Source organism: Chanodichthys erythropterus, chromosome 21 (genome assembly GCF_024489055.1).
Source record: "Chanodichthys erythropterus isolate Z2021 chromosome 21, ASM2448905v1, whole genome shotgun sequence".
In the NCBI taxonomy this organism is placed as follows: domain Eukaryota; kingdom Metazoa; phylum Chordata; class Actinopteri; order Cypriniformes; family Xenocyprididae; genus Chanodichthys; species Chanodichthys erythropterus.
The window spans coordinates 7,397,556-7,541,734 of NC_090241.1; the positions used below are offsets into that span (position 1 = coordinate 7,397,556).

Sequence of the window (144,179 nt, forward strand, 5' to 3'; positions counted from 1 at the left end):
ATAACACTCATCTTTAATGTACTCACCTCTTGACCTCCAGCATCTTTGCAGACTCGCTTAAAATGATTCTTGCAGAGTGATGTTTGGGTGGGTGTGTGCATGCGAGCATGTGTGGTGTTGTGGGTAGTAAATGTGAAAACAAAAGGCTATTGGTCAGCTGTTGAAAAGGTTAGTAGCCAGAGCCCTCCCTGCTGAATATAAAGCAGCTTTGGGGGGAAGACCCATCAACAAACCGTTCAGTCCAGACTCAGAACCCCTTACGAACGTACTGATTCCTGCTTCTTTTCATTTAACTTTAATAGAACATTGGGAAATGGGGAATATGGCAACAGAGATCATTGCCTTCCTTCTCACCATATCTGGATGGATTCTGATCTCCTCCACGCTCCCAACTGACTACTGGAAAGTGTCATCAGTGGATGGGACAGTCATCACCACAGCAACCTTCTGGTCCAATCTCTGGAAGACATGTGTTACGGATTCAACCGGAGTCTCCAACTGCAAGGACTTTCCTTCTATGCTTGCACTGGATGGTACTTTATTACTTGCTTTTAATAATTTATTGACTTTTTACTTCTTGTCTGAATGAATGGTCTGAATGTTTGTGAGAATCGCCGATCATTTTCCTTCCTCGAGAGTGCAGATGTCTAATTGTTCGGAAAAAGAGTAGCATGGTGTTGGATTGCCCTAATGCTGTTTTGGCAGAAGCTTCCACAACACAATCAAACCGAAGCCAATCCGATAACTTGACCATTTAAACAGGGAGTTTATTGTGTTATAGTTGTGCTTAATGCATTTAACATGATTCTGACACCGGTTTAAGAATTCAATAATTTTAGCTCTGTGGAGGTAAAAAGAGATACAAAATGATCAGACTTGTCTCAAACTCTATTTCTGACTCACTACTTCAGTTACAACCTGCAGGAATGCACAGTATTATCCCAAGGCAAGTAGAAAATAGTGTTTATAATAACCACACATTAGATTAATTATGCCTGGATGGCACAGCCACAAACAGGAGGGAACACACAGAGAGCTTGTTCCCTCAGGCTGCCGTGCAAAAGCAGGTGGTTAAATGGTCATGTATTTGAATGGTTTTAATGCATAATTGGCATGTTTGTGACGTGACCTCTTTGACGGCTAACTAGAGAGTTTAACGAAAGATGCTACATGTGTTGAAAGATTGCCATGCCTTTCCTATATGTTAGCACATTGCTATGTGGTTACTAATGTGTATGGCCCATTTTCAATGTACAGTACATCAATGGAAGTAATAGTGACATAACCAGTGTTGGGGGTAATGCATTACAAGTAACTTGAGTTACATAATCAGATTACTTTTAAGATTACTTTACTAGTTACTTAGTAGATAAGTAACTAGTAAAGTAGTGCATTACTTTGAAATTTACAACAAAATATCTGAGTTACTTTTTTAAATAAGTAATGCAAATTACTTTGTTTTCCCATTTATTGACTGACAGCTCTCCTGTCCCCATGTTGAGAGAAATCAGGAGTAAGTGTAGAGGTGTTGTGTGCGCTGTGTGAACATGATGCTTATTGTAGTTTTAGACTAAATGTGAGCAGGCATTTACTAATCTCACTTGCACAAAAACAACAACAGTAAAAATGCAATTTCAGGATACAGCACAAACCTGCAATAATTAAATATTAAAATTAAACAAATTCAATTAAAGTTTTTATTGGTGAAGTAAGAGTGTTGAACTTCTCTTGCATCCTATTCTTAAATGGCAGCACAGCTTAAAGGTTTGAGCTGCGCCCTCTACTGTACTGGCGTGAATTTGCATTTCCTTCAGCCTGAGGCTTATTCATTTCACTTTTGGTGTGAAAGAGCCTTTACATTTGCCAAAAATATATTTTTTTGTTGTTATTAAAAAACAAACAAACAAGCAAGCCCAGCCCAGGTGAGAAAAAGCAATGCAAAAGTAATGTAACATATTACTTTTCATAAAACATAACCAAGTAACGCAATTAGTTACTTTTTTATGGTGTAACGCAATATTGTAATGCATTACTTTTAAATGAAACTTTCCCCAACACTGATTATAACATAGATGAGGTGTTGTAAGATGAAGTTGCAAGAATGACGCCATGTTTTGCCATGTATGCCATTATTTTCATTATAAAGTTTATGAATTTATGATTGTCTTGGAGTTCACTGTATAATTATAGTGATTTTATCATTTTTAGCTTTTATTGTAGATTTTCTCTGTAAAGAAGGAATTCCACCTCCGTTTACGTCACTCAGGCCTATACTCGGAAAAAAAACCCTGAACTTCGTGAGGATTTGGAAGAGTATTTTTGGCACAGAAATACTCTGTCATACATCCAACTCATGTTTTTGAAACTTTTGGCCATGTTTAGCATGAGAATCCAACTCTTTAACAGTGTAAATAAGTCAGAATGCATGAAATAGCATTATACCCCCCCCCCCCCCTTAAAATAATTAATAATGATTATTATTAAAGGAATTGTTCACCCAAAAATGAAAATTATCCCATAATTTACTCATCCTCAAGCCATCCTAGGTGTATATGACTTTCTTCTTTCAGCTGAACACAATCAGAGTTATATTTATTAAATAATATCCTGGCTCTTCCCAGCTTTATAAAGCTCCAAAAAGCACATCCATCCATCATAAAAGTAATCCATACGGCTCCAGTGGGTTAATAAATGCCTTCTGAAGTGAAGCGATGGGTTTTTGTAAGAAAAGTATCCATATTTAAACCTGAATGCTCAGAAATGCAGTACAGACACATACAAGACTTAGCAATGACGTACTGAGGGGCTGCTTGTACGACACCATTTTCAACTAAAAATGGAAAACTTTATGCGTTTTGGCTGTTCATTTACACGAAAATGGCGTTTTGGTGGTCTGAAAACTAAAACTTTTGAAAACGGGTTTCAAAGTCGTCTGTACGCGGATAACTCGAAGGAAAAACTTCTTTGTTTTAAGCATATCGTTGTCATGTGAACATACTCTGCATAGACCAGGCTTTTATAGGGTGAGCTAACAAGGTAATTGAGACATAGCTGAAAGCAGTGAGTGCTGATGAGTCCAGGCAATGGATTATGGGGAATGAAGTCTGTAAGAGAATGACAATAGTCTGTTGATGGAGTGCCCCCTGGTGGCTCTCAAGGGCACTCCAGCTGGTGATCGTGACAGTACGCAAGTACAAGTTCCAGAGGTGACCGCTGACCTGACATATGACATAGCTCCTTCTCTTAAATCGAAATCCTTAGAATCTTGCCAGAAGAAGTAGGTCATCTGGCTATTCTTTGCCAACTCTTGTATGAGTACTGTGAATTCAGACATACTTCTTTTGTCACATACTGTTTTTCACCCACTATATAGTAGGGAAGTATGAGATTTTGGATGCAGACTTCTAATTCGTGACTGGCGTTTTGTTTTGCTCTATCCTCTGCGTTACGGTTTTCGTCAATTGTCACCTAATCTTACGCTACGCCTACATCATACCACGTTGGGTCAAAGGTCAACCTGACTGACTCGGGCACTATTCAATGCCATTACAAAGTTGGGAAGAACCAGGATATTATTTAATATAACTCTGATTGTGTTCGGCTGAAAGAAGATGGCTTGAAGGTGAGTAAATTATAGGATAATTTACTCACTTTTGGGTGAATTATTTATATAATAATCTAATAATTATTTTTAATAATTAATAAATAAATTGTATTTATTTTATTTTTAAGTACAATGGAATTTCAAAGTGCTTTGCATTAAAAAAAAAGATTTAAACATAATCATGAAATAATTAGAAGAGGTGAAATAAAATGAACAAAAACAAAAACTAATTTAATTTGTATTAAAACTAAATAAGCATAAGTAAATAATTGTTATTATTATATTTACATTATACAGTCAAACCAAAAATTATTCAGACAATTTTTATATTTTTGATATATTTTTACTAGTGGGTGCAGGACACTAGTTCATTTCTGTAAGTGAGGATAGCAAAATAAAGTAAACTGTGACATATTATAGGCAAAATTTTCATACAGTGGACTACCAGTAAAATGTATTAAAAATTTGGAACCAAAAATTCTTCAGACACTTTGACCTGACCATCTGACATAATTAAGATTATTTCTGACACAGTTTAACTCTGAGATCTTGTCATATTTTATTACCATTTTTTTTAAACTATAGTGAATAAACTGTATTAATGAATGAAATGTTCAAGGTGTCTGAATAAATTTTGATGTGACTGTATGTACATTAACAATAACTGTAACCTATAATTTTTTGTGTGTTGGCACAAGTGAAAATGTTATAGAGCAAGCAGAAATCTGATCTACTTGTCCGACCAGGCAAACAGTAAAAAAACGTCCTGTTCATCCTAGTGATCGTATAATAAATCTGTCCCTGGAATATATATCGCTTCTGCTTTCCTGTTCCTGCAGCTTATATCCAGGTGTGTCGTGGACTGATGATCTCAGCTGTGTGCCTGGGATTTTTTGGAGCTATCCTGGCGCTAGTGGGCATGAAGTGTACGAAAATAGGGGGATCAGAGACCACCAAAGCTAGGATCACCTGTCTATGTGGACTACACTTTATTCTCAGTGGTAAATGTCACTTATAGGTCATGGTTTCTTCTTTTCTAAAGCATTTGCAATTCCCACTTTTCAGAATGAGAGTATCCTGTAACTATACACCTCTCCTCTCTGCAGGAATCTGCTCTATGACCGCCTGTTCTCTCTACGCACATCGGATAACATCAGAGTTTTTTGACCCCTTATTTGTGAAACAGAAGTAAGCAATAGAATCCCATCGTAACATTCTTCTTGTATGCATCCCATCGCCTGTTACCAGCGCCAGTATTTTGCCTGTTTGGATTTAGGTTTGAACTCGGGGCGGCCCTGTTCATTGGCTGGGCAGGATCTGTTCTCAGCATTCTTGGAGGATTTATCTTTTGCTTTTCCATGACAGAGGGATTCAGCATCAGGTCTGATTCTTAGATTGTCCACTTACATACTGTGACACTTGTTTTAAAGGGGTCCTAAAACTTTTTTTATATATTTTTTTAACCCTCCTATTGCATGCCGGTCCGTTTTGACCTGGAAGAGATATATATATATATATATATATATATATATATATATATATATATATATATATATATATAGATTAAATTTTGTACACATGTTAAGATGGTCAAAATACACACCATTTATTTTTTCTGATTTAAAAAAAAAAAAAAAAATTAACAAACAATGTTCGTGATATAACCATTTAAACTAAATTGTTATACCTGGTCCTGGTTCATTTTGACCTGAAAGTGAACTGTGGCTTTTTTCTTACATCTATTAGTTAGATTTGTCTCAAATTTCTTCTGTAAAATACTTTTAGGCTCCTTCACTCTCGCACACGTTTTCCTTCCCGCTGCATTTTGATTATAAACATGCTTGCTAATGCACACACAATAATTTTGAAATTAAAATCATATGACAAACAAATTAATGTCTTAATGGGTTTGTAGAGCAAAAGTTCATAGATCAAATTGTCTAAATTTGAAAACGGAAAGAGGATTTGGAAAAGAAATAGTCCACATTTCAATCTGAACTATTGCAGCATGAAAAGGAGATTCAAGCAGTTTATCATCTTTTTTCCTATGAAAGTAAAAGTTTATTCAAGTAAAATGAATATAATTTGTTTAAAAACATTTCAGAGTAAAATTGATGTTGTTTTGTTAGAAAAAGAATATGTAGGTTTCATGAATTTATAATGTTTTGAGCAGTCATGAGCTATAATTATCAAATTAAATTAATTGAAGTCAAAGGAGTTCATACTGGTAATTCTCATATGTTCTTATAAATTTCATCTAATGATATATTCAAATAAAATTTCTCATAAATATACTGATCAAATATATTTGTTCTTGCATCACAGAGTTTTTTCTTGTAGGTCTTGAAACATTTTAAATTTCAAAGAATTTCTCTCTTTTTTTAAAAAAAAATAAATAAGGGGTAAATTAAGTAATAGTAAAAACATTCAAAACTGTAAAACTTTTGTACATTAACGAGAAGATACTGATTAGAGACAATATGGCTTTTGTTAAAATATGTTATGATTATAATATGTTTAAGTTATAACTGTTTACGTTCCACAGGGTCCAAACAGACCCTGGAATGCAAAAGTTGTAGTTTTTTTTTTTTTGTTTTTTTTTTTTTTATGCATTAGGAGGGTTAAAAAGGTCATTTAATGTGGAATTTTCATGTCAGCATCCTAAAATATTAACAAATGCTCCTTGAAATGTGGCCCATCCATTCACTGTAATTTTCAGTAGGATATTTTAAAAATATTCTTAAGGACCAGAAGAACTAACAAGAGTTTAAATTGTCAAATTGTTTCTTAAAGGCACAGTGCAGAAAATAAATAAATAAATGTATTTAAAGGCACAATATGTAAGATTTTTATATTAAAATATCCCAAAACCACTTGCACAGTGTGATATATATTTCGTTCAATTGTACTTTCATTATCCTAAAGGTTTCCAAGAAATTGTAAATTCTGAGAAATTCACAATTTTAAATAGTGCCCATCCCTTGTCACCTGACAATGATATTCACGATTCAAAGTGCATGCCACTGATTAGTATTATGTATAGAGTGCCCCAAGGATGACGCGTTTTTGTAGACCAACCCGGAAGTTAGTGGCGCACGGGTTCCCTCGGTTGAAAGCCTATGCATTTTTCCCATAGAGTTTTGGAAAATCGCAGAAAATAAGCTCTGTGTTTAACAAAGGGTTATTATGATACTTACACGTTTTGTCTATCAAGATAATCTTTACAAGTTAACACAACATTTATACATTGTGAAGCCTAAATAAAGTCATCAGATATAAAAGGCTAAAGGCCAATTCACACCGCCCCGACGACGGTCAAAAGAAAGCCGACAAACTCGTCTGTTGGAGTTTGTTGGTTTGGTGTGATACCCCTGTTGGCGTTTGTTGGCCGTTGTTGGCGTTGGTCGGAGTTGGTTTTCACCCGACTGAACATGTTTAATCGGCGTTTGTCGGGTCGTGGAATGTCTGCGCGGTGTGAACAGTTTTCCAACAGACGGCAACCAACTCTGACGTAATCTGACCTGTTAACGAACCGTTGCCATGACGATCAGGGAAGTCCCCTGCAAAGACAGCTATTTGATCGCGCCCGCGCCTCACGCACACACAACAAAGCACGGGAAACGTGACATCGCAGCTTGTTCGTTATAAAAAAATAAAATACAGTTTATATATATATATATATATATAATATACAAAAGGTACAATAGTCTATAGTGCAATCCGTGCCATTCAGCAAGAGCAGCTGCTCCACTTCACCGAAAGAGAGAGGTAATGTTATAACCACCATGAGAGCAACGCAGGTTTACCTTCAGTTTCGTTTTTTAATAGTTCGTTTTGACTTGTTTAGCTACATGGTTGTATATGCTTATGGGTCTCATTAATAAAAAGGGTCGCGCTAAAAAAAAAAGTTTAAAAAAACGGTAACTTATACCAACCGCAGCGCAATCGGTTAAGATCAGATCGATGGCTACAGCGCTTCGGATTTCAGGTTAGTATTTTTGTTTTACCTCAATACTTTAATACAATGAAAATATGATACTATATTATTAATATAGTAAACTAACCTGACATATTGTTAACATGGTTACCATGTTAACATGGTTTTTAATGAGAAATGCTGTCCAAATGTCCTGTTTGTCATGATGACGTCTAAAGTCCCAGCCAAAGGAAGTAACGTTAGTCCCTTTTAGCAATTTGTTAGCAAGCGCTGATTTTAAGACACAGTAAAAATAAAAAAAAAAAAAAAAAAATCACAAGTGGGTTATAACTGGTGTGTTTTATGTCATAGATCAAAACGATATTATTTAGTATTTAGAGGCTTTGTTAACCACAGACCTTATTTCAGGCGATTTAGCAAAAACCCATAAAAAAAAACGGAAGTCCAAAAATGCTAACTCACTTCCGGGTTTTGCCTACAAAAATGCGTCATCCCTGAGGCACTCTATTATTCTTCAACAGCGATGCCATAGAAATATACAGGGCTACCGCAAAAACGGAAGTTCAAAAACAATATTCTAAAGATGGCGGCGCGCTTGTTTCTCTGGTAAATAAGGTCTATTATGTATACACCATAGACTGTAAAAAACATACACATACCAATTAAACGCGCAGGTCTCCTCTCGTGCGTCCTCCCCACTGCGTCGCTGGTCGAGGCAATAATCACTTTCATTTCGCTTTCAGATATCTCTTTTATAGATGCCATCAATGCTTTTACCTTTCTAGATGTAATTATCGAAATCAAAAGTCCATAAACTATATCCTCACGAAAACTTAAGTCAAGCCAGCTCGCGCGTCAACCAGAGAGATCAGCCTCCTTACCTTAAAGTGTCAAATTTCCCGGTCTCTGAATGGACGGTTTAGCTTGATTGACAAACGCTAACGTTCGGGCATGATTTATATACCATCGACCTGTCCTAAAACGTTAGCACGATGTGATCAATTGCTTTGAGATCGCGTGTTTCTCCGTTCGAGAGCGCATTTCCTGTTCATTTCCGCGACAAAACAGTTGATTATTTACGAACGAAAGCTCACAGAAACGTGAAAATGGTCTCATTTGAAAGAAAATATCCTAAGCTAAAAGATGATATATTGTGACTGATCGAAGCAACCCTTATCAAAAGTGCGGGGGTCGATTTCTGTCTTTTCAAAACTGCGAGGGTCCTGACCCCCCTGTCCCCCGTGCCAACGGCGCGCCTGCTGTTAGTCTCATACAACCAACAAACTAATACATAGAATAGCATTACAACTTTCAACACAATCAAATGTAGCTAACGTTAGACCAAGTGAAACAGCACTGCGTTACCTCACAATTTTAATTCGTCAAATAAACTGACCTGTGTGAGTTGTATTTCAGCATTTACGAGTATTTCGGTAGAATGAAATGTCCTCATTCCTTTATATCCCCGATTCCCCGGGACTCGCGTTTGGCACTCATATCTGTCTCTAATTAGCAATCGCGCCCGCGATTCTCGGCCACGCCCTGCTTCATACCACAGTCAAAATCCAATCAACAGTTTCCGAAGAAACCGAAAATGGTTGTGCACTGTCCATTTGCACAACTGTCCGCTCCCGATTATGCACATCAAAATACACCAAATAAGCCAACACTCCCTCAAAAAAAGCAAATACTATTTTTTTGGGTGGTGTAAAAACATGAATGAATTCACTCATCCATAAACATTATTTCCCCATAAACATTATTAGATCCATCGGCATGACGACAAGTTCCATGATTCCACGCTCATCACCTGCGTCATCAATCTACGCCTTTGTTTTGAAGGGACCCCTAGGGGCGACAAAATACAGATTGTGCCTTTAAAATAAATTTTATTATTATTTTAAAATAAATGTTATAATTATATTGAATTTTTTTAGTAATTATATTTCTATATAGCTTTATATATATATATATATATGTATATATATCTAATGGCTTGAAATCATTCTCCAGGGAATACTCCTACAATGGTGCCACATCTTTCATATCAACACGAACCAAGATCACAAAGATGGGCAAGAACCCGGAGACTCCTCAGAAAGATCCACCAGACCAGAGCTTCACCGGCAGGAAGTTTGGGAGGAATGCGTATGTTTGATTTCAGCATCCTCAGTACAGCTGGAAATGATAACAAGTGAAGGCCGACAAGTATACACTGTGTAAAGTCAACTATCAAACAAACCCTTGAATGGAGAACCTGAAATCATAAGGCTGCTTTCATCATTTGAGGCAAGAAGACTGCACAGAGGCAAATGTCATCTATTATAAATATATATCCTATATATGGGTAAATCCAGATATTTTTCTTTTTCAGGGGCTATTTTGATGAGATACTAAACAATAAATTGAGACCTTTTTCAGTTTCAATCCATTTATTATCCATAAGAAACCTCAAGAAAGTTTGACATTGTGATACAATTGCCAGATTTCTTCACTTGGGACTTTGAACTAAGTCAGGTGAACTGATGACAGAGAAGACGGGGAGAACAGCTGCGCTCCACCGACCACAGGAACATGCTGTCTCAGTTCGGAAATTGCGCTGGTCCTGAAGTCTCTCTTCACCTCCTGATCAGTGGAAACTCTAGACTCTGACCCCAGTTTTTAGAGCTTTCAAGTGGCTGGAGCTTCCGTGGGCTGCTGCAGGTTGGCAGAGTCTTCTTGCTCTGTCAGATTCTTCCTTAAACAAGTGTTCAGTGTCTCTGTGCTTTTTGTAAGAAGGTTTTAAAGTATTTTATGACATAATAAAGGACATAATCGTGTAATTGTCTTGGACTGTGCTTGACATAAATACTGAAATTACTGTTTTAAAATTTGAAATAAACACACTACTGTTCAAAAGTTTGGGGTCTGTAGGAATTTTTTTTTTTTTAAAAGATCAAAAGTGACAGTAAAGACATGAACAAGATATATGCTGTTCTTATACCAATGATAAAAAGACATTTTTCTTGAGCAGCAATTCAGCATATTAGAATGATTTCTGAAGGATCATGTGACACTGAAGAGTAATGATGCTGAAAATACAGCTTTGATCACAGGAATAAATTACATTTTAAAATATATTGAAATAGAAAAAACATCTTAAATTATAATATTTCAAAATATTAATGTTTTTACTGTAGTTATTTATTTATTTTTTTTTAGCAAATAAATGCAGTTTTTGTGAGCATAAGATACTTTTTTCAAAAACATTTAAAAAATCTTACCAATACCATTTAAATGATATAACTGATTTTTGGATGAATCTCCCAAATGTTACCTCAAAAATCGAAAGGAATAGTAATAATAATAAACATTTGTTCAAATATCACGAAAACACCACTAATAAACAACTTATACAGACCGATGACCTTCATTAGGAGTGATTGAGTGCAATATTGGCCACCAGAGGGCATCATGGTCTTGTTTTACCTAACAGGAAAGGACATCTCTGACTGGCCCTTCCATTGAAGATAATGTATAATGTAAGGGATAATGTAATGTAAGATAATGTAAGGTGAAAAAGAGTCATTCAGATAATGACTGAGGCTCTTCCAGCAAACAAAGGTATAATTCAACATCCCAGTCTTTGCTTCATTAGTTAAAACCATGAAGAAAGCACTGATCTTTATATTCTCAGAAGGTTCCTTACATTTTCCAGGAGATGGAACAAGCAAGTCCCCTATAAACCTGATCAAAGCTCAGAATGCAACATCATACGCCAGAATCTGGGACAGTATATTACCACACACACACGCACACGAAAACACTGTTAATTAAGTCTATTGAAGACACACACACACACACACACACTTTTATAAAATTAATAATGTTACGAACCCTGAGGCTATTTTTTTTAAAAATATAAAGGCCCTTTTGAAAACGCCCCTGAATGGCACCTATAAACAGATCATCTAACCTACACACCCCTTTGTGAAAAAGAAGTGCACTTAATTGTATTGAATGTGCACTTGTAATGTAGTATATATATATATATATATATATATTTTTAAATCTGTATTTGTATTTGCATAATACCTATTAAAAAAATAAAAGGAAACTTAAAGGGTTAGTTCACCCAAAAATGAAAATTATGTAATTTATTACACCCTCATGTCGTTCCACACCAGTAAGACCTTTGTTCATCTTCAGAACACAAATGAAGATATTTTTGGTGAAATTCGATGGCACAGTGAGGCCTCCATTACCAGCAAGACCATTTCCTTTTTCGGTGCCCAGAAAGCTACTAAAGACATATTTAAAACAGTTCATGTGACTACAGTGGTTCAAACTTTATATTATAAAGTGTGCTGAAGTGAAAACAGTTTTGAACACTGGCTGGTTATGTACTTGATCAAAAATTGATTTTGGATATTTTTTAACCAAAAAAGTTACAGACAGCAGTTTTAAGTGTGCTTAAAAAAGTACACTTTGTTTTTTTTTTAACAGGGATAGTTCACCCAAAAATTAAAATTCTATCATTTACTCAATGTTCAACAGAAGAAAAAACTCATACAGGTTTGGAACAACTTTAAGTGTGAGTAAATGATGAAAGAATTTTCATTTTTGGGTCAACTATCCCTTTAAATACACTTAATTAAGTGCACTTAATGTCAAATTAAAAGTTTTACTTTAAGTAGGCTACATTTTAAATCATTATGTTTAACTTTTAATAATCTTTTGAGGCGCTTTAAAGATGTATTTATTTTGATGTGTTGACTAAAGCACAAGTAAAGTACTTGATTATAATTTTAACTTTTTAAAAATTGCAAATTACAAATATATATATATATATAAATACAAGTGTCAACAGAAATTACATTAACATGTAATTTAGTTTACCATAATTGCTTGTCAGTATTCAAAATTACACTTTGACAATATTTAAAAAAAAACAACAGAAGTAATTATCAAATTACATATAAAAATGTACAGTCATACATAAGTGGGTCAAAACACTGATGCGTTCAGCTAATTGCATTTAATATGAATTTAAACTATAATACAATTAAAATGCAATTAAGTGTCCACAAATATTACATTCAGTTCACACTTAAGTATCTTCTTTTGAAAGTATATTATTTTAAAGTATTCTCTTTTTTTAAAAAAATTCCTTTTTTTCACAAGGGCCCTGTGCTGTGTTTGTTAAAAATAAATGAAGATAATGATGAATAAGAAGTTTAAACTGTCTGGCTTGCAGGTAGTGTGTTCTCATATTTATGAAATATGAGCTGAAAACCGAGGTAAGCAGTCTCTCTGTCCCCCATAAACTTAAAAACATGACCCTGGGAACATGGAGAGTCAAACATTCACATCAGCACAAAAAAGAAGTGAGTTTACTGACCTACTAGAGCAGTCTAAGAGATCCTTAGGAGAAAACTGTTTAATGGATCACGAACCGACACGATACTTCAAATGACAGGCAAAGAGATGCTGGAAGTGACAAAGGTTTGAGAACAAAGAAAGGCTACAAAGTGTGAGGTAGGTTCATCAAATCGGAAGTGGAGTAAACTGAGTGTTAACCAGAGCAAAGATGAAGATTCGTGCTATGCAGATCTGGGGCTTCCTGTTAGCAGCACTGGGCTGGATCTTTGTCTCCTGCACCATGGCCATGGAAGGCTGGAAGATCTCCTCTATCGGAGGGCAAGGTGGGAGCTCCATTATGTCAGTGGGCTGGTACTGGTCCAGTCTGTGGAGGGCCTGCTTCACGGACTCCGCTTCCACATCCAACTGCTACGACTTCCCTGTGCTGTGGTCCGTGGAAGGTATGGACATTATTAAAGTCTTTCAATCTACATGCACAATGCTTTTAATTGTAAGAATGAGAAAAGAGACCAAATGCATTCATCTATTAAACAGTTTACACCCCAAAACTCTCAGATGGATACAGTAGTGGCCAAAAGTGATGTCCGGCCTAGAGTATTGTGATTTTGTAAGAATATTGTAGTTGTGCATGGAGTCTATTGTTTTATTTGTGATAATGCAATGAAACATGCCAAATTGTGCAGACATCATTTTTGGCCAGGCTGTCATACAAGGAAATTATGAACACACGCAAAAACAAGAGAGAACCAATGGAATATTAATAATAGATTATGTTGTAATCAATGTATGCTTTTTCCTGTGAGTTTTTTGTTTTTCTATGATTTTTTTTTAGCACATAAAATAAACCTGTGGCTTTAGTTTGCCTAATATTTTTTTGTCAGGTAAAAAACTTAACCAAGTTTAGTTTTTTTTTTTTTAATCCTTCATATTTCAAATATTTAAAAAAAAATATAGAACATTTTCCTCATATTTTGATGGTTTAATCACACTTGTAGGGTCATTGAAAACAAATTTCCCCCAGATAGACAAGACAGATAGATAGATAGATAGATAGATAGATAGATAGATAGATAGATAGATAGATAGATAGATAGATAGATAGATAGATAGATAGATAGATAGATAGATAGATAGATAGATGATAGATAGATAGAATTATAATTTTCAAAAAAATGCTAAAGACGTATCTTTTTCGTCAGCACTTGACCCAGTAGTAGTAGCACTTACCTTGACTAATATCCTTCTCCTATCTGTGTATTTATTTATTTAAAAAAAAAAAAAAAAAAAAAAAAAAAATTCGCTATGAGCACTTTACTGACATAACTGTGACTTCACTCAGCACTTATACACTGTTGTTCTCATGTTGATTTAATTGATTCTACTACTCTCATTTGTAAGTCGCTTTGGATAAAAGCGTCTGCTAAATGACTAAATGTAAATGTAAATGTAAATAATAAGTTCTTTGGATCTTGAATGTTCAGGTTACCTTCAGATTGTGAGGGCTCTGCTGATGTCTGGGATGGCTGTCGGAATGCTGGGCTTTATCCTGAGTCTTGTAGGGATGGAATGCACTTACATCGGAGGAAAAGACAGAGAGAAGAACCGATCCGTGTTCACTGGAGGCATCTGTCATGTCGCAAGTGGTAAATTTCTTCATAAAATACAGCAGAACCATCATAAATTAGGTTTACACGTGTGTTTTACTGAGTCTCTTCTCTAAGGTATGCTGGCTGCCTCTGGTTATGCAGTTTATGCTCAGCATGTTTCTGCAGAGACTTTCAGCCCCAGATTTGATGGATTACAGTAAGTATATGAAGCACCTGATCCTGTTCTATCTATCCTTGTGTTCTTTTTAGTTTTTTTTGAAATTACAAATCAAAATCAATCAGCAAAAAAAAAAAAGAAAGTGAAAGTGACGTGATGTGTGGGCAAGTATGGTGTCCCATACACTGTAAACCCGAATAAGTTGGCAAAACTCATTGATGCAATCAGTTAAAAAAATTGAAAGTAGAACTGGCAGACTTTCATTTTTTACTTATACATTTTTATTTTTCTTAACTTGAAACTTTTGAGTACACTAATTCATACATTTAACTTAGAATTATCACGTAACCTCAACGTGAACATTTTTATTAGTATAAACATAGCTATAGCTATAAAAAGCTAATTCAAAAAATCCTATCTTGTTAATTTGCTAGCATGTTAACTATAACATGGACTTATTAGTATACTTGCTCTCAAACCAAGCTGCATGCGCCACTTGTCACCATTATGGTAACTCTCCAAAAAACCCAAATTAACAGAAACTCTTCTAAATTAGCATAACAAAGCATTAATCACTAAATCTCCCACTTAATATTAATCTTGCACAAAAACATTATATGATGATTAATTTTAGCATTTACTCTCCCTTTTGAGTGCCATAGGCAAAGCATGCTGGGAAATAGAAATCCCAGCCCAGTTTCAGTTAAATTAAAAGAAATAAGTTCATGAAAGTCAAAACAATGAAAAAGTTCAGTTTACTTGAAATATATCAATCAGTTCTGTTCTGTGAACTTGAAAGAAAAAGAAAGTGCTAAATACTCATAAAAGTTAATTTGACTGAACTAATTTGTTTAATTTAAGTTTGTTCTACTCAAACCAATTAATTATTTTGAGCATTAGGGTTTACAGTGATTTTGTGCTCTGTGCTCCTATTAATTATACTTCATTTATTTAAATGTGGTAATATTTCAGATTTGACTTGGGAACTCCATTGTTCCTTGGATGGTCAGGATGTGCTTTTCAGATCACTGGAGGGATTTTCTTCCTAGTTTCAATCTGCAAGATCCGGTCTCAGACATACAGCAAGTAAGTGTTCAACTGTAGAGTAATGCAAATGAAAAAAAATAAAAAATAAAAAAAGTTTTAGCAATGCCAGTGTAAAGTGCAAATTATCTATATTTAGCTAGAACATAGAAAACTATAAATTGTGACACCAAATAAGGGCTTTCATGAGTCTCAATTTATAGTTTGCACTTTTACACTGGCACTGAAAAAATTTTTTTTTTTTTTTTTTTTTTTTCATGGAACACAAGAGGACAATTTTGAAGAATCTTCATGCAGCTCTTTCCCAATAAACAAGCTCAAGAACACAAACAACACCATAAAAGTGTAGTAAAAGGAGTCCATACGACTTATATTCCAAGTATTCCGAAGCTATACGATACATTAATGTGATAAACGGTCTGATATTTGTTTTCATATTTCATTCGTCTTAAAATGAAAAAACTGTGCCTCACTCCCTCATTTTCGCCTATGGTCATCACGTCTGAAAAAAATGCAACACTCACTTATGCAACATTTTCCAACTAAGGGCAGACTTTCTGTTAATAATGACTTGTCTTTTTTTGTTTTTACAATAAGCTATAATATTACTTTAAATGTGTCTTTCGTTCATTAATAATCGCACAGGGGAACTTCTCAACACTTTCGTATGCACATGAATTTGTAACTAACCTTGTTCTAATGTTAATGATATTTGGAGTATTCTAAACGAGCAACCACATTCCCGAGGACAGTCATCTGCATAAAACACGCCTCAAACCAACTCCTTTCACTCTCAGCAAACATGCCGCTCTATACAGACAGCAAGTTTTATTTAATACCTTTTATTATGAAAGCTGAATCATGATTTATTCGTGAAAACACAGATTTCACGTAATGTGTAAGTCATATGGACTTCTTTTAATTGTTGGTTAATGGTGGTTTGGTATGGCTTATTGTCATTGTATGCAAAAGAGCTATGAGAAGATGACATTAAAATTTTGGGGTCAACTATTCATTTAATATATACTTCATAAAATGTTTTTCCTCAGTGCGTCAGCTCTCAGCGTTCCTGTTGTGGAGAGCAATGCCTTGCGTTCCTCTCAAGCAAATATTTCCATCATATCTGAACTTTCCACAAAATCCAACATATCAGCAATATCTGAGCTCTCCTCAAAATCTGAAACATCAGCTACGTCAAATGCTCCATCAAAGAACACACGTACCTCCAGAACTGGACGTCCCTCAACATCAAAACACTCTGATAAATCAAGAGGCTCTGTCAGATCTGAAGCGTCACGATCAGTAAACTCCTCACGTTCCGCAATGATCAGCAGATCACATTTAAACAGCAAGAAAGTGTCCTCTCCACCTGGAGCCACTACACATCTTTTCATCAAGAACTCTTACCTCTGAAACATTGAGCTTGGATTATTGGATTTGAAAAAACACTGGTTCAGGAATAAAACACATTGGAAATGACTTCTAACGAGTTAAAACATCTCAGGTTGTTTCCCTGCGAAGGGGAATGTGACACTGCGTCTTGGTGTTGACGCAATGGGGAATGACTTCAGCATGACTGGTGTCTGAAGCATGTGTTCATGCTAATATTCATTGGCAGACGGAGCACCCCTGCATATAAAATGGCACATAATTTACACGTTGTCAATTTTTTGTGCCTGAAGGAGACATGCAGGCTAGCCTGAGGCAACGAAAAACATAGCATCTCCATAGTCTTCACAGGGAACCGGGATGCATATAAAATTCAGAGACGTTCCCTTTCAAAGTGGAACTTCGATGCTAAATATTGGTGTTGATGCAGTGGGGAACCAATACCAACAATCTACGGGCCTAGGCCGGAGTCAAGAGAGTGTCAAGATGCATCCTATGTGACTTAAATAGTGGCACCAATCCCTTAAGCCAGGGCGCACAAATGCTTGGGCACCTTACTCCCTGTTTCTGCAGATCAGGCCTCAGGGGGACGTATAACCATTTACCCAATAACTCTAATTAACCAGGCTCTATACTCCAGGGACGTCGCAGGGGAACTCAGGCTCTATTTACACCCAAATTATTATTCGGGGGTGCGGCAAAGAAGAGAATGGGATGCATATGCAACCTACTTCAAATCTCCTTACCAAGGTTATACACTGAGTAAAGGAAATTATGAGTAAAGGCACTTCCAAGACCTGCATTATCTAGCTAATTCAAATTCCACACCTAGTAGGTAAGGCCTAGAAAGTAACCCATCCTAAGGGAAGCGCATATCCCTGCTTCAAACCCAACCATAGTTGGGGAGGGAAGTAAATGAAATGGAAGGCTCCCATAATTCCATTTACCCTGCCTCAACCTTAAGGAGGTCTTGAAGGAGCATTTAGCCCTACTTAAAACTCCAATTAACAATGGGACAAAGTGGAAATAAAAGCATGATACACCTTCCTTACTGTCCAACATAACGCATACCTCTCAAGCAACCAGCCACAGGAGAGTGTAGGGGAGAATATGGAAGAGAAAATAGGATTTTATTGTGTATCTACATCCTCAGTCTTATAAATTAGCTCTACCCTGGTGAAAAGTACTTTCAATCTATTGTGCCTTAGCACCCTTGGGTTGGGGATGATCTGTTTTTTTTTTTTTTTTTTTCAGCGGCCCTGTTGTTTTTCTGACCACTTTTTGTTGATCACCTTTCCTGAGGTTGTGCCTCCTCCTGTCATTGCGCCTCCTTTGCCCCCTACTCCTTGGAGGTGGGGCACAAGTGACCATGCTTGCCTTCTGACCCTGTCTCCAGTTATCCTTCGATGGGTCAGGAGGATTGGAGGTTGAGGGAGGTGAATTGGATTGGCACGGGATATATATCCTGAATGCCGCTGACTGTGACTTTGCCTCTCTTAAATTCTCCACAACCGTCTCAACAGAGGTGCCAAAGCTTCCAGAGGGTGAAATCAGAATATCAAGATGGAAGGTTTTCTCCCTATCTTTGATTTCCGAGAGGTTCAACCACAGATGCATCTTTATAACCACCATAGCCACCATCGTATGACCAATAGCTGCGGCCATCTGTTTTGTGGCATGGAGGGCCAGGTCTGTGGTGCGGCGTAGTTCAGCGACCACTTAAGGGGACAATTCCTGCCCCTGATCCATATCTCTCAGCAGGCCAGCATGATATGCCTGCAAAACCAGCCTGACCGTGCATACGCCTTGCCAATCATCCGTGGTCTGCAGCAGCTTAGAAGACAAGTACGGAGCCTTCAAAGACAATGCCTCACTCTGCGAGAAATTGCTAGCTAGCATAATTCGAATGTGGGAATGGAAAGATATGAGCTGAATATGGCTTCTTCCATGATCTCTCCACCTTGGTGTGAAGATCCAGAAGAAATAGCGGGCTCATGGGGGAAGGACAATCAGAAAACACTTGTTGAGACCTTTTCTCAATTTCCTTCTGGCTCGACCTGCGAGCCCCATGATCAGATCTGCCTCAGCAGACATTGGACCCAACCTGCAGTATGCAGACGCCTGTCCCTCATCCTTTGAGCAGAGGGCCAAGCAAGAGCGGAGCTTTTTCACTGTGAACTTGTCACAGTGAATGCATCCAACCCCCTCAAGGGTTAATGTGAGTGCTGCGCTCCCAAGCAGACAACGCAAAGATCATGGGTGTCCACAGTTGTCATAAATCGAGGACACAGAGGCAGGCACTTTCTAAAGCCCTTTCTGTGACATAATCCTAACATCATCCCAACATGCCCTACAAACAAACGGCTCCTGAAAACAAAAGAAAAAAAAGGTGATGACGTGTAACTCAGGTGCCTTTTATGCACAGGTGCTCTGCGTGTGATGTCACGGACTGCCGTCTGCCAATGAAAATTTGCATGTATGCACACATGCTTCAGACACCGGTCTTGCTGATGGCATTACCAATAGTGTCAACACCAAAACACAGCGTCGAAGTTCCACTTCGAAAGGGAACTGTGATGTTCAGCGTATTTCTCTAGATAATTTTTCCTTTATTAGCTCATAACAATTGCACAAATCTCAAGGAACTCTGCAGATCATGGATTTAAATGCATGCATTTTTGTAACATGAAATTAAAATTGTTAAATGACATGCTGCATGGAATCTTTGTGTGCAAAAATGTAAAATGCAAATGATTATTTTTTTGATGGTTCATTCACTCATTGAGAAAAGTAGATCATATATTTTTAGAGAGCATATTACACATGAATTAAAATGAACTGTGAAATGTGGAACAACAGTTTGTGCTTTGTCAAAACTATTTTTCTTCACTTTTTCATTTTATGTTTTTTGGAATAGTTGTAATAAAGCAATGCAAGAAGACAATAAAATATTTTAAAGATTTCTTGTCTTAGAAGTTTTTTTTTTAATCCATTTCTCCTCTTCTCCAATGCAATGCAAGTATAGGGAGCTTTAGGGGTATTATCATTATCATTATTAATTAAAAATAAAACAATTAAAAACATTTTTTGTTAACTGAAACAGATTAAATAAAATATAAATATTAGAAGATAAATTTAAACAATGAAAATTAGAACGGTTGCTTTGACAACAAACTGAAACAAGTTTAAGTTGCAGCACTAAAATGACTAACTGGAAATAAAAAACTACAACTGAACTAAAACTAAAATGAAAACTGAAAATAAACACTAATTCAAAATTTTAATAAAAATTGTAATTGTAGATAAATAATGCTAAAACGACAGAATATAGCAGTTTCACTTGCTTTGTTTCTTTTTCTTCAAGTATTTCTAACATTGCTGAATGTTGTTTATGCATAAACAGTATAACTTTCACAGTATATGCAACTCTACAGCAAACATAACATATCACTTACACCTTACATGTCATATGAGCCTGTACAGAGGATAAATATCTGATTTAAGAAGAATATGCTCGACTATATGATAATATTTTATTGAATACCTAGCCGGTGTTCTTTCAAAGACAACACACAAAGGTACTGCACTAGTATAATGTTTTTACTGTGGACATGAGCGAAAACTTAAATCTTTCAAATTTATAAATGATAAGACTTAAGATTTCTGCATGGAAAGACAATAAAACTGGTGAAAACTTCTCATCTTTTCCACATATTATTCATTTTAATCCATAATTTATTGAATGCACATTCAGCTGGTTCCTTTATCACAAATGATGTCCTTTCAGCGACTTGTGACCCTGGTTGTCAGATTCAGAGATTTGACAGATCTCATGGAATGAAAAATTGCTTATGAAGTAAAACAATGTAGTTTTACCAGTTTTAAGCTGTAATATGCCGAAAAAGCATTGGGGAGGCACTGGGTTCAAATACCAAGACAGGAGAAAGCTGTCCTCGAAGGACAAACACCACCATGTAATTTTATTCCATGTTGACTTGAAACATCTCAGCAGTTCAGGAACTCCCTTTCCATCGGTCTTTTAACTTTTTTTTCCATTTATCTGTCGTATGAAGCCGGCAGCATGAGGCAGCGAACAGTGGTGATGTATGTGGAGATTGGCTGTTTTTTGTCCTGTTTATGTGGCTGGATTTTGATCTGTTCCACCCTGGTCACCGAGTACTGGTGTTTCTCGGAGGTCAGCTCTGTGGTTCTGACCACCGGTAATTACTATTCCAATCTCTGGATGGACTGTGTCTCAGACACCACAGGAGTATCTGACTGTAAATACTACCCTTCCATGATGGACCTGTCTGGTGAGGAAACACTGGTAATAATTTACAATAAGGTCTCACTTGTTAACATTTATTAATGCATTAACTAACATGAACTGAACTAACAATAAGCAAAATATTTTTACATCATTTATTAACCTTTGTTAATGGTGCATAATAAAAATGTTCATTATGTTAACAAAAACAACTTTTGACCTTGAGATTAACATTAATTATAAATGTTGTAGGAGTATTGTTCATTGTTAGTTTATGTTAACTAATGTTAACAAATTAAACTTTACTGTAATGTTACCAAATAACTTTTGTCAGTAAAATGTAATTTACTGTATATATATATATATATATATATATATATATATATATAAAACCTTAGTTTTATTTTAATTTTAATATATGTATTTTTTTTTCAGCAAGAATATTAAGCAGCAAACTGTTTTCATCACTAATAATAAGAAATGTTTTTTGAGCAGTAAATCAGTATTAGAATGATTTCTTAATCATGTGACTGGAGTAATGCTGAAAATTCAGCTTTACCATCACAGGAATAAATTACATTTTAAAAACATACATTTTAAAATATATTAAAATAGAAAAGTTATTTTTAAATTGTAATAATATTTACATTATTACTGTATTTTTGTTAAAAGAAATGCAGCCTTGGTGATGTATAATATGAAGTTTCTCAATCAGGAGAATATGCTGTTCATGTTTGGTGAAATTAATGTAATCTCTTTCTGTGGTTGTTAGTTTTCCTCCATGTGTGCAGGGCTCTGGCTGTGGTCTCTGTGATCTTTGGTTTCTGGGGGTCTGTGCTTGCCCTCATTGGGATGAAATGTACCAAAATCGGAGGCTCTGAGCTCGCCAACGCCAGAGTTACATTCGCAGCAGCACTGACGTTCATGGCATGCGGTATGAATATTTCTTCATAATCATTTTAGCATGAAGCATAAAATGAGTGTCATTATTAATGTATTAGTCTATCTGTTTTGCAGGATTCTGTGGTATGATAGTCTACTCCTGGTGGGGAGATAAAGTGCGTTCAGACTTTGTGGATCCGTATTACTTAGAAACAAAGTACGTAATTATGACATTTGTGTTGGTCATATTACCTAATGTATATTTTTCCTAAAGTGATTAGTATTTTTTTTTTTAGAAAGTAGATATGAAAGTAATATATGTCATGAGTCATGATCCTATGGTCATTATATAGGCTACCAAAGGGCTTATAGGGATAATTTAATGTCTTTTGAGACAATTGTTCGATAGTAACACACTGATCAGACAAAACCAGACAAAGTGTCTGTTTCTGTCTGTCGGTGCAGTGTGATCTGGCCTTAAGGTTCTAAGACAGTAATCTACAGTGACAAAACAACTAGTGAAATAAGCAACAGTGACTGTTGGCATTTCAATTTAACGAGTTCGCCCATATAATCTTTAGGGTATTAGGTTAGCTAATTTGGCGTGCTGTCCACTGAGGAGGGGCTCGATGAAGCATCTTCAACTCGAGCTCTGATATACCCCCCAGTGAATAAATATAAGATGTGATTACATAGGGCAAGGTACCTGAAATGAAGGTTGAGTTTGGGGAGGTGGAGGGATGCTGAAACAGCTGAGACTGAAGAGAGGTAAGCAGCTGCTTATATACTCTGGCTGTTGATTGGAAGATTAGATGGGCTCGCTCCTCCCTAAATTACGTTTAGGAACTTCACTAAGAGAAAGCAGGGCTGTTAATTTAATATGTTATTTCAGTGCAATAAGTTATTTTAACAAATAGCCATTTTAAAAAGGGGCCATTTACACAACAAAAACGAAAAACTATTTATGCGTTTTGGCTAGGGCTGCACGATATTGGAAAAAAACTGACAAAAAAAAATTGAATAGTTCTATTTGGAAAGAATTAATCATTCTAGGATGATTTTTTAGGTGAGTGAATACACAGAGAATAATTAACAAATTTCAAGCATAGATAAATATAATAGAAAAAAGATACAAATGAAATAAATAGTGCTTTATATTTTCCAGGCAAGTCAAACAATATGCACTTACAAAAATGTAATCAAATGTAAAACATGGCAAAAAATTTAATTAAAAATTAAATATAATTAATCTGTGTTAAAACTACAAAAGTGATTTTTCTGTCTTTTGTTGTTTGATTAACATTCATGACACAGAAAGCAACAGGGGCTGCTGTCACTTTAAAGGTGCCGTAGAACGTCTTTTTACAAGATGTAATATAAGTCTAAGGTGTCCCCTGAATGTGCCTGTGAAGTTTCAGCTCAAAATTCCCCATAGATTTTTTTTATTACGTTTCTTAACTGCCTATAGAGATCGCTAAGACATGTGACCAACTGGGCGGCAACGTCATCAGAACGCAAAGAATTATGGGTATGTTTGGCTGGCAAAATTAGCGTAAAAATCAGAATATAATCCTACAAAATGCAGCGGGCTAAAGAAAACATTGTCGGATCATACCGCCTAAAACTAAATCCTAATGCAAAGACGAGAAAATAAAGGGAATCAAAGGACTGCATCCTTACGAGCGGAGCGACTTGCCCAACTTCCAGCACCCATATATATACAACTATATGATATTAAGTGTTAGCGCATACACACACAAAGTTTTCAGTAACTTCAAGTCACTGCAGCAGGCCCGGGTCTGTTTTTTTACAGAAGGATGGGTCCAGGACCTGGAGATTGTATAAGTGGGGCAGAAAACTGTTGTCTGTTCAGTATATTAATGTTTAAGCACCACATTCCTCGCTCTCTCTCATCTATATGCATGCAGTCAGAATTCAACAAACCAGCGTGTGTGTGTGTGTGAGAGAGAGAGGCGCGGGCGCGATCGAACAGCTGTCAGTCAGTGCAGCACAAGATCAATGATTTCAGCACACTTGTTAAAACATACATTTTATTCAATCTAAATAAAATGTACAATAAATTTTTAATTTTGACTCTTTTTTCACACGAAAGTGTGAAAACTGATGGTCGAATTGAATTTAGCCGAGGAGGAACGATGAGGTATGTCTTTATTTTTTTATCATTTCTTACGTTTGAATAACTAATGCTATGCCTGACTATTTAAAAGACTATATTCTGATTATAATCTAAGTATTACACTACTGATGCTCAACACACCAGCAAATGACATTTTCGAGCTGGCTTATATTATTGCGGAATTTCTAAAGAACGCTCCGTTGCTTGTACTATTATTTTTCCACGCTGGAAAACGATAAAAGGATATTAAAATTTATGCCACTTCTAATCGTGAGAACGACTATTGCAGTTTATAACACAGCAAGTAGACGGCATCTTGAACACTGCGTTCTTCCCTCCATGCAAAGAAGTCTGTTTGTGCCGCGGATTCCCAAAATGCTTTGCTTTCACCACTGGGAATACGTCATGATGACGACACATTAGCAATCCTTATTCTGGGGCATCATTAAATATGAGCCGATTTAGGCTGCGGCCCCTTTAAATGCTCACGCTCCCCGCCCACGGAGCTCGCGCTAGTCTTAACCAGCATAAACAAAGTTTACACAGCTAATATAACCCTCAAATGGATCTTTACAAAGTGTTCGTCATGCAGCATGTCTAATCGCATAAGTATGAGTTCTGAATGAGTTTGATAGTGCTCCGTGGCTGAAACGATGGTAACTTTAACCACATTTAACAGAACATTAGCAACATGCTAACAAAACATTTAGAAAGACAATTTACAAATATCACTAAAAATATCATGTAATCATGGATCATGTCAGTTATTATTGCTCCATCTGCCATTTTTTGCTGTTGTCCTTGCTTGCTTACCTAGTCTGATGATTCAGCTGTGCACAAATCCAGACGTTACTGGCTGCCCTTGTCTAATGCCTTGAACATGGGCTGGCATATGCAAATATTGGGGGCGTACATATTAATGATCCTGACTGTTACGTAATAGTCGGTGTTATGTTGAGATTCTCCTGTTCTTCGTAGGTCTTTTAAACAAATGAGATTTACATAAGAAGCTGGAAAAAACAGTGTTTGAGACTCACTGAATGTCATTTCCATGTACTGAACTCTTGTTATTTGACTATGCCAAGATAAATTCATTTTTTTAATTCTAGGGCACCTTTAAGACCGATTGCGCGCCGTGGACCCAAAATGCTGTTACACATCCAGTTTTCTTTCTCGATTGTTTAGTTCAGCCATAATCAATTGTTTACAAGGATAGTCAATCTTTTATGTGCATTTTGACCTTTTTTTTTTTGCATGTATGTGTCCATTCAGGCACAAATAGACGCGGAAGAGAATGGCATTTAGTGTTCACGTGCATCTGCACAGCTCTCTGTGTGTGTGTGTGTGTGCACATAAAACAGCCGCACGTTCAGAATTGAGATCTCAAATGGTTTAAAATCTCTTGAATGTTTAAACTGACAGGACCTAAAACATGTTCAAATTATAAGCTTTCATTGTATGATGGTCGAACTTTGCAATTTAATCAGTGAATCACCTGTGAATCACCATAGTGTCTGGTCTGTATGGATTAACGATCCCTATACTAGACATCGCACCTCCTGTGGTGTGACTTTCACGGATGCACAAATCGCGATTTTGAAGCTAAAACTATATCGTGCAGACCAAGTTTTGGTCGTTTATTTACAGGTCAACGGCGTTTTTGGGGCCTGAAAACTCAAGATTTTGAAAACGGGGTTCAAAATGCACATTTTTTAAAACTATACCATTATTGTCTGTGTAAACTACAAAAACGTCAATTTGTGAAAACGGTGACATCATGCGCATAGGGTTTCTTTACATGGCAACATCGCCAACTACTGGCATGAATAATACAGTGTTTTTAGTCGCTTTCGCGGATCTGTGTGAACAGGGATAGTTTTGACAACATGGTCGTCTGTACGTGGAAAAACTCAAAAGGAAAAAACTTTTCCGTTTTTTGTACATTGTTGTTGTGTAAACGTACTCTCAATCACAAAATAGATTGCTGTGGACTGTAAGCCAGAGATAGATGTTCAATGAAACAAATGCAATTCGACTTTAATTCCATTTCATTTCATACTATAAAATTACATCAACTGATTCTTAATCATCTGTGGGACTCAATAAAAAATTAAAATGTTAAAAAATAAATTGGTATGTATGATATAGTCCATTAAAATAAGCGACTTTTATTTCTCAGGTTTGAGCTCGGTGCCGCTCTCTTTGTTGGTTGGGGAGGTTCGTGTCTGGTTATATGTGGAAGTGCAGTCATGTGCTATTTCTCTGGGAAAGAGTCATTCCCCAAAAGGTTTGGCCCATCACACAGTATACATATACGGTATGTGGAAACAAGCAAAGTAATGAAAAAAATACTTTTAAATATGTGATTAAACTGATACCTTTTTTTTTCTTCCACTCAGGCTGAATAAACAACCCAGAAGACCCCCAACCTACATGACAGCACGTACCAGACAGACGTACATGCTGCCGGGCTCGTCCAGACCCACAACCTTCATCATCCCTCCTTCACACCAATCATACAGTGAGAGCAGAGAGAAAAGAGGGAGGAGAGAAACACAGGAAAGTCAGGTTTTAAGAACTGTCAGACCCATAAGGCCCCCCATAGACTCAATTGTGTAACCCAATGTTTAAAGCAATAATCTAGAAATATTTGCAATGTTTGTTGACACTTTTACAATAGAGCTTCTCTAATCCAAGACATTTTAATCTAACAGGAGTGCAAAGCAAACGAGAATCATTTAATTGTTATAAAAAGTGAATTTAATAAATCATTCAGCATATAAACAATCAAAAAGTATGAGGCAATTATTTTAAAGTGCAACATCCCTTGGATGTTCCTTAGTATTAGGTGTACTTGTACCTTTATATTTCATATAAAGTACCTTTAACACTGTCAATATTAAACTCAAGGAATGAAAGGCTGTTTTTGCACTGCTGTCCCTGAATAAAAACTAAGCCTGAGCTACAACAGATGCTGGATATTACAATTAGAAGGTTTATTAGCTTGTGAATGTTTTGGTATTGCTCTGCTGCGTTTCATTATATCTCATCTGAATCATCCCAGTCACTGACAGTCACTAAGCTGCTTTTGAGAGTGCTGCCGGTTCCTGCGTCTGTGAGGCCTGCAAAACACAAAGAAGGAAATCAGAATCACAGCAACAGGTGTTGAGCTGAAGAGTCTCTGCTTATAAGAAAGAGGTCATGAATCACGGTTTCAAATGTCTTTTAACACCAGAAAAATAAACTAAGGGTGTGTTCACACTTGGCAGGTTTGGTTTGATTAAAACAAACTCTGGTGTGATGCTGTTAATGTGGTTCTTTTTAATAAGTGTGAACGCTGCCATCCAAACCTCCGTGTGCAAAACAAGCAGGCAGAGCCCTCTGAAAGATGGGTCTCGGTCCACTTCCAAACGAAATCGAATGTGGTTCGACAGAAATATGAACGCAACAAGGACAGAAGACATCTAAACAAATCCAAAACAGGATGTGATGTCACAAGATGCGACCCTAAATAGGACAGAATGTTCAAGCATACCTACGTTGCCCATTACAGTTCGGTACAGGTGTTGAAACTGCGTCTCCTTGCAGCAGATCTTCATCTGTGTGTGTAATGCAGGAATTGCTCGCACTTTTTTGACTCCTTTGCACGTTTTATAAGCTCTTCACGAGTTCTTAGCTGGTAAAAATACCATCATATGTACACATGTATAACAAGTGCATTTAGCCCAGCACACAGCATTGTTTTGGATGTTTGGTAAGTTCTGATGCAAAATATACATCATAAAATCCATTTTTTTGTTTTGTATCTTTAAGTTCAGTTTTAAAAATGACAGTGTGAACACAAAGCGAACCAGAACGTATAATTTTCTTTTTTGGTCCGAACCAAGAGAACCAACAGAACTGAACTGCAAGTATGAACACACCCTAAGATATAAAAAGTACTATTAATGTAGTAATTAATTTGAACTATAAAAGAAAATATCTAAACAATATTTATGGATTTTCAGATTAAATGAGAAAGCACAATACACGAAAAAAAGTGAAATTAAAAAAAAAAATTATATTGGTCAAATAAAAAAATCCTGGTTTCTGTTTTAAACCGGTTTCATAAAAACAGTTTGACTAAAAGCAAATAACACTCCCCATAGAAAAAAATGTAAATAAACAGAATTTTTGCTTGATACCAGAGTGTTGATGTGCAGAACACATGCTGGTTAGCTTTACTGACTGCAGAAATTATTGTGGGGTTTATTCTTTATTACTTTTTAGTGCATAACAGAAAATACGATGCCAATTTTAAAAATGTCCATTGAATTTGGTATATGGAAAGTATATAAATTGAACAGTGACTATCAAAATTCTTCAAAAGTGAAAATTCTACTTTCATATTTTAGCCAATTTAGCTTTTAAAATTAAGTTGTAAAAAGACAAAATTATTGGTAAGGCTGTTAGATGTGGGTCACTGACTTAGCCGAGGCTATGTCTGTTTACTGGTAGCTCTGCTCTAAGGGATCTAGACTGTCCTGGAGCGTGGCTCGGACTAGTACTGAGGTCTCCAGTATCAGAACATTGAGCATTGACACTTCAGGACCTTTCCTAATGCCTTTATACTAGTTCCTGGGAGCAATGTTATATGTCACTGCTGGTCTGCTGATGCATGGCTGATGGCTCAGGGCTCAGGCCTTCAGGTTTAGAGCATAGGCCTAAGGTCGTGAAAAGGTACAGGAGGGCAGGCATTGGTCAGCATGGCTTAGTTGGTATCTACTTCCCCATAGCGTCAAAACTGACGCAGCGCTGAGTCGTCAGCTTGTGTAATGTGTAATTGCATTACTCATAACAAGTGTATTGGAGTAAAGAATACATACTGTAGTAAAGTATGGAGTAAAAGTTGCCAATATCTCTGATACTCAGTAGTAAAACTACAAAATAGCCAATAAGATACTCAAGTACAGTAACTAATTACATTTAATCAAATACTTTACACCACTGGTTTTCATGTGCCCTTTTTAAATGTGTGTGTGTGGTTTAGGTAAACTCTATGTCTACGTCTAATGTCTTTCTTGTCCTTGTGGAGACATTTTTTGGTCCCCATAAGGAAAACAGCTTATAAATCATACAAAGTTTTTTTGTGCAGAAAGTTCTCTGTGATGGGTAGGGTTAGGGGGTAGAATATACAGTTTGTACAGTATAAAAATAATTATGTCTATGTAATGTCCCCATAAAGGAAAATTCACACTGCTCCGACAGACGCAGACCAACGCTGACAGTCACCAGATTTCATCACGTTTTGGCATGTTTCAGCATGATTAATTTGCAAAAACAAGCTCATTGATTCATGTAGAACCAATGTACATGAAAAAGTCATGTACTTTTTTCAGTGTATGGTCTTTATAATAAATAATCTTTTTACTTAGGAATGTTTTGTTTTTGGAAAATAACATTTTTCGATTTAATATTAAATCAAAATTCAAGGTTTGAACCAAACCATAAATATAATTTGAAGAAAAACTAATAAATTTGGATGTAACAAATGAAGAGGTTTTTTTTAGATGGTCCAAAGTATAATTTTTTTCAGTGTAGCTTTTCTGCAAGCAATCTGAGTTTCTATGATGTAAATCATTTACAACCATGATTTCTTATTGAAAATATTTTTAGTTAACAAGGAATTCTATGTACCTGGCTTTTGCCCTTTGCCCGTCGATGAGCCCCACACACTGGTGCTGGTGTCCAGACTCTTGTCCAGACTCTTCCTGATGACAGGCACAGGACATTGGCTGGGTTTGGGTAAAGCGGGCACATCCTCCAGAGAGGAGATATCCCAGTCATCATCGTCATCATCTTCATCTGTGTACTGAAAGCAACAGAGCAGAAAAAGGACCCTTTACAAATCTGTTACAGAGATAAAACTATCTAATTTTGGGAGTAAGAAATGCAAAAATAGTGAGAAAATGGCTATCTTCAGGGAATTATAGTCTTCTCATCCAAACTGCTGTATCAGAAGTCATGTCAGCACTACAGTCATGCCAGTATAGTGTTCCTAATGACATTTTGAGGTTTTGACACAATACCTGTCCTGTATACTATCTGAATAACAATCATTACAAAGATCATAAATGCAAGTGTAAATGTTCAGCAGCTAAAATAGTCTTTTTATCTAAAAGGATTGTATACTATGGTTTGTCTACTATAAAAAATTTAAAAACAGTAAGTTCCAGTTCTAGAATCTGATTAGATGAGCCACATTTGAACATCTAAACACTACCATTCAACAGTTTGGGGTTGGTAAGATTTTGTAATGTTTTTGTGGCTATTACATTAGCATGCTTTTTTCTCAAATATTGTTTCTTACCATCTGTTTTCTCTGTTTAATTTGCTGTTATATAATCTACTAAGACATTATTTGTACTTGTTTGTAGCTATACGGCCACTCAGGGTGTTTTAACCTGTTCTCCGTTGTTGTAGATTTCAGTTCCATGTTAATGTAACATAATATTAACAACTGAATCTGTTTAAAGGGGCAGATCTTACCTTTAGGTCTTTCTTTGCATCTTGCTTTGTATTTTTGACAGCTGTTGGCTTCTCCAGGAATGTACTAACGCCCCCTGCTGGTTTATTTGGGCCTCGTGTCGCCAGCTGTTTTTCAAGGCTTTTGCCAATAGCTTTGACATTACCTACAGAAAGCATACACACACACACACAAATATAAATATACTACAAATTTGTAACATTTTTGTTTCCGATGCAATACAACAACTGACATTAGAAGCTAGTCTTACTGTGAGAAATCTTCTCCACATTTCCATTCTGGTCGGTGTGTTTGTGCAGCTGTGAGAGGTTGATCTCCTTCATCTCACTGCCATCGGTCCACTCGCTGTCGCTCTCGCTCAGAGCGGTCACGTCCGTCCTGTCCGCGCTGATCACGGGAGCAGCGGAGCGCACAGCAGGAGTGTGAGGGGTCGAACGCTGTTGTGTTTTAGCAGTCTGGGCTTTGACTGTGGTGCTGTTGACCAGGACAGATTTCTTCTGTGTTTGAGGAGCTTCTTCCTCAGATGTCTCCTCTTCCTCGGACGACTCTTCATCAGAGCTGAATGGAGGGGTTCTGCAAGCGAGACATAATATTTCATTCATGCATCTAAGTATCAAAATACTTGTAAAGAGCAATGACATAAAAATCAGTGATCATTTAAGCCAAAGTGATATCATGAACAGCAAACAAAATAAATTCAAGTCAACAGGAAACGGCATAAATAGGGTCTATTTTAATTTTTAATTTTAATTTTTTATATTTATTGTGATTGATAAATCCCTAACAGTGTCAGGAACACCATAGTAAATTTCGCCGTACCTGTGATGCTGTAGTGGTGTGGAGGTCTTGGGCAGGGGGCTGGTTCTGCTGCGCGGGACTGGTTGTGGGGTGTGCAGCTGTTTGGGAGCAGGACCTGACACCACACGAGTTACTGTAGATGGAAAACTGCTGGATCTGGGTCTGGACTGAACCACTGCAAGAGAACAAGAAAAAAGCTGCTTCCTAACTGAAATTAAACTAAATGTATGCAACAGAAACAAGTGAGAAACAAAAATCAACTTTGCACACACAAAAACTAGTTGAAAAACTAAAATTTTTGAACAACACAGAACTAAAATGTTAGATATTTGCTTTAATATATTAAACAGTACATGTCACATTCGGTTGGGAATCAAGGTTATTTTAGTACCATTTGTATACTATATTGTGTAAATACTATATACTGACAAAATGTTAACCTAAAAATGACATCTAAATGAGCTGCCTTAAATCAAAAATATTATTTAATATTTCTTACTCAACCAGAATCCATTTATTTATACCAACAAAATGTATTTTTATAGGTTTAAGTAAAAACAGCTCTTTAAGCTGAAAATTACAAGTTTTTGTTATTTTAGTACTTCAAGTTAAACAAAAATGAGTAATAAAAAAATAAAAGTTTATGTTTTATTATATTTGATTTGATTTAAGGTAACATTTATTTTATTTCACGTAAAGAAAATGTTTTTTAATGGTTTTGGTTTTTGGGAATAGACATAAAACAAATACATTTAAAGGTGCAGTAAACTATTTCTGAGAAATGCTGCTGAAAGTGGATCAGACCGAGCACCACAACACACTTGTAACCAATCAGCAGTAGTGGGTGTGTCCACTCATGATGGGGGAGGAGAGACAGAGAGAGCAAATGGGAGATTTGAAGAAAGACTGTAGAAAGAGAGATGGCTAAGAGACATTACAAAAGAGAAAAGCTCAGAGGAATATCACTGGAAAAAGAAAGGTTGTCTCCAGGCAAGAGCTTTAAAGGGATAGTTCACCCATAAATGAAAATTTTCCCATGATTTACTCATCCTCAAACCATCCTAGGTGTATATGACTATCTTCTTTCAGACTAACACAATCAGAGATATATTTAAAAATATCCTTGGACCTTCATTCACAGCCATGTGTTTTAAAGTAAAAAATAATGACTCCAGTGGGTTAATAAAGGCCTTCTGAAGTGAAGCGATTCGTTTTTGTAAGAAAAATATCATATAATATCATATAATTAAAACTTTATAAATTCAAATAACTAGCTCCCGTCAGACAAACGTACGCAGAGTGCGCAAGGAGAGTGGAAGAATATCCAAAATTATGTATGGAAATGCTTAAGGCCAGATTTTTTTAGCGAATTACAAAACTTATGCGACAATGCAATTTTTTTTTTAGCGATGACGTCATTACGCAAACCATTTTATCTGTAAAAGCTTTATTTTCACTTTATTTTTCTTAGCTATGACAGAGACATCCACTCTTGCACTGCATGTTTGCATTTTGTTTGGGTTGATTTCAAATATCAACAGTGTTTCTCAGAAATCGCTTACTGCACCTTTAATGCCTTTGTTCTCATCCTTGAAATTGCAAAGCCAAATCCTGACCTTGTTCATGTTGTTTGGGCTTGGCTGGCTGCTCCGTGTTTCTCTCCTTCACTCTCTGCTCTAGTTTATGGTTGATCTCTTTCTGTGCCCTCCGATATGCTGGATCCTCTTCCTGTCTCTTTTGACGATCAGTGATAATCTGGGCCATGGTGCTCTTATACACCCCTTTAGAGAGACCACTGACTCCCTAAACAACACCACAGACATTGAGGTTATATAGTGCTATGGGCTCTTAATTGCACTCCAACTGTGTCATAAGCAAGCATTTTTTTCATGCAGTTTGACACTACCTTGATGCCTAAGCACTGCAGTCTATCATCAAGGTTCTGCTGAGCTGCCAGGCGCATGTCTCTCCTCAAACCCGGATTCTTCAACAGCTCCTGCACTTCCTGCTGCCACGACCGGCTCTCCGTGTGACCCTCAGAGATGCTAGAGGAATCTGAAAACATAAGATGAATGCTCTTGGTAACATGATGGTTGGCAGATGTTCTGGAATAATTTTTTTGTCATTCTACAATTGCCGTGGCAGAGTCTGCCACTCATTGTAAAAAACACTTTTAACTTGGAATAACATAATTATCTTATAATTATTTATTATTATCTCTTATAGCATGAAAACATGCACAGAACTGCTCTATAATGCAGTTGCATAGAAACTAAGTTAAAATTATGTATAGACACATTACTGTTCAAAAGTTTGGGGTTGGTAAGAATTTATGTTTTTGATAGAAGTCTCTTTTGCTCATGAGGCTGCATTTATTTGATCAAAAATACAGTAAAAAAAAGGAATATTTTGAAATATTATTACAATTTAAAATATCTGATGTCTATTTTAATATATTTTAAAATGTAATTTATTCATATGACGGTAAAGCTGAATTTTCAGCATCAGTACTCTTCAGTGTCACATGATCATTCAGAAATCATTCTAAAATGCTGATTTGCTGCTAAAGAAACATTTCTTAGTATTATCAATTTTGAAAACAGTTTTTTTGTTGTTGAATATAAAGTTCAAAAGAACGGCATTGATTTTAAATCTTTTGAAATGTCTTTACTGTCACTTTTGATCAATTTAATGTGTCCTTGCTGAATAAAAGTATTAATTTCTAAAACAACAACAACAACAAAAAAAATCATAATAACCTCAAACTTTTTAATGGTATTATATATAAATGTATAATTTTATTATAATTTTTTTTTTAAATTGTCCCCTGACCATTTCAGATGTTAATATCAGCTGCAAATAGAGTTTTTCTTCATTTATAAAACTATAATTATTTCTTAAAATATTGTTTCAAATGATTTAATTTGACCTTGTAAAAATAGGAAATAATGCAAAATTTTCAATGAAAATATAAAATGCACAAATGAAAACAAAAAACAAACAAAAAAAACCTGGAAATGCCACTGCACTTGTACAATGTCTCTTTTATATTTTTAAAACCAATAAACAGCAGAGAACACCAAACATTCAAAACATATTTTCATTTCCTGTAGCTCCACTTGACATTCCCTTTCTCTTACTCTGAGCTGTCCAGTGATTACATGCATGCTGTAACTTCTGTGTTTACTAAGGCTCATAGCTTTATTTTGCTGGTGACACAAGCTCAGACTGAACACGCAGACCTAAGCAATCCATGCAGACAGGATGCAAGCATGCCACAGACGACTACACTCAATCACTACCGCTTTACCTTTATCCTCCTCAGACAGCTCCACAATTGGATCCAGTTTATGGACTGAGTTGGACTGCTCTAATAGGACCGTGCAAAGAGGTCAGAGAAGAGTGCAGGGGTTACGGAAGGACTGAGGCATATTCAAATCTAACCCTTAGGCTAAACATCTCAATTTGCACTGATATTACCCATACTGACCCCATTAAATCACATTTTGAGGTTGCTTATGCATGTACATTCGCTTTGAAGCCATCTGTATGCTAGTGCCCACCAAAAAGACACATGCTGGGGATGTTGCATACAATTCGCATACTGTCCATCCTAAATAGTATTCAAAATTAGAATTAGTGTGTCTCAAATCATAGTCTGTTGAAATGAGTATTCCAAAGATACCCTGATGGTCTGCTTTTCCTTGTTAGAATCCGACGTGCAGATCCATGCACACTCTAATGGCTAAAATTGCCCCAACCCACTATGTGATGGATTAGATTAGAACTACAAACACATTTTGCGTTGGCATGTTTCTACAGTAGCCCTAAATGGACAAACTGCTCTACTGCTCATTGCTTGACTGGCTACTCTCTTCTGTCTCAGACGACGACTTCTTTGTCCTGTGTCGGCCACCGTAGCTTCTCTAAGTGCTTCAAAAGGGAGGGGTGAGTGGTGGACTGAGCAATTCACAACCTCACCGCTAGCTGGCACTAAAATTTACACACTGCACCTTTAAAGGGGCTATATGTAGAATTCATAAACCTTTGTTTTTGGCGACACCGGTGGCCATTAAGAAAACTGCAGAGAGAGCAGCTGTTAGGATAGCATCTTATCATAGTGATGTGGATATGTTTGCACAAGCTCTGCAATTCAGCGGCATCATGTCGACAGATGAGGCAATTAAAAATACACTGTTATGGTAATTTGATTATAAAGTACATATTTGAGACTATAAACTATATAGATCAGACTTTGTGCGAATATAGTTTAAAGGTGCCCTAGAACTTTTTTTTAAAAGATGTAATATAAGTCTAAAGGTGATGATACACGCGGCAACTTTTTGAGCAATGTTGCTGGGCAATGTTGCCGAGCAACGTTGCTTGAGCACTTTCCCATTGAGAATGAGCAACAAATTTATATCTGGATACGTTAGATCGGTTGTGGGCAATTATTTGAGATCCAGCCGATCACGTGACCGGTTTGGAGATTTCAGAAAAAAATTAAAACAAGATGGCGGCCTCTCAGCGGCAGTGGAGCGGAGAAAAGGAGCGTGAACTTTTATCTTTTTAAGCTAGTAAGTTGTCATGCGTCAACCCAAAACAGGGAATTTACCTCATATATTGCTTAAAATACCAACAACTGTCCGAAAGTAATGTATGTATGCTGTAATGAAGCGATTGAATGATTTCAGTTAAATACTAAAAAGACGGGATTTTTCAACGTCTGTAGTAGCGTAGGCTGTAGGGTGTTTGACATTTGAATATTTGAATTGATGCAATCGACGCGGGTTCGAATCCGCCTTTTGCCGAACTCGCTCTTCTTCCTTTTCCTGTCACAAATCAGATCAGAAAGGCATTTATTTTTAATAAAAATGAAGAAAATATTTGAAAAGTTGAAATAAAGTGCCTAACAAGTGTTTATAATAAAGTATTTATTGAGTTGGCAATAGATTTGCTCCTCTCTGATAAGTTGCTGCCAACTGTCTGTTGCCCTAATTAGTTGCCCTGTGTCTCATCAGGTTGCCCGTTGACGGCAACATTGCCCAGCAACATTGCTCAAAAAGTTGCCCCGTGTATCATCACCTTAAGGTGTCCCCTGAATGTGTCTGTGAAGTTTCAGCTCAAAATATCCCATATATTTTTCTTAATTCATTTTTTGTAACTGACGATTTTGGGGCATCATTATAAATGAGCCGATTCAGGGTGTGTGGCCCTTTAAATCTGGTGCTCCACACCCCAAGAGCTCGCGCTTGCCTCAAACAACATAAAAAAGTTATCATGAATCATGTCAGTTATTATTGCTCCATCTGCCATTTTTTGCTATTGTTCTTGCTTGCTTACCTAGTCTGTTGATTCGGCTGAGCACATCCAGACATTACTGGCTGCCCTTGTCTAATGCCTTTCATAATGCTGGGAACATGGGCTGGCATATGCAAATATTGGGGGCGTACATCCCGACTGTTACGTAACAGTCGGTGTTATGTTGAGATTTGCCTGTTCTTCGGAGGTCTTTTAAACAAATGAGATTTATATAAGGAGGAGGAAACAATGGAGTTTGAGACTCACTGTATGTCATTTCCATGTACTGAACTCTTGTTATTCAACTATGCCGAGGTAAATTCAATTTTTGAATCTAGGGCACCTTTAAATTAATCTCTTTTTTTTGCATGACACATTGACATTAGCGTAAAGAATAGCTCTTTCGGCATTATGCTGAATATAAACATTTGTGTCACTGAATGAAAGAGTGCGTAAACATCACATCCTTTTGATTTTCACAGCAAAAACATCCCAAAGGCTTTCACAGACAACCTAGGAAGTTGGGGAAGGTCTCGTTTTTTAGTTTTTAAAATACAGCATGATGCGATGTCACCATGAATGGGGCTACCCAGGATGACTAAACAAAGAAAATTAACAATAATAAAGCTGCATGTAAATTCTCTGCTCCAAAAGCCTAAGATTACAATGTGCAACACCATTGATAGTTGCACTTGAGATTATGCTTTATCTGGACATTGTCTAGCAATATGTTATGCAGGGACTTACCACTGATCACCACTTTAGCTTTAGTCTCTGGAGCCGGTGCAGCAACCACTGAAACAAAAATTAGATTAGATATAGACTAAATTTAGGAAGTTAATTCAGCTCTGATATATTAAAAGATCGAAAAATATATTTACATACCTTCGCGCTGTACTGTTAGTGTTGGCGGCTTTGATGAGATCTGTTTCATCTGTTGTGTAAACAAAACCACATGTTATTTGCTATAACAAAAAACCAGCAACACGTTATCTGAGCCCTGTCACATTCAATTTAAATGTTTCACTAAAAAGACAATCTGCATAATGACAAGCTGACCACCTAATCAGCATGATGACAACTGCTCAAATGTCTGGATATGTTCCCACATGTACACTCCTTAAGCTCGAACCTAAAGATTACACTGTGGGCCTCTGCGCTAATACAGGATATCCTGAACAATTGAGCCTCTTCCTGTGCCGAGCTATAGTACTGACCTGCTTGCTTTGGGAGGCAATAATCTGCTGCTGCTCCTGCAGCCTGTGGCTCAGTTCCTGCACCTGTCTCCGTGATTCCTCCCTGCCTTCTGACACAGAAGAACGCAGCTTGTACAGCTCCTCCTGAAGCTGACGGACCAGAGTGAGACATAACAGATATGCGGACATATGAGCTATTCCCATATTTAAAAAGCTACATGATGCCTGTGATACCTACCAGACTTTTTTCACTGTCATGGTCCTCCTTTATTTTTTGCATTTTCCCTGTCCACTTCACCTCCTGAGTAAGGAAATATAAATGTCAACTTTAAAACTACATCAATATCCATCCCAAATCATCTGAATATTGCATCTCTTACTTGTTTGTGGAGCTTCTGTTGAAGTTTAACAACTTCCTGCCAGTGTTCATTGCTGGCTGATGTACTGGGCTGAGTCAGTACCGGCTGCATACTTTCCTGCATATTTTTCTGCTGCAATTTTAGCAATTCCTAAGGAAAGAGACTTAAAAATATTAATGTCATTTCAGCAGAATAACAAAACATAATATCAATACTTTTTCACCTTATTTGATCATTAATTTATTTTATCCTTTATAACTGTATTATATTATATTAACTTGAAACAACATAAGGTTGAGGAAATGATGACCAATAAGCTTTGTCTGAAATAAAAACACACGTTTTCTAGGTTTCTGTTCTTTTGATGCATTAAATCCATGTCCCGTTGACAAGTTTGCTTGATTTCATCTATTTTGCTGTTCATCCGCATTTTCTCATCCTCCTTCCATATTTCCAGTTGTCGCTTAAACTCCTCCTGCCTTTGAATGAGCTCTTTCTCCTGGAGAAAATAGAGAATGAAATACTTATTATAAATAACAAAATATTCTATTAAAACATGGTATATCTTTTATCTTCTCTAACCTGTTTAGCGGTGTAATCTTTCTGCTGTGTCTCCATTTGGGATGTGACCAGGGTCAACTGCTCTTGTAGTTTGTTGATCTCATCTTGTAACTTCATGGTCTGAATTTTTTTGTGATTATCTGTCATCAGTTCTGGAAAACATCAGATGCCTGAATCACCCTTGTGAAAAAGAAGTGTGCTTTGTTGCATTAAATGTGAACTTGTAATGTACTTCAAATTAGAAGTCTGCATGACCACGAGACCTGGCGCGACAGAGTGTGGCGCGGGACAAGATTTGAATTGCTGAGTGCGGGTGTAGGAGGAAAGATACTGACGTGTGTGGGAAGCAGGAGAAAAATTATTTGTGGTGAATCAATAATATGATAAAATTAGGGCAGTCAAATCGATTAATCACAATCGATCAAGTGGGAAAAAATATAACACATTTCATATAAATTTAAACTATAATACATTTTCACTGAATTGCTATTAACATGCAGTATAGTGTCTGAAAACATTACATTAAAGGGATGGTTCACCCAAAAATGAAAATTTGATGTTTATCTGCTTACCCCCAGTGCATCCAAGATGTAGGTGACTTTTTTTCTTCAGTCGAACGCAAATTATGATTTTTAACTGCAACCGCTGCCGTCTGTCAGTCAAATAATAGCAGTAGATGGGAACTTCAACTATAACAGTAAATAAAACTTGCTTAGACAAATCAAAATTAAAACCTGCGGCTCGTGACGGCACATTAATGTCCTAAGACACGAAACGATCGGTTTGTGCGAGAAACCGAACAGTATTTATATAATTGTTTACCTCTAATACACCACTATGTCCAACTTCTTTCAGCTTCCTGTTAGTGAGGTCAAAAAACGCGTTGTGATGACGGAAGTGATGTCTCGCCCATATACTTCAATGAGCGCAAGGCATCACTTCCGTTGTCAGAGCGCGATCAGACCTCACTAACCGGAAGTTGAACGAAGTTGGACATATTGGTGTATTACAGGTAAAAAAGTATATACATACTGTTCGGTTTCTCACACAAACCGATCGTTTCGTGTCTTAGGACATCAATGTGCCGTCACGAGCCGCAGGGTTTAATTTGGATTTGTTTATGGAAGTTTTTTCGACTCTTATTGTTCAAGTTCCCAATCACTGCTATTATTTGACTGACAGACGGCAGCGGTTGCAGTTAAAAATCATAATTTGTGTTTGACTGAAGAAAAAAAGTCCTCTACATCTTGGATGCCCTGGGGGTAAGCAGATAAACATCAAATTTTAATTTTTGGGTGAACTATCCCTTTAATTTTGAACAAATGCATTCTTTTACAGTTTATTAATTCTATTTATATTATATTAATAAGTACTCTTTTTAAAAGTACGCTAAACAACAACGATTGTCACTCACTGATGTCAAACTCCGTAGGATGTCTGCGCTGCATGTGACTTTGCAGGAAAGAGGCATTCATGAAGGCTTTCTCACAATGTTGGCACTGAAAAAACAAAACAAAATCAGACTTTATTCATTTACGTGACATCAAATCTGTGAAGACAAATACTGATTACTTTTTTCATAAATGGCTTACTTCTTTTGTGTTCCATCGAAAAAATAAAGTCATATGGGTTTGGAACAATGTGAAGGTGAGTAAATGATAGCAGAATTTTTATTTTTAGATGATCTAATTTCATAAATGACAATCACGCTAAGCGGGCAAGAAGCAAATGTGCCCGGGAGAATCATTGCTGAAGGTCAGAGTGAACACGAGCCCTGCTCAGGTGACGAGCAGGTGCCGGAGCAGCTCAACACAGCTGTCACTCACACTCCACTCACGAATGATACCAAGAGACAATGTGGGCACGTTGCCATGGAAACACCGGGTGGTGCAGGGTTGATGTTACATCTTATCCCCGCTCTACCTCTCGCTCCAATTCACGGATATGCTGAAAATCCACAACACTGCACATCACACACCACATTTAGCAGCCAAAACACCCGTCTGGTACTCTCATTCAAATTTAACCACACTGCCACTGATACCCATCAAAAACACATGCGCTGGATTTGCATTTTTTTCTGCAACAAGACTGTCTCCGTAGAAAACACCCACTGTGTGACATAATTGCATTGCTGCACTAACACAACTTCCCAAATCAACTGTGAAATGTAATTACGTTTTTAGGATCCAGGCACACAAGGATTCATTGGGGTAAATCTGCAGCCTCAGCAGGTTTTGTATTACAGAAACAGAAGAACCTCACAAAAACGGTTCAGTACCATTTCACCCCAAAGTCAAAGGAAAAAAAATATATATTTTGCAAAGAGAAAATTAAGGCTTTATTTTAATTTATTTTTTGGTATTATTTTATGACCCACCATCCGGAAAAAAAATATAATTGTCATAAATTTAAGTATATTTTATGGTAGTATTCATTGTAATGATTTGTATTTATTCTGATTTTGATTAATTAAAATATTCATTTTTTCCGGAGAGTAGTGCTGCATGATTCTGGATAAATTGAGAATCATACTTTTTTTTTTAAATAGACATAAAACATTTTCCAATGATTCCGAATAGACAACTAAACAAAATAACATGTCATGCATCCTGACTAAAAGTTAATTGCTGCAGTCAATTTTTTATAAAAAATTTTAATCTGCTTGAATGAATGATTCAATCCCTCACTCATAAAGACTTCACTTGTTTCATTACCAGATGAATCAGCGATCATATTTAAATCTGCGTTTGCACTGCTGCTAACGCAGCAGTTGTCATGTACAGGTAGGAATTGACTTCACAAACAGTCTTTTCAACCACACAGTATCATTATTTGTGTTACAAACAATCAATTTACAAAAAATTTACAGTTCAGATATAAAAACTTGGTAAAAACGGTAGCAATCAACTGAAGCAAATCGCCTTCTGAAAGAAACTTGATGTATCAAATACATTGGCTGCGTCCGAAAACCTAGGTAGCTGTCTTGCTGCCTCGCTATCTTATAAGAGAATGACTTGTATGGCAGCGTTTGTGCATGAAGGTACCTCACGAAACTGATTTCGGACAGACTTCTGAGGCAGTGTAACAGTTTAATGATCTACAGCAATATAGCGCGAGCTTTGGTGAGAACTAAACAAATATTTAATTACTACAGTAGTAATTTCTCGATAAAAATGATATCAAAATTGAAATATGTTGATCAAAATCGTACATTTATACACAAACCAAGCAACAAACGTAACCTTCGGACGCCATCTTTATTTTTCCAGCTCAACTGTCACAGAATGGAAAGCACAGGATTGTGGGATATCAAAGGCAGCTAAGGATACATCTATGCTTCCTTCAAAAATCGATCAGCTGAAGGTATCTCATGAGAGAGGAAGTAAAGCGAACATTGGATTCGGACGTGCCTTGATGCCTTCTTACCTTGAAATGTGTCCTCGGAAGGCAGCATTTTTCAGTTTTCGGACGCAGCCATTGTTTCAAAACCAATTACATTGTTACAGCAGTAGGTGGCAACAAGTGACTGTTAAAAAAAAAAATGTATGTCATTTAGGCCACATCCAAACGAAGCCAGAGTTTTTCCTATCTGATCTTTTTTTTTTCCTCGTTCTAAAAAAATTTCCACGAACAAGGCGTTGTCTCAAGAAATATCTGCGTACACACGAAACCACTGAAACCGACTCAAAACGATGTAGTATACATGCCAGGCCAGTATGTGGTGCTGTAATTCTGCCACAGAGATACACTAAAAACAGAGAAGAAGACTTGGAACATGCAGATTGACTGTGCATTCCAAACGGGATAACAATCATGGCCACCATATTGAAGGGGCGTTCCAAACAGAAGTGCTCAAAACTGGCCACTTCAAAGGGTCCTTCGAAATGAAGGATTTCAAAGGGTACAACTGATGGACACTTCGGGCCCCCATGATCCTTTGCACAGGGAAGTTGTTTGGTATCAGAGAATGGGTACAGGAGGCTCAGAGTTCGATTTTACCTATAAATGTATGTATAGTATTTTTCTATACTACTGTAATAATTATACGAGTTAGTACAAATGATATTGTACTACCTTTATCAGTCCATTCAAATGTTTCAAATACATAGACGCAATATACATTATATTTAACGTAAGTAAATAAATAAATAAACGTTAAACAAAATGTTTTTTGGGGGGTTAAGTACAAAATGTGCGACAAAGGCACTTCCTTGATTGTCTCGTTAAGATGACGCAGAAGTGCATTCCAAAAGAAGAGGTTTTTTTGACCCCTACACCCTTCATCCCTTCGAAGCTCTCACTCCGGAGGGTAAACCCTTTGAAGGGATTAGGGCATAGGAATGAGCCCTTCCGATTGGAATGCAGTGTGTGGGGTCAAGATGTGGGGTGATGACATCATCGTTTCACAAAATATACGGATTAGCTGTACGCATGAAAACGAAAGGGTGTCGTTTCCACTCTAGGACCTGGTTTCAAAAAATAGCAGTTTAAGGCTCCGAAAATGCTGGCTCCGTCTGGACAAAACGCCAATACAATACTACATTTTTACATATATAGCTAAACACGTCTCCATGTGGACAGGCTCTGAATCTTTCATTCAATAAAATCTTTCAAAAATATAAGGTTTAATAGACATAGCCGAATCGTTATTATTTAGGAATAAAATCATGTGGGTCATCAACATTGCAATATTTTAATGATTAGTTGTGCAGCTCAACTGGAGAGGATGATTATTATACAGTTATATTACAGTAATGCGACAACTTAATACATTATAGTAGTGGAAATTTGGGGGAAAATGTACTTAACTTTAATTATAATTGTCATTGACAGTCCCAATATAAACAAATATAAGACATTTATTTATAAAAAAATTAATGTTTGTTAAAATTAATGTCGAAATGAAAAAAAATAATATTTATTACATTTCCCCCCTTAAATCTCATAGCATAATGAAATAATGAAAAAAGCATTTTATTCTCATTACTGTAATACAAAATGATTAGACATAAAGTAATCGAATGAGAAAATTAAAAAAAATGTCATGATATCACAATGCAAAACAATATTAACTAAAAATAGGTCACAACTTCTAATTTTTTGATTTTGGGGTAAAATATGACAGATTCAGCTACATTTTGATAACCACTTCACTGCTCTCAGATCCTGAAATAAACAGTGAACCATCAGCAGCACTTTCATTTCGATTCTGCTGTAAGGCGCCTGTGCTTCTCCTAGCAACTACATGAAACACCAGGTGTTGCCTTGGCAACAGCTGGCCACAATCAGGAAAGGACAGATGCATGATTACAAATCAGCAAACACCTGATATAGCCATGAGACAAAGATTGAAGCATACATCAGGGAAACATCTAAAAGTACTGCAGCATGCAGGTTTATTTCAATGAAGAGATGAGTGGGAGGGGATGATGGGGGATGGGCGCTTTGATTTGTTTCCTCCACTTAAGGCTCTTTTATAAGTGGAGTACAAGTCATCGCCACCGGCTGACACCATCTGCTCTATTCGCCAAATCCTGAATGCTGTGTCCAAAAAACACAGCGTCTGGTGATTAGCTAATCCTGTTCCGGCCTGCTTGTCCTGATTATGTTCTTAAAAGTGTTGACAACACTTCATTTAGAAACTAATTCACATACATCTACTGGATATGAAAACTGCACTTTTCAAACTAATTAATGGGATCTATGGCTAAAACTAAAGATGGGTCACAACAGTTAACTAATTGACTGGTGAGGTTGATTACTTTTTCCTAGACTTATTGCTCATTTCCATATTTTTCAGTTTTGCTATTTTTAGCAGCAATGCTCTATTAAGCATGCTGATTGTTTGACTGATTGTTGCTATAGTTATTAGGCCCTTTATACACTAGTGCGTTTTCGTTTTAATGCATAACTTTTGCTATGGTTACGCTTGTCGTTTACACTACTCCAGCGTTTTCGATCCTCGAATTCAGAGACTTTTGAAAATGCTGCAGAGTCAACTTTAGTTTGAAAACACCGGGGTTGCATCAAAGTCCTTTTAAGACAAGTCATTTCACTCGGCGGCCTTCTTTCAAATGCCTTTCGGGCATACAAGTGCAGCTCCTATCTCTTTGAATGGGGAAACATCTCATTCTCCAAAGCTGTTTGCCAAGCTTTCGATTAAATTTCATATTTGAAATCACCAATGAAATCTGACAACAACTGTATCATAAATTTTGTTTCTAAATGCTCGAATCATGACAAAAAAGGGTATTTTTCAGGTTTGATCAAGCTAATGCGCATGCGCAGTCCTAAGTGCGCGTCTCTTGTGTTTCATTTCAGAGGCACGCGTCTGACTGTTTCTACAGGAACCGGAGCTTCTAACGGCCACTGCAGTGACGCGATGACTTTACCAATCGGCAATTGGCTCTTATTTAGAAGGCAGGACATATTTCGCTATATTGCGTGTTGCACTTTCTCCCATTACGAGTCCCAATATGAGTCTTGTGTTATTCTAGTCTTTGGTTGCATTTCAGTATGAACAGACCAAAACAGAGACTTTTGAAAACGATGGCGTGGCTGCCCACTTTCATTCTGTGTATCCTTGATGACCTTATAAACAATAACATGAAGACTAAACTGCAATCTTTTGTTAGCTTTGTTGTAATTTTTAGCAGCCATTATAGAAAGATGGTGTACTCGTATTATTATGAATGGGAGAAAGTGATTCAAGTGTTTAGAAACAAAATTTATGAGACAGTTGTTGTCAGATTTCATTGGTGATTTCAAATATGAAATTTAATCGAAAGCTTGGCAAACAGCTTTGGAGAATTTGATGTTTCCCCATTCAAAGAGACAGGAGTTGCACTTGCATGCCTGAGAGGCGTTTCAAAGATAGCCGCCGAGTGATATGACTTGTCTTAAAGGGGCTTTGGTTAAACTCTGCATTTTTTTAATACTGCAGCTACCTACATGTGCAAGAGGCAACTGTTTACAATTGTACGCACATGCCCAGTGTGCATGAACGGTCATGTGACGTGTTTTTGGTCGTGTAGTGTAGACGGAGATCGTTTCTAAAACACTGTGGAAACACCAAGGATCGTTTTTAGTTTAAAACACCAGTTTTTAAACGAAAACACACTAGTGTATACGGGACCTTAGACAACTGTTTATGTATAATACTAAAATAGTACTACATTAACTATTATAGTATTTATTAATATTTTAAAGTTGCAATTATTTCTAGTTTTCAATTCTTTTTTTTTTTTTACATTTTTAGTATTTCTATTTAGCTTTAATTTTAGTGCTGTTACATCTATTAATTGCGATTAATCACATGCAACATAAAAATGTATAAATATATAATATATATATATATATATATATATATATATATATATTTTTTTTATGTTAGATGCGATTCATCAATTTGACAGCACTATTAAATTTATTTTCATTTCCGTCTTATTTATTTTAGTACTTTTAGTGTGTAATTTCTATTTAAGTTTTTCAAGTAATATATATATTTTATATTGCTTAAGCTTCATTTCAATTAATAAATGATTTTAAGTTTACAATAACAACACTGATAGGAGAATTGTATGCGAATTGAGATTCAGCTCCTTCACACAATCAAACAGTGAGAAAAGCACACGTTAAATTCCCTGGGGTCAGTGAATTGTGAGACCGGGGTGGAACAGAGCCGGGCCTTGGGGGGAGGCGACAGCGACAATTAAAATGCTAATACACACACATTCACACTCCACCATGGGGCTGTACAGACCTTGTGGTAATTGGCACCGATCCCTGCGCTGAACATGGCTTGCTGAGAGGCTATGATCTTCTTCCTCTGCTTCAGTTCCTCCTTTAATGTCTTGGCATCCTGGCTTTTTTTCTGCAGCTGGACGAGGAGCTGCTCCCTTTCCCGCGCCTCCATCAACAGCCTCTCCTCGGCCGCCTGCAGACTGGCGCTGAGGCAATCCTGGGAGTGCAGCAGGTACTCCACGGTGAGCTGGGCCAACCGGAAGAGCTTGATCAGGGCCGGGTCCACGGGGCTCTGACAGCGGTGGCAGCGCTCGCCCTCCACGTTGCAGAACGTCACCGCCGTGATGTGCTCCTGTAAAGCGTTGAAATCCAATTCGCAGGCCACTCGGTCCACATCCACGGCATTGATCCGACGCCAATCCACACTCTCACGTCGGGCTCTGAACTTGAAGGAAGGGGGAATGCTAGTGCTGGTGGCGGCCCCGGATGAAGTAAGCGGTCCGGACATGGTGGATGCGGCCGGTCTGCTCTGGCTGCCGGATGAAGGCTGACTCTGTGGAGAGCTCAGGAGAGATGGGATCCCTGCTGAGGAATGATTTCCCGGGGGATCTGACGGGTATGGGTAGTAAACGTTGTCATAAAATGGCTGCAGGGGAAACAAAGAGCTAGGTGAAATTTACAAGAAAGGAGAAAAAAATTCCAGCTGTTCATAAACAAGCCTGTGTGTCAAGGTCACACATAAAAAAAAAATCCTAATCGATTCCAGCACTACAAGCTAAGCGTTACCAGCTAACAGAAACAGCACATGTCCACATGACTATATGAGCGTTCATTAAATGCTAGAAAAAATGATTAAATCGTCGATATGTATAATAAATTCCACCTTATTTTGCTGCTTCGTGGTGTCTGTTGTCTCCTTACCATCTTGCGGTTTTTGTGAAGTCTTGATGAATGATCAGAGCGGCGCGCGGCACAGCAGTATCAGGGCGTCCTGTGCGTTTCTATGGAAACAAGAACGCGCGTCCCACTTTGTACAGCAACACTGCACGAGAACACAGAGGAGGAAAGAGCACGTGCATGTTAAAGGTCTTGGGGGGGTTTTCCTTTTTATGTGTCATTCAAAACAGATAGTTATTATTATATATATTAGTTCATAAACTCGATTCATTTGAGCTTGGGACAGCGAAATGATATACTACACGAACAAGATAACAGTTTATGTCAAATATTCATGTTATTTTGTTATTCATGTCATATTATTATTTTGTGTGTGTGTGAGAGAGAGAGAGATTACGTTTGAATACTATTTTAGAATACTTAAATATTTATATTATTAATTATATATTAATTTATATGAAATTCATAGTTACCTCAAAGTAAATTAAACCTGTTTATGCATTGTGAATTATTTAATGTCATTGTTTATTTACATATACATTTACATACATTTACATATAAGCACAAAATAAAAGTCACTAAAATAAATACCATTAGCAATACACTACCATGTTAATATTTAAATAATTTATCACTATTTTTCGCAGTACAACACTGTATTTTTATTCACTGCTTTAAGGTGAATTTGGGGTTTAAATGTCATGAAAATAACGTCACAATGCAAAAAAAAAAAAAGTCCTAAATATGTTTTTCTTTATGGAAAATATATATTTATTTATTTACTCTTTTCGTTTGATGAAGTTAAATGTGACCTGGATATGCTCTTGATTTACCCAGAAACAACGAGCAATTTTCTGTTAAGTTACACAGACTGAACGTTTCTCTCAGCATTTCATCAGCCTTCTTCTCAGATTACTGCCCCTTCAAAACATCTCAAGTTGGGACAAGCTCAGTTAAGAACAAAAGGAGGACCGTGCATAAGAACGGCACAGAGAGAATGGTTGAACCAGAAGAAAAAGTTTGAAGTTTTAATCCAATAAAACGAAAAGACGCATAAAAATAACACGAAGTTCGTCTTCAGCCATTTTCCACAGCAAACCAAAGAGTTTTGGCGACTCACCCATCGGCCGCTGAGTAACGGGAAAGACAGATGCAATGGCTCTTACCTCTCGACTAAGAAGTTTCTGCAAAGAATCCATGCAGAAGTACGTCAAAACCTGCCCATCCGAAAATCCGCGCAGTGAATCAAACAAACGACACACAGTTGTGGTAAACTTGAACACAGGCAGAAGCAAGTCCAACAAAATGATTCCCCCAAAAGTGTGAGATCCACAGCGCCGTGACGTCACAGCACATTCCTGGCGCGAGCCTCATCTCATCTCTGGGGCTCGAGGAGGGGGAAGGGCGGGCGAGGATTTGGAGGAGTCCCACAGGGAACATCCAACAACACTACGGCGGTATTGGGCTTTTCTTTTATACTATATTATACCAGATATTCAGAAATATGCTCAGACACTTAATTAACTTAATTAGAGAACAAGAAAATTAAAAAAAGTTAAAGATATGGAATGAAAATAAAACAAATTTAAATTCATGACAGAATGGAATTTTACAGAATAGAAATAATGATCTAAAGTTTTCTTTTGAATATTTAAATCTTTTAAAACTTTGATAATATCATACTTGTTTTCTGTAGCACCAGTGAATGTTTAAGTGAGACAAAGAAACATAAAATAAAAGGTCTGAGTTTAATATTTCATCCATTATATTAAGATATATAGACTACCTGAAAATGTTCCATTACCTTTTCCTTATGTATTTTGACTACATCATGTTTCTAAAAATATAATATAAAATATCAATCATGCTTATATACTTAGTCAAAACAGTTTAACCTTAAATCTTTGTTTACATTGTCAGGATACCATTTACTAAAACGTTTCCAATTCAACCAACATCATCATGAAGGTGAGTGGCGCCATCCAGTGGTATTTATTGGACAGTGCTTTTTCCCCGTGCCTGTTTGAAGAACATTTCCAGGGAGCTAAAGGATTAGTTCAATTTCAAATGAAAATTAGCCCAAGCTTTACTCATCCTCAAGCCATCCTATATGATTTTCTTCTTTCTGATGAACACAATGAGAGAAATATTAATAAATATCCTGACTCATCCGGGCTTTATAATGGCAGTGAGCGAAGTATGAGCTGAAGAAAGTGCATCCACATCCATCCATCATAAACATACTCCACACGGCTCCGGGGGGGTTAATAAAGGACTTGTGTAAAAAAAAAAAAAAAAAATCCATATTTAACAAGTTATGAAGTAAAATATCTAACTTCCGCCAGACATCTTCCGTATTCAAATTACGGAAAAAACGGAACTGGCGTTGCATCGGTTAAGCTTTTCCCGTAACCTGAATATGGAAGGCGTAGGATGTAGCATAAGCATTTTGAACTGTGAGAATTTTACACTTTCTTCGTAAGTTGAATACGGAAGGCGGTCTGGCGGAAACTAGATATTTCACTTCATAACTTGTTAAATATGGATTTTTTTACACAAATGCATTGCTTCGCTTCAGAAGGCCTTTATTAAACCCCCCGAGCCTTGTGGAATATGTTTATGATAGATGGATGTGGATGGAGACACTTTCTTCAGCTCATACTCATTGATCCCGTTCACTGCTATTATAAAGCTCGGATGTGTCAGTATATGTATTAATATATCTCCAACTTTTTTCAGCAGAAAGAAGAAAGAGGGTGAGTAAAGCTTGGGGTCATTTTCATTTGAAAGTGAACTAATCCTTTAAAAATGATAAATTCTGTTATTTGTCATTTGATTAAGCTTTCTTAGATGTTCCTTTACAATCTCCTGGTGCTTCCCTTTAGTCTGGTGAAGGCTAATTGCTTTAATAACAGTGGAATGCAGAGATATTGCTATTTACACTAGGGTGCAAAGAAAATAATACTGAATAGCCTAATGCAAATAATGCATGCTGCTGTTTTAACTGCGGTGAAAATAGCATCTACATTTTCAATATAGTTCCAAAAGCTTTTAGTCTTAATAGACCTGAATCATGAAATAATGAGACTATTGCTTGATATTATATGCTTGGAAACATGCATTTTCAAATAGATTATGTTTAGACACCATTCAGTAATAATGTACTGCAAAGCAATGTTCATTTTCTCAGTTGACACGTTCATGTTTTGATGTTATTTGTAAAATTATGAAGCAGTTAAGGATGATGACTCACTATACCACCCCAGCCAATGATTGCCTAATGGGGGGGGGGGGGTGGGGGGGCAATGTCTGCCAATCCCATGTTAATCTTAAGTACCTATAGAGTAGTATATCATCCTTCATACCTCTGAAAAGTCTTTAGTTTTATCATATTTATAAAAGATACATATGCTGTACCGAGTCTTTCCGAAAACAGCCGAGCGCCGGGAGGCGTGACATCTGAGCAGAGATAGAGTGACGAGCTGTCACGAGCACGCATAGCTTTTGTGTAGAGATCGGCTGCAAGCTATCAATGGTCAGCTAAATTTAAACACACACAATACACCATCGCGTTATCCCTGGGTAACTTTTGAATCACTATAATGAAATAGCATATAGTGAAAGATGAATAATGAATTTATAAATTCACTACGTTTGTGTTGTTTACATTATATGCACTTAGGCGCCTATAGACAAATCCGGCGAAACACGGAAGTAAAGCAGCGCCGCCATTACTGCGTGCCTTGTAGCAGAAGTAGCGTGCTGGTCCCGTAGGCTGTAGTAATGTTGGCTATATAGTTTTTTTAGTTCGTATGCTGTCCAGTGATGCCGGGAAGAGCGTGTTGTGTGGTTGGTTGTTTTAACAACAGCACAAAACTACAGGCCTGGAATAAAACCGTTTGTGTAATCCACGAACCTTTGTTGCACATTGACTGCCCATGTTTATGGCCATACGGATTGCACAGAGTTCCTGGTCGAGCGGTGGACCAAGATGTGCGTCAAAAGTGGATGAAATACATAACCGAGATGCTCACTGCATGCCAGATGATTAATAAAATAATCTTGAATACCTGTAAGAACATGTATTTTATTGCTACAACTGGTCGTGGCTAAGGCCATCCTTAAAAATATTTTGGTTTGCCGTAACAGCCAAAAAAAAATGGTCGGTAGGTCGTAAAAAATGTAAATATTTTTATTATTGCATTACAATAAGTGTATTGTGATTGTCAAAACATTTTAGTAACTAAGCTGAATTTTATTAGTTTTAGTGACATGTTACAATGTTTACATGGTAGGCTACAATTTCTGGTAAGCAAAATTTTTTCTATTATTTTAATTCAATTATTCAATTATTATTTAATTATTATTGTGATTTGATTTAATATTGACTCATTTGGATAAATATTAGGTAGGCATTAATTTTTCTCAAGAAAACAACAACTCACCTAACTTAATGCTGTAAACATACAGAGAGCCCTATCAGCTTGCAGTAATATTTAAAAATAACAATTTAAATATAATGCATTTTTTATTATAATAACAACTTTATTTAATGATATAAGTAAAAATATAATAAAGATGTAATACAGTACACATCAGCCAAAACAGGTTCTGTGTGAGGGCTGCTAGCTGACAGCGTTCGGTCATTTCTGAGAGATTTACCTCAGACGAAGGTAAGTGTGAATACATAAATCCATTTTGAAAAACATGTTTACAAGAACATAACATTATACGTTGTCCGATGTTGTAATATTTTTTAATCTGTATTTCTAGCATGTCACATTACAAGCACCAAAACGGTATTTATTGTTTGAATTTCGTAATAAAATTGACAGAATCTGAGAGCTGGGATTTTTTTTTTTCTATCATAAGTAACCTGCTCTGTCTAGTCTGTCGGTCTCTCTGTCCTCTTCGCGATTTTTTTGTGCGTGAGAAAATGGATATGTGGCGTGAGAGCGTGTGAAAAGCGTCAATTGCGTGTGTCTCACATTTTATTGCATTTGTATTAAGTTAGCTGTTTGAAGAGTAAAAAAAAAAATCCGTGGGTCTTAACGCAATTACAATCGGCAAGTCAGTCGGACTAAAAGGGGGAAAAATAATTAATTGGGTCGATCCTAAATTGACAGGGTCGGTCGGGTTATGGCAAACAAGAATATTTTTAAGGATGGCCTAATAATTATTTGAAACTTGTGAAGCTTTTGAACATATTAGCAACACAGCTAGTAATTACAGCGTTCGGTTTTATTGTTGTCATCAATTAATACACTTCTTAATTACATTACATTTTTACATTATTACATTATGTTGTCAATAAATTACCTTTATCGGTAAGTTTTGGCCACTGCCTGACATCATCTACCCATGTTCCCTTTCACCAGACATTTTCTTTAATGAGCAGGATGCGCTTTTCATTGAAATATCATTAAAGGGCACCGGCAAGTGTCACACCGTCGCAGGCACACAGTAATGGCGGCAGACAAGATGGCGGCGCCCATTGAGTTCGCGGCGGATTTGTGTATAGAGAATACCGTTGAAAAACATTAAAACGGCTCTGGAGAATACGAATCTGACGTCACGCCGCATTGAGTTCTGGGTAACTTCTTTGTTTATTTGCCATCTTTACAGGATCGCGCAGCCTTTCCGTTATTGAGTTTAGTGCAGTAATTTGTTTTCTGTCATGATTGTGAAAAATGTCACCATTGTATGTCATTAATGCTGCATCGATAATTGTGATAGTAACTCAGATCATTGTTCTGAGAGAAAACAAGACAGTGAAAAACGTTTTTTCGCCTTTTCTACGTGTAAAAACACCAAGGGAAGCAGGTCAAGGAAATGACGCCGGATGGCAAATCTATTATTAATGGCACTGATTGAACCCACTGCTTATCACTCAATAAAAGAATGGCATTGCTAGTGTTTTTTAACGTTTTGATTTCGTTTGGTTTAATAATTAAAATTACCTTTGCAAGTCTGACTCTCACTGCGCTCGTGAATTAGCAGAACTTGACGGAGACATTCAAATGCTTAACAAGAAAAACCAACGCTATCTCACGACCAATTCGTACTTATTCTACGAGGTGGCTATTTCGTATAAATTCATACGACCTCACTCGTGCGAATTCGTACGATTTGTCTAAACCCCAGTGACGGTTAGGTTTAGGGGCGGGGTTTGGGGTAGGTCATTCGTATGAATTCATACGAATTTGTCAACTCGTAAAATACATACGATTTAGCAAAGTACGAGTGAGGTCGTATGAATTCATACGATTTAGCCACCTCGTAAAATACGTACGAATTGCCGTGAGATCGGGTTGGAAAAACACTTCATGTGACAAACAATTCTTAAAGCATACTGCTTGGAGATACGCAAATGAGCCCCAAATATGAACGCAACACGTTTATAAAAACCGTTTCCTCTCGTGTCCTCTCAAGAAAAGGTTTAATGCACTTAGACTGATATTAAAAAGACCAAATTCTATTTACAAATAAAGCACATGCAGAAAAATGGATGAGACCAAAATATAAACTTTCAGTATCACTTAAAATGCAAGCATTTATTTATACATTTTCTTCATAACGGTTTTATAAAGGTATAAAAAAGCTTAGTGTGGTTGTCATTTGTTAAAATAAATATAAAAATACATTGTGTTCGTGTCCGTCTGTCCGCTGAATTTGACCCATAATCTCTGATTCTCCTCATCTGTGATCGTGGAAAAGGGGGATTACAATGACAACAGTTGTAGGCCTACTCAGTATGCTCGTTTAAGCACCATTTAAATGTTTCCAACAAATAAATGAATCGATTTTTCTCAGTGTGTTGATCACATAGATTTATTTGGATATTCATATGATGGCTGAAGCAGTGGTGAGCGTCCAACGTGCGACACGGTAAACAGATCAACATTGTAAACGAAATTCTACAAAACTTCAGTGAAAAAAAATAAATAAAATGATCATGCGACGCGATAAAATATCTTATATTCCCTGCAAACGATACCATTAAAATGTTAACGTTCCACTTAATGGCAGAAACACAACAAAAGGTAAGCAAGAATCCGTATTAATTTCAGTACGAGTGCGATCCTGTCAAAATGGCGGCGCCGCCCCGGCATGCAACGAGGCGTGACGTCGGTTCGTATTTTCGTTTGAAGTAGTCACCACCTGCGGTTCCGACTCATGACCGGGATCATTGCCGCTGTGACCGCTCCATCTTTCAGTTTCAAACAATCTGTAAATCCAGTGTGCAGCGCTGCTCTCTCTCTGGTCGACGTGTGCGCGCGCGCCCTTCTGGGAGAAGTGCCAGTACAAGGAATTCCGCCCCCGTTGACGTCACTCAGGCCCCGAAATTCGTGAGGATTAAGAGTATTTTTGGCACGGAAATACTCCATCATACGTCCAACTCGAGTTTTGAAACTTTGGCCATGTTTAGCATGATAATCCAACTTTTTAACAGTGTAAATTTAGTCAGAATGCATGAAATAGCATTACACCCCCCCCCCCCCAATAGATAATAATAGTTAATAAATCTCTCTCAAAAATAAAAATATCAAAGGACAAGATTTGTCTAATGTATAAAATATTTATTTATTAAATTAATTTTTTCAAAATTCCTCTTTGTTTTTGCCATATCTTCCACAAATCATGGATTTGAGGAAAAAACATTTTCATTAGAGACACTCTTTTTTCTTTGGTAACACTTTACAGAAACATTCTGTACATTAGTATTATTCTTGCTGCAATAACATGAAATAACAATGATTAATACAGCATTTATTAATCTATATTTGTACATGTGCTAATACATTTTACATTTAAAGTTATATAATTAACATCAGTTAATGTATTTGGAAAGAACATGTTAATATATTAACCTTGTAAAAATGTGATATGGCTGCTAAATTGAACCTCATTTTATTACCGTTGTGTTACTGTTTCTTTAAACATTGTGTCATACAGCTGAGTCTATAGGAGGCAAGGTGGGTCGGACAGTCGTTGATGACTGACTTGTCTGTGTTCCTGTCCTCCCTCTACTCTCTCTACTTCCTCTGCTCTCACTGTATGATTGGTGTGAAGGAGGGATGATGAAGGTTGTGGGTCTGGACGAGCCTGGCAGCATGTACGTCCGTCTGGTACGTGCTGTCATGTAGGTTGGGGGTCTTCTGGGTTGTTTATTCAGCCTGAGTGGAAGAAAAAAAGGTAGGCTATTAATTTAACTACATATTCAAAGTATTTTTTTTCTCCATTATTTTGCTTGTTTCTATGTACAGTAGATGTGTACAGTGTGATGGGCCAGACCTTTTGGGGAATGACTCTTTCCCAGAGAAATAGCACATGACTGCACTTCCACATATAACCAGACATGAACCTCCCCAACCAACAAAGAGAGCGGCACCGAGCTCAAACCTGAGAAATAAAAAAAGTTTCTTATTTTAAAGATGATTAAGAATCAATCATTGAATAATTTAGAAGTTATTTTTAATGAAATACAGAATGAAATTAAATTAATTACATTTCTATTTCATTGAACATAAGTCTACTGTTCACAGCAATCTATTTTGCAATCGAGTCAATTTTTATTGGAATCATTTTTTTCAGAGGTAGGCTTAAGGTCTGTTCACAAATTAGATGGTTTTGCATTCTATCTGCAATATTTTTGTTCTTTTTGGTCTATCAAGACATGCAGTCATTACACCTTACCCCTACCCTTAAACCTGCCCATACCACAAAAGCTTTCCCTAACCTTACTCATATCCCACCTCAATAACAGCAAAAGTGTTTTTGCAATTCAATATGAACCCAATAAGTACATTGTACTTATTTTTTGATGTAAGTACATAATAGTTAAGGCCACCTAATATAAAGTGGGACCATTTCTTTTAATCACATACATTTTAAAATGACTGATTGCACTAAAATAACATGCTAAATCGATAGCCCAGCTTTTTACAGTAAAAAAACATACGTTTTACAGCCACTTAATTGGATTAGCAACAGTCACTGTTGCTCATTTCACTGTATGAACACCACTTAGAATAATATACGTAATTACGTACTTTGTTTCTAAGTAATACGGATCCACAAAGTCTGAACGCACTTTATCTCCCCACCAGGAGTAGACTATCATACCACAGAATCCTGCAAAACAGACAGAATAATACATCAGTTAATGTTCATGAATTTATGCTTTGAAAATATAAGTGAAAGAAGTTTTATACCGGATGCCATGTACGTCAGTGCTGCTGCGAATGTAACTCTGGCGTTGGCGAGCTCAGAGCCTCCGATTTTGGTACATTTCATCCCAATGAGGGCAAGCACAGACCCCCAGAAACCAAAGATCACAGAGACCACAGCCAGAGCCCTGCACACATGGAGGAAAACTAACAACCACAGAAAGAGATGCTATTAATATTTCTCGAATACACATGAAATCATGAAATAACGTCTCTGTTTTCCTCACCAGACAGGTCCATCATGGAAGGGAAGTATTTACAGTCAGATACTCCTGTGGTGTCTGAGACACAGTCCATCCAGAGGTTGGAATAGTAATCACCGGCGCTCAGAACGACAGAAGCACTTTCTGAGACGATCCAGTACTCAGTGGCCAGAGTGGAACAGATCAAAATCCAGCCACACAGACAGGACACAAAGCAACCGATCTCCACGTACATCACCACTGTTCGCTGCCTCATGTCGCCGGCTTAATGAGCAGAGAAAGAAAATGTGAGAGAGATACGTGTACTGCTGAGAAGTCAATGGTGAAATAAGATCATAAGGTAGTGTGTCTCCACTCTTCTCCTGCCTTTGGAACTGGTAAAACTACATAGTTTTACCTCATCAGCAGTTTTTCATCCCCAGAGGGTATTCCCAGGCTATCATAGATTCCTAGAATCTAGGAAAATTGTTTCAATGAACTTCCAGTGCACTATAACGTCATGTCTAATGATCTAGAACAAATTAAAGTGAGCTTTATATAAACAAAGCCAATATTAAATGACTACAAAGCTTATTTCATAGTCGAAATAATAAGAAATGAAATGTATTATTGAAAATGAAATGAAAAAATGTATGAATTCTTTACATATATATTAAATGCTTTTTTTTTATTTTTTATCTGTGCTGCCTATAAAAACTGACCATATGAACATATATAAGTAGAATGGAAGTTACTCAAACACTGGGTTCAGACGTGATGCCAGTGTGATTTTAGTATTATTTGTGGTATTAATATTTTTAATTACCTTTCATTTTTATATTTTCAGCTTTATTTTAATTTGAGTTTTGTAGTATTTTATGTGCTTAATGTAATGTGCTTTTGTTGATTTTGATTTTTTTTTTTTTTTCTTTTAGTTCTTTCTTACTTAAATTTGGCTTATTTCAGTTAGTTGCCAAGCCAACATCTCTGATTTTAAATTCATATTTAATTTCATTTTAGCATTATTTTAAATAATGTAATCTATTCTAATAGTTTAGTTAAAAATAACAACACTAATTGATGTCTTTCCATCTCTGTTTAATGCTTTACAAAACAAAAAATGTCTTGTGAAATATTTCTCTAAATATTTTTCTGTTTTTATATTTCTATTACCCTCTTGACCCAGTTTCTGTTTACGTATTTTGTTCCTGATTGTATCTGTGTGTGTTTCCATGATCTTGTATGTACAGGTTGACTTGTTTTTGAAATATAATCTCTGACAGGACATCAGCTACTGGATATGAAGTGTCCTGGGAATACTGGGAGTTAAGATATTTATCTAACACATGCAATGTGTGCAGTGTTTATGTATAAACAATATTTGGCTATTTCAGTGCTACCAGCGTAAAAGGAGAAAAACAAGATAAATAAATAAACAGTCAAATAAAAAATAAAAGATGAGTCAACTTAACACTTGTCTAGATCTTCTTCAGATAAAAATCGCCTAAGGAGCTAAAACACTCCAAATCTGTTGCGCTTTCAGCAGTGCTCTGTTTTTTGGAATGAAGGGGTCGAGGTTTGGCTAATAGCTTACCCTACTGGTAGATGTTGTAACTACAGCATCTGAAAAAAGCCATGTGCTGTGCTGGTGAAATTTTTTTAAAAATATAAATTAAAGCTGCAAGTAGCGATGAAAAAGCCCTCGCACCCGTGCCACCGCCACCTGCTGGCTTTAGGAAATATGCATTTAAGTATATAAATATAGGAGGACTTTGTCAGTCATTTGTATTTGCCACACTTCCTGCTACCAGCTGGTGGTGCTATGACTATAACAAAATTTTGACATGTAAATGTTTTCAAGCCAGGGCACTTATAAAACATGTAAAGTTTGAGGCAGATTGGACAACAACTTCCTGTTTCATGATGATAATAGCATGCTTTTACTTCCTGTTACCAGTGGGTGGCGGCGCTATTACTATAACTGAGTATTGTCATGTAGATGTGTTCACGCCAGGGCAGCACTCTTCTTTAGTGATGGGCAGATCGAGGCTTCATGAAACACTGAAGCAGTTGAATCAAATGTGCCGTAATGATTCGAGGCTTCGAAACAATCTGACACCCGTCTCCACGGTGACCCCTAGTGGTCAGAGCAGTGCAAATGCAACAAAACTCAGGCCAAACATGCATTAAAAATACATTTTAACAAATGTATTGCAAAAGTTTTATTTAAAGTAAAATAAATTAAATGGAATTAACTAATCATCTAATAAGATTAAATATAGTGTCTGTATAATTTGTGTTCTTTTATCAACTTTAAAGGCTTGTTTCTCTGTTCCATGGCTCAAGTTAAACAGGCCAATAAGAGATTAATAACTACCATTATTAATTTTAATTATTCTAATGTATAATTAAAACATGTACAACTGTATAAAACTGATCGGAGATCAGGTAAAACCATAGGGTAAAGCTAGACACTTGTTCAATAGTTCAATAGGCTCACTTTATCATCGCCCTCTGTTGGTGAACCATTGAAATTTCGAAACAGTGATGACGTGATGAAGCCTCGTTTACTAAAATCACGTGACTTTGGCAGTTTGATACACGCTCCGAATCACTGATTCGAAACAAAAAGATTCATGAAGCTTCGGAGCTTCATGAAGCAATGTTTCGAAATCGGCCATCACTACTCTTCTTCAAATGTGAAGTTTGGAGCAGATCGGACATTGTATGTCTGAGTTGCAACAACTTCCTGTTTTGTGGCGTTAATCGCATACATTAGCACAAGTGTTGCATGATTTAACATGTTTGGTACTTCATGGCATATTTAAATGTGTTTCTAGGAGTGAATTGCAGTGTAAAGCATGCCATTTCCTGTTACCAGCAGGTGGCACTATGACTAATTGTCATGTCCTGGGCTCCGTAGATCGGACACTGTATGCCTGAGTTACAACAGCTTCCTGTTTCATGCCGAAAAATCAGAGTTTGTCAGGCCGCCATGGACACGCCCTTCAACGAAAACTCAAAATCTTCACAATGTAACATCGCTAAGGCCTTTAGGAACTTTTTTGTAGGTACTGGGACTGGGCTATTACATGCGCCTACCAAAATTCATACTTGTACGTGGAATGTAGCGCGAATGGCGCTATCAAGCCATTTTGCCACACCTAATTCTGAAACCCATATCAGATGTAAATGTTCACCATTTCTGATGCGTGTGCAAAGTTTCATGAGTTTTCGAGCATGTTTAGGCCCTCAAAAATGCGATTCATTTCGGAGAAGAAGAAGAATTGACTGAGCAATTACAATACTGAAATCTTTCATTAAATAAACAAAGCAAGGATTGTCAATTTCAATTTAATGGTGACACAGTATTTGCTACAACAATGAACCACGTTCAGGAATTAGCCAACATACTGATATTGTCCTCGGTTTATTTTTATTTATTTTTTAGTAGTCTTGATCGCTGGTCTTCTCCACATGTTTATACACCTTTTTGTGAAGTGATACAAACCTATTTTGAGTTTGTGATAACTTAACCAATTTTGAAATAATCTATTTCCATCTGACAGAGCAATACATGTACCACATATATTCCACCAGGTGGCGCTTTTTTCTTTTTTTTTTTTTTTCTTTTTAAATGTTATATTTCTTATTTTGGGAAGCTTTTACTTTTAAAAAGCATAATATGATACTTTTTGCTCCACTACATTTCATAAAAACATTGTTTCTCGTTATTTTGAACTGAAGAAATCGCCACTCCCTCTGAGACGTGATAGAGACGTCCGATTAACCTGATGAATCGATTAACCTGTTTTTGATTCAACAGCTATGGCACGAAAAGTAAGTTAGCTTACTAATACCTAATTTTAGTACTGAAATTTTACAATAGGTCATGACTGTCAGTTATTTGTGAACTACGCCTATACATTGTATTGTGTACTTTGTTGCCACATATTTAGTTTTTCAGTAAATTAAATAGATTTTTTAATATACTGAAGTTTAATATTTTTAATAAGTTTTGGTAATAAAAAGTTTGCATATAAGCTACATATAGCCTTATAATCTAACTGCTGGCTACATAATAGCTTAAGTTTCATTGATTGGTACTTTTTACTTTTAATACTTAAGTACATTAAATCAAGTAGCCTAATGTTGTACTTATATTCTAGTACAATTGAATATGATTATTATACTTTTACTAGAGTAATATTTTATTAATGTAGGCCTATCTGTGCTTTTACTCAAGTGCTTGATTTTTGTACTTTGCCCTCCATTGTTATTTCAGATTCAGTGGATCTTCAGATTTCATTCAGAAAACAAAAGAGCATTAAAACAAGCATGGACTTACAGATTTGTTGACCTCCTCCTGCAGATCCAGGTAAGGTCAGGGTTACCATAATGTCAGTGCATAGAGGAGAACTTTTCCTTAGTTTGTTCTGAATCTCCTATTGTGGAAACCCTGGTTTTTAAATTTCGCCCTGGCAGAATTTCAGGAGCACTGCTGCTGGACCTGCTCCAGCCCGCTAAAGTGTTCCCATTAAAACCAAACAGACATCAGTGGCCAACCATAATTTTTCAAACGGCTCTTCCCGTTTTCCCTTCCTGGAATACTCAATTATCCAGCCCTTATTTAATAAAATACAGCTTTAAAATGATCAATCTCAACATGAAGCTGCCCATAGTCCTCCCCAGCACTCCAACTGCTTTTACACTGACATTTACGCACCATTTACTCACAGCACATGCTGCTGCCTGGCCACATTTAGGGCTATTTCCTCCTTGAAGTCTTGATAAAGCTTCATTTTAAAGCATATTTGTATAAAAGAAATCCATTATGTTCAGTGTGATGTTCAGTGTGGTGGGGTCAGTGAAGAAAACATAATTAGCAAGAGATAAAGTCTGATCTGTTTTCATGCATTCATGAATCTTTTCAGAGCTCGAGACACTTCATTCTCATTCCCTCCTGAAGCAGCTCCTGAGACCCTTAACTGAAATCTAAGGTGCTTCAACTCTAGTTAAGATGACAAGAAGACATGCAGAAACATAAACATACACAGTTACATACAATATATATATATATATATATATATATATATATATATATATATATATATATATATATATATATATATATATATAATGTATGTATATATATATATATATATATATATATATATATATATATATATATATAATTTTTTTTTTTTGCAAAAGCAGTTTGCAGTGAAGGAGCTTCATTTGGAGGAAAGAAACGCTTCAGTAACCATATGACAGTTCACCTGTCCTCTGACACAGCTACACACACACAATATATATACTGTAACCTGTCTTATTTAAGAGTGACTTTGGTCTTGTCAAGCAAGAAAAGAAGAAATATGAACAGAATAAACACTGTCTAGCCTCTGGTTTAACAGAAGCCTTTTCATTTGCCTCAGTAAACTGTTCTTAAACAATTACGGTATAAATGATGAGCTTTCATCTTTCATATCTCATAGTGAGTTATGATGCGGATGCAGAGTTTTTAATATCCAAGTGACAACAGCAATCGATATTTCATTAAGATGAACGTAAGAAACGGTCTAGAAATGTCTCATGACACATCAATGGTGTGAAATAAAACAAGACGTGCAGACGGACACTGACTGACCTGCTCTGCCTCACAGCACTGATGAGAGAAATATTATCCAGATCAGTCAAGATCATATCGGTGCTGACACTCACTTACAAATCCTCACACACGCCACACGAATGATGACTTAGAGATTTATGTGACTTTGAGGCTGTTTTTGAACAGCTTTTCTCCGTCTGTGTGTGGCGAGCGACCTGAGGTCGCTGAGAAGAGAAGATGCAGCGGTGTGGAGCGTCTGCTGCTGTCAGAAATGAGAAATGTTCTTGTCCATCCCAACTGACTCCTCAGTCCTGATGAACTAAGAATGAGTCTTACCCTCAAGAAGAGACACGGCCCAATAACATTTTAGAAGACATCAGTCTCTGTAAACTGAGGGGAGATGAACAGCTTTATTACATTGATCTTCACTTAGGGTAGAAACAATGTTTTGACTTGTGTTTCCAACTGAAGAATATAGTCTTATTTTTATCTTTTATTTTTTTATCAGTTTGACATGAAAAGCAAAAACTGCATGTGGATCCTTGAAGCACTAAAACCATCAACATGATGTCTAAAACAGGTAATTAATACCACAACAAACATAATAAGTGCATTTGTGGTTCTGAGTGGTGTCTTTAGACGGAGTTTGATTTGCATAATAAATGAAGTCAGTTATTCCCTCGTTTCATCTAAGACAATTATCTGTTCATCTGCCTTTATCTGATCAGTTAGATTTTCCTCATGTGGATCAAGATAAGAGGAACTCGGTTTCAAATCCCTCCAGCACCAACTTGAGTGAGAGCCATGATCTCTCTGGATGCTCTGGGATGATCAGCAGTATCAGTTCATTAAACAAGAAATTACTATTGAATAACTTACAGTGCTCAGTGTAAATAAGTACACCCCCTTTGAAAAGTAAGATTTTAAACAATATCTCAATGAACACAAAACCAATTTCCAAAATGTTGACAAGACTAAGTTTTATATAACATCTGTTATATAAGTAACAGTCAAAAGCGGCATTATGTCATGAAATTGTGAATTCAGAGGAAGATCATGAGGGCTTAAGCCCTGGGTACACTTAGTTTTTTTTCCCGTATGCTAGTGTATACAGACAGTTGAACACACAGCCTTGGAAAGGTTAATAATTTAACTTAGGCCACACATTTTTCAGTTTTACTCAAATTAGGGTGATGCAAAAATGAGTACACCCCAAAACAAAAACTACTACATCTAGTACTTTGTATGGCCTCCATGATTTTTAATGACAGCACCAAGTCTTCTAGACATGGAATGAACAAGTTGGCGACATTTTGCAACATCTATCTTTTTCCATTCTTCAAGAATGACCTCTTTTAGAGACTGGATGCTGGATGGAGAGTGATGCTCAACTTGTCTCTTCAGAATTCACTATAGGTGTTCGATTCGGTTCAGATCAGGAGCCACTGAATCACTTTCACCCTGTTCTTCTTCAGAAATCCAACAGTGGCCTTAGATGTGTGTTTAGGATCATTGTCATGTTGGAAAAGTTCACGACGACCAAGGGCACGGAGTGATGGTAGCATCTTCTCTTTCAGTATAGAGCAGTACATCTGTGAATTCATGATGCCATCAATGAAACGCAGCTCCCCGACACCAGCAGCACTCATGCAGCCCCACATAAGGACACTGCCACCACCATGTTTCACTGTAGGCACCATGCATTTTTCTTTGTATTCCTCACCTTTGCCGCGCAATACAGTTTTGAAGCCATCAGTTCCAAAAACATTTATCTTGGTCTCATCACTCCAGAGTATAGAGTCCGCATGGGCCCTGGCAAACTCAAGGCTTTTTTTTTTTTTGTGCCTGGCCTTTAGGAGAGGCTTCTTTCGTGGTCGGCACCCATGCAAGCCATTCCTCTAAAGCGTACGCCATATTGTGTCACGGGAAATAGTCACCCCAGTTTCTACTTCTTTAGATAACTGCAGTGAACTTGCATGCCAATTTTCTTCAACGCTTCTCATCAGAAGACGCTCCTGTCGAAGTGTTAACTTACGTGGACGACCTGGACGTGTCTGTGAGATGGTTGCAGTTCCATCTTTTTTTACATTTTTGTACCACTTTTGCTACAGTATTCTGACTAGGGCTGGGTACCGAACTCGATACTTTTTAGGTACCGATCGAACTGCCTCGATACTACCGAGTATCGAAAAGTGTCTTGTCATTCGGTACCAAATTTCGGTACCTCAGAATGGAGCCGATCGAGGAGAGGCGCGGAGAAATGCTTTCGCTGTCTCGTTGAGGAGCAAGTAACGTTGCGCTACATTGTTATTTATATCTAAATATATAAAACTATACGCGCGAGAGAGACCCTATGTGCGAGAGGGCGAGTGAATCAACGGTTTCGTTTTCAGTTTATCTCCGAATGGACGGGTGAGAAACGGCTGTTTATGTGAGCAGCCGGTTCACTACAGATACTGTTAACTTAACAGAAAACAAAAGTGTAGCACTGCCTGCAGAAACAGCGGAACGCGCAATGTTTTTTAGACTAGTTATGGACAGGTACAACACACAGCAGCTTTACATCAGCGTTCGTTCCTCAAGTCTATGGAAACACGCGACCGGTTCGTGACAGGCTCGTTCGCCTGCACGAGCACAGGCTCTGCCTCTGGCTCCAGAACGCGAACAATTCTGCTGAAAAAGAGGTATCAGCGTCCTACTGATACTGCGGATAATTTGCGGGTCGGGCCAAGTAATAAAAAAATAACATTCAAATTAATTGCGGGTGGATGAGAGATGAATCATTAATGTGTTGATTTTAATGAAGACACAGAACTCTTATTTCACGGTAAGACGCAAGGAACTTACGCTTTGATCTTGTTAATAATAATAAATTTTTTGAAGAACAATTGCTGAGTGATTTAAAAAGAGCCTCACATACTTAATTTTTTGCATTGAAATCTAAACTTTATTAAAACTATTTGCACTGATTTATTGTGTTGGGTAAATTTTGTTAATTTGTGCTTTTTTTATTCCCCGCAGTGGCTCAGGAGATGAGTCTTTGAGTCTGATAAAAAGTCAAGAAAGTTAAAATATAAAACCAAAGATTTTTTTGAGGTTATGTAATCTTGTTTAAACAGATTTTATAAAACTGGTACCGAAAAAGGTATCGTTTAGGTATCGGTATCGAAGTCAAGGTATCGGTATCGTCTCGGTATCGAAAATTTTTGAACGATACCCAGCCCTAATTCTGACTGATAAGTTTTGCTGATCTTCTTGTAGCCTTCACCTTTCTGGTGTAAAGAAATTAGCCAATATGCGCTCGATGCAAACTTTTGCTGTGCACGTGAGCTCCGCAGCTGACATCTACCGAACAGTCAAAGCGGCATTATGTCATGAAATTGTGAATTCAGAGGAAGATCATGAGGGCTTAAGCCCTGGGTACACTTAGTTTTTTTTCCCGTATGCTAGTGTATACAGACAGTTGAACACACAGCCTTGGAAAGTATACTTCATTTGACTCATACGAATAGGCGTTCGAACCATGTGCAGTTTTGAGCAATCTCTCCCCACGAGGTACAACCCACATCTTTGTATCCTTTCATGCTAGAGTTGTACACATGAGGGTACTTTCTAACCTCTTCACACAATCTCTCATCTGTGTTGGCCTCCATTGTCGCTGTAGCTTGCATGGGTTCCGGTCTGTTCTATTTATGCAGTTATTCTTTAGCCACGTTTCCACCGAAATTACCCGGAACAATTTGTGGAGTCTACCTCAATGATGTTAGCAGTCGGTTTGTTGTACAAACTGTTTCTGTCTCAAACATAAAAAACACACTCTGAAGTATGTGCAAAGGGAATACTTTATTGACAGAACAGTTTTCAGAGCTAAGAACCTGTCACACATTATAAAACGGTTAGTTCCTGTCCTCGATTCTGATTGGTCAATAGCTGTGTTTTATTCATGATAAAACACGGCTATGACCGCTTCACCCAACGGTTCTGTGTATCGCTACACATCACCCTTAGTAACCACTCTTAGCAACGTAAACGCTTACTGCATTATGTAACTTAGAAGAGTGTTGTGAGAAAACGATTGAGTGAGCAAGTTTAATACCTGCATTCAGATTTAGCATTTTCCTTCAGGTCAGTCCTATGTTCATAATAAAAAATCAGTTTAAATGTCTGATGTATTATCTTGTCCTTTTAACATTTAAGGGGTTTTCCCGTGACTGAAAGCAGTAGTCAAAGCATTTGTCAGTTGCGTCTTGTTCCGTTTTCAAAACAATTCAGTCTTTTCAAAATAAACGTTGTCGCTACTGACACACTCAGACTGACACTTTGCCGCCATCTAACGACGTGAAAATGTAACTTCTGTTGCTGTTCAGGGACTATTTTTTTCCGGCGGAAGGAAGGCTTTTAGAAAAAGTTTACTTCATGAAAGTTGCATTGATATTTCTGGCTTTAATATTTGTATTGTGTGGTAACTGTTTTATAAAAGCAATAAGGTACTCGAGGCTAGTTCTGTATCGTGAATAAGTCACGGCTGACGGGGTTGCAGGCACTACACTTCACAAAATATTTCACTGCAGGTTGGAGAGCTTTCCCATTATGCACAATATATTGAAGTATTACACAATACTACCCTCTGGTTGCATATTCGTTTATACCTACACCTTCTTGCTGTAGAAAAATGTTTGGTTCCCATATAGAACATTGCATGAGCATTTGCAGTGTTTGATGTACGCTTGTCTGCTGAAGTTACTGAGGCAAGGCTGACATAACAAGCTTTTTCTTTCTCAAAGATACACTCCAGAACGCTCCTGAATGTGTGCCTGTGCTCAGTGAAAAGGTTTCCCTTTGAAGAACTCCCCTAGGAAAGGAAAACCCCAATGTGTTTTTCACCGATAATGATTTATAGGGATTCATTCTCAACCTTCTGGCTGCTCACCTTGCCTGCTGTGGCCTTTGTAATCTTCTAAAACTCATGTAAACTCTAAATTCCTCATATAAACATTCATGAGAAAAAATAGTGACTCATAGCAGAGTTTTGACAATCTACTTCTTATTCAATGGAGCACAGGCGTGATGATACGGCCTTGACATGCTGTTAGACAGTTTTTTTTAATGATGCTTTAGTGGCAGTACAAGCCGCAAAGGAGTTTCTGTGACATAAATGGGCTGACAGGATTTTTTATATATAACAAATACTTACTGGAGGACAGGATTATTCAGCTGGAGCAAAATCACTCTGAAAGGCATCAAATAAATTTTTAGAAGGGGTAAAATTTGCATTTGTGGACCTAAAGTGAATTTATACTGATTCCCTCAGGAAATATGCCAGTAGACAGAAATATGTATTTCAGGTGACAAGGAAATTAATTCCGAAGCTTCTCCTAAACTCGGCTCATGGAGTATATTCCTTTAACAAATTAAATATTTTTTTAAAAGGCATTTTATGATGATTTACAGAATGACTATATTCTACATTTACTAATACATTAGTACAATCAAAAGTTGTATCTGTTAACATTAGTTAATGCACAAAGGCATGAACAAACATTGTTCAATTGTATTTTTAGGTTAATAAATACTGTAAAAATGTATGCTCATAGTTAGGACATGTTAACTAAAGGCAGGAACACACCAAGCTGACGGTCGGCCGTCTGGCAGTTTTTGTTTGTCGGCCGACTAAGTTTTCTCAGTGTGTTCCACACCGCTGGCTGAAGTTGGTCCTCATCGACTTTTTTTCGGCCGACTCAAAATGTTGAATCGGCGTCGGAGCTCGTCAGTCCGTCTGGCCATCTGATCATTCTGATTGGCTGTTTAGATACTGCCACCTGCTGGTTCGGAAAGGCATTTCATCTCACACAGGCGCAGAACTGATGTTGATGTTGCCGACGTGAGCCACAGATGTTGCCGACGTGAGCCAACCCCACAGTATGCTTTCATCGGTACTAGTTCGTCAGCGTCGGCTTGGTGTGTTCTGGCCTTAAAGGCCGACAGTCGGCCGTCAGGCAGTTTTTGTTCGTCGGCCGACTGAGTTTTCTCAGTGTGTTCCACACCGTCAGCTGAAGTTTGTCCTCGTTGGTTTTTTTTTGGCTGATTCGACATGTTAAATCGGTGTTGGAGCTCGTCGGGCCATCTGATCATTCTGATTGGCTGTTCAGCTACTGCCACCTGCTGGTTTGGAAAGGCATTTTATCTTACGCAGGTGCAGAACGGACGTGCTACTTGGCCGTCGGCTGTCGAGCATTGGTTTGGTGTGTCAGGCACTGGCGTAGGAACCGGGGGGGACGGGGGGGGCGTGTCCCCCTCAATATTGGAAAATGCTGCATGTGTCCCACCCAAAAATTAGCCTATACACCGCAGGAACAAAAATTGTACATTTTGAACTTTTATTTTGAATACGCGACGAAGAAGATATTCGGTTTTGTCAGTCAAACCCAGAGTGATTTCATTCATGTTTGAATAATCACCATTCGCCAATCACCAGCTTCATATTCTTCACTTTTCACCTATAGTCGGACTCGGAGCATCTGATTGGTAGAGAGAAGTCAACATTACACTACGAACATTCAAATACGTTATTGGTGCGCACCAGCTTTGAACGACTCGACTTTGTATTAGTGTTGCACGATATACCGGTACTAGAAAGGTATCGCGATACCCTGCTTTTAGAAACGGTACGGTTCTTCATTTTATTAGTACCGGTACTTTGAATGCCAGCTGTATTTCCTAATGTGCGACAGCAGGGAGCAGTGTGTGTGCAGCGCGCTGCTTCTGAGGCACATTGAGTGCGTGTTTATTCCTGTCAACTGCGCAACCGCAGATTCACAAAGCAAAATATGGCATTATTTTGCTTACATTGCCGACAGTCAGGGCAAGCCCACGGACACCACAAAGCCCGTCTGCAAAATACGTTACAAAATAACGCAAGCGAAGGGAGCATCCAACTTGCCAAACATCCCGATTTGTACAGAGAATTTAAAGAGCGACAGGTTAGTGAATGTGATACCAGCGTTATGTTTATGCTCTCAAAAATTAAATGAGTGTTATTTATATTACTCATGCAAGCAGACATCCGCAAAGAGGTGTATTATTGAGTCTAATAAGTGATATCTGGTTGCTAAAATAAAATTAATTTTAAAAAACAAATATGTGAAGGGACTATACAATTATATTAAACCAATTTATGCTTTAATAACATTGCTCTAATTATTTACAGTAATCAATATTCTCACTGTCAAAACACTTACATGCAGGGCTTGATGACAGCCACTCCCACTAGCCACTTTGGCGAGTTGAATATAATTTAAGTTTACAGCCAAATGGTCGTCGAAGATCGTCGTAGCACAAAATTACAATCCAATCACACAATTCGTTATTTACATGCAGTTAGTGAAGGAGGGATAGGCGGAATTGCGCTGAATGACACACAACAGAAGAGCTCTCTCGCGTGCGCTCTCTCTCTCTCTCTCTCTCTCTCTCTCTCTCTCTCTCTCTCTCTGTCTGTCGCGCGCGCGATCAGTTTTCCTCGCGTCTGAATAGTCAAATACACGTGCACACAGATGTCTAAATGTCCATCATGTGGAGTATCTCGCGTGAATACAGTCGGTTATGGCTTAAGTGGACGTAAACAGGTGGGTAATAACTGGATATTTGTCAGTTACGTCCATGCATTCAGCAGCCCAATTAAATAGGCCTGTCCATCATTAATGTTAATCAAACAACAAAAGCTGTTAAATATGTTAAATAAACCTAGTGTATCTGAAAAAAGATTATTTTTAATTTACTACTGTTTTTGTAATTTGCTTCTTTGTTCTTTTATATAGCATAACACAAATAACTTGTTCTCATACTAGCTCATGCTCATACATTGTCCACCTCTTGCCCACCTGTACATACCAGCTGATATAAAATGTAATCTTGATTTGGGTGGTCAGTCTGCATTTAAAAGTTTGAAAGTGTTTTAAATCTTCTAAATCAAGTAAAATGACTCAAAGTAATTTAAGCATAAAAAAGTCAGCTTTAATCATATAAAATGTAATTTACCAACATCAAAATTGCGGCCAATAAAAATGCTGAGTGGCTAGTTACTTTGGGAAACCACTAGCCACAGTTCTGTCATATGTTATTTATTTACTTTTCCTACTGTTTTAGGTTTTTGCCATAGTATCGTTTAAGTATCGGTATCGTGATACTGAAGTTGGGTATCGTATCGAAGTCAAAATTTTGGTATCGTGACAACACTACTTTGTATGAGGTAAATTAGTCTCAGTCAAGCGGTTTAAATTAACAAGCTTTTTAAAACTGAATTATGGATACGAGGCATGACATTAAATCAACAGTGGAATTTTGTATGGCACGTATGTTATGCTTTGCGAGAGGAGGTTAACGTTACGTTAGGTAGATAGCCATATAGCGGGCAATCGATTTCTCTGTGTTAACCTTAGCAAAAGTAAAACGTTCTGTCATCTCTTTTCAGCATAATGCCACCACAGAAAAAAATAAAACCAAAGGAAATAACGTTGCTGAAGTTTTTTACAAAGAGTAAGGTTAGTGTAAATAGTTATAATACAACACATTTTACACAAGGACAGGGCGACATCATAACCTTCATTTACCAAGCCTATATTTACATTAAAAAATTATATAATTTGTCATCAGGAGAAGGCTGGTATTATCAGGAAAGAGGCAGGTGAGGAATACTGATACCAAACTAAAGTGGGACATTGTCTGGGGGGAAGGAGCATGGGGAGCAGGTGGGGCACTGGCATTAGAGGGGAATATTAGACTTAAGCATCAATTTCATTAGCTTCATAGTCAGCTTAGATAATAAGCTTTGTTTTACTGTTATAAACTTTTTAATAGAAAAGTAAAATGTTATTGATATAGATAATAATGATAGTTCTAGTTCCAAGTGCCTATATCCAAAGCCGTATGTGACTGTTGTGTTTTTGTATTTTTTTGGGGTTACAAATCAAATATTTGCCTTGTAAAGTGCCCCTTTCCTTTCTGCTCGCAATTGCAGGGGGGCTTGTACACTTTTATGTTTCCCAACTTCAATATTTGTGTAATAATAAATAGATAAATTAAACAGATGAATAGATGATAAACAGATGATTTTGTTTATTTATTTTGCTGTTATTTCATATATGTCGTACCACGTGACGTCACCATACTGTATGTTACTATTATGGTGGCGAGATGGACGTTGATTCATAATGGCCAAAATGTCCCCCCCAATGTCAAAGTGGTTCCTACGCCACTGTCAGGGCAACTTTGGACACAGTCTTCTTTCGTCGACACTAGTTTGTCGGCGTCGGCTTGGTGTGTTCCTGCCTTAATGTTTACAAATTAGACCTTATGGTAAAGTATTGCACTGATAAACTCACTGCCAGAGGGTATGCGTAATCTCAGGCACTATAGATTCTGATGTTGTCTGATAATTTACGTCTTCAGAAACTCCTCATGCTGATAAGCTTCCCACAAGCCTAAAAAAGGCAATCCCATAACAACCCGTCTGCCTTAGATCCAAAGGGGAGGGCAAAAATGCTATCAGAGTTATTAAGATAGACGCACAAGGATAGAGAGTGCACTTACGACACTTACGCTCTCCAGCAATCTTACTGCATCAAATATAGCACAAGCATGTGTAAGACATGTCATTTGTTAAAGACTTGATCCTCTCTGGCTTGGCGCTCATGGTGTGTGGCTTCCCGTTCAGTCCAAAGCTATGATAATGATGCAGTGTGCAGACAAGCTTAAAGCTGGATGTGGTTGCAAAACTGCAGATACCTTACAAATTTATGTGTAATATACTGAAGCACATGATGATGGATAGACTACTGAACCACCTCCTTTTACTGCACAATGTTGTTGCCCACCCACTGTGTGTGTGTGTATACAATTCGTTTTCAATCCTTTTTTGGTTACAAAGTTTGTATGTTTTCAGGCTAACTGTCTGATTAACTATAATGCCTACTGTGCCACAGATTTCAAAGGCCTCTAAATGATCAAAACTTTGCTGAAAAACAAATCAAAACTGTTGTACAATGTACTATGTGCCTTCTTTTATCTGCTCGATAGTTTATGCATATTAGCAAGTAAAAGGCCTTTAGTATAATTAAATTCATTTCATTTCCCTTCATAAATTCATTTCAAATTCCCTGTCATTTTGTGGTACACGTTTTTTTTTTTTTTTGCCTTCAAATCTTTCCTGGTTTTTATAAAGTAAACATTAGAAAAACTTTTGTTAGTAATATTTCAAGATCAATACTTACTGGACTGAAGCAACTTAGGTTTGCTTGATTATCCAAACTTTTTTTTTTTTTTTTAGAAAAATCAACTGCACCAATATTTTTGCTCATTTTGGGCCTCTGAATAAAATTAAGGTGTTTTTATCCTCATCAATTATGAGCTCCACATTCTGCTATATCATATACATATGAGCCATAAAAGCCTGATGTACTGTATCAAATATCATACTCATCAAAAAATGTTTTTATATGTATTTTGTCTAAAAGGTTCAATAAACAGTTCCATTAAAAAAAAAAAAAAAAAAAAAAAATTCAGACTATTATTTCATATGTCAGGCTTTAGGGTAAAATACTGGTACATGCTGTCAGGTAGACACATTTGTGTTTTTGTACTGCAGCAGTAGTATTTCATACATTTAAAATGTCAAAATAATTTTTTTCTCCTGTGGAATAATGTATTATATTTTATGTGTTGTGTATTGTTTTTCGTTATCTAAATGCCGACTCATATCCAAATGCACACTGCAGGATGGCATCTTAGTAACGGCATTGTTGATTATGATCAGGCCAGGCTGCCCAGCAGGGAGGACACAGAATTTTTGCCCAACTGAGATCCGGCTCAATGCCACCGCAGTTCAGCATGCTGGGTGAGAGAGCTTTAATGCCATGCCAAGCCCTCTAGAGGGGATGGAGCTGGCACGCAACCAGGCCAGCGGTGGCGGAAAGCTAAGTTCTGCGGGACTGGAGGGTGGCACAGAAGGCTGAGAGAGAACAGAGGAAAGCCAGGGACAAACCCATGCAACAAGGGCCTAGTGCCAAGATACTACTCAGAAATAGCCTGTATGGTTTAATTCAACCAAATGTTGTCAGCCGTATATGTAGAACTATGTAGATTTTTCTCGTAATATACATTTGTCATTCTGTGTCCGAAATCGAATACTTCCCTACTATATAGTATGCAAAAAACAGGATGATCTACTACTTCCGCCGAGATTCTGTCCGCATTCGATCGCCACTTTACTATCCCATGAGGCCACAGTAGAGGATTTATGAATGGCAGTCATGTGACGCAACTGATGCTGGTAGGTCACGTGACAGTAACTACATGGCAGATGTAGTATGTCTGAATTTCATTCATACTACACACATTCATACTATATAGAATACACTTTTTCTAATGGCCGCAAAGTAAATTCAAATTCAAATGTAGTACCTATGCGATTTCAGGTACTACAGGTTCTGCAGCTCAAACCTTAAGTCAGCACTGCTCTTTGTCAAGCTCACACACAGCTATCAGTCATCATATTAGACCTGTCTCTGACACAGCAAAATGCTTGTCCAGGAGACCTTGGTCCAGTTTCAATCAACCATGTTGTTCAAATTGTGTGCAGCATGTATTTATTGTATTTTTTTTTTTATACAATAAAAAAAAAAAAAAAACAATACACACACACACACACACACTTCAGCATAACCTACAATGCATCATTGTGCAGTGCCATTCCTTGTAGTGATGTTACCAAAGACCAGAGCATGTGGAGAACATTAATGTGGTTGAGAAATATATTTCAAATAAAAAATTAAAAACTATGCCAAGGATTTTTGCACAGACTATAACACAGAAAACAAGGGCTTGTGATAGAATTCTTGCAAAATGGTTGCAGTGAAGAATGTTATTACAGCTGTTTGTTCACTGAAACAACTGTTGAAATATTTTTGAAGAGCATTTAAAAAGTCCAAGTAAGATATTTTAAGACAATACAGATGTGAAATATTGATTGGAGTTTTATAATCTTACCTTTATATTACACTACGGTCCAAATTATTATGCAATTGACATATCAGTAAGATTTCAGTACAATAAACATTCAGATTTTAGTTTTTCTAAGAAAATGTTTGTTTGCTTATTTATCCATGTCTTTTTAGATAACAGGTATCAATCTCAGACAGAATAATTTGCCAGATCTATGGAAACCCTACTTAGAGGTTGTTCCACGTTATTAAGCAAGTCACAGTTCTCATGCAATATGGAGAGGAAGAAAGATCTTTCTGAAGATGAAAAACATGAAATGGTGCAATGTTGTGCAAAAGGCATGAAAACAACTAATATTGTGTGAAACTGAATGGAGATTATCAAATTATCATAAGATTTGTGAGTGATTTAGAGCACAGCAGAACTCGGTCAGATAAAGGCTTATTAATGAAAGTCCCTTTAAAAAAAATGTATTAAAAGGGCAGCTATAAAAAAGCCAGTTTTGAGCAGCAAACAGGTATTTGAAGCTGCTGGTGTCTCTGGAGTCTCAAGAAGCTCTCCATGCAGACTGGCAGTTGTGCGTAAAGATGCATTTAAGCCACTCCAAACCAAACCTCACAAAGAGAAACATTTACAGTGGGTTTAGAAATACATGTAGACTCATTTTTAAAAAGTTTTATTCACTGACTAATGCTGTACTACAATGGATGGTCTAAATGGATGGATTCCTGGATGGTTGGTGAATGGCCACCACGTTCCAATAAGACTGTAACGTCAGCAAGGAGCTGGCGGGTGATGATTTGGACTGGAATATTGGGAAGTGTGGAGGGTATTAAAATGACTTTTGCAAGATATGTGGAGCTCATAACTGACCATTTTCAGCTATGATATAAAAAGGAGGATAGTGCATAGTACAATGCACTATTGTACAATGCACTATGCACTATCCCATGCTGCAAAAAAACACCACAGCAATAAAACTGTTTGAAAATGTATTTCTAAACCCACTGTAAATGTTTCTCTTTGTTAGGTTTGGTTAGTGGTGTCTAAAATGCATCTTTAAGCACAACTGCCAGCCTGCATGGAGAGCTTCTTGAGACTCCAGAGGCACCAGCAGCTTCAAATACCTGTTTGCTGCTCAACACTGGCTTTTTTTATAGCTGCCCTTTTAATACAATACATTTTTTTTTAAAGGGACTTTCATTAATAAGCTTTTATCTGACCGAGTTCTACTGTGTTCTAAATCACTCACAAATCTTATGATAATTTGATAATCTCCATTCAGTTTCACACAATATTAGTTGTTTTCATGCCTTTTGCACAACATTGCACCATTTCATGCTTTTCATCTTCAGAAAGATCTTTCTTCCTCTCCATATTGCATGAGAACTGTGACTTGCTTAATAATGTGGAACAACCTCTAAGTAGGGTTTCCATAGATCTGGCAAATTATTTTGTCTGAGATTGATTCCAGTTATCTAAAAAGACATGGATAAATAAACGAACAAACATTTTCTTAGAAAAACTAAAATCTGAATGTTTATTGTATAGAAATCTTACTGATTTGTCTCTTGCATAATAATTTGGAACGCAGTGTACAGTGCCCTCCACAATTATTGGCACTCTTAGCAAATATAAGCAAAGGCGGCTGTGAAAATAAATCTGCATTGTTTATCCTTTCGATCTTTCATTAAAAAAAAAATCACAAAATTCTAACCTTTCATCGAAATAAAACAATTGAAAGTGGGGGAAAACACATTATGAAATAAATGTTTTTCTCCAATACATGTTGGCCCCAATTATTAGCACCCCTAGAAATTCTTATGAGTAAAATATCTCTGAAGTATATTCCCATTCATATCTACATTTTTAGCACACCAGGGTGACTAGAAGCATGAAATTGTCCAGCCAAGGTTTCCTGTTCCACAGGAGTATAAGCATGAGGAAACACAAAGTCCAAATTCCCTTAATCATCCATGACAATGAGAAAGACCAAAGAATATAGTTCTGAAGTAGTTCAGCAAAAGATTGTTGAGCTTCACAAAATAGTAAATGGCTATAATAAAAAAAGCTAACACATCGAAAATCCCCATTTCCATTATCAGGGCAATAATTAAGAAGTTCCAGTCAACTAAAGATGTTACAAATCTGCCTGGAAGAGGACGTGTGTCAATCGTCCTAATGCGCGGTGAGGAGGAAAGAAAAGGAAACTCTCCATGGATCACTGTGTTGAGTCTTGGGGTCAGAAAGCCTAAAAAAGATTAACTGAAAAGCACCTTCATCCCCACACGTTATTTGGGAGGGTTTCAAGAAAAATCCTCCACGTTCATCCAAAAACAAACTCCAGCATATTCAGCTGTCAGACATGACTGGAACTTCAAAAGGGACCAGCTTCTATGGTCACATGAAACTAAAAAAAGAGCTTTTTGTTAGGAAACCCACCAGATGGGTTTGGTGCAAACAGGAATAAAAAGTACCCCATGCCCACGGTTAAATATACTGCTGGATCTTTAATGCTGTGGGCCTATTTTTCTGATAGAAATCTTATAATGGGCCGTGGTTGGATCTTCCATCAGGACAATGATCCAAAACAAACATCAAAATCAACACACAAATGTGTCACTGAACACAAAATGAAGCTTCTGCCATGGCCATCCCAGTCCCCTGACCTGAACCAAATAGAAAATGAGTGGGGTTTCATTGATCATGTGACACTGAATAATGGAGTAATGATAATGGAGTAGTGCATCACAGGAATAAATTGCATTTAAAAATATATTAGAATAGAGAATAGGTGTTTTAAATTGTTCTTTTTGATCACGTAAATGAATGGTAGTGTATCAGAATCAAGTATTCTAGAGATCCGTGTGATAAAATACAGCAACTTTTAGTGGCACTCAATAAGGGATCACGATATTGGTCATACTGTACTTAGCTGTGCTATGGAATGATACCTGAAATTGTGATTGTTGTGGAGGAATATTTTGAGAAGAAATTAGAAGATATTCATGCAGTCCACCTCCAAGCCTTGTAATACAGCATTTTAGATCCATTGAATGTTTTGCAGAATCTCAAGCTCACCCTCTCAGTGCTGTATATCTGCAATGGCGCGAGACGCTGACTCAGTGATCTTTGGTGAACCATTTCTCAACGCACTTGGCTGACGGCACCATAAACATCACGGCAGAGCAGAGAGCATCATGGTGCATTACCAGAATGGGCAAACGGCCTGTGATGAGACACACAGAGAGTAGAACCGGCGGCAGCGCTCCATCACTCCTCCTCAGCAACAGTGTACGATCCTTCTCAAGCTGTCAGAGAATGGGAAAGACGCCCAGAGATTCAAAAAATGACCCACATACAGTAGAATATCTGTTGTGTTTTTGGATTCTCTCAAAATCGCTGATAACTCTTAAAGGAACAGTTCACTCAAATATGAAAATTGTGTTTTTTAGGGTGTTTTATTTTTTTGAGTGTAATTTATTACACTCAAAAAATGAACTTTCATTGTTGTTAGTTTCAATCAAACCATCCTTGTTCACATTACGTAAAAACTCATGTAACTAAATGAACCTAATGTAACTGAGTTCTATCTACACTTTAAAAAAAAAAATGTTGGATTTACTTAAAGGGTCAGTTCACCCAAAAATGAAAATTATGTCATTAATGACTCACCCTCATGTCGTTCCAAACCCGTAAGACCTCCGTTCATCTTCGGAACACAGTTTAAGATATTTTAGATTTAGTCTGAGAGCTTTGTCCCTCCATTGAAAATGTATGTACGGTATACTGTCCATGTCCAGAAAGGTAATAAAAACATCATCAAAGTAGTCCATGTGACATCAGTGGGTTAGTTAGAAGTTTTTGAAGCATCTAAAATACATTTTGGTCCAAAAATAACAAAAAACTATGACTTTATTCAGCATTGTCTTCTCTTCTGGAATCCTTTACATTGAATTGATTCCATTGAATCCTTTCATCTGTCTGCGTTGGTAATGCACATTTATGTCATTGTTTTTGGCGATTAGGACATCCGCGACATGCACACTTACGCACCATTTAAAAAAAATATAACAATACTAAAATACAAACAACGTAGAATAGCTTGAATACAGCGTGCGTCTCCCTCAGACTGTAAACGAAGCTGATGATGTTTTTATTACCTTTCTGAACATGGACAGTATACCGTACATACACTTTCAATGGAGGGACAGAAAGCTCTCGGACTAAATCTAAAATATCTTAAACTGTGTTCCGAAGATGAACGGAGGTCTTACGGGTTTGGAACGACATGAGGGTGAGTCGTTAATGACATCATTTTCATTTTTGGGTGAACTAACCTTTTGAAAAAGAAGTGTCAATGGGTTCCACATAACTATACTCAGTAATTTTTACAAATAACAGTTTAGTTGTATGAACAAAATAAATTCAGTATACTAAAAATGAGTATTGTCAGCTTTACTTGAATTTATTTTGTTTGTACAACTAAATTGTTATTTGTACAAATTACTCAGTATAGTTGCGTGGAACCCACTTGACACTGCTTTTTTAAATAAACCCAACAATTCATTTTTCTGAGTGTACATGACAACAATGTCCCATACGATTTTTCAGTCCTACATCGCGGTGCCCCCGCATTCCCATTTCTGTGTGCACCCTAGGGCACTACACTGTGTTAATCCGGGCCTGGCCAACAAGATAATTAACACTTTCAGATGCCCAGAAAGGTACTAAAAACATATTTAAAACAGTTCATGTTACTACAGTGGTTCAACCTAATATTATAAAGCGATGAGAATACTTTTTTGTAAACGACTTTATTTAACAATATCTAGTGATGGGCGATTTCAAAACACTGCTTTGTGATGCTTCGAAGCTTTATAAATCTTTTGTTTCTAATTAGTGGTTCGGAGCATGTATCAAACTGCCAAAGTCACGTGGTTTCAGTAAAAAATGCTTTGTTATGTCACGAGTGTTTTGACATTTCAATGGTTCACCACTGGGGGGCGCTACGAATCACTGATTCGAAACAAAAGATTCGTAAGGCTTCGAAGCTTCATGAAGCAGTGTTTTGAAATCGCCCATCACTAGATATTGTTGAATAAAGTCATTATTTCGTTTTTTTGGTGCACAAAAAGTATTCTCGTCACTTCATAACATTAAGGTTGAACCACTGTACTCATGAACTGTTTTAGATATTTTTTTAGTACCTTTCTGGGCAAATGATCTTGTTGTCAATGGAAGCCTCACTGAGCCATCGGATTTCATCAAAAATATCTTAATTTGTGTTCTGAAGATAAACGAAGGTCTTACGGGTGTGGAACGACATGAGGGTGAGTAATTAATGACAGAATTTTTTTCATTTTGGGGTGAACGAACCCTTTTAATGATGACTGGCAGCACTGAATGTTTAGGCTCTTCCCAAACCTACGTTTGGAACTATATGTAAATGAAAGGCCAAAACATTAGTTAAACATTAGTTAATGTATTAACTAACATGAACTAACCATGAGCAATACATTTGTATTTGCTAATCTTCGTTAACGTTATAATGAAATACAGTTGTTCATTGTTTGTTCATGTTAGTTCACAGTGCATTAACTAATGTTAACAAGATTTTAATAATGTATTAGTAAATGTTGAAATTAACATTAACAAAGATTAATAAATGCTGTATACTTGCAGTTCATTATTAGTTCATGTTAACTAATGAATCTTATTGCAAAGTTTTTACATAAACTAATTATTACTGTTTTTTTTTTGTTTTTTTTTTGATCAAATAAATGCAGCCTTTGTAAGCATAAGAATAAATTAAAGTAAGAATAAGAGTAAATTACAATATGATATTGTTGGATGAAACATTCACAATCAATGATTTTTGGCCCTTCAAAATGTTGGGCACTTGAGGTCTGACTAAACCTGTGACAAATGATTTCATTTGAACTTTCCAAGAACACACAAACCCCTCTTGACTTTTGTAACTTCTTACAAGCAATCTAAAGGAGTGCACTCCAAAAAAACAGCAAGGTTATGTACCTTAAAAGCACCAAAGGCACTGAAATGTTAAGTGCTTCACTTTTGCAACAAGTCAGTAAACCCCCCTCTGAGCAACCTCTCTTTTTCAATCACTTTCTCTGAGGCCCCCTGGGAAGTCTAATAGTCAGCATTATCAAACCACATAATCAAACAAACAAGGGAAACATCACGATTATGTACTGGGCCCTCTGCTAACGCCCCTTCCCTCTGTAGTTTCTCTTTCATTCTGTCTCTGTGCAGGCAGAACAAGAACACTGATTACTTCTCTCAGCTGGGGGAATGCAGGACTAAAGCTCATAGCTGCTGCATTAATCAAAGTCCTGTATGGATTTCTCTCAAAACCGCAGGCCTACACATTTGCAGGGTGCTGCTTTGGGCGAGTGCGTACTGTGAGCATAGGAGCTTTTTGTTGGCAGTGTTGATGATTCGTGCTCTATTATGATCTCACTTATCCTCTTTCATGGTATTATTCGCCAGTAACAAATTGTATGCAAATCCTTGTTTTTTTAGTATCATTGAGATACTACTATAGTTTTTATTAATATTTTGAATTTGTTTTTATTTTCATAAGTTCAGTGTTATTAACTAGGAAATATAAGAAGACGACAGCGAAGTGGAGCAGCTCGTCTGACAAAACTTAACTGCCTTTATTTGACGATGCGCAGGTTTGGACACATAGCAGTTCATTTGTCCTGTATGAAAAATGTTTTTAAAGGTGCCATCGAATGAAAAACTGAATTTACCTCGGCATAGTTCAATAACAAGAGTTCAGTACATGGAAATGACATACAGTGAGTCTCAAACACCATTGTGTACATCCTACTTATGTAAATCTCATGTGTTTAAAAGACCTCCGAAAAACAGGCAAATCTCAGCATAACACTGTTACGTAACAGTCGGGATCATTAATATTTACATGATGGCATATGCCAGCTCATGTTCAAGGCATTATACAAGGGCAAAACGTCTGGATGTGCACAGCTGAATCATCAGACTAGGTAAGCAAGCAAGAACAACAGTGAAAAATGGCAGATGGAGCAATAATAACTGACATGAGCCATGATATCATGATATTTTTTGTGATATTTTTAAATTGTCTTTCTAAATGTTTCGTTAGCATGTTGCTAATGTACTGTTAAATGTGGTTAAATTACCATCGTTTCTTACTGTATTCACGGAGACAAGACTGTCATTATTTTTATTTTTAAACATTTGCAGTCTGTATAATTCATAAACACAACTTCATTCTTTATAAATCTCTCCAACAGTGTGTAATGTTAGCTTTAGCCACGGAGCACTATCAAACTCATTCAGAATCAAATGTAAACATCCAAATAAATACTATACTCACAGGAATCGACACATGCATGCAGCATGCATGACGAACACTTTGTAAAGATCCATTTTGAGGGTTATATTAGCAGTCGAGAGCTAGGGGGCAGGGGAGCGCGAGATTTAAAGGAGCCGCGCACTGAATCGGTGCATATACAATTATGGCTCAAAATAGGCAGTTAAAAAAATTAATAAAAAAAAATCTATGGGGTATTTTGAGCTGAAACTTCACAGACACCTTCAGGGGACACCTTAGACTTATATTACATCTTGTTAAAACTGGTTCTAGGGCACCTTTAAAGTCCATAAAAAGACTGGTACAGTGAAATATTAAGTCTTTGCATATTGCAACATTCTTTAACGCCTGCAGAGCTGCAGAGATATTCCTCATCATTGTGATGCATCTTTGAACTACAGAGAAACGGTGCTTTAACGGGAGCAACACCAAAATATAGGCTATAGCTATAGGCCAATTCTGTCATGTGACACCAAATTTAAAGCCCTTTTTCTCAACAAAAAGTGTTTCCAAACCAATTTTTTCGACATTTGAAGTATCAACAAATTTGTGTCGACATTTGAGAAATGTTATCAAGAACCATTTCCATCAGCTAAATCGCTAAACATTTTGAAGAGCTAAACCTTTTTTCACAAAAAAATCCTTGGATGGAAACCTGGCTATTGACATAAACTAAGATGAGAACGGACCAAGAACAGCTGAAACTGAGGGCTAAATATATACACACAGAGTTTACAAAAGGACTAAACAAGGATCAGGTGTGACAAATCATTTAATCAGTGAGTTGCCATGACAACAAAAAGAGAATTTTCTAGAACCCAAGGAAACACAGGAAACACTGATCTACAAACTAACAAACTAACAATCGATTACTTCCCTAGAGTATGTAAAAACAGTACGCCAAAAGAGTAGCATGTCCGAATACATAGTATTCCCCAAACAGTAGGAGAAGTCCCCAGATGACCTACTACTTCCACTGAGATTCTGAAGTGCGCATTCATTGGACACTTCACTACCCCATGAGGCCACTGGAGAGGATTTATAAATGCAATATGTGTAGTAATAATACACATATTACTACTATAGAACATACTTTTTAAATGGTCACAAAGTAAAAATTCAAATTCAAATGTAGTACCTACTCAGACGCAATTTCGGATGCAGTGAATGTCTATACCAGACGTGAGCGGCATGATGTGACAAAAGCAAATAGAACCCATAATAATCAGCTGATGCTGTCTACACTGGATACGGTGCGACACGTCAACAAATTCCCAACAGTAACAGATGCCCAGTTCTTAAGCGCTTGCGCTACTTCCGACACAAAAAACAAATGTATTTGCAGGGGTCGCTTTGTCTCATCCAGTGTAGACAGCCTCAAACTGTCATGTCTGGTGTAAACATGGTGTAAGTGGCCACATTTACATTCATTTACACAACAACAGCTTTTTGGGGGCCTGAAAATGCAAACTTTTGAAAACGGGTTTCAAAGTGCAAGTTTTTGAAAACAATAGTTGTCTGAAAAATATTAAGTTCATGAATAAACAAAAGTTTTAACATAATAAGAAAACAGTGACACTTAAGGCAGCTAACCATTAATAGCCACCAGACTGTGTCATGTTTCTTCAAAAAAAAAAAAAAACAGAATAATTTTCCCTGTCTTGTTGTCAAGGCTCCTGTGGTGCTTGATGACTAATGTATGTAAATGCACTCAACAGAAAGATAAATCACTGGCTCTGTGTTCATGAGATGTTTACCTTTCCAAAGATAGCCGCTACCTTGAATCTACACAGACATAGTCATAGACTAATAATCTTAAACTTGTCAAAGCTGCATCTCTAATTATCCTGGGAGAAATTATCTGCATTCGTCTTTGCCACAAGGTGAATAAAAGTGTATTGGAATATAATTAATGGCATACCCTCCACTTGTTCACAAATTCCCATTTCTTCTGATCATTCACATTTTAGCTTTTGTTATGAATGGGAGTCGGGATGATTTTGAGTTATTATGAGTTATTATTGATGCTATTATGTTAAGTCTGTCGGGGGAAAACAACACTATATTCCTTCATTTAAATGGTTTGGGGAACAAGAATGGGTTTTTTTTTTTGTTTGTTTGTTTTACCCCCACAGGCCCTACACAACCTGAAGATAAATACAGTCAATTATAGCAAGTTCAACCAAGGCTTAATCGTTGTTTTATTGTCTTATTGTCTCTGACAGTTAGATCTTTCAAATGATTATCTATATACTCAATTAAATTATAGATTATCTTGATAAGTACAATATATTAATTTGATGGCATGAGAAAGAATCTCCCTCTATTATTTTGAGCTGTCCGTGGTGCTGAAATGCTTCCAGGTTAGCGACCAGAAAAAAATCTCAATTTTATACAGATTTTTTATTTTTAATCATTTTCAAAAAGAAATATGTTGTGAATGTTTGGATGATTGCATCATTAGGCAAAATCAAGGCCAAAAGTGTAACATTTGCTTCACTGCTCTATCTTAAACTGACAATCTTTTTAGCTTTCAAAAAGTGCATATTGTCTTTTAATGTTAGTTAGCCTTCCAATATTTACAAAGTGTAAATCTAGGAGATGCCTATTAAGAACTGATTACATCACCTGGACCATCATTATCTCCAGAATAATGATGTAGGCTATTGTATTCAAAATACAATCATTTACAGTATTATTTTTATGACAGTGGATTTAAAGTGCCACTTTTATGCTATTTTAAAGGTTCCGAATTTAATTTATGTCTCCTACAATAGGTTAACGTGCATCCAAGGTCAAAAAAACACTTTAATTTTCTTATAATATACATTTCACATCACCTCATTTCTCAGAGTCTGAAAATGGTTCGATCAAAGATCCCGTCTCTCTAAACCCCTCCTTTCTAAGAGCCTACACTGCTCTGATTGGTCAGATGGCCCAGTCTGTTGTGACCTGTCTACCAATTACAGCACGGAAACTAAACGTCTATTATCATATATGAATTTCAGCTCCAGAGGCTTCCTTAACACTTGATACGAACAGTAACGGTGCGGTTGGTCAATTCGAGCCTAAGTCCTCATCCTTTGGAAGTGCAACAGTGTCGTCTCGACATGTTGATAACATGAACCAAACTCTTCCAGGCCTAAGCTACTACTACAGAGTTTGAGGGCAGCGAATGAGGATCACAGACTGGCATTATACAAATTTGTTACATTGCTATGGGTATGTAACAGGAAGTGAGACTGGAATTACTGATGACTCATTTCACAGTTCAGGATCGATTCACTTTAGAGGCACTTTAAATGAAGCAGGTGAGGTAATATATATATATCCTGCATTATTGATATCAAGTATTATGAGCTTCTAAATTGTTATTTGCACATATCTTGGTTTCTTCACTTTGACATCCAATGCTTATGGATTGCAGTTGGTCACAATTATGCCTGAATGTTGTTTTGTTTGTTTTTTACTTTGTTTATTAGATTTTTGCCTTTTATTTGGTAGATCAGTGGAGAACAAACAGGGAGAACAGAAGTGGGCGCGACCACAGGCTCCACAAGCCCCAACAGTGCTTCATATGTCAGGAGCAAAGCACTACCTTCTGCGCCACAGCTCAAACTATGAGGTTATTTGGGGTAAGGGAGACCAGGGAGTATTGTAACAGCTTTACTAGAACCAATTAGTAATTAGATGGAAATTTTACATTTCCTTGCTCTTTCAATTAGGATCCAAATGCTACAAACCCTGTCATTATACCTTTATGGAAAGCTTAGAGTGTCTCTCACTTAAGTCAAAAACAAAAATTAAGAAATTCCAAGCACTGAAAGCCCTATTCTGGCCAAACCCTGGATTTTTTTTTTTTCAGGCAATACTGGTAAAGTAGGACACAAAGTGGGAATATTTCTCTCTCTCTTAAACAAGCAAGAAAGAGGCCTGTACTTAAATATAGCTTGAGCATTTATTGCCAACATAGGCTTACATGAAGGTTGAAATATTCATTTTGTCAAATCAACTTAAATTAATAAATAAGTAGGTAATGCTCCTTAAAATATTCATTAAAGGGGCTATATGTAAGATTTTTACTTTAATAAAGAATAAAAAAATACCCCAATATGTTTTCAGATATTTATGAAACATGCCACGTTCACCTACTTGTTTCTCAGAAAAACAATGCTACAGCCAGGTATTCTAATTAGAAATGTGCGTTTCGTGTCGGAATGTCTGTCTTTGTTTTGGTCTGTGCGAAACCACGTGCTGCCAGTTTATCCAATAGTATTTTGACATCACAGCTTGCCAATCGGCGGAAAACACAGTGTATTGCAGCCATGGGAACCAGCAAACAAACAACTGGGTCAGAGAATCGCAGATTCTACCTGACCTAAAAAGCCTCGGCATCCATCTAAATATCTCTATGAACGACAGCATATTAAAACACAGATAAATCAACTTATCAGCTTACAGTGTGTAAGTCTCCACAGCTTTCATTGTCAATTGCGCTCCCTCTTGTTGTGTGTCCTCAAGCTGGCCACCCGTGTCTTTGAACGAGGGGGCGGGGCAAACAATATTTTGAATTTGGACCTATTTCGACCACTGGGTGTCATTCCTACATAGAACCCCTTTAATAAAGCTGCAGTCCGTAAGTTTTGCCTCTTTGTCGCCATCTCTGTTTGAAACATGTAATTGCAGTTATCATCTTTAGATAGGTTGTGCATGAGCACGGCTCCTCAGCGGATGAATCTAATGTTTGCTGTCGGTCACCACACCAGTGTGGATAATGTACTTCAGAATCACATTCTACATCTTGGAAATATGACCAAAATAAGAATTTTGACCAGAAAATGTCATCTGAACAAGTAAGTAACATGTCTGCCACTTTTGTTCTGACAAACTGAAAAAAAATCATTACAATAAATCACGCTACCAATGGCGATTAAATCTAACGATCGCTTAGCTAATATCACATCAAACGGTGCAAATTATTATTATTGTTACACTCTATTCCTTAAATTGTTAATGTTAACAACATCAGCATTGTGTGACTATATATGTGTATTTGTTGTATTAGTGTTACCTGTAGATTTCAACTTCCGTAGCCACTCTGCAGTCCGAAGTTGCTTTAGACTGGGTGAATCTCCAGTTTTCACTGATGATTGTCATTTGGACTTTTCTGGATTACAATCTGGCATCAAAATGATTAATTATTGCAGCTGCTGTGAGAAAAGGCTATAAATGATCCGTCACAGCATTCTCACCATACCATATAGCCTACTAGCTAGGACTTTATGTACTGTATACAGACGTGACGTAACGGCTGCATGCTCAAATTTCCAGTGGAAACCCACCAGTACCATCTGAATTAGAAAACATTATTACAAGCTTATGGGAATTGGGCTAAGGAAAGGAGATAGTTTTGAACATTGGCTGGTTATGTAGGCCTACTTGGTCAAAATTTGATTTTGGATCATTTAAAAAAAAAAAAAATAAAAAAAAAAAACACCTTAATATAAAACATTTCCTTATAATCTACTATAGCCTCCTTCACTTCTTTCTTGTCTGATTTGCTCATTGTCTTAAAGAGTTGGTTCACCCAAAAATGAAAATAATGTTATTTATTACTCACCCTCATGTCGTTCTACACCCGCAAGGCCTTCATTCATCTTCAGAACACAAATTAAGATATTTTGATAAAATCCGATGGCTCTGTGAGCCCTGCATTCACAGCAATGACATTTCCTCTCTCAAGATCCATAAAGGTACTCAAAACATATTTAAAACAGTTCATGTGAGTACAGTGGTTCTACCTTAATATTATAAAGCAACGAGAATACTTTTTGTGTGTCAAAAAACAAAATAACGACTTTTCAACAATATAGCGATGGGCCGATTCCAAAACACTGTTTCGGAGCTTTACGAACCGAATTAGTGACTCAGAGTCACGTGATTTCAGCAGTTTAGCAGTTTGAAAGGAGATCCAGGTCACTGATTTGATTCGTAAAGCTCCAAAGCAGTGTTTCAAAATCGGCCCATAACTATATTGGTGAAAAGTCGTTATTTTGTTTTTTGGCGCACAAGAAGTATTCTCGTCGCTCATATGAACTGTTTTAAATATGTTTTTAGTACCTTTATGGATCTTGATAGACGAAGTGTCATTGCTGTGAATGTAGGCCTCTCTTAGCCATCGGATTTAATCAAAATATCTTAATTTGTGTTCCGAAGATGAACGAAGGCCTTACGGGTGTGGAACAACATGAGGGTGAGTAATAAATGACAGAATTTTGGGTGAACTAACCCTTTAATCATCTTTCCTCTTTTTTTTTTTTTTAACTATAAATGATCTTTTACTTTTATATTACATTAAGGTTTTACCTCAGATCTCTTGTCATTTTCCTTACCAGTACCTTTCCCGCCAGTGGCTATGAATTGGGCATTGCCACGCCCCTCGATGTGACATCTTCAACATAGGAACGCAAAAACAACTATTTGCTTTCAAAGGGTAGATTTAGTAATTACTTTTAAACATTTAAGGAAACTCATATGGATATAACGGGAATGAAGTCTAACTATCCCACCTATTTCTACATTTGCCCAATTTTAGTTGCTTTTGAATGAAAAATCATTCAGATAGACCCAATGTAATTACATGCTCTCATCCAATGCACCCACTGGCTTCTAGATCTCTCTCTCTCTCTCGACACGATGAGCAAGTTGCAACAGGAACCCAACTTCTTAAAGCTAATCTCGGAGGAACCTGCATCACAAAGCAGTGCAATAATTCAGAGCTGAAGCTCACAGCGACGGAACGGATATCTGGATGTGTTTTACAATGAGTCCAGATCTCATCTACCCTGCCAAGCCTTACGTTATAATCTATGGGACGAGGACGGATACAATTTATGTCAAACACTGAGAAAATCGGCACTGCAAATGGATTCTCAAAGTCCTGCACTGTTAGGCTATATCAGGCAGTTATAAAGCTCCTTGTAAAGCGTCCAAGTTACAATGAGGAAACGCAAGGATTGTTTTTCCTTTCTGTCTACAATTTTTACGGTCCAACTGATCTTTATGTAACTGTGATCTAACTGAAGGCGCTGTGTGCTGTATTCTTGTGCCGGATCACACTTTGCCTGCGAGCATCATCCGTATAAAGCACCTGGAGGACTCATTCAGCGGCTACAGCATCACCAATGGCGTGATCCTCCGGTTCATGGTCTTTGCCATGGATGATAAATCCAACAAACTCCTTTTAGTTCCTGTTTTGACCGTTTTATTTGTCATGATTGGCTATCAGTACATCTGTCCAGCGGGTAGCACGTCCTGTCGGTTTGGGAATGGAGAGAGTTTTCCGCTCTCCAAATATCCCTCAGACGTCAACACAGAGTCTCCGGATCCGGACGAGGACGCTTCTTTTAGGTTCCAGTCCAAATTCAACTTCACGCGCGACGACCTCGAGCGCCACGTGGATTTCGACATCAAGGGGAACGACGTGATAGTGTTCCTCCACATCCAAAAGACCGGAGGAACGACGTTCGGGAGACACCTGGTGCGGAACATCCACCTGGAACGCCCGTGCGACTGCCGCTCCGGCCAGAAGAAATGCACGTGTCACCGACCCGGGAAAGCGGAGTCGTGGCTCTTCTCGCGCTTTTCCACGGGCTGGAGTTGCGGTTTGCACGCGGACTGGACCGAGCTCACGAACTGTGTCCCTGCTGTGATGAATAAAAAGCAAAAGAAAGATGCGCCATTGAATGGGCGGTAAGTAGCTCCTAATAAAAGTGAACAAACGGAGTAAAAAGTTCGTTTGGTGACACTTTAAAATAACTATCAGCACAAGTATATGATGAGGCACTTGTTTCAACATCTGTAACTCTAGTGCCTGTATGCGTTCAGACTTTAATATAATATTCACATATTTGTCTGCTACAAATTGAAAATAGTTTCTAAACGGTGTACACATTATAAACAGCGCTGGTGTTACACCTTACCCTACTACTCGAGTTGTAACACCAAAAAACTAATTAAATTGTATACATGGATTTATTGGGGTAATCAAATTTACTTGTTTACTTCAATAAAGAGGGTTAATGTCATATATGATAGTGATTTTATCCCTGTAACTGGTTAAACTGATGGTGTTACCTCTCACTCTCGTGTTACAGAACTCAAATATGAATATAAACCTAGTTTTAGGACATTATAGCTGATCTGTAAATCCTATGCATATGTAAAAATGTAAGTTGTTATAAAGTAGTGTTACATCAGCATAGTGTGGAAGCTATGTGTTGGTGACGGATAATATATCTTTATTTTTTGTCAGTGCTTTGCAATATTTTTGCTAGAGTCATGAGTTTGGATTCTTCACTGTCTTAAAATGATGCACACCTGTGAATATCAGCTCCCTGCTGTGCATGGGCCATTCTGAGTCCTGCGGTTTTGAATATGTGTGCAACTGAGTGTAAGACAGCTGTAAATATGCTGCACAACTGCTTATGTCAAACTAAACTAAAAAGGAATGGAACATCTACTGTATGTTTTTACTCCAATAAGATTTAAATGGATAGTTCACCCAAAAATAAAAAATAAAATGTTACAATTTACTTAGAGAGGACATTTTGAAAAATTTGAAAAAGTCAAAAGACCACAATGAAAGTCACTGGGTCATTTGGACTCTATCGTTCTTCAAAATCTCTTCTTTTGTGTTCCACATAAGCAAGAAATTCATACAAATAAATCATGAATTTGGGCGAACTGTTCCTTTTAAAGAGTTATTTCACCCAAAAATGAAAGTAATGTCATTAGTTACTCACCCTCATGTCATTCCACACCCTTAAGACCTTTGTTCATCTTTGGAACACAAATTAAGATATTTTTGATGAAATCTGAGAAGTATACGTCTCGTCCATGGACAGCAATATAATCACCACTTTCAAGCTCCAGAAAGGTACTAAAGACATTGTTAAAACAGTCGACGTGACTGCAGTGATTCAACCTTAATTTTATGAAGCGACGAGAATACTTTTTGTGTGCAAAAACTAAAAAATAACAACTTTATTCAACAATCTCTTCTCTTCCCTGTAATTATCCTTACGCGGTTGTCGCTGTAAGCACAGTGAAGGCTTCTGTGTTTACGTCTGAATGCCAGCTCAGTATTGGCCAAAGCTGATCACGTGAGCAGCACGATGCATGCGTGTGATGCTGACGCAGGAGTCGGCCAATAATGAGTCGGCGTTCTAACATAGAACCTAGACGTAAACAAGGAATGAGAATGACACAGAAAAGAAGAATAAATTTGTTATTTTTGTTTTGTTTTTGCCCACAAAAAGTATTCTCGTCGCTTCATAACATTAAGGTTGAATCACTGCAGTCACGCCGACTGTTTTAACAATGTCTTTAGTGCCTTTCCGGACCTTGAAAGTTTTGATTATATTGCTGTCTATGGACGAGTCATAGACATATACTCGGATTTCATCAAAAATATCTTAATTTGTGTTCCGAAGATGAACGAAGGTCTTAAGGGTGTGGAATGACATGAGGGTGAGTAATAAATGACAGAATTTTCATTTTTGGGTGAACTAACCCTTTAAGACTTGTTCATTAATCACAGTGAGACAGATTCGTCTTGATGCAGGGCCACTAAACTTTTAGATTGCCAGACCTATTACATACTAATAAATCCAGTGGGCTGTGGGATATACACCTATTAATATGTGTTTGCAGCCACATGAATATTCCTTCTCATTACCCCACTCGTCTCACTTGGCCTTGCAGAGCTTCTACAAGCATGTTTACGATCGTCTTCTAAAGGGTCTCTTTACCACAGAACATAAATCGATACTCTCAGCTGGGCAAGTCAGAGGTGTTGATCCACTGCACAGGGCTTGTACACTCTTTCATTATAATGTTATTATGGGCAGGAATAGCCAAAGTACTACATTATCCACTGTATGTGTTCTGTGGCACCCTGTTAGGATCTTGTTTTGAGTTGATTTAACTCATTTGCATTAGTTTCTTTCGCTAAAGAAATGTGCATGTAGAAATGCATGTTGTAATGCAAAGTGCAGAGCGCAGTGGAGCACTATGTATTGCACCGCAGCTTCTCACTTTTCTGCATGCAACAATGGATGTGGTTTCAATTACACGATCGCGTTACATTGAGAGGTCTACGGCAGACAATAGTGAAAAAAATCCCATCTGCTGCCACGACTCAGGATATTAATCCCCTCCCCACATATACACACACACACACTGAATCTCTCATCTTCTAAATCCTCCGTTCGTTCGCGATGCCTCGTCAAGCAGGCACTCCAGCATTCAAGCGGATAAAGGCAAAACGAGTTGTGATAGACCAAGAGAGATAGCTCTGAGATCCAACTTAAGGCACATTAATTGCTTTTTATTGGGTACTTTGTGAAGACAAGTGCTTCTGAAATGCCCTTCCCCTATAATTATGTATTATTGAGTTGGCATTTAAGATACTGTGTTGGAAGTAAAGATGCAGGACTGTGGAAAGCATGTTGGAGAAGAGATGACCTGTGAGGTGCAGGATTCTGTGTGTGTGAGATGGGCTCTTGTGTGTGTTTGTACATGCAAAAGACAGCATAAGGCATTGGGCATGGTTGGAAAAGGAGCACTACAGGCATTACATTAGCAATGCATGAAAGAGTGCAGCATGTCCTATGTGCAGCAATGGAATAACAATCTTTTATATAGACTGCTTGGTATTCTCACAATAGAATCATGTTTTGAAGGTGTCTCCCATTAATCTAGCTGCTTCTGGGATATTCAGAAGTCTTGCTGCATTGTCAATTTGTGTTATTTATTTCTTTTTTTATGTATCACTCCTTGAATATCCCTAAGGAACCAGTGGGAAAACCACACTTTGACCAGAATGCAACAAAGAAAGGAACCTTATTAGTTAATTAAGGGTACGTTTACATGACAATGAAATACTGAAAATGGAAAGGTTTTTCCTTTGCATTATTTGCGTACAGATGAAAATGTTTTTAAAACAATACCCATTCACACGGGTCTGGGAAAATTATTAAAAATGCTGTACATTGCATGTCAAGCCAGTAGTTGGCGATGTCACTTTGTAAAGAAGCACTACGCATCTACAGACTGAACACATAATAAGCATGCACTTATTATGCATGCGCTTATTAATGCCAAGTTTACACTACAGGATTTTAAGCCAGATTTAAGCCCGATTTGCAAGTTAACGAAGTCGGGCTGTGATCAGGGGAAATCAGCGGGTGATCGGCGCTCGCCAATCTTTACCATCTACTGACGGTAGACAAATATCTAGCATGCTAAATATCTGGCTGACTCGATATCCTGTGGTGTCACGTGTCAGGACGCAACAGCCAATGAAATATACACTGATGTCTATGGAAGCAGCAATAACAATCCATTCAAATATAATTTGTTGACGTTTATTGTGTAAGTAACTATAAAGCTCACTCACTCTATTGTTCTCCAACTTCACCGCCACATGTATTTCAGGACAAATGGATGAATTCATGTTATATTAAGATCAAGGTCATTATATAGGTTTTTAAATGATAAAACACTCACTTGCACATATTTGAGAATCAGAATATCAGATAGTTGATGAGATGGTGAGAAAAGCGATACATCTGTCATATAGTGTGGCCGACTGTCCGCGGTGTGTCACGTGACAACCATGACACGTCTTCATGGAAACAATATGGTCGCCTCAACTCTGGGAGGTCAGCCAGAATGTTTTAAACTTTTAATATACTGTTATTTTAATTTTAATTAAATTAAATTCAATTCAAAATTTAATCTAATTTCTTCCCAACATCCATTTTCAAATAAATCCATTGGGTGACAGAATTGTTGCCAGCTCGTGTAGTGTGTAACCTTGTGTTGCGGATCATTTACGTAGTGTGAACACCACAACGACTTCAAGAAACCACAGCAAGAAATGTAGTCTGAACAGCACCGCGATCTGCCGATGTTTAAAGTCCTGGGGCCGGTTGCACCAGCTGTGCGTAAGTTACAACGTTGCCTAGTTTTGACGTAAATGTGCACTAAGTTACAACTTACGCTTTACTAAATATTTTTGTGTTGCACCATTAAACTTAGTTGAAGCGTAACTCTACGTATACACTAAATATTTACGGAAGCCTCCTATCAGGAGTAACGGTTGGAATAAAATAGCAGACTGACTGACCTGCATCAATGAGCTCTTGTTTTACCTGACAGACTTAATTCTTTAGACATATATGATGCTGCTGACATATTATACACTCGCTTACATTTTAAGAGAGAGAACATTATGTGAAAATATTACTTAGCCACTCTTCAACACGAACCCGTCCTAAACAGCATGCCGTTGTGTGCATCGGTCCCATCACTCCGTGTTGTGCATATCAAATAAAATCAGTCATAATCAATAAATGTCTCTTCTTATGTTTGTTTGTTTTTTTGTATCAGTATCTATTTATTGATCCTTATTAATTTAGTTTCAAATACAGTTTCCAAATGTTATTTACTTATAATAACATATTCATGATTAAGTAGGCTATTGTATTTAACGGAAACGTATTTTTACTGTAACTAGCTACACTGTAAAAAATTACCATGATTTTAACAGTAAAAGACTGTAAAAATGCTGCGGTGAAAAACTGTCAATTGGTTTACAGAAAGTTTCCGTACTATATACGGTGAATAACTGTAATAGATCTAACGGTAAAATATAATTTAATATAATGTAATTTTACAGTAAAATACCGTTAAATTCACAGTTTTTGGAAGTGAAAAATAACAATTTATTGTAAAATTTACAGTGAAAAAACGTAAATTGACATTCCCACAATTCCCTGCGCCACACTTCACATTTGATATATTTTCGTTGAAATAACTCTGTTTCTTCTTGGTTTTTCTCATTTTTTTTCTAATCAGTTATGTACATTAGGGTTTTATGTTACATCTAATGTTGTTAAATTAATGTTTATTGCATTTTTAAAATGTCATGCATGTTACCATGATGGTGTTTAGTGTGTGTGTGTGAATGACACTGTGTGCACCTTCTATATATTAGTATTGTCCTTCTCAGCTTGGGGAAAATCTGCTTGTGATGAACTTTGATTCATCATGTGACTCTTATCACCACTGTGTTTGGTGACTGTCAGTGTATTATAAAGGTACAAAACAGATATTAGTACTTCATTAGGTTGGTAAATTAACATTATATCAGTTAATGAAATACATTATTTTACCGTAAATTTAACAGATTTTTTTTTACGTTGCTACTGTATTTTTTACGGTAAAGTTCCTGCAACCACAGCTGCCGTTTTTTACCGTACATTTTACTGGGATTTTTTTTTACAGTGTACGTGAGGCAAAATAAGTTAGAATGAAAGATGAAATTCATGGCATTTCAAGAACTTCTGCTTACATATTTGAAGGATAACTGAAGGTAAACGTCATATTATGCGACTACGCATTACTTTACGGAGACCTTACAAGCTACTAGCTACGTTCTGCCTTAAGAACAAATGGTGCAACCGAATAAAGTACAGAGTTAGTTACAAACTAGCTAGTAGTTACTAAGCCGCTATTGTGGACTTTACATTCCAACTTAAGAAAGAACTTATGAACAGCTGGTGCAACCCTTCCTTGTAGTGTAAACTTGGCATAAGCATGTGCTGCGCATCTTTCTTCATGTCAGAGCCCTTCGCCTATGGAACGCAAAGATATTTTGAAAAATGTTCATATAATGTAAGTCAGTGGAGTTCAGTGTTGTTTTGGATGCCACTGATTTTTATTAAATTTTATTAAAAACAGCTAATGGTTTATTTAGGCTAATATATATTAATTTTTTTTTGTTTTTTGAGTGATCTTTCCCTTTAAGTATAGATGAAACACAAATACAGGATTGGACTTTTAACTGAATTTCAATCATGACAGCTCACGGAATAGTCTTAGCATTAGCATAACTCGTTCAACGCCAGCATTTTATTTTTATGTTGCCAACCAGCGCTAGTCTCGCGTAGCCAGACCTTCACATTGATGGCAGAAGGTCTGGACTCCATAACAGCTTTCATTGGCCAAGGACCAAGAGGCTGTCTGACTAACATGTAAAGCAACCAATCACAGTTTGTTTTGTTCTGCATCATGTTTAGGGGTGTGAAAATGTAAAGTCGATGTCCCTTCAATAACAGACTGGTGTGTAAAACTGTTGGACGTATTTAAAAGAGTCTATGCCTCGAACTTTACATACTTCACATACTTTTGAAAATACAGCGTTTAGTTGATCCTGATAAGCACTCATTGTCGCAGTTGTATACACAACAGTGACATGTGTCCAAGTATGGTGTCCCATACTCGGAATTTGTGCTCTGCATTTCAACACACACCGTGAACACACACCCAGAGCAGTGGGCAGCCATTTTTGCTGCGGCAGTGATTGGGGTTTAGGTGCCTTGATCAAGTTGTGGGTAATGAGAGTGGAAGAGAGCGCTGTTCATTCACTCTCCCATTTACATTTCCTGTTGGTACTGAGACTTGAACCCACAATCTTCAGGTTACAAGTCCAACTCTCTAACCATTAGGTCAGAACTGCCCCTAAAGCTGTTTCAAGAGGTGCATTGACGACCGCTAGAGAATGCGGCGTTTAGCATCATTGTTAGTGCACTCGGCGAGCGGGTGCAGGGTGGTTCGGTTTGGAGCAGGCCTGGACTGGTAATCTGGCATACCGGGCAAATGCCCGGTGGGCCGACGCACTTGAGGGCGGGGCCGCTATATGATATGATTTTTTTTAATAAACATAAAATTGGCCAACGACCGGCCCATAAAGCAGGGACAGCGGCCCATTGGTTCATTTTCCATACTGACACTGGGCTGGCCCAATCACATCTCTTAACAGATTCCACCCCGTCCCCTCTGTTTCGCCAGAACATCCGTGGATTAGGAGGATGGAGAAACAAAAGTGCAAGTGCAAGGGGGGTGCGGAGAAGTTGCGGGCAAAAAAATAAAAAATAAAAAAAATGTAGAGGTTGATGCCTCAACGTGCAAAAATTACAGGCATGTTTAGTGCGGTTACTATAGCTTCAGTTTCCAAACTTACAGTACCTGACGTGCAAAAACAGGTGAACATAGAAGAACATGGAGGAGACCTGTATGGCAGAAGAGCAGCAGGTGTCTGACAGTGAAGCCAATGAGGGACAGAGTAAGCAGGAGAGTATAATAGAAGCGGTAAGCAGGGTAGTTACATGATTAACAGCGATGGACTCATGATGCGACGGCGACGATGATGCTTAAATTAATGAATATTATAAGACAACATAATCGTCGTCGTTATTATAAAGTCAGACTGTCACCTATACTGCACTGGTCACTCAGTCAGCTAAAGTCAAATAGCACAGCAAAAGTTGTTTTGCACTGTTTTTTGTAGCAGTGCCCTTGTAGCTATCAGAGTTCACTTATGCAGTAACGGCCCTTCTCATAGAAAAACCTGAAATGATGCAATTTGATTTTTCAAAAAAAAAAAAAAAAAAAAAAAATTCAGGTTATTATTATAATGTAATATTACTGATGATGTGTTTATTTCACAACGAGACTATAGGTGTCTATTTATAGCTGTTAGTCGTGATGATGGTCTACTAGATCTCACTTTTCGGCTATAAAAAGTTATGTTTTGTAGCTCTTGTACCCTATTACTCTGGTGTGAACACTTGGTTGTTTATGGCAAGTGAATAGCATTCTTATCATTTTATTAGGACGTTTTTTGTGAGTAATTTGGTAGTATAGTTTTCTTTTTCATTGTTTTTAATGGGGAGTATCTAAACAATGAGAGGTAAATGTTTGATTCTTAAACAGGGGTTTGTGCTGTTTAAAACAAAGTATATTTGTAATTGTAAATTATAGTTTTTCTGCTGTCTGTTTCATTGAAAAAAATTTTTTTTTTAAATTCTTTATAGAATTATCAGTATTCTACATCCACGTTCTAAGGGTTAACTTTTATATCATGGAGCACATTGTCCATCTAGAAATCCTACTCTTACTAAGTGTACTTTTAATAACTACCAAATAATTGTAATACTCTGGTGGGTGGTGTCCGACCGATTGTGGTGGGCCGGTCTGAACAAAAATGCCAGGGCCATTTTTTTGTCCCAGTCCAGCCCTGGTTTGGAGGGTGAGTTTTGTAGGCGGAGCAATGAAGAGAGGGGAGTGTTTGTTTGGGTTTATTTCAAAAATCAACAGTGTCCAACAGCGTTTTTGTAATAGCGCTTACCCCACCTTTAAATGTTCAGCAAGCAATCTCATTGGCTGCTGAGGCAGAGGCAGAGTTTCATGACTGAACTATATATACCACCATCTCTCTCTCTCTATCCCCTTGCTTCCATTTGTGGACCTAAATCACATTCTACATCTCAAACTTGTTTAAGCCCCTGTTGCCGTCAGACACTAATCAGAGAGGCAGCCATCGCTTCCAGCGAGGTATTCTTGAGATGCTTGTAATCTTCGGATTCCTTCAGAAAGATTAGTGCAAGCGAGAGCGGCAATCTCATCATCTGAGTGAGAGATTACCATCCAGATTTATGCAAAGTCTCTGTCTTAATACCAGTTGTGTGTCCTCCCGCTGCTCAGAGGATCGCTGCCATCAGCTCCCGCGGTTCTATTCTTAATGTGTTTTTTATGTCATGCCCTTTCATTCCTAGAGGATTCAGAGCATGAAGGTTTATAATGAAAATCAGGCTGATATGACACCCATCACTGGCACCAGCACTCAAGAACTGTTTTCAGTATGCAAACATGTTGATGTGTAATACTTAACATTTTTTTCAGTGTTATCTCACAGAAAATGTTGTTGCACAAGTGTGAAATGTACATTTATTTCAATCAGTTTTCATCTGTAAGTATCAAACTTTGTCTCAGACATTTCTTTCAACATTCCTTATGAGATATATACAGTAACATTCACAAAATTAGGGTCAGTAGGATTTTTAAATTCAAACACTCTAAAAACTGCTGGGTTAAATATGGACAAAACCAGGGATTGAGTTGTTTTTACCCAGCCATTTTTATCAACCAATTTTGGATTAATTATTTTAGCCAGCAATATATTAATATAGTAAAAGGCATGTTTTTGCTCACCCCCAATTAGGGGCAAATTTGTGAGGTATTTTAAGCTGAAACTTGACCATACCAGAGACTTATATTACATCATGTGAAAGAGGGCATAATAGGTGCTTTTAGGTATTTTACCCGGCTTGGTTTTTTTAACCCAGCAGTTTTTAGAGTGAAGTCTCACCAAAGCTGCATTTATTTGATAAATCATACAGCAAAAACAGTAATATCATGAAATATTGTTACAATTTAAGATATCGGTTTTCTATTTGAATATATTTTAAAATGTAATATATTCCTGTGATGGCAAAGCTGAATTTTCAGCATCATTACCCCCAGTCTTCAGTGTCACATGATCCTTCAGAAATCATTCTGATACGCTGATTTGATACTCAAGAAATAGATATATTTGATGATACGTGATACATCTTGATAGCAGTTGATGCACTGTGCAAAATAATGTAGAGCTACAGTATAAACCATGTCGCATTGTCTTGGTAATTTGGTTTTAGATGAGAATTAGTACATTTAACTTACATTTTTTTGATTGAATTTGAGTGAATCTCTGACTTTGCAGGTTTTCTTGGCACATCTGAGCATGTTTTGAGACATTGTTGAAATCTCTCTAGCAGGAATAATTCACATATTACAGAGATCACAATTTGATTCAGCCATCCTCATAATCATTTGCAAAATGGCATGGGCAAAAAGAGTCTTTTATTATGCAAAAACAGAACTGGGAATTTATGATCTATTTTATTTCAATGACTGGACACAAATATCATCAGGCCAGTCTGAACGATTGTCTCTATCACTTGTGGCAATAAAATAATGTTGGCCCAGTGGCACAGCGTAACTTTAAACACTTCAGCACGGCTCATATATTGTAAACTTTGAGACACGCTGTGATGTGGCCACCAATCAACTTAAGAGCCGATGCAGAGAGATATGCAGAGAGTGCAGTACATAGAGCTTGATGCCAGAGGTGTGTTGAATCTGGTCCAAGAGCTTTTGGGGTTTGGTGCTGGAGCTCTTCAATGCTATCTAGTTTCAGAGTCCTTGGGTATGCAAAGTCAGGAGCAGATTTATGCATGAACACACTGCTCACACACACTCACACAACGCCTCTCTCACTCCCTTTGTTAAATTCTCCTTTTACTCCATTTCCAGTCTTGCATCCCCTGGGGTTTCCAACATCTTCCAAGAATAGACTGCACTCAGGTCTGGGATCAGCAATGAGGCACAGTGTACAGGCTGCAGTGAAACTGATATGTGTGTACTACCTGTGAGGCTAGGTCTCTCTCTCTCTCACATACACACACACACTGCTGGCTAGTTTTGCAGAAAGTTGTGGCCTCTTTTCCACTAAAATAACATATGCCTCTCTGCCAGACTACCGAATAATAATAATTTTATTAATCACTATTTTGTCTTGTTTTACGGTAAAATTATCTAAACCTCTTTAAAAGAAGATAGATTAACCTAAGAAGCACAGTAATGCTTGTTTTCACAAAAAGATATCTTGAATTCAATTTATGTACCTTCCCACTGACAAAGTGTTTTCTGGTTTTCAGTATTTCAATTCAGGTTTATGCTAAGAAAAAATTGTTCCCGTTTTAAAAATTTCTAATAAATTTCTATAATTACATCTGTAATTTATGCAAATTTGCTCCACAAGATAATGTCTTTTCTAAGATATCTTTTTTAAGAAAAAAATTCTGATTAAGAAATAATCTGCTTTTTAGATATTTTTCTCATAAATTGCTTTGACCACCTTTTTACATTTTTTCCATTCTATAAAAGCATGAAATTATGGAAGCTTGTTTCTGCCATGAAATAAAAAATAAAAAAGGTAATTGTGAGTTTTTATCTCACAATTCTGACTTTTTTTCTCAGAACTGCAAGATATAAAGTCAGAATTGCGAGATATAAAGTCAGAACTGCGAGATAGAAAAACAGAATTGCAAAATAGAAAGTCAGAACTGCAAGTTATAAAGTCAGAACTGCGAGTTAAAAAGTCAGAATTGCAAGATATAAAGTCAGAATTGTGAGATATAAAGTCAGAATTGCGAGATATAAAGTCAGAAATGCGAGATATATAAAGTCAGAACTGCGAGATATATAAAGTCAGAACTGCGAGATATAAAGTCAGAACTGCGAGTTTGTCACGATCACAGTCTGTTCCTGTTCACTCCGGACTCCATTTCCCATAATCCTCCCTGTCAATCACATGCACTCACTCCACCAATCACCTGTTGCCACATACAGCCATGCACACTCCACACTAATCACCACACCCAGCTGATACTCATTACCAGGACTATAAAGGACTCACACACACACCACCTCACCGCGAAGTCTTGATTAACCAGTGTATCATTTCCGAGCGTTTCCCTGTGTTTATTGTCTGCCTGTTTATTGTTACTGATCCTGCCTGTTTTCTGTTTATTAACCCGTTGCTGCCTGTCCTGACCCTTGCTTTGTATACCGACCTGTGAGTGATATCTGCCTGTCCTGATCATTGCTTGTTCCTTGACCACGATTCTGCCTGTCCCTTGCTGTTCCTGTTTGCTCCTGTTTGACCCTGTCTGTACGACCACTCTCACTTTAATAAAAGCTGCAAATGGATCTCTGCCTCAGTCCCGCTTCGTTACAGAGTTATAAAGTCAGAACTGCGAGATAGAAAGTCAGAATTGTGAAGTATGAAGTCAGAATTGTGAGATATAAAGTCAGAATTGTGAGATATAAAGTCAGAACTGCAAGATATAAAGTCAGAACTGCAAGTTATAAAGTCAGAATTGTGAAGTATGAAGTCAGAATTGTGAGATATAAAGTCAGAACTGCGAGATAGAAAGTCAGAACTGCGAGATAGAAAGTCAGAACTGCGAGATAGAAAGTCAGAACTGCGAGATATAAAGTCAGAATTGTGAAGTATGAAGTCAGAATTGTGAGATATAAAGTCAGAACTGTGAGATATAAAGTCAGAACTGCGAGTTATAAAGTCAGAATTGTGAAGTATGAAGTCAGAATTGTGAGATATAAAGTCAGAACTGCGAGATAGAAAGTCAGAACTGCGAGATAGAAAGTAAGAACTGCGAGACATAAAGTCAGAATTGTGAAGTATGAAGTCAGAATTGTGAGATATAAAGTCAGAACTGTGAGATATAAAGTCAGAACTGCGAGTTATAAAGTCAGAATTGTGAAGTATGAAGTCAGAATTCTGAGATAGAAAGTCAGAACTGCGAGATAGAAAGTCAGAACTGCGAGATAGAAAGTCAGAACTGCGAGATAGAAAGTCAGAACTGCGAGTTATAAAGTCAGAACTGCGAGATATAAAGTCAGAACTGCGAGATATAAAGTCAGAACTGCGAGATATAAAGTCAGAACTGCGAGATATAAAGTCAGAACTGCGAGATATAAAGTCAGAACTGCGAGATAGAAAGTCAGAATTGCGAGATAGAAAGTCAGAACTGCGAGATAGAAAATCAGAATTGTGAGATATAGAGTCAGAACTGCGAGATATAAAGTCAGAATTGTGAAGTATAAAGTCAGAATTGTGAGATATAAAGTCAGAATTGCGAAGTAAGAAGTCAGAATTGTGAGATATAAAGTCAGAATTGTGAAGTATAAAGTCAAAATTGCGAAGTAAGAAGTCAGAATTGTGAGATATAAAGTCAGAATTGTGAGATATAAAGTCAGAACTGCGAGATATAAAGTCAGAATTGTGAATTCAAGAAAGTTGTGAAGTATGAAGTCAGAACTGCGAGATATAAAGTCAGAATTGTGAAGTATGAAGTCAGAATTGTGATATATAAAGTCAGAACTGTGAGATATAAAGTCAGAACTGCGAGTTATGAAGTATGAAGTCAGAACTGCGAGTTATAAAGTCAGAATTGTGAAGTATGAAGTCAGAATTGTGAGATATAAAGTCAGAACTGCGAGATAGAAAGTCAGAACTGCGAGATAGAAAGTCAGAATTGTGACATATAAAGTCAGAACTGCGAGTTATAAAGTCAGAATTGCGAAGTAAGAAGTCAGAATTGTGAGATATAATGTCAGAATTGCGAGTTATAAAGTCAGAATTGCGAAGTAAGAAGTCAGATCTGCGAGATATAAAGTCAGAACTGCGAGATATAAAGTCAGAATTGTGAAGTATAAAGTCAGAATTGTGATATATAAAGTCAGAACTGTGAGATATAAAGTCAGAACTGCGAGTTATGAAGTATGAAGTCAGAACTGCGAGTTATAAAGTCAGAATTGTGAAGTATGAAGTCAGAATTGTGATATATAAAGTCAGAACTGCGAGTTATGAAGTATGAAGTCAGAACTGCGAGTTATAAAGTCAGAATTGTGAAGTATGAAGTCAGAATTGTGAGATATAAAGTCAGAACTGCGAGATAGAAAGTCAGAACTGCGAGATAGAAATTCAGAACTGCGAGATAGAAAGCCAGAACTGCGAGATAGAAAGTCAGAATTGTGAGATATAAAGTCAGAACTGCGAGTTATAAAGTCAGAATTGCGAAGTAAGAAGTCAGAATTGTGAGATATAAAGTCAGAACTGCGAGATAGAAAGTCAGAATTCTGAAGTATTAAGTCAGAATTGTGAGATATAAAGTCAGAACTGCGAGATATAAAGTCAGAACTGCGAGTTATAAAGTCAGAATTGTGAAGTATGAAGTCAGAATTGTGAGATATAAAGTCAGAACTGCGAGATAGAAAGTCAGAACTGCGAGATATAAAGTCAGAACTGCGAGTTATAAAGTCAGAATTGTGAAGTATGAAGTCAGAATTGTGAGATATAAAGTCAGAACTGCGAGATAGAAAGTCAGAACTGCGAGATAGAAAGTCAGAACTGCGAGATATAAAGTCAGAACTGCGAGATATAAAGTCAGAATTGTGAAGTATGAAGTCAGAATTGTGAGATATAAAGTCAGAACTGTGAGATATAAAGTCAGAACTGCGAGTTATAAATTCAGAATTGTGAAGTATGAAGTCAGAATTGTGAGATATAAAGTCAGAACTGCGAGATAGAAAGTCAACTGCGAGATATAAAGTCAGAACTGCGAGTTATAAAGTCAGAGTTGTGAAGTATGAAGTCAGAACTGCGAGATATAAAGTCAGAACTGCGAGATATAAAGTCAGAATTGCGAAGTAAGAAGTCAGAATTGTGAGATATAAAGTCAGAACTGCGAGTTATAAAGTCAGAATTGTGAAGTATGAAGTCAGAATTGTGAGATATAAAGTCAGAATTGTGAAGTATGAAGTCAAAACTGCGAGATATAAAGTCAGAATTGTGAAGTATAAAGTCAGAATTGTGAGATATAAAGTCAGAACTGCAAGATATAAAGTCAGAACTGCGAGATATAAAGTCAGAACTGCGAGATATAAAGTCAGAACTGCGAGATATAAAGTCAGAACTGCGAGATAGAAAGTCAGAACTGCGAGATAGAAAGTCAGAACTGTGAGTTATAAAGTCAGAGTTGTGAAGTATGAAGTCAGAACTGCGAGATATAAAGTCAGAACTGCGAGATATAAAGTCAGAACTGCGAGATAGAAAGTCAGAATTGCGAGATAGAAAGTCAGAACTGCGAGACAGAAAGTCAGAATTGCGAGATAGAAAGTCAGAACTGCGAGATAGAAAGTCAGAATTGTGAGATATAGAGTCAGAACTGCGAGATATAAAGTCAGAATTGTGAGATATAGAGTCAGAACTGCGAGATATAAAGTCAGAATTGTGAAGTATAAAGTCAGAATTGTGAGATATAAAGTCAGAACTGCGAGTTATAAAGTCAGAATTGTGAAGTAAGAAGTCAGAATTGTGAGATAGAAAGTCAGAATTGTGAGATATAGAGTCAGAACTGCGAGTTATAAAGTCAGAATTGTGAGATAGAAAGTCAGAATTGTGAGATATAAAGTCAGAACTGCGAGATAGAAAGTCAGAATTGCGAGATAGAAAGTCAGAACTGCGAGATAGAAAGTCAGAATTGCGAGATAGAAAGTCAGAACTGCGAGATAGAAAGTCAGAATTGTGAGATATAGAGTCAGAACTGCGAGATATAAAGTCAGAATTGTGAGATATAGAGTCAGAACTGCGAGATATAAAGTCAGAATTGTGAAGTATAAAGTCAGAATTGTGAGATATAAAGTCAGAATTGTGAAGTATAGTCAGAATTGTGAGATATAAAGTCAGAACTGCGAGTTATAAAGTCAGAATTGTGAAGTATAAAGTCAGAATTGTGAGATATAAAGTCAGAATTGTGAAGTATAGTCAGAATTGTGAGATATAAAGTCAGAACTGCGAGTTATAAAGTCAGAATTGTGAAGTAAGAAGTCAGAATTGTGAGATAGAAAGTCAGAATTGTGAGATATAAAGTCAGAACTGCGAGATAGAAAGTCCGAACTGCGAGATAGAAAGTCAGAACTGCGAGTTATAAAGTCAGAACTGCGAGTTATAAAGTCAGAATTGTGAAGTATGAAGTCAAAACTGCGAGTTATAAAGTCAGAATTGTGAAGTATGAAGTCAGAACTGCGAGATATAAAGTCAGAACTGCGAGATAGAAAGTCAGAATTGCGAGACAGAAAGTCAGAACTGCGAGATATAAAGTCAGAACTGCGAGAGATAAAGTCAGAACTGCGAGATAGAAAGTCAGAACTGCGAGTTATAAAGTCAGAATTGTGAAGTATGAAGTCAGAATTGTGAGATATAAAGTCAGAACTGCGAGATATAAAGTCAGAACTGCGAGATATGAAGTCAGAATTGCATGATATAAAGTCAGAATTGCGAGTTATGAAGTCAGAATTCCGTGATATAAAGTCAGAAGTGCGTTATATAAAGTCAGAACTGTGAGATATAAAGTCAGAACTGCGAGATATGAAGTCAGAATTGTGAAGTATAAAGTCAGAATTGCGAGATATAAAGTCAGAATTGAGAGATATAAAGACAGAATTGGGAGATATGAAGTCCGAATTGTGAAGTATAAAGTCAGAATTGCATGTTATAATGTCCAGTTGTGAGGGGAAAAAAGACTAACGTTTTTTCTCAGAATTGCGTGTTTATATCTCACAATTCTCACTTTATAACTCGCAATTGTTTATATCTCAATTTTGAGAAAACAAGTCAGAATTGTGAGTTACAAAAGTCGGAAATGCGTGATTAAAAACTCGCAATTGCGAAAAGTAAAGTCTGAATAACAATTCTCACTATAATGCGCAATTCCGACTTTATAACTCGCAATTCTGAGAAAAAAAGATAAACAGTCACAATTATCTTTTAAAATTTTTTTATTTATTGATGTAAATAAGATTTCATATGAAATAGAAAGTTATTTAATTTAAACCTATTTAAATGTTTTATATGAGCACTGCCTTATGTCAAATTGAGTATGCAATATATCGGTAACATTGATTATTGGACAATATTAGAAATTGATAAAGTTAATCTTAAAAAGCAATAATAAATTAATAACACTTTTAAATGTAATATTTAACAAATTTCAAAAGGGATATACATTTTTTCATACAGTCCATTTATATGTTGTGATATGGTCACTTGCTGCAATTGGCTTTAGTTTTTAGGTTTTTATTTTTAATGTTTACATTAATGTTTAATGTAAACATATAGAATTTTAATTGGTTATTGGCCATAACATGAAAAATAATTACTCATGGGTTAGGCCAAAATTATTTTAATTTCAGTGAATCCTTAAGATATATCATCAATTAAAGCATTCACTCTCTGCTCATTGTGTGCATATGAACATTATCATTTGCTGTCTATAACACTAGTTCTTCATTTCAGTGCCAGATGGAGCAGGAATCTCTGGGTGAGGTTTGGCTCAGGCTTGTTTTTCTAATAGTATCACAGATCAAACTGGGCAGCAGTGAGAGTGTCAGCATCTTTGTGCAGCTTTTATAGTTTAGTGTCAGTCGGGAATCCAGAGCCAACCATCAGCCATGAGAAATCACTTCCTTTGCAGGCGTCTTTATCAGAGAGACAGAAAGACGCGTGTTTATACGTGTGTAGGTGGACTGGAGACAGACGGAGAGAGCAAGGGAGGGAGACAGAGAGAAACTGATTGCGTGAGGATAAATGTTTTGTAGCTTGCCGCAGTTATATGTTGTACATGCGTATTGGCACAGTGCTTCCATCCATGTTCCTATCCAAAGAACATGAAGAACTTCATTCATCAGTTGCTTACCAAAAGGGTTCATATCATGAGAAATCAAAATCCTGTGTATTCAGATAAACGAGCATGATGTACTATGAAAACATACTGCAGTTTTCAGAACTCTAAACTTCCTCCACTGTCCAGAAGAACATTTATTGAAGTATTCTGCAGCAAACAACTGCAGCTTTGTGGCAGATAATAACACTGTGAGATAATTAGAAGATAGCAGGATAGATACTATTATTCCTCAACACCCCCAGGATTAATTATATATGGGAAAGTTCACTAAACATTGTGCTGTTCCTGCCTGTGTAGCATCTGATGCTTTACCTAAATTTCTGAAGGATCCATCAATACGGTATGTGTGATGCATATTATTGGAATGGATTGTATTGAGATCCTGTCAAAATGTAATGCAGGCTTTGCAAAAGGACTGTTTATTAAATTGGAAAATAGAGCAGTATATAATGGTAGATATAATGGTAATGGATATATATATACTGTTCAAAATTTTGGGGTCAGTATAAGATGAACTTTTTAAATACTTTTATCCAAGGATGCATTCAATTCATCAAAAGTGACAGTAAAGACTTTTGTAAAAAAAAAAAAAAAAAAAAAGCTTACATTGTAAAAATGTATAGTCAGTAGATCGTCTGTTCGGAAATCATCAAAATAAAGTGTTAGCAAATATTAAGCGATAGTCTACTAATACTCTAATGAGAGTTAGTTGACATGTAGTTGCAAAGTTATTTATAAGTAGTAGAATCTCTAAAGTGGACCATCAAAATAAAGTGTTACCGAATTATTTTATATGATAACTTAAATGGAGTGTCTATTTACACTAAGTGCAAATAGCGTCCCTTGTTGGCAAACGCTATTTACACTAGCTCTGCCCACCAATGTCTGGTTGGGCCACTCAAGTTTAAAAGATGTGCGGAACCTAAGAAAATGCTGCTACTGTCACTTAATGTAAAGAAGAAAATATGCTGTTGTTAAGAAAATACACTTTCACAGTGTAAATAGCATCTACAGCTATTTGCACTTAGTGTAAACAAAGTCCCTTTAAGACAAGTCATTTCACTCGGCGGCCATCTTTGAAACGCCTCTCGGGCATCCTGGACATCATGCAGCTCCTATCTCTTTGAATGGGGAAACATCAGATTCTCCAAAACTGTTCGTCAACCTTACGATTAAATTTCATATTTGAAATCCCCAATGAAATCTAACAACAACCGACTCATAAATTTAGTTTCTAAACGCTCGAATCATGACAAAAAAACAAAAATTTTTTCAGGCTGGATCAAGCTAATGCGCATGCGCAGACCTAAATGCGCGTCTCTTCGGAGGCACGCGTCTGACTGTTTCTATAGAAACCGGTGATTCTAACGGCCGCTGAAGTGACGCGATGACTTTACCAGTCGGAGATTGGCTCTTGGCTTCAGAAGGCGGGACTTATTCCGCCATATTGCGCGTTACACTTTCTCCCATTCAAAACAATACGAGTGACACGTCTTGTGTTATTCTATAGTCTTTGGTGTAAATAGCATCTATCCTTAAGAAAATATGCTATTTTCACTTAGTGTAAATAGTATCTATCGCTAAGAAAATATGTTATTTTCACTTAGTGTAAATAGCATCTACAGCTATTTACACTTAGTGTAAATAGCATATATACGCAAAGAAAATAAGCTATTTTCACTTAGTGTAAATAGCATCTATCGCTAAGAAAATATGTTATTTTCACTTAGTGTAAATAGCATCTACAGCTATTTGCACTTAGTGTAAATAGCATATATACGCAAAGAAAATACGCTATTTTCACTTAGTATAAATAGCACCTATTGCTTAGTGCAAATAGCCGCTGCCTAATTAAATGTTAATGTAGTTTTGTTTTTCCAAATTAACCAGACTGTTGAATGATTGATTTTAATCACTGTCCCTTCCTTTCATATATTTGTTCCTGAATAATTTCACATTTGAGTGCTCTTGTGTTGGCACTTGTGTTTTGATTGTGACAGCTCCCTAGTGAGCGAATGCTGAAGTCCTGCAGTGATAACCGTTTAAAAACACAAGTAAATAAATAAGCAAGACATTATTAAACCAAACAAGGTCATAAAAGCGTGAAGTGTCAAACGTCTGAGTGAAAAATTTAAATTCAAGCACAGACTGTTTACTTTGGGGCCCTGGTGGCATTGAACATGAGCATTTCATCTGTCACAGCGTGACAAGCACTTCAGTACAGCTCAGAGTCTCACAGCGATACCTGAGCCAGAGTAATTCATCCAGACAGTTATTTACTTCTCTAAACATCAGTGCAAACTTCAGCCATGATTTGCACAATGTATAGGACTGATCTAAGGCTATAGCATTTTTCTTAAAGTCACCATGAAATCAAAACGGACAATTCTTATTTTTTTATAGAATATTGCAGTATTTATTATAAATTATGCACATCATTATTTTAAAAAAAATTCATGTGCCCTCCTAATCTTTAATCGAAAATAACTTCCCCTCCCTCTTCCAGCAACATCTCTTCTCTGATGATGTGTTTACTGGAGCGAGGGCGGGGCAGCCTGTCACTCACATGAGATCAACCAATAGCAAACCACAACCATCCAATCGAGTGCATTAGTGCCCTTTTTCAGTGGCTCTGGTTCTGGAATTTTTTAATTTAATTAATTTTTTCAATAGGGGTTTTAAAATAGTCTGTATTAAAGAGTTATAAGCGATGAACCAAGCCAATCAGCTATGAGGTGAATCACAACACTACAAACTTTGATTTGAAGTAAAAAGCTTTTTTTAAAATCGGACAAAAAGAAAAAGGTACAAGACTGTGTACTTAGTCTTAGCCTCAGACGTCACGACCACTGACCGTGGCTGAAAGTCTGATGCATATGGCACACACAACTGGAAACATTTCAGGATTTTCAAAGTCATCATCTGGTTGGTTGAATTTGACGTGACGCCAAACCCCCTAAAAGGAAGAAGAACGTCGTCGTGTTTACAACTGTGACAATGAGCGCTTACCAGGATCAACTAAACGCTGGATTTCAAAAGTACGTGAAGTTTGCAGCTCCATTGTTGCATTAAACTTGCACAATGTTCTTGAATGAATAATTTATTAGATGCACGCTTGTTATAAGGACATTGACTTTACAATTTCACACCCCTAAACATGACGCAGAACAAAACGAACTGTGATTGGTTGAATTACATCAGTCAAACACCCTCTTGGGCGGTCCTTGGCCAATGAACGCTGCGATAGAGTCCAGACCTTCTGCCGTCAGATTGAAGGTTTGGCTACTCAAGAGTCTGTGTGTGTGTGTATGTGTGTGTGTGTCTTAATGGTTTTAGTGAGGGAAAGAACTACAGTCCCATGAAGCATTGCGAACAGCATAATCGAATTAAAAATTAAGAAATATAAAATGACTCATTTCTGAACGTTGATTATATGTATAAAAACAATATATTTTAAATTTATTGCAAAATATGCATATATATATATATATATATATATATATATATATATATATATATATATATATATATATATATGCAAACATTTCAGTATTTTGAAAGCAAAGGGAGATGGACTCGATGACGTCATTCGCAGTGCTTCATGGGAGTGGGCGGAGCTAAAGAGTGATGTTGGAGCACGCTGCTTTTTTTGACTCTCTGATTGGTGTAATTTTCTGTACAGCATCATGGGTAATGTGGTTTTTCATCAGGAATTCCACTGTTAACTACGATTATTTAAAAAAAAAAAGCTAAAATAATGCAGGTTGACGGCTTCAGTAGAAGCAAATACCATGATGGATTAAAAACTTCATAGCTCACAGTAGGTCTGTCTTTAATACGTTCAAAATCAATTTCCTTATGGAGAAAATGAATGGAGTTTTTACTTCTGGTACCTGGCTGTTGCACTATATTCCCCATGGACAAAATCCAGCCCCGCCCTACATTTGTTCTTGTTTCAGAAGCCGTTTCACTTGGATTTATGGCACAATAGGGAAGAAAAGACTATCATAACTTCCATTTCATGCCGACTTTAAACCACAAATCAGACATTTATTGTTTTCTTTTTTACTCATTTTGCTTGGGCTTTGCCCCATTCTCAAATTTCTTCATTTTTTGTTTACTTCTCTTGTAGTAAACCTGTTAGCTGTTATACCTCTGTAGTCAAAATGCTGACACATGCAGATATTTTCCAAACACACAGGGACGCACATTACTTTGAGCTTTAGCAATGAGTAGACAGTGTGTTTTTCCCATGTGGATCACAGCGACACGTCTTGGATGCAGCTCACATGTAATGATAACAGATCAAAGCAAACCTTCTCCTATCAAAGCTTTTTGTTGCACAAATGAGCTAAATGAGTGAACAAGCGTTACCCTTCTCTGCTCTTTGTCTTCTTATTTTAGTATGTGTTGGCACATTTTTCTTTTGCAGTCTCTTATGTTCCCTCATTAGCTGCTCATTATCAAAATGTGTTTGACACATATAGTAGGAGGAATGGCAGCAATCTTTTCTGTTTTAACCTGCATCGAACACATTTGTATCATATGAATAGAGGCCACTTTATGAGACATAGCTGCTTGTAACACAAACAGCCAAATAGCAAATCACAAAACTGGAGCTAAATATATAAAGCATGCAGATGCACTGTAAACAAGAACGATAACGTGCCACATCACAATGTTTTTGAGTCATTCTAAGAAAATGGTGCTATTTGCTCATGAAAATTTCTGGAAAATTGTTATTTTTTTCCATTTAGAAGGGATAATGTTGAAATTTCAGGCACAAAGTACTGGAGCTGTAATCGTTATAGACAATGGAGCACTACATTAGGGACGATGTGCCCATTTTTGCCAGTGCTGTTATGATTAAAATGCTTCAGGTTTGAATGGCTAATAAACTTTAACTACTATTAATTAAATGTGTCTCTGCATAACAGGTTTGAACAGAAAGTGCAGGGATAAAGACTTCTGTTAGTCCACTCAGAAAATATAATTTGCATTACATAAATATAATATATGAGATTTAATTATATTTGGGTCATTCCACGAAATCGGTGCCTAGAAGTAGACATAGAAGTACTATAACAGCAAATAAATTTGTGATTTAAAAATATATAAATACTGTGCATTGTTTTATCAATATTACATCAAAGTAAAGTCAATTAAATATTATTTTAAATAATTAAAATTGCATTTATTCTCATAAGGGTAAGGTTTTTGGCCTGTCCCTTGCTATGATTGTTCTTTTTCAGCAATTTGCAAATTGAATGCAAAACGATACAAAAATCACTTTTGCATATTGTTCTAAGTATAGTCTTATTGACAAGCAATGTTTTAGCGTAAGTATACATTATTTTTTATGAAATATATATCATTTTATCGGTGCCCCCTATTTCATGTCAGCCCTGTTACCCTCACCAAAGAACCCTGTATAAATAATGGTACATTCCAGTGACATCACTTCCAGGAAGTTACATCATCTCTAAACCAGGATGCCAACAGTTCAAATAAAAATATGTTTCTCTCTCTTTTATAATTTTCTATTTTTGATGATTTATTAGGTTTGACTGAGGGTGGATATCATGCAATGTCAAACCTGTTACCATTTTTGAAGTATACATTTAAACACTTATTTATTTAATGTAACATAATTATTACCTACAAGTAATATCCCTTTAAAGTGTACAAAATGTGCTTTTGTGATCTGGTCTGTAAGCTAGCAAATAGCAAATTAGCTTGAAATTGTCAAACCTGTTACTGTCAACCCTGTTACTTTTTAGGCTAACAGGAATGACAGTCACCTTATCATCTCTGTATTTAACATTTATCCGTGTCAAATGCAAACATTTTGAAAGTTTATCCCAGGTGTATTATTGTTGTCTATATCATTCAGTGTGGGTGGCATATGAGCATCAGTTACATTTTTTGTTAGTATTTGTAGTATTGTTAGTATTAGTATTATTGGTACTGGAATCTCGTAATTCAAGTATGAACTATTTAAATGTATTATATAAACTTAATATATAATATATTTTAACCCTAACAGAGTGTGTAGCTTTTCATTCCTTAAACAACCATGTTGGAATATGTATCATGGCCATATTCCAGGATGACAACGCCAATATTCATCAGGGTTAAAGGATGGTTCAGAGAGCACAAAGAACCATTTTCACACATGAATAGGCACTGCTGAGTCCTGACTTTAACCTCAATGTAAGACTAATTTAATTTCAGTATAAGCCAAATGTATTTTTTTTTCTATATACACCATTCAAAAGGTGAGGGGTTATTAACATTTTGAAAGAAGTCTCTTATCCTCACCAAGACTGCATACTAAGATGTTTATATGGATTGTAACTCATAGAGGTATTGCAATTTGTTGCAATGCGCATGCATCGAACACCTGTGTACATGTACGAGTAACGTGAAGTATACTTTGCAAGGCTGTGCGTATACTTTCTGCTTAAGAAACATTTCTTATTATTATCAGTGATGAAAAGAGTTGAGCTGCTTAATATTTTGTGGAAACCATGCTATTTTTTTCAGAATTATTTGATGAATAGAAAGTTAAAAAAATGGCTGTAATGGCTGTGAAGCACACAATGAAAGAGATGGAAAGAAAATAAACAAGGAATACTCAGGAGATTGCAGGAGAATACATAACACAGCCATGTTAATACTGACGATACTGGACAAAGGAACAGAATGAAACACAGGGCTTAAATACATGGGGAATTTAATCTAGGTAAAATGGAACGTGTGGGAACTGATTAACAACCAAGGAAACTAGCTAGAGAACTCAGGCGAACAGGAACAGAGCAAACGGAAAACAAAACTAAAACAGAACATAACAGAATATACTAATAGAATATCACTTCTGATTCATTTAATGCATCCTTGCTGAATAAAAGTATTACATTTTACTGACCCTAAATTTTGAATGGTAGTGTAGCTCCTTAAAATGTAAAAAGTGATGATTGGACATGCAAATTTTATGTTTATTTTTCATCAGAATATAATAAAATAATAAATGTTTTATTTTATTATTTATTTTGCATTACACACTAAACTGAATGTCAACTGTCAAAAACTGTTGATTATATCAGCAATAGTCATGGGAACTCAAATGTCACCGTTCCCTGAGAATTCACCCGAAGCAGTCCGTGGAGTCTGTGATCTCGCAGCAAATTACAAATCTGTTGTTGCCTCGGAGGTAGAAGATTTCTGTACCTCTGCCTTCCTACATTGTGTTGTTGGGACTACAGGCTCAATTTTTTTTAGCCCTGATCCCTGGCAGTTTTATTGACTTTTGGCCTCTTTTAGATTAGTTTTAAACTGCTACTAAAGAAGCAACTAGTAGGAAAGTCAGAGAAAAAGTGGCAGAGCTGTTATGCTGCCATAGTGTCTGTGTTTAACCTCTCTCTCTGGATTTCATTAGCTGTGAGGTAATTGTTACTTTATATCTCACAATTCAGACTTTAAAACTTGCACTTGCAAGTTTATATCTCTCAAATCTGAGAAAAATTCAGATTTGCAAGACAAAAAAAATTTGAGTGTATGTGCAATTCTCAATTTATAACTCGCAATTGCAAGTTTATATCTCGCAAGTGTGAGAAAAAAAGTTAGAACTGTGAGATAAAAAGTCACAATTACCTTTTTTATTTTTTTATTCCATGGTGGAAACAAAGAATTTGTTCTGAGTGGCTTGTTAAGAACATTCCGGTCTGTTAGTTGCTAAAGGTTAGATAAACTTTACTTAAAGGTGCCATTGAACATTTTTTACAAGATGTAATATAAGTCTAAGGTGTCCCCTGAATGTGTCTGTAAAGTTTCAGCTCAAAATACCTCATAGATTTTTTTTAATTAATTTTTTGAGGCATAATTAAAAATGCACCAATTCAGGCTGCTTCCCCTTTAATTGCTCGTGCTCTCCGCCCCTTCCCAAGCTCTCGACTCTATCATTGCATAAACAAAGTTCACACAGCAAATATATCCCTCAAAATGGATCTTTACAAAGTGTTCGTCATGCAGCATGTCTAATCGCGTAAGTATGGTATTTATTTGGATGTTTACATTGATTCTGAATGAGTTTGAGGCTGTGCTCCATGGCTAACGGCTAATGCTACACTGTTGGAGAGATTTATAAAGAATGAAGCTGTGTTCATGAATTATACAGACTGCAAGTATTTAAAAATGAAAATAATAATAAAAATAATAAACGATGGTAACTTTAACCACATTTAACAGTACATTAGCAACATGCTAACGAAACGTTTAGAAAGACAATTTACAAATATCACTAAAAATATCATGTTATCATGGATCATGTCAGTTATTATTGCTCCATCTGCCATTTTTCGCTGTTTTCCTTGCTTGCTTACCTAGTCTGATGATTCACCTGTGCACAGATCCAGACGTTAATACTGGCTGCCCTTGTGTAATGCCTTGAACATGGGTTGGCATATGCAAATATTGGGGGCGTACATATTAATGATCCCGACTGTTACGTAACAGTCAGTGTTATGTTGAGATTCGCCTGTTCTTCTGAGTTCTTTTAAACAAATGAGATTTATATAAGAAGGAGGAAACAATGGAGTTTGAGACTCACTGTATGTCTTTTCCATGTACTGAATTCTCGTTATTCAACTATGCCGAGGTAAATTCAATTTTCAATTCAATGGCACCTTTACTTAAAGAGACATTTATGAACCAATATTTTTAACAGAAGAATTTTGATAGAATGTTCTTCCAACTCTTTTCTCTACATTGACTGTTATTAGTGATGTCTGTCGAGTTCCACAAAGCTCCATAAACATTTGGAATGACATGATGGTGAGTAAATAATGGCAGAATATTCATTTCAGAACTGAAAATGTTAGATCTGACTTTGGATACAGCAAATTGATATGGTGAAATGTGTGCCTGTAGTGTAAAATGCTGTCTGTTATCAAGTCAGCATGACTCTAATTGGCTGTTTAGCAACTCTTCTTGGTGAATAGGTGACAGGCTGCCATCAAGTTTGATTTACTATGCTGCAATTAACAATCACTATCTTGTCCTCCCTGCAGTTTTGTGGAAAATGATTAGCTGCGTGGTGGAAACTGATCTGGGGTTTGTTGGGTTTTCATAATGGAAATCAAAATGCTTGATATATGGCTTTGTTAAAGGATTCTGCAAACTGCAACTGCAATTACACGAGAACCAATTATTACCAGGATGATGATAACATAGGAGATGGAGACGGGAATCAACACTTGATGAATACACTTTGATATACATTGAATTGTACTGATAAATAATAAAACAATTTATGCACAATTGTCATGATAGCACTTCAGAAAGAGGTCTTTTATTAGCTGGCAGTGTTGTGCACTATTCTGTACAGAAAATGCCTTTTGAATGCAGAATTTGAAATAAAATTAAAATTCAATTATATATATATATATATATATATATATATATATATATATATTATATATTATATATATATATATATATATATATATATATATATATATATATATATATATATATATAGCTATGGAAAAAATTAAGAGACCACTCCAAGTTCAGAAATCAATGTTAAGTGGTCTCTCAATTTTATCCATAGCTGTATATATATATATACAGCTATGGTGATGCCATAGAAGAACAATTTGGGATTCTCCAAAGAACCTTTCAGATATTGTGAGAGATTTGGCATGCTAAATATCTGTACCTGTATGCAATTCAAAAAGTCCTGCTGTGCAAAATGTGTTCTGACTGACCTACAGCCAATGAGAGAGTAAGTCTTCACCTGCATCCTATTCGTCTTTAATCCAGAATGGCAGCACAGCTGAAAGGTTTGAGCTGCGCCCTCTGCTGTAAAACAAACAAGCAAGCCTTGCCCACGTTAAAAAAAGTAACGCAAAAGTAACAACGCATTACTTTCCGCAAAAAGTAACGCAATTGGTTACTTTTTTAGGAGGTAACACAATATTGTAACACATTACTTTTAAAAGTAACTTTGCCTAACACTGAAAATAAGTTAAGTTATATTTAAAGTATAAAATATGGGGTGCTAGATGGCAAAAATAAAATTACATACAAATCAGTTTTAGTGCATATGTTAATTCTTGTGTATTTTTAGAATGTAGTGAAATATGGCTAACCTGCAGATATTTTATTTCCTTTGAATTAAATTCTCGCTGATCCGTGACTTGATTTTTTTTGTTGAAATTGTTCTTTTTGTCATTCCAAATGAAGTTCCAATTCAACATTCTGTGGGATGTGGCCAATTTCAGTTAACTCATGAATTAAAAAGGGAGCCAATTCAGTGCTGATCTTTGCCTGACACTCCTGCTGTCTTTAATTTTTTATACTCAAATAATACTCATAAAATGTATATCTAACATACAGTATGGGGATAATGTGATATATTAACACCAGTTAGAAATAATAGTATTTCTAAATAATCCGTTACAGTGGTAAAATGCTGTAATGCATAATCACCACTAGAGGTCATTAAACTTTCAACGTTTTATACGTTAAGTGAATCTGGGATGAAAAAGTTCTCAATAGCTTTGATTTTTATCCTTTTATATATTTTCTCCATCTACACCCAGTCTCATTTGATGTAAGAGCCTGGAGCAGTGGCGATAACGGCGGCGAGTGGCCGATGACTCAGCAAATCGAGACAGAAACGGCCTGTGAGGCGTTCATGCTTTGCTGTCTGTATGGAAATGGCAAGCTGTTCCTGCCATAGCCTCTGCAATTGATGATATGACTGGAGCTGCCGCATGCCTGATGACTGCAAAACCTGCCATCTGCTTTTCTTAAGTGAAAATGCTATTGAAAGTAATGTGCACTTTCCTAATATGCTGCGGTAGAGGAAATACAGGAAACGGCACAGTCAGAACTATTCCCAAGCCTGTCGTAGAGAATATCACGAAATTTAGTATAGGTTTTAATTTAAACTATACTTTGTTTGGCAAAAAATGAAAGCAGCTGTTTAAATTTAATCTGATTACATTTTATAAGTTTTAACCATTCTTTTGATTTACCACCTTTTTTGATAATACATTTGTAGTAAATCTTAAATACACAGAATCCAGAAAAAATAAACAGGCAGCACAAAATGAAAAAAGAAAAAAGAAACCACTATTATTGTTAAGATGTAGTCGACCTTTTGATTAATAAAATTTAACTGAACTATTAAAATGGAATCCAGAGAAGATAAAACTGAAAACAGAATTTGTAAAAATAAATAAATCTGAATTTGTAAAAAAATTTAAAGATTTTTATAGGGCCCTAGAACAAGTCATTTGGACTACTTTTGATACTTTTATAGTGTTTTTCCATTATTTTTGAAGCTTGAAAACCTCATTCCTCATTTATTATAATTGCATTGAAAAGACTGAAAGAAAATCATACGGGTTTGGAACAAATTGAATAAATAATGACTCTCATTTCTTTTTTGGATGAACTATCCCTTTAAGGTCCTTTTTGCAGTACCCTTCACTAAAGTGTAACATCAGGGCAGTTTAAATGTGCTGTGAAACTGCTTTCCATTCAAGCAAACACCCTGCTTAGTGAAACAGAAGATTTTAAAATCATCAGTTAATGTTAACCCAGTGGAGCACGAAGCACCAAAGCAGATGTTGCTTCTGAAAGCTATCCTTAACTGAACCGTGGTGGCTGATTTTCTCAGGGATACTCGTTGTTTTAGAAGGGCGTGTTGAAAGTATGCTAACGTAAGCATATGGAACCTGCTCTTTAATTACACCGGTGGCCTTAATGGTAATGAAATAAAATTGTTTTGGCACTTATCGATTTTCTGTGGTGCTCCACTCCTGATGCAAGGAGACAAAGCATTGGGTTTAGTCGACACTCACCCTGATCGATAAACCCGGTGTGTGCGTCTGACTGAGGTGAAAGGCTGATTGGTTCAAGTGACCAATTGTGATAAATTGTTCCTCAACAGGAAATGGCTGTCTTGGGTTTGTTATTGCTGTTCTTGGACCAGCCTTGCAAGAGCCTTGATTCCTTGATTTTGAGACTGCTACTTTTTTTTTGCAATTATTTTTATGTCTGGGTTGTACAAAAGTGCATAATTTATAAAATTGCCTCTCTTTTACTTAATGAGATGGGATTTTGAATTGAACTGGTCACAACAAACAGGAAGTTGAATTGGAATTACAAGTAATGGATTCTGGGAAATGAAGTTCCTATCTATCTATCTATCTATCTATCTATCTATCTATCTATCTATCTATCTATCTATCTATCTATCTATCTATCTATCTATCTATCTATCTATCTATCTATCTATCTATCTATCTATCTATCTATCTATCTATCTATCTATCTATCTATCTAATATGCCTGTTAGGCCTAACTTTTAAATATTTTCAAACATGATTTTGTTGAGCTAACATTTGAAGTTTGTCTTTAATAACTCTGCTTCTGTAGCTTAACTTCAGTGATATAAATATTTTTTTAAATTCGACGTTATTTCAATTCTATGGAAGCTCGTTTCTGCCATAAAAAAAAAAAAACCTCCACAAAAAAACAAACGCTATATATAGATATAAAGTCGCAATTGCGTGATATAAAGTCAGAATTCTGAGATATAAAGTCAGAATTCTGAGATATAAAGTCGCAATTGCGTGATATAAATTCACAATTCTGAGATATAAAGGCAGAATTCTGAGATATAAAGTCGCAATTGCGTGATATAGTCAGAATTGTGAGATAAAGTCAGAATTGTAAGATATAAAGTCGCAATTGCGTAACATAAATTCACAATTCTGAGATATAAAGGCAGAATTCTGAGATATAAAGTCTCAATTGCGTGATATAAAGTCAGAATTGCGCGTTATAAAGTCAGAATTGTGAGATAAAGTCAGAATTGCGAGTTATAAAGTCAGAATTGTGAGATAAAGTCAGAATTCTGAGATATAAAGTCGCAATTGCGTGATATAGTCAGAATTCTGAGATAGTCAGAATTGTGAGATATAAAGTCGCAATTGCGTGATATAAAGTCAGAATTGTGAGATAAAGTCAGAATTCTGAGATATAAAGTCGCAATTGCGTGATATAAAGTCAGAATTGTGAGATAAAGTCAGAATTCTGAGATATAAAGTCAGAATTGCGTGATATAAAGTCAGAATTCTGACTTTTTTTCTCACAATTCTGACTTTTTTTCTCGCAATTGCGAGTTATAAAGTCAGAATTGTGAGATAGTCAGAATTGTGAGATATAAAGTCGCAATTGCGCGATATAAAGTCAGAATTGTGAGATAAAGTCAGAATTCTGAGATATAAAGTCACAATTGCATGATATAAAGTCAGAATTGTGAGATAAAGTCAGAATTGTGAGATAAAGTCAGAATTGTAAGATATAAAGTCAGAATTGTGAGATATAAAGTCAGAATTGTGAGATAAAGTCAGAATTGTAAGATATAAAGTCGCAATTTTTTTCTCGCAATTGCGAGTTATAAAGTCACAATTCTGAGATATAAACTCACAATTGCAAGGAAAGAAAAGTCAGAATTCTGACTTTATATCACGCAATTGCGACTTTATATCTCACAATTCTGACTTATCACGTAATTGCGACTTTATATCTCAGAATTCTTTATAACTCGCAATTGTTGTTAAAAAGTCAGATAATATGCAATATGCAAATAACTGCAATTGCAGGTTTCAAACAGAGATGGCGACAAAGAGGCTAAACTTACAGACTGCAGCTTTAAAAGTCACTCTCAATTCAGTTTGGAATGGTGCACAACCCTGATTTTATGGCAACATGAAAACAAAATGTACTATTTACAGTGTAATATTCAAATATGCATATCTTGGTTTTATCAAGCGTGATATACTGTATATAATTCAAAATAAAATAAAAAGATTTGTGGCCTTTAATCAAAATGTATAGAAACTCTTCGGCTCATCTTACTATTGTGGTTCAAGCAGGACACGTATGCAATGACTGTGGGATTGTATGTTTCTTGATCAATAAACCACACAGAGGAACTATAAATGTCATTTTGTGACCTGTAGGCTCTAATATATCCCATCAGAAATATTCATATGGCCTGTGGTTCTTCTGATATATTATCTATCCTATTAATAATTCTGACACACCGATATCACCTATAATGAAATGCCAGAGATAGCAATGACATCTTGTGTTCTGTGTTAGGTAACCATGATCCTGTGATAAACAGCTGTCTCTGTGCGATACATCGGCAGGGGAGGATAGAACAGTATATAAAAAAAATTTATTAAAGTTTTACATATATTTATGTTTCAGTTTACATATCTGTAGCCTATCTGAAAATGAGACTAGTCCTTATTCAGAATACAGAAATGGCAACTAGCTTTGTTTCCATTAACAGTTCTTTGATGCTGCATATGGAAAATTCTACAGTAAATTATTCGGACGGTGTTTGCTGCAGTTTTTTAACTAATTGTTTAAAGTCACCATGAAATCAAAAACGACAATTCCCCCCCCCCAAAAAAAAAAATTAAGGGCTATATGAAGGACTGAGAATTGACTCCGCTTCGAGTCGTGACCGAATCACCACCTCAGGTGTGCAATATTTTTCTAATAATTCAACGGCCCGTCGTCAATTATTCCTAACTGGAATCACAGCTTAAATAATGTTTTGACATCGACAACCCAAGTGCATTTTACCTCAAACTTGCTTCTAGTTAACTTTCTAAAGTAGCAATCGCTTCTCGGGTCGACATTAACACACTGACAAAATTATATTCAGAATTAAAAAAAATTTATACCACTTTTTAATGTGTGATTGTGTAAAGGTTTTCACGAGATACCAACCTTTCGCGAACTTGCTTCCAACACTCGTTCTCATGGAGGCGCGGTGTGCACGGAGGGGTGGGGCTGTGCGTTCGCGAGTATGTGAGAGAGACGCGTGAGTGAGAGACGCAGGGAAATGAAATGAAGCTGAACGTTTGCTCTATGAAAAACATTGACAAAGAGGAAAACTAAGGACATTTAGTCTATAATTTTTTTTATTTTAGTTAGTTTTGCCAAACACACATTACAGTTTTGGTTAGTTATCGTTTTTTTTGTAATGCCTAGTTTTATTTTTATTTCAGTTAACGATGATGTTTTTTCCCACGTAGTTTTCGTTTTTTCATTCGTTTTCGTAAACGATTATAACCTTACTCACCTTTCCGACAACGTTAAGTCGTCTCACCCGACAACTGCGACAATCTCCTTCTAGTGCCGCTCATGCAGGCTCAGCTCAGGTGCCGGTCGCGTGCAGCGCTGCAGCCACGTAAACAGAGTTTGCCCTTCCCCTACTGACTTTCACTTTCGTACGGGTGCCCAAATATGGAAGTGAATGAGGCTTTGCGATTTTTTTATTTATTTATTTTTTTAAATCTAGGCCTACGTGAAATTATGCATCCATTGTACGATTTTTTTAAAAAAAAAATTTCCACCTCGGAAGGGCAACGTGAGTCGAGAAGGGCATATGGGCAGTTGCCCGGGCAACCTGAGCAACCCCCCTGTGCACGTCCCTGGCAGCGTTTATTATTGCACATCATTATTTTTTAAAATCCACATGCCCTCGTTATCTTACATCAAAATAACTTCCCTTCCCTCTTGCAGTGTCATTTCTTCACTCATGGCATGTTTACTGATGTGAGGGCGGGGCAACCTGTCAATCACTTGAGATTGACCAATGGCAAATGACCATCCAATCATCTCTCCATGGACAAAATCAAGTCCTGCATTTTTTTTGTGTTTGAGAATTTCATTCGAATATATACCATAATAAAAATGATCACAACTTCTGTTTTAAAAAATATGAATATTTAATTATAAGAGATAGAAATGTAACTATCTGAAATTAAAAGTTTAACAGTTCAAATTGAAGTAGCCAACTAAAATTACTAAAACTGAAATAAAAAAATAAAACTACATAGGAATATTAAACAACAAAACCTAATAAAAATGATTAAAACTCAAACTAAAATGAAAACTAAAAATAAAAAATAACAGCTAATTCAAAATATTAATAAAAACTATAATGGTATATAAATGATGAATTTCCTTCACTTTCCATGCCTACTTGTCTTTAATTATCGAATGGGCTACTTGCTATTAGAAGTCTATTAGAATTCACAAAAGCTTGCGGATACTAATTTGATGTTTCAGTTAGTGTTAGCATAAAAACATAGCTGCCATCTAGCACTCTGCTTCAATTCAATTCATTTGATAATAGTCAGTGTTCCAGCTGTACAGGAGACAGAGAACACATTATCCCTCACTCCGCTGGTCATTTAAGTAAGTGGTCTAATGTGCTAGCCGCTCTCTCAGCCACCATACACATACAGACCTTTTTTTTCTCCCTAACCAAATTAGCATCTGTGCTAGACCTCTCACTTAGGCCTGCACAAACTAATGGACTTCTGAAATTTTCTCTGCCTGTCAATTTTGAAATCTCTCTGATTTATGCAGTGTCAATTAATCCCAACCTCGGGATCACTCCATATTTATGGAACTTTGAATATATACAGTATTTGGATTTTATATGATTTGTTATGCTGTGAGGGGAGCTGACCCCAAACTTTAGTACAGAGCCCCAGACATGACATGCAGGGAAAAAATATGTATATTGCATTGCATATACATTTATGTATTGTATATCATATATTGAATTAACAATTAGTTCCCGAGACTTACTAATATGTCAGCACACTTAACTAATTCTTTCCCTCAATTTACTAAACCATGGCCACATTGTACTAATTAATTTCCTTGTTTTAGTTAAAGGTGCCGTAGAACGTCTTTTCAAAAGATGTAATATAAGTCTAAGGTGTCCCCTGAATGTGTCTGTGAAGTTTCAGCTCAAAATACCCCATAGATTTTTTTTTAATTCATTTTTTTAACTGCCTATTTTGAGGCATCATTAACTATGCGCCAATTCAGGCAGCGCGGCCCCTTTAAATCTCTCGCTCCCTGCCCTCCCGAGCTCTCGACTATAAGTGTAGTTATACAGTGCATAAACAAAGTTCACACAGCTAACATAACCCTCAAATGGATCTTTACAAGATGTTCGTCATGCATGCTGCATGTATGCGTCGATTCCTGTGAGTATAGTATTTATTTAGATGTTTACATTTGATTCTGAATGAGTTTGAGGCTATATGCTCTGTGGCTAACGGGCTAATGCTACACTGTTGGAGAGATTTATAAAGAATGAAGTTGTGTTTATGAATTATATAGACTGCATTGAAAAATAGCGATGGCTCTTGTCTCCGCAAATACAGTAATAAACGATGGTAACTATAACCACATTTAACAGTACATTAGCAACATGCTAACGAAACATTTAGAAAGACAATTTACAAATATCACTAAAAATATCGTGTAATCATGGATCATGTCAGTTATTATTGCTCCATCTGCCATTTTTCGCTGTTGTTCTTGCTTGCTTACCTAGTCTGATGATTCAGCTGTGCACAGATCCAGACGACATGGGCTGGAATATGCAAATATTGGGGGCGTACACTCCGACTGTTACGTAACAGTCGGTGTTATGCTGAGATTCGCCTGTTCTTCGGAGGTCTTTTAAACAAATGAGATTTATATAAGAAGGAGGAAACAATGATGTTTGAGACTCACTGTATGTCATTTCCATGTACTGAACTCTTGTTATTCAACTATGCCGAGGTAAATTCAATTTTTAATTCTATGGCACCTTTAAATCAAAACGAGGGAACAAGTTAATAAATAGTGGGGTCCGTATGATTTACTAAAACGAGAGAATGAATTCTTAAGTTTAATGGACGGTTTCCATTGTGGCAAACTACACACTAACTATAGTGTGACAACATGCCCCATGTGGTCATTGTGTGTTCAAAGAACTGTATATACAGAAATGAAAAAAGATAAAGCCACCCTGAGAAATATTCACAGCTAAACGTGTGACAATTAGCACTAGTTCCCTATATATGTTTACTTTTAAAAGTTAATCAGTGGATGTTCATTGAATTGATGAAGTTCATTATAGTGATGCATTCCTGTAATCTGCTAGTCTGCCAGCCGGATAGAAAGTATTACTGTCATTGATTGTATATCAGTAATGAGAAGAGACTGCCTTCCTCTGGGCAACACTAATAGATTTTGAGCTGAGTAATTAAATGGTGCGCTTAAAAAACAATTTCGTGAGATTAATTAGCACACCTTCGTGGAGTCAGGGAGGAAGCTTTTACTCTGGTTTAATAGATTGGAAATCTGTCTTTCTCCCACTCTGTCATGCTTTTACTGGGCTCCCACAGTCTAAGAAAACTTCAAGGGCTGGAAAAATAAATGGAAATTTAGCTTAGAAGTCATGGATGGAAATTTCTGTTTTAAATATATATATATACTTTTCTAGATGTGCTCTGCTTTAAACTCTTTCAGGTTTTGAGCTGTGGCACAGTGGGTTGTGCTGTTCTGCTCATGGGACACACTTCAAATAAGCCTGCACACTCTAACAATGAAGGGAAACCACCAATCGCAAGAGAAGATAAAACCACTGCTTTAATGAAAAAGTGGCAAAAGTTTCGGTCACATGTGACCTTTCTCAATAGGTGTGTTCGACTTGAAGCGGCGCTGCACAGACCGTATGGTGTATGACATCAAAGCGATTTGAAAATATACGGAGCCGTCTGCTCTCTAATGGCTTTCATTGTTCTTTGATGTCATACACCGATCGGTCTGCGCAGCACTGCTTCAAGTCCAACACACCTAATGCCTCAGTGCAAGAGCCATCTATCATAAAGGGTTAGTTCACCCAAAAATGAAATTGTCATTAATTACTTACCCTCATGTCGTCCCAAATCCGTAAGACTTTCGTTCATCTTCGGAACACAAATTAAGATATTTTTGATGAAATCCAAGGGTTTCTGATCCACACATAGGCAGCAACATCATTGCATCTTTCGAGGTCCAGAAAGGTACAAAAGACATCGTTAAAACAGTCGACGTGACTGCAGTGGTTCAACCTTAAAGGATTAGTTCACTTTTTAAATTCAAATTTATCATCCAAGATGTCCATGTCCTTCTCTCTTTAGTCAAAAAGAAATTAAGGTTTTTGATGAAAACATTCCTGTATTTTTCTCCATATAGTGAACTTCAATGGCCTCCAAACGGTTGAAGGTCAAAATTACAGTTTCATTGCAGCTTCAAAGTGTTCTACACGATCCCAGACGAGGAATAAGGGTCTTATCTAGAGAAACCATCACTCATTTTCAAAAAATAAATAAATAAAATTATATATGTTTTAACCATAAATGCTCATCTTGAACTAGCTCTCTTCTTCTTCTCTATTATGTTATGAACCCCACCTTCAAAGAGCTCGCTAGGGAAGGGGGTAAGCAACATAAAAGGACACGCGAGACAAAAAGAAACTATTTATCTGTTTGATGCCACAGCACTCACGTATCACAGGCAACTGTTCAGATGGTATAATAACAGCTCTCTGAAACAATGAACATAAAATAAACAAACACACAGATCAACAAAATAATACAAAATAAAACAAAACAAACAGCTTCATAACATCAGCGGGCCATAAGGACGCACACAGAGCTCGTCAGGCACAATTGGCCGTCCGCGTCAGCTTACCGCACGAGCCCTCTCTCAAGTGTGCGCCACGCTCACGTAGAGCTAAAGACAGTGGCAGTGGCAGCTACACGACAGGTGTTGTAGTCATAGGGAATTCCCAAGTGCGCAACACGCTCACATAAAGCCAAAGACAGTGGCGGTGGCGGCCTGTCGTCTAGAGATGTAGTCGTTGGAATCTCAAGTGTACACCATGCTCACATAGAGCTAAAGACAGCGGCAGTGGTGACCTGGCGACTGGAGTTATGATGGAGGCAGCACAAGTTCGACACTCAACAGCACACACCTGCGTCTACACGCTCCCGTCTTATATTGAACCCAGCGCGTCGTAAATGAATGAGGCGCAGGTGCACAGGGGCGGAGCTTACCCTCGGGGGAAGAGAAAGACACAAGTTAATATAAAGAAAGAATACACACCACACTAAATAATAAATACAAAGGCTTTGGCCGTAACAATTAGAATTCCGGCAGTGTAGACACTGCTAAGTGTATTACTGCCTTCCACAGGTCAATGTTTGAACTAGTTGTTATATACTTGCACTAGCAAATTGTATTATGACAATTTAGTTCAAACTTTGACCTGAGGAGGGCAGTAATACACTTCTATTCTTCTATTTATTATTAGAAGAAGAAGAAGAAGAAGAGAGCTAGTTCAAGATGAGCATTTATGGTTAAAATGTATAAAATTTTATGTTTATTTTAAAATGAGCAATGTTTACTCTAGATAAGACCCTTATTCCTCGTCTGGGATCGTGTAGAACTCTTTGAAGCTGCACTGAAACTGTAATTTCGACTTTCAACCCTCTGGAGGCCATTGAAGTCCACTATAAGGAAAAAAATCCTGGAATGTTTTCATCAAAAACCTTAATTTCTTTTCGACTGAAGAAAGAAAGACATGAACATCTTTGATGACATGGGGGTTAGTAAATTATCAGGAAATTTGAATTTGAAAGTGAACTAATCCTTTAATGTTATGAAGCGACAAGAATAGTTTTTGTGAGCAAAAACAAAAATATTGACTTTATTCAACAATTTGAACTGTTGTTATACGTAGTTGACGTAGTGAATGCAGTGCAGGCTTCCTTGTTTACGTCTGAACGCCGACTCGTTATTGGCCGGCTCCTGGTTGAACCACTGTGGTCACATCATGGACTATTTTAACAATGTCTTTAATACCTTTCTGGGCCTTGAAAGGTGCTGCCTAAGTGTGGTACAGAAATCCTCGGATTTCATCAAATTTATCTTAATTTTTGCTCCGAAGATAAATGAAGGTCTTATGGGTTTGGGACGACATGAGGGTGAGTACCAGAAATTTCATTTTTGGGTAAACTAACCCTTTAATATAAGGAGTCACATGGCCAACCAAACTAGGATATTCTAACAATCCAGACAACATATTTGAACATACATAATACATGAAATGAGCTCACTACACAATCCAATAAAGATTCTTCAGTTGCTCTGCTTACTTCAACTTTCGCCAGCTTTGTAATCAATTTGATCATGTCCTCTATAAGCGAGATAAACTGCCGTACTCAGTCTAAAGGCTGATTTATAATTCTGCGTCGGACCAACACCGTAGGCTAAGCGTCTGTTTTCATTTATACCTCTGCGTCGTTGTCCGCGTCGATGTGCATGCAGACCACTTGTAGGCAGTGTCCGCGGTCACGTCGAGTATCACTTCAAAAGCCAAAGAAGAAGCAGCTTGTCATGTACATGGTCAGAGAAGCTTGCAAATAGAAGTGGCAAATAGGTAACAACTTTTGTTGCAGTATGACTGCATGTGTCCCCTGAAACAGAGCATTTTTTCATTCCTATGGAAGTTGAAAATGCTTTCTCTTCTCCGATTGCGTCAGTTCTTTGACCTGAGGGAGGGGTTCTAGACAACCAATCACAGCGCTTGCGGTCCGCATAGAATTGACGCGTTGTTACATTTTTGAAGAGGTGCACGTCAGGCTACATCGTAGGCTACGCTTGGTACACACAGCCTATGCCGTAGCTACCGTGTACACTCAACGCAGAAGTATAAATCAGCCTTAAGGCTGCCACATATGCATTTACTTTCTCCAGCTGCTCATGGGATGCCAGATTCGAGTCCATTACCCATTTCCTGAAGTGAAAAACAAAAAACAAAACATTTCATTAGCTCAGATATTGCTCTTTGTTAGTGCTTGTGTAGTGTGTAGAGTAAAACATGCTCATAAACCAGTTCATTAGCTCGCCCATTGAGGGTAACTGTCTTTGTGGATCATTGTGTGGAAAATGTTACAGAAATCCAGATACAAACCCATGATGTTGTTTTATTTAAAGGTACACTATGTAACTTTAGCTCTCTAACAGAAACTTTGTTTAGCTCTCTAAACAAAACTGCATCCGGAAGAACGTTGTTTTGGTTGTGCTCTGGCTCTGTGTGACTGTATATAGTTCTTTCTCATAACTAAAAAAGAGAGAGAGATTATCATACTGCTCATAAAACCTTCACGGCTATGCTTATGAGATACAGTGTTGGGGAAAAAGTAATGCATTACAATATTGTGTTACTTCCTAAAAAAGTAACTAATTGCATTACTTAGTTACTTTTTATGGAAAGTAATGTGTTGTTACTTTTGTGTTACTTTTTCTTATCTGGGCTGGACTGTTTGTTTTATAACAACAAAAAAGTTAGATTTTTGGCATAAGGCCCTTTCATACCAAAAGTCAAATGAATAAGCCTCATGCTGAAGGAAATGCATATTTACACCTGTACAGTAGAGGGCGCAGCTCAAACAAACCTTTCAGCTGTGCTGCCAGTCTGGAATACAGAAGAACTGGATGCAGGAGAAGTAAATGAGGAAATGTATGCTCACATTTAGTCAAGAGCTAGATTGATTTTCCTGATTTTTCTCAACACGGGACAGGAGAGCTGTCAGTCAGTAAATGGGAAAACAAAGTAACTTTTGGAAGAAGAACTAATGATGGATCATAATCATGAAATCTAAAGTAATCTACCCATGCAATTTAATTTTGTGCAATTAAAAATGTTTTTTTTTCCTCTATTTCTGTTTTTTTCCCCAAAAATGTTCTTCTATTTTTTGAGGGGAGGGGTAAAAAAGTATAAACATTAATGTTGATATAATGATCCTTAATAATTACCCTTTTTATAGTTCACATTTATCTTGAATTATAATATTTTTGTGAATTCTGCTTTCCAAAAAAATATTTATAATTCAAAAAATAAAGCTACCCTGAGAAATATTCAGAGGTAAACATGTGACATTTTTTGTGATTTATGAGGACACAAATTTGTATAATGACATGGGTATTACACTGGTATTACGACGTAAATATCATATTTAAAATAGCTTTAAAAACATACTAAACAATGTTTTATTAAAAATGTAAAAATGCAGTCAGTTTTCTGTTATGGGTAGGTTTAGGGGGATAGAATATACAGTTTGTACAGTATAAAAACCATTAAACCTACATGGTGAGTTCTCACTAGCAAAAAAAACCTGTGTGTGTGTGTGTTTACTTAAAAAGTGTTTTATTTAAAATCTAACATAATCTGCCCGTGCTATTTAATGTTGTGCTCAATGGTTATTTCTGTATTTATATTTTTTTCCTTTCCTTTTCTTTCATTAATCTGTGAATTCTGTTTTCCAAATATTATTTTAATATTATTTAATATTATATTATTATAATTAATACAGATTTAAAGGTGCCCTAGAACTTTTTTTCAAAAGATGTAATATAAGTCTAAGGTGTCCCCTGAATGTGTCTGTGAAGTTTCAGCTCAAAATACCCCATAGATTTTTTTTTATTCATTTTTTTAACTGCCTATTTTGGGGCATCATTATAAATGAGCCGATTCAGGGCTACTGGCCCTTTAATTCTCATGCTCCACACCCACGGAGCTCGCGCTTGCCTTGAACAGTGCATAAACAAAGTTTACACAGCTAATATAACCCTCAAATGGATCTTTACAAAGTGTTCGTCATGCATGCGGCATGCATGCATCGGATTATGTGAGTATAGTATACTGTTATATTGTTTACATTTGATTCTGAATGAATTTGAGGCTGTGATCCGTGGCTAACGGCTAATGCTACACTGTTGGAGAGATTTATAAAGAATGAAGTTGTGTTTATGCATTATACAGACTGCAAGTGTTTAAAAATGAAAATAGCGACGGCTCTTGTCTCCGTGAATACAGTAAGAAACGATGGTAACTTTAACCACATTTAACAGTACGTTAGCAACATGCTAACGAAACATTTAAAAAGACGATGTACAAATATCACTACAAATATCATGTTATCATGGATCATGTCAGTTATTATTGCTCCATCTGCCATTTTTCGCTGTTGTTCTTGCTTGCTTATCTAGTCTGATGATTCAGCTGTGCACAGATCCAGACGTTAATACTGGCTGCCCTTGTGTAATGCCTTGATCATGGGCTGGCATATGCAAATATTGGGGGCGTACATATTAATGATCCCGACTGTTACGTCGGTGTTATGTTGAGATTCGCCTGTTCTTCTGAGGTCTTTTAAACTAATGAGATTTATATAAGAAGGAGGAAACAATGGAGTTTGAGACTCACTGTATGTCATTTCCATGTACTGAACTCTGTTATTTGACTATGCCAAGATAAATTAAATTTTTCATTCGAGGGCACCTTTAAAGTGTGTTCTGATACAGTTTATGGTGCATGAGTGCCATTGATCTGAGTTTGAATCCCATTCAGTCCGTCGAATTTCATTTGCATCTAGAAGGCATAACTAAAAGAAAGACTAGCCCAAAATCCATTTAAAAAGGTTATTTTTGATGAAGGCTTAATTGCAAGGAAAACCTAGTTTAATTAAAGGGATAGTGCATTCAAAAAATGAAAATTCTCTCATCATTTACTCACCCTCATGTATGCATCAGGGATAGCATGAGTACGGAGCCCCGCACATGACACGCAAGAAAAAAAAAGTAAATTGTGCGCACGATTTAGCTTAATATTTTTTTCCTACATGTCATGTTTGGGGTTCCGTACTCATGCTATCCCTGATGCATATAACTCTCTTTCTTCAGATAAACACAAATGAAGATTGAGTCCATATAATCCACTGAATGGGACTGAACGTTTGACACATTTGAAAAACCAGAAACAGCGATCGTGACGGTAATCCATACCACCCCAGTGATGAATCAGTTTATTGTTTATATGGATCCCCATTAGCTTCTACAAAATGGTTGCTTTCTGGGGTCCACAAATCTGTACAAGACAAAAAAAAATCATACAAATAAGTAATAGACACTGATGAATCAGTGTCTTCTGAAGCTAAACAATAGGAGTGTGTATTTTAAACTCGTTTAACTATAAACCATCATTTCCGACCAGTTTTCCTAGCTGCGTTCACAAATTCAGCTTGACATAAACATAAGTGCGTTGTGAAGATTATTTTTTCAAAAAATTTTCGTTTGTGTCTGTCTGAAGAAATAAAAAGTTGCATCAGGGATGGCATGAGGGGGAGTAAAAATTTGAGAATTTTTTGAGTAGTTTTTGACTGCTTCATGGATGCTTTATGCAGTAACAGACTGACCTCTGTGCAGCCTGTGATCAGCGATCTGACCTTCATTATCATATCATATCCTGCTCAGCTTGACTGTATTGAGCGGGTTAGCATTTGACAGTGCTTCTCCAATAGGTCAGTGCTGAAGAGCAGATGGATTACCGTAGTGGAGCGTTATTGATTTCACTGCATTATAATGCCATAGCCAGTATGACATTCTGGCCCGTAATTTGACCGTGATGTGGCAGATCACTCGATAGACCTTAGACAAGTTTCCAGGCATGACATCACATCCCAAAGTATCCCTTTACCCAGAAATTTTAACAGCTCCTTCCAAACTAAAATGTGAAATTCATACCCAAGACCGCTGCATTTCCAGCATTTGTTTTTCTGCACATCGAGTCTCTTGCCACATAAAAACAATATTTGCTCAAATAGGATGAAAATGAGTGTTGTTTTTCTGAGTTCTCGTGGATGACTTGTGTCCATGTGTCAGTGGAGATACGCTCAGTGGCGCTTCTCTCATTGAGCTGATTGGAAATAATGTGCTCCTCGCACAGGAGGTAACAATCTCCGCAAGAGGAAATGAGACAAATGATGAGGAACTCGTTTAAAATGAGCCGACCACGTCTCACCACGCGTTCGCTCCAGCATGAGCGCGCTATTCTGAGTGCAGAACAATTTCACTGGCGAGCGAGAAAATTGGATGTTTTATCAGGGTTGTTTTTCTCATTTTCTGATAAATATCAATTGTAAACTTGTTTTCTCTTTGAGATGGTAAAATATTAAAGGAAGTTTCTTTGCTATCACCTGTATCATTTCTCTTCTACATTCAAACTATGAGAATATAATGTGGTTAGAATCAGGCTGTTGTAATGAAATGTGGGAAAAGTTTCCTCAACCCACATCTCTGTCTGAATGATTAGCTGCTGTCTACCATTAAATTATACTGATATAATTAACAAGAAATGCTCAGGAAATCCTGCATGGTAATTTTAATGAGGAGCTTTGCCAAATAATACTATTTATAATCAGCATCTTTGTGTTGTTTTTCAGGAAAAATGCCTAACATTGTCGGCACTGTGACACTGTTTTTCCACTCAAAAAGGCCATTAGAGAATGTATAAAAAAAATGTGAGCATCTTAAAACAAAATAACACATGTTTTTAAACTGGGTTGCTAAAGGGGGTCTGCGGAAAGGTCTAATGTGTGATATTTAGGAGGATCTATTGACAGAAATGCAATATAATATACATAACTATGTTTTCAGTGTTGTTTTTATTATCTTAGAATGAGCCATGTATATCTACATGCACCGCGGGCCCCCTTACATCAAAGTCTCATTTTGCGCCGACATGTTTCTACAGTAGCCCTAAACGGACAAACTGCACTACAGAGTGCGTCTGCTTGACTGGCTACTCTCTGCTGTCTCAGACGACAACATCTTTGTCCTGTGTCAGCCACTGTAGCTTCACTATGTCCTTCGAAAGGGAGGGTTGAGTGGTGGACTGAGCCGTTAATTGCAATTCGCAACCTCAATGTATACATTGAACCTTTAAAGTAGAAAATAACATGTTGCAATTTACAGAATTTGAAAATGATCAGGCCCTATCATACATCTGGTTTTCACGCCCTGCACCACATTGTTTAAATAGCAAATGCATTTTCACCCATTTGTTCGCCCATGGGCATGCTGGTCTCAAAACGAGGTGTGTTCAGGTGCATTGTTGGCGTGTTGCTATTTTAAGGCAATTGAAATAGACTGCGCCATTGACCAACTGAAACCTGGTCTAAAGTAAATGGCGCAGTATTTATTTATTTTTTGTTATTTAAAGAGCGTGTTAGTAATATGTGCCTATAGGTGGGTGCACAATGTGTGTACACTCTACTTATTACACACACACGAACATGCCAAATATTAAAAATAAAAGGAATACAATGTAAAAGATTATTATTGTGTGCATAAAAATAAAAATGCTTTGGTGGAATCCGGCTTTTCCCGTAGATGGGCTGTTTGCACCTTGTGCATGAGCAGATCCGTTTCCTCGCTAGAGAAGCGTTCAGTTTTTCTACTTGCAAATTCCGCCATGTAAATAGCGAACCCGCCATGGCGTGAGCGCAACTGGCTTTTAAAGGGAATGGAAGATGAGACTTATGATTGGTTTATTGCACATTACGCCCAAAACACATCTTTTACTCATTAAGAGAATAGGGACAACCCTTTTGAACTATGCACCTGGCGTGCCAACCATTTTTCCCATCCTTAAACTAACAAAAGATTCGGACACTTGCACTGTGCGCTTTAGACCATGTGCTTAGATCGTTAAAATAAGACCCACCGTTTGCTCTGTCATGAGAATTATTACAAATAATTTGTATTATTTACAGTCATAATTTTTTATTTTTCTTTAGATACTGTACTGTAATGGTGGGTAGAAAAAGATACAGGTACACTGTCAAGGAAATATTTTACAGATAATATTTTACACACATTTATAATTATTATAATTATATTTTTCATTTCTCACTGTATAAATGGGTCTTTATTTACACTACCACTATCTTACTATTCAAAGTTTGGAGTACAATTTAGATTTTTTTTCGCCAAAAGTTGGTAAAATATTTTAATGTTTTTGAAAGAAGTCACTTATGCTCAAGTTATTTGATCAAAAACACAGTAATATTGTGACATATTATCACAATTTAAAAGAACAGTTTTCTGTTTGAATATATTTTAAAATTTAATTTATTCCTGTGATTGTAAAGTTGAATTTTCATTAGTTACTAGATTAGTTAACATGAACTAATAATGAACTGCAGTTCTACAGGATTTATTCATCTTTTTTTAATATTAATTTCAACATTTACTAATACAATATTAAAATCAAGAGTTGTATTTGTTAACATTAGTTAATGCACTGTGAACAAACATGAACAAACAATGAACTGCTGTATTTTTATTAACTACTGTTAACAAAGATTAATGAATACAGTAACAAATGTATTGCTCATTGTTAGTTCATGTTAGTTATTTACGGAATAGGATTAGGGCCAAGCAATAATAAAAAAATAAAACCATCTTGAGGTTAAAGTTGTTAAATTTCAGAAAAAAAAACTACTTAAATTTCGAGAAAAAAGTTTTGTTCTCATAATTTAACAACTTTTTTCTCAAAATTTAACAACTTTAATCTTGAGATGGTTTTATTTTTTTATTATTGCTTGGCCCTAATCCTCTTCTGTAGTTATTACATTAACTAATGTTAACAAATAAACCTTATTGTAAAGTGTTATCAAAATCTATTGTAACATTATAAATGTCTTCATTTGATCAGTTTACTGCATCCTTGTTACATAGAAGTATTAATTTCTTTCTCACTTTTTTTCCAAAAAAGAAAAATCTTGACCCCAATCTTTTTAAGGATAATATAAAAACAGCTTTAGGAAGAGGGTCCCTCCAACTGGATCATTATATTTTGGGGATCTGTGGCATCAAAAGGTTTGAAAACCCCTGACTTGCAGAAAAATTTAGTGAGGTCTATGCTTAGAGGAATAGTTCACCTTAAAGTTACAGTTCTGTCATCATTTACTCAGGCAGAAACAGACTTTTCTTCTATTCAAGATGCTTCATCCTCTGTGTTTTCTTCCCAGGAACTTCTACTACATCACGCTGTTGCGGGACCCCGTGTCGCGCTACCTGAGCGAGTGGAAGCACGTGCAGCGCGGTGCCACGTGGAAGACGGCGCTGCACATGTGCGACGGGCGTCCGCCCACTCCAGACGAGCTGCCGGCTTGCTACAGCAGTGAGGACTGGACCGGCGTGTCTCTCGAGGACTTCATGGCCTGCCCCTCAAATTTGGCCAACAACCGGCAGACTCGCATGCTGGCCGATCTCAGCCTGGTGGGCTGCTACAACCTGTCCTCCATGAGCGAAGAACGGCGCGCCGAACTGCTCCTCAGCAGCGCCAAGCGCAACCTGCGGCGCATGGCCTTTTTCGGCCTTACTGAGTTCCAGCGCAAAACACAGTTCCTTTTTGAAAGGACGTTCGGCTTGCACTTCATCGCCGCCTTCACTCAGATTAACGGCACCCGGGCGGCCGGGGTCACGGTGGGGGCGTCCACTCGGAGGCGCATAGAGGAGCTGAACGCACTAGACGTGCAGCTGTACGAGTATGCAACTGAGCTTTTCTCGCGCCGTGTGCAGTACTGCCACCATCAGGAGCGACAGGAGGAGAGGAAGAGGAAACGAGAGCAACGCAGGAGAACGAAGCAACAGAAAGCATCACAGATTCAACAACAGGAGGACGACGAGCGGAAAGATGCAGAGGAGGAAATGGAGTTAACTGGTGTGACGGAGGACTACAGCAGTCAGGTGGTGAGGTGGTGATGCCTTGCTCTCTGGTTATGTGCAGAATAACATACTAGCATACTATTCTTTCGATCTCTGCAGTATATAGTATGCTTGCTACTATATTTCTCAAAATGTGCTTTCAAAATAGATGAAACAAATCTGGACATAAAGTGACAACTCAACACAGCACCCTGAAAGTAATCGAAAACTTTGCATTCGCTCGCAGAGAATACAAAAGTTTTAGTTACTGTTTATAGAATATACAGCATACTGTATATTTAGCAGTATTCAATAAGTAGTAAGCTAGTATTCTATTCTGAACATTACCTCTGTCTGTTCCATTCATCTTCATCCTCTCCAACAGGTCTCCTACTCCTCCTTCTCTTGTGTTTGATGGGCAGTGATCCCGGGCCTATTTAAGACCATCATAAAGAACTGTACCAGCAATTGTAATGTTTTAATCCAATCTGATGAAACTGGAAACATCACATGACAACATGGCAGACTTATGATTACTGATTAGAACCAATATGACTATAATAGCCATTGAAAGGAGCAACAACTGAATGTTGTTTGACTGAAAAACATTTTGCAATACCAAACAGTATCTCTGTTTGTTTTTCTCTTTTGGAAGATGTTAAAATAAGGGTCATGTATATGTACAGTGGACACACGTCCAAAAGGTCAGACTAGACCAGTTTGTCTACTTGAATCTTTTTGTGTTTGCCTGTTTTCCTCAGTTTGTAAAGAGTGTGAGATAATACAAATGAAATTAATAGAATGAGAATGTTTGCATGGTCACACCTAAATTGATTTGTTTTCCAAGTGTACTTATTGAGTCAAATAAAGAAGTATTATATATCTGAAAATAATTAGCATCTGTTCATTTTGATCCAAACATGTTTTTTTAATCACAATGTCAAAGCGGCTCTTTTCCATACAGTTAAAATGTATAAAGGTTATAAGAAAAACGATATTGTTACGTATTCCCGGTTTTGTGTCTTTTGTTTTTGTTATTTGGATGTTTACTTTGTATTCTGCCTTGTTCTTTTCATGTTTCCTGTGCCACATTTTGTAGTTTTCTTGATGGTTAGTTCCCTGATTGTGTCCAGGTGTGTCTTGTGTGTGTGTGTGTGTGTGTGTGTGTGTGTATAAACCTCAGGCTCTGTCCAAAATCAAATACTTCCCTCCTATATAGTAGGTGAAAAACAGTACGTGACAAAATAAGTATTCTTTCAGAATTCACAGATTATATTCATACTAAACACATTCATACTATATAGAAAATACTTTTTTAGTGGTTGCAAAGTACAAACTAAGTGCCTACTCGAGAGTATGCGATTTCAGTGTTTCCTGTGTTCATTGTCATGTCTTGTCCTTCAGTGACTGTAATGTTGGTGCTCATTCTATTATTATTATGAGTTAAAAATTGGACATGAATTCTCTCTCAAGCCGTATTTACCACTGGGAAGCTCAGGGATAATTTTGATACCCAAGTTCCGAGTTGGGAGGAGCATGAACTTTAAACATGGTGGAGAGAACGATTGCTGCTGTGACTGCTATTCTTTATTAGTTTTTTCCACACCTGTTACATCGCCATGTCTTATCATTAAAGAAGTGCATATTTACATATATGAATAATTATTTGAAGCATATTGTATGTTTTATACACAGCAAAAATAGCCTGGATTTGACTGAAATTCCAGAATTGTCAGCAAGCTGACTATAGATAGCGCAGTGATGGAGGTCAATGAATGGGACGCTAAATATCATTTTGGCTTTAATAAGATTTGAGCTTGTAATGACAGCTTCAGAGGTGGGAAGTAGGAAATTTCCAATAGCATCATTTCATTTTTCCTGTGTCTTGTTTTCCTGTTTTCCAGTTTTTAGGACTGTATTTTTGTGTTGTTCTAAGGGTCCGTTTACACACCACCATTTTCAACCAAAAACTGAACACTTTTTTTTATGCATTTTGGCATTTCGTTTACAGGACAATGCCATTTTGGTGGCTTAAAAATGGAAACTTGAAAATGTGATTCAAATTGCATGTTTTTGAAAATGATACGTTATCGTTTCCATGTAAACTATAAAAACATGAATTTTTGAAATGTAATGCGCATGCGAATTACTCGTTCAGTTTATAGGTACGTAAATTTCCTTTACAAAGTGACATTGCCAACTACTGGCCTGGCAGCATCATACAGCTTTTTTAAACGTTTTTGCGGATCCTAGTGAACGGGGATCGTTTTTGACATTGTCGTCTGTACGCGAAAAACACAAAGGAAAAACATTTCCGTTTTAAATACATCGTTGTCGTGCAAGCGTGCCCTAATAAACCTTATGCTCTTGAATCCATACACACACAGGTAATAGACTAACGAGACACACCTGGACACAATCAGGCAACTAATCATAATCATCGTCAAAAAAAAAAACTACAAAGGACTACAAAATGTTGCACAGGAAACAGGAAAAAATATGCCTCTTTGGAGCAGACGTCACAATTACGTCACTTGCAGCTGCGCGCATAGTGGTTGCAGAAAAATAGCGGTAGCAATCGGTCTTTGTCAGGTGACGTCACACTCGTGAAAACCGAAGTGCATTATGGGTGTCGCCGCCATTTCTGAGGTATCCAAACAATCTCTGTATCAGTGCAGAGTTGTTTCTTCCTTGGCTACTTTTCATTGTAAAAATGGCACACTTTTGTTGTGTGAAAAGCTGCAATAATTTGTCCCACGATAGAAAATGTCAAAAACTTTACTACGAGATTAGATTTAGTCGGTTTCCTACTTGAAAAAAGGCTGTACGGAGAGTATGTAGAGGCAATAACAGAGGCGCCGGATCGCATGGGTTGCCGCGGTGAGACATCACTTTCGTCAAGATATCTCCATTCATGTATGTTTGCTTTCTACATTTCACAAAGGTAAGTTAGAGGTTTCTGTTTTCTAAAGTAGAAAACGTTATAGCAACGCATTGTTTTGGATTGTATGTGCTATGAAACAAGTCAATTTAAACTGAATCCCTTTACTTGAATATGTCTACATTTTTTTCTTAATTTTGCTACAGCATTTTCATACTTAAGGTACGACATTTTTGCTCTGTATCCATATACTGATTCTTATTTTCTGACTACTTTTTACAGCTGTGGTCTGTGGACCTTTTCATTTCATTGCAGATCAGCCTGCTTAAAGATTATGGAGACTGACCCCAACTGGACACCATCCCTCCCTACATTAAGGCCACATCAGCATTAAACACAGGCTGTGTCTCAATCAGCTCCCTAGTTCATTAGTTAGGGCACTGATCAGGACGGTCTCAGTCACAAAATTTGTATACACAATATACTGATTCAAGAGCTCAGAGCTGATTGAGATGCACACACAGACGTAAGGAAAAACAATCCAGTCAGCTACTTGGGTAAAGTTGGTTTTATATTTGCACATTCAGACTTCTGATAAATTGAGACTTTCCAATAAATATGCAATAAATTAATGTTTGCGAATTTTTAAGCAGCGACATGATATTGACAACCAACGATTGTCAACTTATAACATTTTTCACAGTCGATCAAAATAGGCAAGTATTGTTTAATGACATATTTACTTGTGAATGTCCACTGAATGTCCAGTTTAGTGTGATTAACAAGGCTATTGAATACGGATGTGCGAATATAAAACCAACTTTACCCAAGTCAGTCAGCTAACACTATGGTCCATCAGGCTGGAGAGAGTGATCATCTTCACACTGAGAAGATGCAGGAGGCTGGAGGAGATGGTGATCTGCATGTGCAGAAGTAAACCGACTTGATATGTACAGGATGTCTGATGTTTGTTTTGGAGATGATGATGTTAATGTACTATACGGGTCTGCCAAACCTGGGAACCTTTATGGCGTTATTACAATTTTTTTTTTTTTTGTGCCTCTGCGCATGTTTGAATCTTTTGTAGAATTGTAGTGTAAAAATGTGCTGATGCTTTATCCAGTCTTGCATGAACAATAAAGCATGTATAATAAAATTTTTCAGGGTGATTTGTAGATTTATGTTATATGCACTTATAGTATTAATAGGATAATTAATAATATACACAATCTGTAAATCAGATATTTAACTTGCATGACATATCTTTGTTTTTATTATTATTAAGGCTTTTGGACAAAAAAAAGACTCATAATGTCATTGACCCAGACAACACAGAGGTAGATGGAGGACAGTAATTTACAAATTATTTTGGCTCTAAAAGGTATACTATATCAGAATGTACTATAATAAAATACACTATTAAATTCTACATACATCTCTGATGATGCCTTGTTTATTGGAACAATGTTTATAGTGTTATACATTGGTTTATGTACTTAATGCAATAAAGAAAAAAAATGCATGAAAAAAAAGGGTAGTATTAGTTCAAAATTCTTCCTGATAACACTAAACCATCCTTAATCATGCACTTGTTATATACGGTAGTTAACACGAAATCATCATCATTATCGTTACTATACTGTGTTATCGCAGTCCTTCCTTCAGAACATAAATAAATCCTGCACCCATTAGTGAAATATCTGTGAGCTTCGAGGGATTTATAGTTTTTAAATTGTTCACTATGCGTTTATGCCATAAACAAGACAGTTAACAATATTTAAGTATGATGATTTAAGTAGCAATGCGGGGTCAGTAGCACTCCAACTTACTGCAGTCAGTTCGTACAGATCTATGTTATGAATGGATGGAAATTTCTCCAAATAACGGTCCCTGGCATCTTTGGTGAGTTTATCGCGATATGAAATTTTAACTTTGTTCTTGTGCTTTTTCATATTTGCGAGTTATTTGCTTGTTATCTCAACTCGTGTAATCTCTTTCATTCTCACAGTCAGCAGGGATACCACAAATATGGCGCCGCGGTGACGTCACACACAACAAAATCACGTGTCTGACAAAGACCGATTGGAGGAAAATGTTCAAAATCCACAGAATAAGAGAAAAACTTTTTGTTGTGCCTCTGGATGTTGGAATCGGAATGCAAACAAATATAGTCTTCATTTTTAAAGAAAACCATCGTTGAAAACGTCATTTTAAGCTAAACGGAGACGTTTCACAGACTGGACTGATGACACCTGCAAGGATTAGTCTACTATTAAAGCAGGAATTTGATGTAAACAGTAAGTCTACATAATATTCACATATGCAGTTCAGAGGACACACATACATAGCAGTTACAGCATGAAATAATATTTAAACCTATAACATTTTACACAGATAACTTTTAAACAGTCTATAAAATTTTTATTTCACAATTCTGACTTTTTTTCTTGGATTTGCGTGTTTATGACTCCCAGTTCGGCCATTATAACTCGCAATTGTGAGTTTATTTCACAATTCTGAGGGGAAAAAAAGTCAGAATTGCGGGATAAATTGCAATTCAGAAAAGACAGGATAACGAGTAGGCTATATCTCACAATTCTGTTTTTCATTGTAACAAATGTGAGATATAAACTCAGGTTTGCGAGAAATAAAAGTCAGAATTGTGAGACATAAACTCGAAATTAACTTTTTTTTATTCTTTTATTTCGTGGCTTCCATAGACTGCTACTGCTCAACTGTCATTTTCTGCAACCAGCTAGGCTCCGCCCACAAAAAACGCCATCGCTGTTTGCAAACACCAAATTGGTCTATAGGGCAGAATACAACCTAAAAGCCTAAATAACAAAAACACAAGGTACACAAAACTGGGAGTACGTAACAGATATTATTGCATGATTTGATCCGAGATCTTCTTGCATGCTAAAAAACACATCTTAAATGTAGGCTATAAATAAGGTGAAATGGGTTGAGCTTCGCCGACCCGACACAATCCCGCCTCATGTTCACGTTCACGCGAGAGTGACAAAATGCTTTACGGTAATTCAAAAACAATGTATATATTATGACTTTATAAGGCAATTTTGAAAATTACCCACCTCCATTGAGATTTCTTGCACTGTATTTGCAAAACTACTGCGCTGGTGAACGTTGTAGTCGCTGTAGTCCAGAGCTGTGCTTGGAGTATTTACGACAGTGTGATTCACTGCAGGAACCTGTAGGGGGAGCTTCGCAAATCTTACTGAGTTCCGCTTTAAATGCTCATTTGTCACACCACAGGAACATTTATCAATTATTGAAACTAGCAGTGCAACCGAAACTTGTCTAGAACCTCAGCACTCTTGAAATAAAGGTTCCAAAAGGGAGTTTTGCAGTGATGCCATAGAAGAACCATGGTTCCACGAAGAACCTTTCAGCGAACAGTGTACAGACATTTTTTTCCACTATAAAGAACATTTTGGGGAATAGAAAGTTTCCATGGATGTTAAAGGTTATTCATGGAACCATTGGTGCAAATAAAGAACTTTTATTGTAAACATTCCAGAAAACAGAAAGTGTGTGTGTGTGGACAGACAGAGGGTCTGGGCATGCAGAAATGTGTGGTCTCTGGTGAGCTGTATGTGGTCATGCACAGACGAGCTGTTGAGCTGTTGTGAGCTTCCAGCCTCACAGCTCTAATCTCCTGAAACCTTCAGAAATGGGCTCCCAAAATAGACAGCAGAAGCGAGCTCTGAAACAGAATTAAGGAGGATGAAAGGAAAATGAAATTCTGAATGAGGAAATCCAACAGCTCTGTCGATTCTGCAGTGGTCTGTGACATCTTTACTGTATGTAAATATACATTATTGGTGTAGTGTTTTGATTTGTTTTCACCGAAAATACTGGAATAGCAAAGCTGTTCATTTGAAAGGAGTGTCTGCATACATTTTCCTGCACTATCATTCACAAGTATGGGGTCAGTAAATTTTTTTTTATGTTTTTGGAAGAAGTCTCTTATGCTCACCAGGTTTGCATTTATATATTAACATTATATTGTGCAATGTTATTACAATTTAAAATGGTTTTTTGAATATATTTTAAAATGTAATTTATTCCATTGATGACAAATCTGAATATTCAGCATCATTATTCCAGTCTTCAGTGTCACATGATCCTTCAGAAATCATAATATGCTGATTTGCTTCTCAAGCAACATTTATTATTGTTATTATCAGTGTTGAAAATAGGTTACAAATGACATTCCAGAGGAAGCACAGTAAAAAGAGGATGTGCTCATGAATATGGAGGACAGGATGCGACCCACTACAGCCATTACTCACAGCCCTGTTCTCTGGTGGAGAGCGATAGGTTCAGGCACTCTG

The 144,179-nt window shown here is 36.9% G+C and overlaps 6 protein-coding genes across 7 annotated transcripts; 4 read left to right on the forward strand and 2 right to left on the reverse strand.

Moving 5' to 3' along the window:
* The first annotated feature begins 313 nt into the window (after positions 1 to 313).
* cldn10a (claudin 10a) lies at positions 314 to 9,737 on the forward strand. Its single transcript, XM_067373651.1, has 5 exons — positions 314 to 533; positions 4,444 to 4,605; positions 4,711 to 4,792; positions 4,881 to 4,985; positions 9,555 to 9,737. Exons 1-5 carry the CDS (start codon positions 314 to 316, stop codon positions 9,697 to 9,699), a joined length of 714 nt encoding a protein of 237 aa, XP_067229752.1. The 3' UTR covers positions 9,700 to 9,737.
* Positions 9,738 to 13,110: 3,373 nt separating this feature from the next.
* On the forward strand, positions 13,111 to 17,123 carry cldn10e (claudin 10e). Its single transcript, XM_067374280.1, has 5 exons — positions 13,111 to 13,342; positions 14,384 to 14,545; positions 14,624 to 14,705; positions 15,639 to 15,752; positions 16,775 to 17,123. Exons 1-5 carry the CDS (start codon positions 13,111 to 13,113, stop codon positions 17,121 to 17,123), a joined length of 939 nt encoding a protein of 312 aa, XP_067230381.1.
* A 3,779-nt stretch (positions 17,124 to 20,902) lies between these two features.
* Positions 20,903 to 27,091, forward strand: LOC137011303 (claudin-10-like). The gene is made up of 5 exons (XM_067374049.1): positions 20,903 to 21,412; positions 22,139 to 22,300; positions 22,384 to 22,465; positions 26,565 to 26,672; positions 26,785 to 27,091. Exons 1-5 carry the CDS (start codon positions 21,181 to 21,183, stop codon positions 27,002 to 27,004), a joined length of 804 nt encoding a protein of 267 aa, XP_067230150.1. The 5' UTR covers positions 20,903 to 21,180; the 3' UTR covers positions 27,005 to 27,091.
* Positions 27,092 to 27,198: 107 nt separating this feature from the next.
* dzip1 (DAZ interacting zinc finger protein 1) lies at positions 27,199 to 49,070 on the reverse strand. 2 transcript variants are annotated; one of them, XM_067373716.1, is made up of 18 exons: positions 48,936 to 49,070; positions 47,794 to 47,914; positions 46,892 to 47,518; positions 40,541 to 40,625; positions 39,148 to 39,278; positions 38,906 to 39,064; positions 38,587 to 38,715; positions 38,445 to 38,507; positions 38,228 to 38,356; positions 37,896 to 37,944; positions 37,758 to 37,805; positions 33,616 to 33,764; positions 33,326 to 33,512; positions 31,731 to 31,884; positions 31,162 to 31,484; positions 30,914 to 31,056; positions 30,062 to 30,236; positions 27,199 to 27,507 (listed from the first exon to the last, which is right to left on the reverse strand). In XM_067373716.1, the coding sequence occupies exons 2-18, from the start codon at positions 47,794 to 47,796 to the stop codon at positions 27,425 to 27,427; spliced, it is 2,637 nt and encodes an 878-aa protein (XP_067229817.1). In that variant the 5' UTR covers positions 47,797 to 47,914; positions 48,936 to 49,070; the 3' UTR covers positions 27,199 to 27,424. The 2 variants fall into 2 exon arrangements, with proteins under 2 accessions (XP_067229817.1, XP_067229818.1); XM_067373717.1 differs by having other exon boundaries at positions 47,756 to 47,914.
* A 6,647-nt stretch (positions 49,071 to 55,717) lies between these two features.
* LOC137011378 (claudin-10-like) lies at positions 55,718 to 57,458 on the reverse strand. Its single transcript, XM_067374194.1, has 5 exons — positions 57,227 to 57,458; positions 56,985 to 57,146; positions 56,823 to 56,904; positions 56,065 to 56,172; positions 55,718 to 55,946 (listed from the first exon to the last, which is right to left on the reverse strand). Exons 1-5 carry the CDS (start codon positions 57,456 to 57,458, stop codon positions 55,718 to 55,720), a joined length of 813 nt encoding a protein of 270 aa, XP_067230295.1.
* Positions 57,459 to 89,383: 31,925 nt separating this feature from the next.
* On the forward strand, positions 89,384 to 136,997 carry hs6st3a (heparan sulfate 6-O-sulfotransferase 3a). Its single transcript, XM_067374077.1, has 2 exons — positions 89,384 to 89,919; positions 136,262 to 136,997. The coding sequence occupies exons 1-2, from the start codon at positions 89,384 to 89,386 to the stop codon at positions 136,995 to 136,997; spliced, it is 1,272 nt and encodes a 423-aa protein (XP_067230178.1).
* The last annotated feature ends 7,182 nt before the right edge of the window (positions 136,998 to 144,179 follow it).

Excerpts from the sequence above, each read along its gene's own strand:
- cldn10a (XM_067373651.1), top strand. The coding sequence starts at position 314 with ATGGGGAATATGGCAACAGAGATCATTGCCTTCCTTCTCACCATATCT. Across the intron at positions 534-4,443 it reads TTCTATGCTTGCACTGGATG|CTTATATCCAGGTGTGTCGT; the intron begins GTACTTTATTAC and ends CTGTTCCTGCAG. Across the intron at positions 4,793-4,880 it reads CCCTTATTTGTGAAACAGAA|GTTTGAACTCGGGGCGGCCC; the intron begins GTAAGCAATAGA and ends GTTTGGATTTAG.
- cldn10e (XM_067374280.1), top strand. The coding sequence starts at position 13,111 with ATGAAGATTCGTGCTATGCAGATCTGGGGCTTCCTGTTAGCAGCACTG. Across the intron at positions 13,343-14,383 it reads TGTGCTGTGGTCCGTGGAAG|GTTACCTTCAGATTGTGAGG; the intron begins GTATGGACATTA and ends TTGAATGTTCAG. Across the intron at positions 14,706-15,638 it reads CCCAGATTTGATGGATTACA|ATTTGACTTGGGAACTCCAT; the intron begins GTAAGTATATGA and ends GTAATATTTCAG.
- LOC137011303 (XM_067374049.1), top strand. The coding sequence starts at position 21,181 with ATGAGGCAGCGAACAGTGGTGATGTATGTGGAGATTGGCTGTTTTTTG. Across the intron at positions 22,301-22,383 it reads ACTGACGTTCATGGCATGCG|GATTCTGTGGTATGATAGTC; the intron begins GTATGAATATTT and ends TCTGTTTTGCAG. Across the intron at positions 26,673-26,784 it reads AAAGAGTCATTCCCCAAAAG|GCTGAATAAACAACCCAGAA; the intron begins GTTTGGCCCATC and ends TCTTCCACTCAG.
- dzip1 (XM_067373716.1), bottom strand. Across the intron at positions 40,626-46,891 it reads TCGGTGCCAATTACCACAAG|TGCCAACATTGTGAGAAAGC; the intron begins GTCTGTACAGCC and ends TTGTTTTTTCAG. Across the intron at positions 31,057-31,161 it reads TGTGGAGAAGATTTCTCACA|GTAATGTCAAAGCTATTGGC; the intron begins GTAAGACTAGCT and ends TGCTTTCTGTAG.
- LOC137011378 (XM_067374194.1), bottom strand. The coding sequence starts at position 57,458 with ATGAGGCAGCGAACAGTGGTGATGTACGTGGAGATCGGTTGCTTTGTG. Across the intron at positions 57,147-57,226 it reads TTCCATGATGGACCTGTCTG|TTTTCCTCCATGTGTGCAGG; the intron begins GTGAGGAAAACA and ends TGTGGTTGTTAG. Across the intron at positions 55,947-56,064 it reads AAAGAGTCATTCCCCAAAAG|GCTGAATAAACAACCCAGAA; the intron begins GTCTGGCCCATC and ends TCTTCCACTCAG.
- hs6st3a (XM_067374077.1), top strand. The coding sequence starts at position 89,384 with ATGGATGATAAATCCAACAAACTCCTTTTAGTTCCTGTTTTGACCGTT. Across the intron at positions 89,920-136,261 it reads GATGCGCCATTGAATGGGCG|GAACTTCTACTACATCACGC; the intron begins GTAAGTAGCTCC and ends TTTTCTTCCCAG.